Here is a 144179-nt window from a genome sequence, read left to right on the forward strand (position 1 = left end):
TGTGATTTTTGAGCCGAATTCTGACTCTCTGCACCTATTTTCATTTTCAAATTACGACTTTTTATACCGAAAATATGCCAATTACTGAAAACGGCGATGGGTCATATTTTGCCCAAATCCCCCTGCAGTTTTCAAAATATCTCAAATGTCGGAAATTTGACTCCTGAGTGTGATTTTTGAGCCGAATTCTGACTCTCTGCACCTATTTTCATTTTCAAATTACGACTTTTTATACCGAAAATATGCCAATTACTGAAAACGGCAAAGGGTCATATTTTGCCCAAACCCCCCTGCAGTTTTCAAAATATCTGAAATGCCCGAAATTTTACTCCTGAGCGTGATTTTTGAGCCGAATTCTGACTCTCTGCACCTATTTTCATTTTCAAATTACGATATTTTATACCGAAAATATGCCAATTACTGTAAACGGCGATGGGTCATATTTTGCCCAAACCCCCCTGCAGTTTTCAAAATATCTGAAATGCCCGAAATTTGACCCCTGAGCGTGATTTTTGAGCCGAATTCTGACTCTCTGCACCTATTTTCATTTTCAAATTACTACTTTTTACACTGAAAATGTGCCAATTACTGAAAACGGCGATGGGTCATATTTTGCCCAAACCCCCCTGCAGTTTTCAAAATATCTGAAATGCCCGAAATTTGACTCCTGAGCGTGATTTTTTAGCCGAATTCTGACTCTCTGCACCTATTTTCATTTTCAAATTACGACTTTTTATACCGAAAATATGGCAATTACTCAAAAGTAGCCCAATTCGCTACTTGTAGCCCAATCTGGCAACCCTGAACCTCACTGTGCTCGAATAAACTGAATGAGGCATAAACAACATGATCACAACACAAAAAAGTTCCTAGAATCATTGGAAAAGTGCGGAAACGGCCTTTAGCACCGCCTTTAGGGAGCCGGTCGGCCGAGCGGACAGCACACTGGACTTGTGATCCTGTGGTCCCGGGTTCGATCCCAGGCGCCGGCGAGAAACAATGGGCAGAGTTTCTTTCACCCTATGCCCCTGTTACCTAGCAGTAAAATAGGTACCTGGGTGTTAGTCAGCTGTTACGGGCTGCTTTCTGGGGGTGGAGGCCTGGTCGAGGACAGGGCCGCGGGGACACTAAAGCCCCGAAATCATCTCAAGATAACCACCGCTCACATGAGCATAGTATACATTAAAGAAGCCGCCGCTGGTGGTAACAGTAAAACACCTGAGTGGAAACTAGAAACCCAGAAGAGCCATAGAGATTTAAGGAGGCACTTGTTCAGTGTGAGAGTAGCGAACAAGTGGTATGAAGTAGAGAGGAAGATAGCTGAGGCTAACTCCTAGTGGTTATAAGAGTACACATGAGAAGCAAGAGGGCTGGAAGCCAACACAAAAAATGGTTTCGAGGGGACTACAAAGAAGGCAGAGCTGATGGTAGCCGTGGAAGAGCATAAGGTTAAGTATATATAAATAATAGGTGAGGGAGCACGCGCCATCTCTCATCACACAACGCGAGGAGTGGCGCGACAAGTGGGGGTGTGAAGAGGACACACCAAGAGGACCCACGTCAACACTCCGTGGCCCTACACACCCATTAATATACTTTCTGTGCAGCCACGCGCAACGCAGTCTGTCACTCTCACTTAACACTCTGGTCACATAAACACCAACTGTCACTCTCACTTAACACTCTGGTCACATACAACACCCATCTGTCACTCTCGCTTAACACTGGCCACAATACTACACTACATGTCACTCACTCGACACAAACAAATCTGAGTATATACCTCCTGGGTGAATAATGTTCCCTTGACGGTTTGGTTCCAGGTAGAGACTATGAGGAAGTTTTCTTACACCTGATGCATGTATTCACCTAGTAGTAAATAAACACCCGGGAAAGGTCAGGCGTTGACCTAGGGTTGGGCCTCGATAAGCTGCACAGATTTCCTTTCACCATCATTGACAAACCAAACCCTCTTCCAAAAATTTATAGTATTTATAACACCTATTGGCTGAACATACAAAAATGAACTGTTATATCTCACAAAAATAACTTTTTTGTATTATCAAAATCCCCCAAATTGCACCTTAAAATTTTGTCCTAGGCTATCCTAGTCCTAATATACGAAATCTTAAACCTAATTTTATATATGTGTGGTATACTGGGCCTAGGAAAGTTTAGGTTCAGTTGTTGTCATCTTTCTCCTGCCCACTACAGAGTTAACAGTACAAAACGTGAACTTTTTGCTGTGAAAGTTCGTTTTTGCACTTTTGATCAATAGTTGTTATCAGTACTATCATTTTTGGTTTACAGGATGAATTGGCTGACAGTGGTTAACACCTGGAGTAGCCAGAATATATAGCAAGATAAGGCTGAATAATTTAATATACATATTATCTACGAATGTTGAAATAGGTTAATATTAAGCACTGTTTTCTTGTTACTATTTTCTACAAATATTTTTATGATTTACTTTTCTTGAGGTACATAGGCTATGCACACGACTATACATTCATCAGTTAGCCCATGTAAGTCCCATCGTTCTATTTGTATCGACTTGAGAATGTCGACACAATCGACTTGAGAATGGTCCAGGACGGACCGAAACGTCGTCGTCCCTTCACCTTCTAGTGTATGGTCTGGTCAACTTACTTTAGCCACGTTATTGTGACTCATCGCCTGCATATTTGTATATTATGTTTTACCAATATAAGTAAAGCCACTGTCGACCATACTGATGATTTGTATAAATCAGTTAATCAGCTGTGTGGTATTACAAATTGCAGACCCGAACTTTGTCACACTCACCAAGACCAGAGGAAATAAAGTGTTCCTGGATGAGGAGCTGGAGGCCGCACAACGTACCTAATCCTAATCCATCACACTGATGCTAGAACGTGGCCGCCTTAGTGTCCAACGGCTCACGGTGGAGACCGTACACACCGTCTCCTAGAGCACATCTCCACGTGCGGACCTTCACAAGTACACAAAGAGATATGTTTACGCTTTTTCACGCAACCCAACAAATTATCGTTTTTACAGCAACCTGATAAAGGTTGTAGGGTTTATCCGAAAATGTGGTTTTAATATACTTACACATTTACTGGGTCTTTCCTTCACCTTCATTCAAGCACTATGACATTGTAATAAATTTCTTCATTATTATTTTTATTATTCATGTGCAAGTTTTATTACTCAGTGCTAGTTTTGAGTAAATAAGGATACTTGAGCATTTTACATACCGTAAACAGGAGAAAATGCTATTTATTGAAGTTTGGGGTGTAGAGCAGAGCAATTTTTTTTAATTATTATTTTCTACCACAAACGTGGCCACACAATTACAATGCTAAGCAGCATATATACATTTTCTTCTGTCCTCCATGGACAGGGTTAGAGATGTGTTAAACATATAGTTATAACACCGAGTGTATTGATGTCTTCATAATATTCAGTTGACGTCAGTCGTTACTAATATCCATTACACGACATAAATTATTAATGTTCGCCGAGGGAGAAACATATAACGTTACCCTTCAGATGAAGTGGTCAGAGTAGGTAGAGGAATCTACCTTATACACAACCTAATCGTTCAGGCACATTTCCTTATATGCCTCTGTTCACTTAGCAGTAAATATAGACCCATGTGTTATGTTGTAGGTTGCAGCCTGGGGAAGGCCTGTCGTCTAGGACGGGCCTCGATAAGGCTAACAGGTTTCCTGTCCCAGATAATCATAAACCATATTGTTCTCAATAGTTGACGTGATAAAAGGTCACAAGCTGTACTCCATCCCAATACGTGAAAGGCACCTATATAAAAACTGAAAATATAAGAAGTTCAATGCATAAGATCATTGCGATATTATCTGTACGAAAGAACGTCAAGTTGGCTGATAAGTAAGTTAATTACTTAAGGGCATCAAACCTATTTAGAAACAAACTCTTAAATTAATAACGCTATTACCTGATTTTCTGATACTACTATCAACATCCTTCACATCATTCTGGAGTGGCTCTTCCGTCCCTCTCTTTCCTCCCATCACAGACCACAATCTTCCAAATATACTTCTCCTTTCCTTCCGTTCCTTTCCCACTTTCCTACTAGTCAGGCATCTCCCCCCAACTCCTCCCACATCGCCCTGGTCCTTAATAAAATTCTAAACGAACCTCTGAACAGCCGGTTGACAGCCCCGTGTTTGCGTCAACCTGACAGAAGGAAGGCAGCCGGGATTAGGACAGATGGGGGATGGATGGGGAGGGATGTAGGGAGGTAGGGAGGCAGATAAGGGGGGTGGTACGATTGGGGAGGGCGCTGATGGAGGAGGGGGGAGGGAGGTGTGGGGAGGGAGGGGGATGATCAGCTGGCGCGGCGGGAGCCACGTGCGCCCGCCACTAGACAAAGAACCCGGGGATGTGGGAGTACCACGGGGACACACCCAGTTAAAACTCCGTTACAAGACGGAAACCCCCCTTTACGGGCTCATCATAGCCCGTGCTACATGGACACTTCGTTCTGAGTAGCTAAATCTAAAACAACAACAATAACGGAAACCCCGCATCTCGTTCCAATACTCCTACCGTTCTTGAAACAATTGACTGTATTAAACAACAATATTTACGATGTATACGAAGCTTAAATTTGGTATTGTTGACCAAGACTTCAACAGGCGTCAGTGTTTATTGGAGGCATAATGTTGAAATGTTAAACAATGAACTGGTAGTACACATATATATTACTAAACACAATATCACAGAGTTTACAGCACCAGCTTACACACCTACACATTTACTCATATCGAGCATCTTTGTTTATTAACATATTTAGGTACATCTGTATTTATTATGGACTCTTATTTGGCTGACGTATCATATCTCCTCCCTACTATTTCCTCTTATTTGATTCCTTCAGTCTTTACTTGTAGCTCAGGTCCTTCAGCTCAGGAATGAGTCTTGTTGCATATCTCTGATTCTTTTTTAGTTTTGTGGGATGACAATGACGCACACAACTTCCTGTGTGGTTTTCTCTAAACACTGATGGGAAGACAAGGGTAGGAAGACGGGCAACACACCACCACCAGCCGCCTTACAATTACACCACTACGGGCTCACCATAGCCCGTGCTACTTGCAACTTTTGTTCCCAGTAGCTGAATCTAAAACAACAACAACAACATCCTGGCGTGACAACTTTCTCTACTAAAGAAAACATAGCATTTTTCCAGTAATGCCCAACCAAAAACATCCTTGTTTGTTCTCATCTTCAAAAAACACTTAAAAAATACATTTTATTTAGTCAGGTCTACATATTATTATTGCTAACGTTATCGTATTCATCAATAATTATACACAATTATTGTGCACTTTTACCGATTGTTAAAATTATTGATCTTTATGTTATCACTAAGATTTTGTTCCCAATAACATTACTTTTACTGAATGAAAGACCCAATTTATATTTAAATGAATTCAAAACCAAAATTTCGGATGTAACCTACTTCCTTTCTCAAGGTACTGTACTTGATAGTACCTTGAGAAAGACAGTACCTTATTTCCACGATAGTGTGGGTTAACAATTTACATATCTTAGTGTTTCAAGGTACAGCAATTTTATCAAGAGTTATTATATTTGTAGTTAGTTCCTAACAGCTTCCCTTCCCTTCCGTGCTGTCCGCTCGGCCTTGCCGGTCGGCCGAGCGGACAGCACGCTGGACTTGTGATCCTGTGGTCCTGGGTTCGATCCCAGGCGCCGGCGAGAAACACTGGGCAGAGTTTCTTTCACCTATGCCCCTGTTACCTAGCAGTAAAATAGGTACCTGGGTGTTAGTCAGCTGTCACGGGCTGCTTCCTGGGGTTGGAGGTCTGGTCGAGGATCGGGCCGCGGGGACACTAAAAAAAGCCCCGAAATCATCTCAAGATAACCTCAAGATAACCTGCCACGACTTTGTGGACGAGGCAGGTTAGGTTTAACTTGCTTAAGGTAGGAAGGACTTGGCTAAGTTTGGTTGGCTATAGAAAGTTAGGAGCAAGTCAGAAATTGGGCAACACATCAAATAACTCATCTTACGCAAGTGAATTCAATCTTGGCTTGACTCCCTAATATGGCTTATGTCTAGAAAATATAACACTTCGCAGGCCTGATCAGAAACCGGGCCGCGGGGACCTTGAAACCAGAACCACCGCAAGGTAACCACAAGGTAGTCTGTCTTCTATTCTTTGTCCAGAGAAAGAGCTTCACAAGCCACACTACTACTGATGATTTAAACTGTCCTGTTTAAATTATCAGTAGTGATTATGTATATATATATAATACATATATGTGTATATATATATATATATATATATATATATATATATATATATATATGTCGTACCTAATAGCCAGAACTCACTTCTTGGCCTACTATGCAAGGCCCGATTTGCCTAATAAGCTAAGTTTTAATGAATTATTGTTTTTTCGACTACCTAACCTACCTAACCTAACCTAACCTAACTTTTTCCGCTACCTAACCCAACCTAACCTATAAAGATAGGTTTGGTTAGGTTAGGTAGGGTTGGTTAGGTTCGGTCATATATCTACGTTAATTTTTACTCTAATAAAAAAAATTGACCTCATACATAATGAAATGGGTAGCTTTATCATTTCATAAGAAAAAAATTAGAGAAAATATATTGATTCAGGAAAACTTGGCTTATTAGGCAAATCGGGCCTTGCATAGTAGGCCAAGAAGTGAGTTCTGGCTATTAGGTACGACATATATATATATATATATATATATATATATATATATATATATATATATATATATATATATATATATATATATATATATGCGGAAAATCCACAGAGAAATATGAAATGAGGTGAACGTTTCGGCTTTGTTAAAGCCTTTGTCAACACCAGACTGACTCTGGTGTTTGAGTCAGTCTGGTGTTGACAAAGGCTTTAACAAAGCCGAAACGTTCACCTCATTTCATATTTCTCTGTGGATTTTCCGCATAAAATGATCAGTGTTTTGTGATCGTCAATTGCATATATATATATATATATATATATATATATATATATATATATATATATATATATATATATTTTATTAAATATGACCGAAAAAGTAAGATTAATAATTCTAACACGAATTTTCTCAATCTTTCGTACATTATGCTTCACTGCTGGAGGTAAATCAAAAATCACTTCTCCAAAATTCATTTTTATTTCTAGTCTGACGCGACACGGGCGCGTTTCGTAAAACTTATTACATTTTCAAAGACTTCACAAATACACAACTGATTAGAACTTGCATTTCCCTGATTTTATATCTACATTTGAGTGAGGTGGGAAGGGTGATGTGGCATTACATTTGAGTGAGGTGGGAAGGATGATGTGGCATTAGAGGATATTAATAGGGTATTAAAAGTATCAACACAAGACAGAACACGAAACAATGGATATTGAATAGAAGTGTTTGTAGAAAGCCTATTGGTCCATATTTCTTGATGCTTCTATATTGGAGCGGAGTCTTGAGGTGGGTAGAATATAGTTGTGCAATAATTGGCTGTTGATTGCTGGTGTTGACTTCTTGATGTGTAGTGCCTCGCAAACGTCAAGCCGCCTGCTATCGCTGTATCTATCGATGATTTCTGTGTTGTTTTGATAGTATCTATCATCGATAGATACAGCGATAGCAGGCGGCTTGACGTTTGCGAGGCACTACACATCAAGAAGTCAACACCAGCAATCAACAGCCAATTATTGCACAACTATATTCTACCCACCTCAAGACTCCGCTCCAATATAGAAGCATCAAGAAATATGGACCAATAGGCTTTCTACAAACACTTCTATTCAATATCCATTGTTTCGTGTTCTGTCTTGTGTTGATACTTTTAATACCCTATTAATATCCTCTAATGCCACATCATCCTTCCCACCTCACTCAAATGTAATGCCACATCACCCTTCCCACCTCACTCAAATGTAGATATAAAATCAGGGAAATGCAAGTTCTAATCAGTTGTGTATTTGTGAAGTCTTTGAAAATGTAATAAGTTTTACGAAACGCGCCCGTGTCGCGTCAGACTAGAAATAAAAATGAATTTTGGAGAAGTGATTTTTGATTTACCTCCAGCAGTGAAGCATAATGTACGAAAGATTGAGAAAATTCGTGTTAGAATTATTAATCTTACTTTTTCGGTCATATTTAATAAAATATGTCTACAGGAAAGACTGCTACCAAAATATACTAATATATATATATATATACACACACATATATATGTGTGTATGTATATATGTATATATGATTAATATAGGGTAAAAAGTGTTTTTCTACCAAATGGCCAATTTAAAAATTGTATTCAACGCATCTGTAAATTATAGTTCTGATAAGCCAGATGAATTAAGGAGCAGCATTTTTACGGTGGAAACTAAGAGAACACACCTTACGCGTGTCTTAATGTAATACCCTCATCATTTCCAACCTTTCAAGCAAGCTAGTAAGTAGTTTAGTTGAGAAGTGAAGTGGTGCGGTTAGTGCTATCATACCGGACATCCACTGCCAGGCTACTCTAGCCTATCGTGATAAACTGTATCTCTTATTCTCCTGCCTCTCCTTGCCATGTATTCTTTAAAATACTGCGTAACAGGCAGAGGCACAGCACAAAGCATTTATATATATATATACAACTGATTTTAATTAGATGACATTAATTAGATTTTCTGAGTCTGTGTCTTATGTAAAAACAAAAAAAATAAGACGTAAAAAAATATATGAAGATATCGAGGTACCTTACTAGTGAAGTCTATCATATATAGGCCTAGATAAGGCAAGGGTATCTTAATTTTTTTAATACACACTACAAGTATCTAAATTGTTTTCTTTGTATTAGTTTTACTGTCATATGTTCCTATTTTGTGTTTTTTTTTGCACAAATGTTTGGGTGTTCACATTTAAATATCTCAATATTTCGAAATGTGAAACACAAAAATATAATAAATGAAAACGTAGACGAAATAATGTTTCAACGACCCTAGAGTGAACGAAACAATATGTCTGTAGAATGGAGAACTCCCGCTCATATATTTTTAGCTAAATCAGGCTGCAGGCCGGGATTAACCTTTCGTTGGTGTGGCGGCTAACAGGTCATTGGCGTACAAATAGAGAAATTGAAATTGAAATAAGTTTATTGCGGTATAATACACACAAAGGGATGAGGTAGCTCAAGCTATTCTCACCCCGTTCAGTACATCGTGATAATACATACATTGACACACATCACAAGCAATAAACGTATTACCGAACATTCTGAGAGATAAACATATACATTTCCTCCTTTACACAAGTAATCTGGAGAATGATTATAATGCATAGTGATGTGTAGGTTTGTAAAATATATTTTAGTTCATCATGAAGCAGCCCATCGGAGCTTTGGGCCGGCGACGTAGCGCCATCGTAAATTCTAGTGTCTATATTGCTGTCAATATATGCATCTAAAAACTATAATGTCTCAAACACAGGTGATACTGGAAGATAATAATACAGTAATATATACATCTAGGAGTATGATACAATGGATACAACAAATATATAATAATATTTAACAAATTTCCAGCTTTCGTCTGTATTGCCTGAATTACCAATTTTTTGTTTACCTCTCGAAAATATGTATAATTAGCTATTTGTGTACTTTATGCGCATGTATGTAATGTATATATGTATATGAATTTATGTATTATACCTGTATGCTTCTTGAGATGATTTCGGGGCTTAGCGTCCCCGCGACCCGGTCCTTGACCAGGCCTCCTTTTTGTTACACACCTCCAGGAAACACCCCTTAGCAACTGTCTAACTCCCAGGTACCTATTTACTGCTAGGTAACAGGGGGCATCAGGGTGAAAGAAACTGCCCATTGTTTCCGCCTCCACCGGGTAACGAACCCACAACCTCAGGACTACAAATCCGAAGCGCTGTCCACTCAGCTGTCAGCCCCCGATACAGCTCACATCGCTTAAAATTAAAGTCAAATCAAGTCAACTAGCCTAAGTATATCTGATAATATCCCTGGAAACACAAACCGAAACTGTCTCTATTTTCCGCTTGTTACAACTTGTAATAAAGTTGTTACATCTTGGCTTAACGTGTTTATGACGTATTAGAACGTTGTTACAACTTGCTATATTGGTTGTTATAACTGGTTAGGAGGTGTTAAAACTTGTTCGAACGTTGTACCAACGTCGTAGTTTCGGTGTGTGTTTGGCGGGATCATACACTAAGAAGAAAATGATCATTTACTGCCGGGGTCAGCGTCCCTCCCTCAGTAGAGGTGCTGTTGACACCTCCACAACCCCACGTCTCCACAGCACCGCTCCTGTGCCAGGTAAGTCCACTACGGGCTCACCATAGCCCGTGCTACTTGGAACTTGTTCTGAGTAGCTGAATCTATAACAACAACAACAACCCCACGTCTCCCCTGCCACAACGGCTCGGAAAACCTTCGTAACTCATCTGCTGGAAGACTTCAGGTGTGTAAAGTTAAGAGGATGATTATAGGCGAGTGATGGCGAAGATGAGGAGAGATGATGGCATAAATCTGTGTTATTGAAAGTATAAAAAAAAAAATATCCCGGAAACTAGTATGACAAATTTTTCACGTGTGGCTGCGTTACCCCAATCAGGAAATTTGTCTGTTGTATGAGTATGAACTTACGTGTAACACTTTGAAGTTGTTTGGACTGAGGAAGAATATTGATACTCTGTAGGAAGAAAAGAAGAAGGCAGATACCGTACTGTCGATGTTGGTGAGTTATCCACATATACTGTTGTGACAATCAGTTAATAAAGGGATTGCAAAGCTCCAGGTACCTCATACCGGCAGGTCTCAAGGGGTCTAATGACTGGACATTCGACATGTAATGTGTGAGATCGTGACTCCAGATCCTGTTCACTTTGTACCTGGAGTGCTTAGGATTGGGAGGTTCGTCACCTGTAGCCACCTGCCACAGGTAACGGCTGCCCGACCTGATCCTGGTAACCACTGTGTCGCACTGTCTAGTGCGTTTTATGCAAACCTATGTATAGATCAGAGTTTTATGCTGCATACATAGGTTTCGGATCTAAATAAACCATAGCGTTTTATAATGGTGCTTTCAGGATTTAGTCGGTAATTTCTCTCCTATTATACATAGTTGGAACAATTAAAAACAGGTGTGACAGAAAGAGATGAGGATACCTAAGTTTAATTCAACCTCATCCTTGTTACATGCTAATTTAGCTGCAATGGCGTCTAATATAGCGACCAAATTGCTGCCATTTTAATTAATGAATGGTCAACTTTACTGCAGACTAGCATAGCCTGTTCTGTAATAAAACATAAGCAACTCTCCAAATGTCAGCTGTCTTCATCCTTAATATAAACACATATTTACATATTCTCACTAATTCATTATTATTCTTACAAAATATATTTACAGTAATAAGTAATTTAATTTTGCACATTCATAGTATTTACGATTATTTGTTTTAAAAATGTTGTGCATGATAACGTTTAATAAATGCATTAAACGTACACTTAAACAAACTAAAGCCTATGTACCAAGTAATTATCAAAAGAAGGCGCCAAACCTATGTACTAAACATAATAATAATAATAATAATTCATTGTGTTGGAGGGATAGGAAACCAGAGTGTAATTCATAACATAACCAAACCTAGACCATATACAAGATATAACGAAACCTAAGCCTATATATAGCAAGTATAACCATGCCTTGACCAATATATGAAGCATGACCAAACCTATAGCTTATATAACAAGACAACCAAACATAGGCCTATATACCAAGCCTGACCAAATCTAGAACCACACATGCCATGCATTACCAAAACTAGGTCTATAATGTATATAGCAATAACTAAACCTAGGCATATATACCAAGCATAATCGAACCTAGGCCTATGTACCAAGCATAACCAAACCATCCATCCTAACTTGGATGTAACTATGCACTGATTTTTCGTCACTATATATATAGCACTAACCTAGTTGTGCTTGAGTTAGGGTGGGAAGGAAAAGGACTGAACTTTACAAATAACCAACGCACAATTTAAGAGCATAAAAATGTTTGGACAAAAATATTACTGTGGGGAGTAACACCTGTAGAGTGGAGATGTGGGCAGGTAATATGTACAATAGGTACATGTTAGAGATAAGAACTGGGTACCAGTAACACCGTTTCTATCCCTGACCAGTCTAGATAAGGCAGGTTGTCAGTAGGCCTCATGTTGTCGACTGAAATATAAATTACTATAACCTTAATATATCGGCCAGTTGGATATTTGTATGTACAGTACTAGGATTATTTTTGTAACTTCAATACTTTTGTCGAAAAATAAAAGCATTATTAAAAAGTGAGTATTGGGAGTGTCTCAAATACATGTTTGGAGTACAGGTAAAGGTACTCATATCAATGTGGAGCCAATAATAAATATATTTTTTTCTTATTCGCAAAACCATACGAGCTGCCACAGCCACCGTCCTCCGCGTGTTGGTAATGGACTCAAAAACAATATATTTACTAAGCAACACAATGGCCATCAGCGAATACCTGACACCTCAACCTCGAGGCAACTTTTAAAATACGGCTTATCTTCACGCTAACAAAGATTCAACACACTTGGCTTCCCTTGTTTTATCAGGCTCACTTCCTCTTATCGGAGGTTAAGAGCGTCTCTGAGGGGAGATACGATTACTTTTTTAGATACATCCAAAAGCCAGTTTGACACGCCAATATATGGTCTCAGAAATCGAAGTTACTGCTTTTTTAGTTTATTATAGACCCCATACCCATCCCGTGGGCGAGTGGCAGAAAGGTTACAGTTACATAATAGATTCAGGTACTGAACCCCGATGAATCTTTGAAAATGTACATTTCCTGACACACTTGACCTCTGAACTGAAAACATTGAAACAACATTTTGCAACGCTAGTGCTTTAGGAGTGAGTGCAACAAAGGCAGTGGGCCGGCTGAGAGGTGGGGGACTGCTTGCTGCAGCAACTACAGCAGTAACTATACAGCTGTATTAACTGCATCCCCCGTCGCTCAGTGCATCTTGCTCTACTACAACCTCCTCCTCGCATACCCACTCCAACTCTCCAAATATATATGTTCAAATATTATGATTGCAAAAGGGGTGTCAAAATGCATTTTTTCCCCTCAGGCGTGTTCCGGAGTTTCCCCTCTTGACACGTCAAAACAAGAGGTCTATTGAGACATAGACGCCAGTCTAGTTGCCCTTGTCTGCCATACTTCCCTCTTGGCCGGCCTCGCATCACCACCTGCCATGCACGCTGGCACACACGTTAAAAACTGAATATGTTTTCACGGGGGACGAGATCAGAGGGGAAAATCGGGTTGGGTTGGGGAGGTCTCTCTTGTCCCCTCAAAAATCGATGCTGCTCCGGACCTCCCCTTTCATTCCCTCCTACCCGCCAACTCGGGGGGGAAATTACAAATGTTACACTTACCGTTGGCCCCGAAGATCCGCTCCATGGTAGAGATTTATGAAATCCTCGCCCACTAGATATTTCCCGCTAACATGGTACGGTACCATTCACTAGTAAGGAGTGCCGCGCACACCCTCTCTCTCACACTGTCTGGCCATCACTGGCTGCTGTTCTCTCAGAGTTGCTCCTTTCTCAATGTTTGCGGTCGGGTGCCACCTACTATTATCCATCCATTTATTTTATAAAACCAAATATTAGCCTCTATGTTCATTATACTACAGATATCAATGTACTTGATCATAGACTCTTCAATATAAATAAGAAATATTATTTTCTTACTAGTTTTCGAGAGAAAGTTCAAAACACATCAAAAGAGGGTTACCAGCTTGGACGTTTTTGGCCAATCGGGATGGTCATTCTTGGTGACGTCAGAAACGTTAAGTACAACTCTTGTAAAATTCTCATGATGCGTCAACTTAAATGTTGCAAGAGTTTTAAAGCAGCTCCTGCGAGTAGGATTAGGAATTTCTTACCGTATCGAGTATCCATATACTTGCGTGGTAGCGCGAGGTCTTCATACGATCTCTCTTAACAACTGCCCTACAGGTCACATTCTCTCTCTGTCTCTCTCTCTCTCTCTCTCCGTCTCTGTCTCTCTCTGTCTCTCTCTCCGTCTCTGTCTGTCTGTCTGTCTCTCTCTCTCTCTCTCTCTCTCTCTCTCTCTCTCTCTCTCTCTCTCTCTCTCTCTCTCTCTCTCTCTCTCTCCCTCTCTCTCTCTCTCTCTCTCTCTCTCTCTCTCTCTCTCTCTCTCTCTCTCTCTCTCTCTCTCTCTCTCTCTCTCTCTCTCTCTCTCTCTCTCTCTCTCTCCCTCCCTCCCTCCCTCCCTAACTCCCTAACTCCCTAATAGCTAATATTCCACGTAATCTTGCAGCCTGTGTATGTCCTGCATTATTCAGTTCTCAGTGATCATTACTTTAATCATCAGTTGTGCATCACTACAGACATTTTCATACACAGTAAACTCACAATTACGTGATACATCTATAAGTAAAGATTAAGGCTGTACGGTGGGATTGAACCTGCGCGTTTGAACTCTCCAAGCATATGCACTACCGACTGAACCATGATAGGCTAAAAATAAAATCTGATAATTTTCTCTTGACATGTACGATCATACTTCTTTAGAAAGGTTATTTACATATATCAGGAACATTACTCTCTGTTTCCCATCTATCAGACATATACTGCGTTTCTCATTTGTCAGACATATCCTCTCTGTTTTATATCTATCAGACATATGCTCTGTTTCCCATCTGTCAGACAGATACTCTGTAGTCCAGCCCATTATCTAAGAAGATGTAATGTTGTTGTTGTTTTAGATTCTGCAACTCGGAACAAAACGTTCCAAGTAGCACAGGCTATGGTGAGTCCGCAAGTGGAGGCTGAGGATGCAATCGCCCCCCAGCCTTCCATTTTCTGCCAACATGAAGGATCTGTTATCATTAATCAGCCTAGAAAAAAAGTAACGTGAAATTTTTACAAAGATAGAGAAAACAAGCTGCTGTAATAAAAATACATAGCTGAATTTTTGGGCGAGTTTCACGAAAATATTAATTTCTTTTCACCAGATGTACTTCTGTATATACTGAGTAAGGATAATGGATTAAAAAAACTAGCTTTAGATAAGCTCTTGTTACCGTCAGGGAGCCGGTCGGCCGAGCGGACAGCACAAGCTGGACTTGTGATCCTGGGTTCGATCCCAGGCGCCGGCGAGAAACAATGGGCAGAGTTTCTTTCACCCTATGCCCCTGTTACCTAGCAGTAAAATAGGTACCTGGGAGTTAGTCAGCTGTCACGGGCTGCTTCCTGGGGGTGGAGGCCTGGTCGAGGACCGGGCCGCGGGGACACTAAAAAAAGCCCCGAAATCATCTCAAGATAACCTCAAGATAACCGTACCTTCTAGACCATAATACTGAGCCTCTGTTTGGACTGTTTTGCTTTACTTTGTCAGATTTCTGCATATGTTTGCAGACACGTAATGAAATTAAGTTCTAAGAATGTGTTTAATATTGATTTACATTCAATTCAACATAACTCGCCAGTGGTTGCAGGCCGAGAACTCTTCCTCCCACAGCTCAGTGGTTGCAGGCTAAGAACTCTACCTCCCACAGCTCAGTAGCTGCAGGCTAAGAACTCTTCCTCCCACAGCTCAGTAGTTGCAGGCTAAGAACTCTTCCTCCCACAGCTCAGTAGTTGCAGGCTAAGAACTCTTCCTCCCACAGCTCAGTAGTTGCAGGCTAAGAACTCTTCCTCCCACAGCTCAGTGGTTGCAGGCTAAGAACTCTTCCTCCCACAGCTCAATAGCTGCAGGCTAAGAACTCTTCCTCCCACAGCTCAGTAGCTGCAGGCTAAGAACTCTTCCTCCCACAGCTCAGTAGTTGCAGGCTAAGAACTCTTCCTCCCACAGCTCAGTAGCTGCAGGCTAGGAGCTCTTGCTACCACAGTCCAGTGTTTGTAGTCTGACATAATTTATTTGATTTTATTATGACAGCTATGAAACCCCGTGTTGTAAACACAAAATTGCTCAGTAAGTCACAGCTGTCGCCACACAGCCAGTGGCAGCATATCTCTAAGTTTAGGTGAGGCTGTGATAAGCAATGTAGGACGGATACCGCCAGCTATCTACACCGACAGACAGAAATGACATCCTCTCGTACCACACTCCTCCATCTTGTGGATTTAGAAGAGAGAATAGGAAGGGAAATTGGATGATGGGAGATAGGGGGTCTCTCTAGCCTGACTTACAAACCCCTATGCAACAGAGGGTGGGAGAGGAGCGAGTGTGGTGGAGGCTAAGAACTCTTCCTCCCACAGCTCAGTAGTTGCAGGCTAAGAACTCTTCCTCCCACAGCTCAGTAGCTGCAGGCTAGGAGCTCTTGCTACCACAGTCCAGTGTTTGTAGTCTGACATAATTTATTTGATTTTATTATGACAGCTATGAAACCCCGTGTTGTAAACACAAAATTGCTCAGTAAGTCACAGCTGTCGCCACACAGCCAGTGGCAGCATATCTCTAAGTTTAGGTGAGGCTGTGATAAGCAATGTAGGACGGATACCGCCAGCTATCTACACCGACAGACAGAAATGACATCCTCTCGTACCACACTCCTCCATCTTGTGGATTTAGAAGAGAGAATAGGAAGGGAAATTGGATGATGGGAGATAGGGGGTCTCTCTAGCCTGACTTACAAACCCCTATGCAACAGAGGGTGGGAGAGGAGCGAGTGTGGTGGGTCGATTACCCAGTCGGCAAACCCGTATTAATGACAAAGTATTCATTTTCTAATTGGGGTACATAATCTCGACAATTGAACTGGTTTTAACATTGAGATGCCTGGTTCGGCTTGGAAATCGTTCAACTTAAATACCAATTATACATATTTCTTCCGCTCAGGGAGATGGCATCTTTCTTGCGGTTACCTTGCGATGATTTCGGGGCTTAGCGGCCCTGCAGTCAGGTCCTCGACCAGGCCTTCTCGTTGCTGGACTGGTCAACCAGGCTGTTGGACGCGGCTGCTCGCAGCCTGGTTGACTAGGTATCCTTTGGAGGTGTTTATCACGTGTTTGCTCAAACCGGTGGAGCTCTTCGAGAAAGCATACTGATTGACCTTGCCATTTCAAGCTGGGGTTTTTCCCTATAATTAGTGCAGAATTCTGTGTATTCTTGGCAGCAATATCGTTAATGTATATAGTGTCCTAGGAGTCTCTGACAATCTTAGCAGTCATGTCTTGATCCTCTTTTTAATGCTCGAGACTTAGTTCTTGAAGTAGATTCAATTTTTTTTGTTTTGTGGTATTCCAAAAATTAGTGTCATGGCTTCATTGTATATACTTTAACGTGGACGTCTTGCTTTTCCGTCCTCTTGTGATGGGGGGTAGGCTTTCCTCTTATTTGTAGAGAGTTTAGTTTAGTTCACTTATTTTGCACCCCATAACCAACCTGTGGACAGTAGTGGAAAGGGTTACATAGCACATAATATGGCCTCTGGAACTGAATCCCCAAAATTCATTTAGCTAAGCAAGTCTTGATAAACCAGTTACAGTACACAGTTTAAATGTATATTTGTATTATATCAACAATGGATTCGAGAACGACCACTAGCATTCTCAAAACTAAGTAGCTTACCCATGTGGTGAGGAGTAATTTTGTAATTGATTTGCCTATTATGCTGATCTATAGGCCTGATCTGAAGGCCTATAAGAACTGATCACTGTGAGCAATTTAGCACCATTAAAGTTCTGCTGCCCTAACTTGAAATATCAATATTTTACCTTATATTATTCTTTTTGGACAATCATAAAATCACATAATAAATGGATTTTGATGATAATTTTATTATTTGAATCTTTTATTACAATACATGCTTCTGGTACATTACAATATTTGAATATTCAACCCATAGGATTTATGATACAGTACTGTATATGTAATCAGAAAAGAATGTGCTGAAAAATAAACCTGACTGATTTTTCAGTTCACATTTTAAAATTGATCAAATATAGTGAAAATAAACCTCCTATCTATATTAATATCTCACATCACTTGTGAAACATTACCCCTGGAATGTGATTGGTTTACATCTTATCTTGAGATGATTTCGGGGCTTTAGTGTCCCCGCAGCCCGGTCCTCGACCAGGCCTCCACCCCCAGGAAGCAGCCCGTGACAGCTGACTAACACCCAGGTACCTATTTTACTGCTAGGTAACAGGGGCATAGGGTGAAAGAAACTTTGCCCATTGTTTCTCGCCGGCGCCCGGGATCGAACCCAGGACCACAGGATCACAAGTCCAGTGTGCTGTCCGCTCGGCCGACCGGCGACCAAATGATTGAAGTGAATTTGCAATGATATATATAATTTCTCTACCATAATTTTTTATATTTTAATTGCAGTATATATACTATTATTCACATAATTTCTTAAGGTGAATAGTGTTTAGAGAAAATCTAGTAAAAAACTAGCAGTGGATTATTGAAAAGCCCTTTTCTGGGCATAGCCCGGGAGGCTCCCTGAAGCTACAGGGCTTCCCCAGAAAACCTATTTTAAAATTAAATAAATATATGAAGACTTAAGCTAGAAATGGAATACAGGTGAGAGAATTAAGTTTGTAACTTTGTATGAATTCAAAGAACTCTTAAGAATTTGATGAATGGGTGATTATATGACAAATATGGACATTGTTATAGAGGAACAATAAACCAACAGGGCAAAACATATACTGTATTTTATAATGGATTATATGAATACATGAAGAAAGTACAATATTTACAAATCAAGGAGAGTATTAATGTGTTTGTGATCAAGGATTGTGGGCACTCACATACTCTTTTTCAAGTTTTCTTCACCTTACTTTCTCACTCAATTTCAATTTGTTTCATCAAAACTTTCTCGATAACATGTTTGTGCAAACTATTTTTGAAAAATATTATTTCTACATAAATTTTCCCAACTCTATTTTCTTTTCTTTATTTTTAAATTAAAGAGATACAAATATTAGTACTATACAGCTTACCAATTATGCAAAAAAAACCAGTGTTGAATGCAATGAAACACCTTTTTCTAGTCAAGTCCCAGTGGCTTCCTGTATCAGGATCAAGGCTGCCTTAATATGATAATCAGCAAATAATCCAGCAATATCTTGTATATCTCTCAATAACTATGTCAACAATTTCATTCACTTGGGCCCTGGGAGACTCGAACTCTCGAATATTTTACTACATCAACAACTTTTTTTTTTCATAGTACAGTACTGTATTACTATGTTCTTTCATCTGGTATATTTCGTTATACCATCGTGTATCTTGCACACATCTACTGCATTTCATTCTTTAACTTGTACATGTGCTAATGTGGCTTGTAAGGTAACGGCTGCTCCTTTATTTCATTTAATGCCCTTAACAAAATGCTTCCACTATACAGTCTTCAGCTAATCTCTAGCAAGATCTGACAGCTTTGTATTTTAACACATCATTTATCATTGCCATTTTTTCCATTGTCTGCCCTTCATCTTGTCCCCATCTGTCACACTATGTTCACTTCATTATACTGTATTCTTCCAGGTTTTATTCTTCGTGGTACCCTATCCCGATGCACTCCAAGCCATGAAGCTCTTTAATGTCTTCCTAATGCTAAACATATCTCAAACAGATAATTTTTATTCTTTATGCTCTTCATTACAACTACTGTATAACATACTAAATATAATATTTCACTTACGTATGATAGGGCCAAATGTAAGAAAATGAATGGCCACAATTATTAAAAATAGTTTTGATCAATATAGATTCCATTATCAAAGCCTGACTGTGCTTTCCTGCTGCTATCCTGGCTAAGTATCACTCTTCTTGCCATTTCAGATTGATGCAAAATTATATACAGTATATAAAAAAATATTTCACCTAATTTTAATTCTACATCCAGGCTGTCAGTGTCTTTCATAAACAAGACACTTACTCATATCAAAATTTACTTTTAACAACCTTCTGTATACAAATTCACACACACTCGTCAGAAGATGAATTAGGAGGAATGATAAGACAGCAAGATGGACAAAATTAACTCATTTTTGTTCCCTGCCACCAAGGTTTACTTGTACTGTACTGGAACAATGCCTCATTTCATGTTCAATCTTACCAATGAGAATATTAACTTTATTACATACATTTCTTCAATTGAAAATACTTCAAAGAACCTTGACTTCCTTCCCTCTAAAAGACAGAGACTTGGAATCTTTTTATATCTATAATGTATAAAGTATTCACTTTATTGTACACTTTCTCTGTCAGTGTTCTGTAAAATCCACTGTAGTATATACACTGTAGAATAACATTACAATGAATGTTATTCGACAGAAATTAATTTATACTTTACTTGCATGTGAAAATAAGATCAAATCTTCATTCTATTTTCTTTCTTTATTTGTAGCATTCTTATTGCCCATTATCAACATTATATCACATATCTTCAACACTATGCAGGAGGACCTCATTATTTTCATACAATTGCTGCTCTGTCATGCAAGCTTCTCATCTCTGTACTTAGCTCGTTGTCCTGATACACCTTCCAAATGCTACAGTCAAAATGGCTTTGTGCTTTCTCCTCATTAATACCTTGCCTCCTTCCATACTTCTTCCAGATATTAACAAATTGGCATCCTAATATAATATACTAAATATCTTTCTCTCTTATCAATAACCTTACTGATTTCATTTATTTGTTCATTCAAAGTTTTTACAAAATGTAAATTCACATTTTTCTCCTCACATTTACCATTTGCATTAGTGTCACATTCAATATTTTTATAACATAATAAAATCTAAAATTTATGTAAAAAAATAGAGTATAAACCTGAAGTACTGAATTATAAGTTGTCCATGATAACTCATACACAGCACCTAAGTACCTGTGCATGTACAGTATTATATACAAATATTAAAAATATACATTTTAAGTAACAGACTAAAATTAGACACCGCAACAATATTCCCTTAATATAAAAATAGGCAGAGTACTGTACTTTGATAGGATTACAAGAATAAATATACTCGCATATCACCACACCTTAAAGCTAAGTGACGCTCAACCTATGTGCGCTAAGTGCAGCCCAACCCATGTGAGCAGTGTAGCATGACCTTCATGCAGGAGGAAATAACCAACAGGTAAACTATTCTGTCTGCTTTAGCTAAAGTAATACAAATATATACCAGTACAGTACAATATATTACTGCTTAAATAGTTTTGCTGAGTACAGAACCAAGAATTCTGGAGATTGATGAATTAATTGAAGGCAAAACCCAAAAGATTTGGTATCTTTAGGAATATGCAAAATGCACGTGCACTCCCTCGTCAAAACCCCTCGGCGAGGGAGACATGAATGAGAGAATAAGGTGAGGGCTTGGTTGTATAGTGAGGTGTCAGAGGGAAATACAAGTGAGGGAAGGATAAACACAAGGGGGTGAGGCAGTACAGCAAGACATCATAAAGGAGCACTAGGGAGGGTCAAAAAGAGGCAAGAGAGGACCAGTAGCATAGAATGATAAAAGCTGGTTCTCAAGTCAACAAGGAATTTCTTGAGACTACAAGAAGCAAGGATCTTTCTGACCTTAACATGTGAGTCAAATCTGGATACGGAATGGTTAAAACAGTACCAGAATTTTAATTCAGGCTATTGAAATACAGTATAAGAACTGTAAGATACATGTGTAGTACCAGACAATGAGGATAGGACTAAGCAAGAGTATGGAGAGGGTGATTGGTATATCAGGATTACAAAGATACAGTGAACCTAGAGTAGAGGAAACAGACCATAACTGATGGGATGGCTGCCATTGCTCTGAAACAGTACAGTACTTAGGAAGCACATTACAAAAAGATCTTAAAATCTTTTCAGGATGAGAGAAAAATTTACAAAATTATGAAATCTTGCATTGATAAAAATAGAGTAGAATAGCAGCCCACATCAGAAAACAGCGGAGAAAGATAGCTATAAAACTATCACGTCGAAATAAACTTGAGCTCCAGGTCCAAGTCGTCATCTGTCGGTACTGGAATGTGGCCTTGCCTCCCTGGTCTGCGCAGGGATCCAAATATTCTGAAATACATACATAACAAGCATGATATCCATCATGACATTTGTTATGACTGCTAGTGTGCATATAAATTACTAGTAAGCAAAAGTGCAAATATTTATTAGCAAGAAAAATTTATTTTGCATGTAGATGATTAGAAAGCTTCATATAAAGTATTGAAGCAAAATAATAAGCATTCTGAAAAAACTGGTAAAATCTATAAAATTTGTGCAATAAAAAATGCTTTGTAGTGGAAGGAAGCGTGCAAGGAAAATGCAACATATAAAAAGGCAGAGCATGCACTTACAAGACAGTGTAAATAGTAGCAGGAGCTGACTAAAGATGCACCACTAGAGACTCAGATGGCACTAGTGTGGGTCTGTCATCTTCACCACTACCATCACCATCACCACAACCACCACCAACACCACTACCACCACCACCACCACCAAAATCATGCTCAAACATTCTCCCTCCTTCTCCTTCAGCTACATTAACTCTAGGCAAGAGTTCCTCCATCTCGGCATCACTCTCGCCTATCTCCACACCTGTTATGGCGTTGTACCTGCAATGTTGCCATATTTACTACAGATCAAATATCGTTCTGCCACCACAGGTCCACTTATATATAGTACCTGAAACTTTCCAAGTGGTTACTTTGTCAGTAGATATTACATATGACTAAGTTATACATATTATCAAATTTGAAAATGAAAAGTCTTCTGATCATCAATCATGAGATATAGACATGTATACTGGACTCATGCACATTAAACATACAAATTACACATATACACACACACACACAAAAGTACTGTATATCTTGATAACTTCTCCACTATAGTACATACAATAACAATAACACAAATATGAATCAAACAGATACAGATCAAGAGTTTTCAATTGTTTGGAGGTTTCCCCCTCGTATATAAAGCTATTCTCGCCACTGATGCTTTTATGTGCCTTATTATTAGTATATCAACTGAAATTAAAAAAAAAAAAAATACAAAAATGCATATCAACATTTATCTACCAGAAAATGGAATGAGAGAGGCTATTTTCAATGTTTAAAATGTCATGTCAATTTTTTACCCTCAGATACAACATAAACTTTATGATCTTAACCAAAATTAAAATGAAATTTCAGTAATTATATCTTTCCTTCACAACTTAAATCTTTTGAGGATTTGAGGTGTCTTCATTACTGGTAATTTTGGTTTTCTTAGCCTTGTACAAATTACTTTAATATTTAGCAAGTACAGTATGACCGCATGACACTATGAAGGAAACCCCCGCTCTTAAATATCTACCTAAGCAACCTCGCTCTGGGCACACGTCAAGCACCAGTGACCAGGATAACATATAAGGCAAAAAACCTGAACACATTTGACATGTGTTTTTCTCTATACACCATTACTTACAACAACAATTAATCAAATAACTTTCTGAAGAATTTGTGACTTATCAAGGCAATAATTTTTTATGTAATAATTTATGTCATTTTAATTATAACATGCTCACTTTTTGTAGGTAAAACAGTATCAGTTATAGTCTAGGTACCTGGCTTTCAGGGACTGAGTATAGCTGCACGAACACTTTCCACCATATCTCATGCCTGCGCACTGACATTCCGATCTCCTTGACCGGTAAAGACCCTGTAGATTTTTTCTGACTCTGGAGAGGCAAGAACACTCTAATAACACTAGTTATTGCTTCTGGAGACATTGCTTGATGCTTCCAAAGAACCAAATATATTTACATCACAATGAGAATCAAGCAAGTATAATTCTCAATGAAAACCAAACAAGAGAAATCAAAGAATGCCACAGCCAGCTGTCAAAAAAAAAGAAAGACTTGAAGAAGCTTGTGAGACAGTTGCCATACCCCAAGGCAAATATTAAGTAGAAAGATTTCAAAATACAGTACATCAGAGAATCTACCCCTATTTGCACATGCAGACCCTCCCCAAGTCTAGTACTGTACCACTACAAACCTCTATAAACATTAGATGACACTCCACATAAACTATTCAAAGCTATAACTACAATGGTATACCTAGTAAAACCTCAAAATGTTTATATTTCATAGGCTCACTATGATCATAAATAATGTGCTGAAGATTGTACTTGAAACGATTCATTAGTAAGGATAAAATAAAATAGACGAATAGAACCTACTTTGTAATGTAAAGCATTTTGAAGTTTTTACATTTTATGTTCATTCTCAGGAAGCACATTAGTCGCACGGAAGCTAACATGATGAGACGATTCTTGCACCTCTGTCATTATTGTCACTGTGGTTTAGTCGTTAGACCAGGTACTGGACCAATTATATGGTCCAACTATCTATAGATATTTGTATTAGATGTCTTTTTAGTTTAGACACTCTCAGTGTCCTTTTAGTCGAGTTGTTTTCTCAGTTCCCCACCCTATATACATCTTATGATTAAATCTCCTTCTGTATCTTTACCTCATTCCCTTATATTTTCACATTTGTGTATGATTGCTGATAAAACCTTAATCACTCAAACATGTTCTTACTCTTTAACTTCTTTAGTACAGTACATATATCATAAGACAAATAATTAAGATGCCTGTAACATGGACCACAAGACAAGACCAGGGTTCTCGGCCCAGTTCAACATCGAGGCACATGAAGTGTCGCACATAAGATATATCCGCATGTTCACATTACCAGATCTTCAGAACAAATAATGCAGTATTAATCGGTATTAATTTAGATGCAAAATAATTACCCTATATATAATTGTTTATGTAATTGTTGACCAGACCACACTAGATGTTTCGGTCCGTCCTGGACCATTCTCAAGTCGATTGTGGCATTTCCCACAATCGATTTGTGGGAAGTCCACAATCGACTTGAGAATGGTCCAGGACGGACCGAAACGTCGTCGTCCCTTCATTTTCTAGTGTGTGGTCTGGTCAACATATTTCAGCCACGTTATTGTGACTCATCATTTGCGGTTATATAATTAACCAATTTCTAAATTGCAAGTTAAAAAGCTTCCCCTTTTTTTTGTTAAAAAGTTATTTATAAAATATTTATTTTATTTATATTTATAAAAGTTATAAAAACGAAAAAGAATTTAACTTTATCTAACAGATTTTTCTATTCGAACTGACCTTAATTCATGTTAAAAGTGAATATCAGGACCAGTTCTCAAATACAGCATTCTTATCTAGACCTTATTGGCCAAAGCATCCAACACAAATAGTAAACTGTAAAACTCACCCTTTCACTATGGTTTCAAATCAAAATGAAGTTGATCACCAATTATGGTACACATACTGAACATAAAAATACCCATATTGGGTATAAACCTTAACTGTGACTCGCTGGACTGCATTGAAGCTGTGACAGGACATACTATGTGGACTGTTATGGCCTATTAATAAGTGAGCCTGATGAGATGAAATAATGAGTTACCAGCACCATCCCAAGCAAGGTTTGCAATGTTTACCAGCATTATTTTGCAACACATATATGTATCATGAATTACTTTACTTACTGTATTATTTGTATACAGATATATATATATATATATATATATTTGTAATAAGCAGGGTAAATAACAATTAGGGGCAGGAGACCTCTTACCCCATATAAGCAGTCGTAGCATTGGCTAAATATCTCCAGTCCATCAATAAATTATACCACATATGACCAATACATACGATTAAAATTACCCAGACAACCAACCATAGAAAACATAAAGCTTGTACCACAGTAACAGAAGTGATCTGTCAACACAACATACATCCCTCAAAGAAATAACACTCAAGCATGACCTAATCATTAAACATCACGTGTCATCATGACGTATCTCTCAACATCATCAATCACGCAGTCACCCAGAGAAGAAAACCTTCATGCAAACTGTAGTACATATATAACATAAATAAGAAAAGTGGTGGTGGTGGTTATAATGGACATATGTGCAGTAGTTGCTGACACCTTAGATGTGTTTAAAGTGGCTGCGTTTGTTCTGGTAATGAAAGTCATACTGCCTAGAGTAGGGTTTGCAAGTTTCCAAGCTGCTTCTCTTTACTTGTCAACCACTGGAATTTTAAACTTGGTACAGTATTTTTATTTTAGTATAATTATTATTTAATATACGATTTATGGTATAATGCCCTTCAAAGAGATTTAAGTACAGTATAGCACCAAATCTAAAGGAGAAGCAACCCTCTAAATAATGAATGCTCAACACGTCTAGTTAGTGGATGAGTGGAATGGGCTGTCTGCTAGCATTATTAAGATAAACACTTTACGTGATTTCAAGAATATATTGGACAGGAATATGGGTGAGAGGGAGTTAAACAAGACCAGTGTAGTATAGACCAACAGGCCTGCTGTGGCCCTCATAATTCTTGTGTAATCATTTTATTATACATTGTGACCAGAACATCAATAAGATGAATAATAAAATACTGTAATGTAATGATCTGATAGGATTAGCAGGCATAAAATCATTTATTAGGAAGCATAAAATTAATAAAAAAAAAGCAACGAAAATACAAGCACATGGTCTACTCCACAGACACAATCACTACAGTTCACAAGCCAAGACAATTAAGCATAAGTTTTGAATCATGCGCTGCAATTCATTAAAACAAATGATAAAGCTCGTGCAAGATTTTAAATTCACTACTAAACCCTAAACCGTTCTTTCCAGAAACTATGCAAAGCAGTGTATTTCAAAAGCCAGTATTACTAGTAAGTCCAATACAGAAAATGCCACAAAAGTATTATAATATACAGTACTCATTTATTACATATATTATCTACAACAAAACTTACTTGAAACATAATTTTAAGTACATTATAATGCATTAACTCTCTTATATATATAATATATATATTTATTTAGTTATATATTTATATATACAGTATATTTATTTGGTTATTTAGTTATTTATTTATGTATTTAGCATAAGAAATATGATGGTAGCAACATCTAAAGGAGGGTGTCACGAAGAGAGCTCCTCCAGCACTTGGGAACCTCAGCATATACACTTCTCGAAGTGGCTGAGAATCGACAGTAAAAGTTAAAAAATTTTGCTGAAAAATTCTCTGTCTTGATTTGGATATCGAGTGAGCAATGTGATCAATTCTTTAAGGAATAAACTGGTGTAAAGAGAAACTTACTTCACCTTAAAGAATAAGAACTAGAAGTGGGTAAGAATAAGAACTAGAAGTGAGGAAGAATAAAACCTGAAGCCGAGAAGTACAAAAACTGGAAGTAAGGAACTATATAAACTGTCAGAGAAACAATGAGACAAATAATATCACAAGTCTTCCAACAATATTATGCATTACAAGAATGTGTGAAGAATGCTCGACAGTTGTCAATACTGTACTGTAATACTGTATTATGACCAAGATCAAAACCTAAACATAGGCGAGATACATTTTCCCATTACCAGTTCCTCTATTAGTCTGCTAGAAAGATGACAATAACTATAGAGTTACAGAGTAATTATATATATACATATAATGGTATACAGTATATGAATCCAGAAGGCAATCCAATTTAATATAATCCAGAAGGCAGTCCAATTTAATGTAGGTGTATGAAGAGTGTGAATAATAGATATAGGCATAAATAAACACTTCTGTCTATTTGGAAGTAAAAGGCACGTTCTCTAGCTTTTATCAAGACACAGAACTCTTGGGCAAATGTCTCGTGCTTGGCTACTAAACTGCAAGATACTCAAATTAATACAAATAGACAATGTTTTGTCTATTTGTATTTTGTCAGTGTTTTGAGAAAATTCTTCACAACAACCCTCCTTTTATATAAGGAAAAATAGTTTATCAAGTCTTGAAAATTAAAAGATGCATTATTAAAAAAACTTCAGCTAAATAAATGTTAATTGGCTTAAATCACAATTTATACAAATGTGCAATCTTTCAATACTAGTGCACGGCCAGCTTTAAAACTCTTAAATTTTGGAAAATGATGACAGTTTATAATTTCTAAATAAGCAGACAAGCTAATAATCTGATGCACATATATCAAACTAGAACAGGTTATAATTTACATATCAAACCTAATGGCTGTGAATGGTTTTAAACAATTTATGATACACCTGTAACTATCTGTATTTATTTTTAAATAATATCCTAACTACAATAAACTCGTAGGATGTGAACGTCTATTAAAAACCTGAATCTTACAAGAAAGGAATGATCTACAGAAGAACCGAAACTATAAGATATTATACAATAATCACCAGATTAAATATTTCAAAATGTTTTTCCTAACTGTAGAACCAACCACATTTAATGTTGCAAATATTTGGAAAAGCTAAAGCTAATGCAAAACAGCAGTTCTGTAGTTAAATATTAACCTGAACCGAAGATTTCCCCACATTGGACAATGTTTGTGAATGGGAACTTTAGGCTTTTTCTGCATAAAACAATACACCATTCCATATTTTGCCTGAGTTTAAATTTAAGCAAATCCATTAGGACTTCAATTTTTTCCAGAAATAAATACTAGTAGTATAAAAGTTGTAAAGAGAACACCATGCAGATGGTTTTATCACAGGCATGTCGATATTTGTCACAATGTGGCGTTTTTCTTCCAGCTTGGTTGCCAGGCTTTGCTACAAGTCCAATAAAATCTAGCACGAATACCTAACTTACGATATATAAACTATGTATTTATAGTTCAATTCTGTTCACATCCTGCAAGTTTTACTACATGGAGAAAGACAAATATAGTTGATAGGATTACTGTATGGAATTAAAGTACCTGGAAAGAGCCGAAGTTGGTGTGGCAGGAATAGGAATGTCATCAAGGCCTCGATGAACTGATATGTTGTCATCGTCATTTTGCCCTATTAGTCGTGCTTCTTGCGCTTTACGATAGTCGAGAGTCGCTAGTGTTTCTCTTGTTGGTTTACGATACCTGGTAAGATTGGAGTTGACATTTGATTAATTTCTAACAAGATCTTTATATTACGGGAATTATCTACAAATAAAGTCTACTCTCATACTGACATTATTGTCAGCAATTTGTGCACTCTACAATCAGACTTTCATGTAAAAGATGCATTTAGTCACTGATCTTCCAGTATGATTTGATAAAGATAACTTGAAAAGATTCCTGATTTACCATTGGGGGAATGCCACCCTACCTTGACAATCATGAACCTGCTCAACTAAACATTCAGTGAGCTTGCTTTAAGAATATTCTGATTAGAATATAGAATAGCTTTGCAAATGTAGTGATACAGTAGAGTATATATATATAAAAACATTGATTGCTTATTATTTGGGTGTAAATATGAATAAAGCTGTGTTACATTATATAGTAACAAAAACTAAAAATATATATAGCAATGATTTGTGAAAAATTTAATAGACAAATTTTGTTACAACGGAAACATGGAAAATCGAGAGCAGGTCTGGTCCCAAACAGTTTGTTCCATCAAGATTACACTACGCTGCATAATAAAGCACTTACATTTTAAGCAGAAGAGATGAACACACCACAGACACAGAGCTCAAGGCCATTGCAGCTGAGCCCATCCATGGCTGTAACAATAACATTTAAATAATTAACTTTGTTTTCTATTCACATATAAGGACAAATATTCCATTACGTATTTATATTTTTTAAATAATTTCTTGACGGAAATTTTGGTTGCTTGATGATTAACACGATGAAAAGCCTATAATGAGGAACCACAATTATTATACACATATTACATTATTTTGCAAAATTAGCAAAAATTGTGTACTGTATAATTTAGAAAATTTCCATAGAACCATTACATTTTTCAGTTAAAGAAACTTACCTGTAAGTAAAAACCGAAAGGCCTAAATACTCCTGCTGCAACTGGTATCCCCACTAAGTTATAGATTGAAGCAAATATGAAGTTAAGGTGGATTCTACGCACAGTTTTCTTGGAGAGATCCAAGCAAGCAACCACATCTATTAGGTCATTCTGGATCAAGGAAATGAGAAAAATACAACATGTATAATACTTTCATATTACATACACGAGACAGTTCACAAAAGCATTACATCTTAATCAAAATGAATAATATCGTATATATATATCTTACATTTATTTGCAAAAATATTGATCTAATAATATCATAAATACCTTATGTATGCAATTCCTACACGACTTGAAAAGATGCGATGACTATATGAGGTTAGATATTCAGATAGTGCCATGCCATCTCTCAATATAAACTTAAAAAACACCTGCTTACCCTAATAAGTACAACATCCGCTGCCTCAACTGCAACATCCGTGCCAGAAGATATAGCAATGCCAACATCAGCTTGGGCCAAGGCCGGCGAGTCATTTACACCGTCACCAACCATTGCCACTTTCTGACCCAACTCCTGAAGTTGTTTCACTTTCTTTACCTGAGAAAAAACATAAACTCAATAACTAATTTGAGATAATTAAACTTGTGGTAAATAAATTGATAATTTTAACACCTTAATGTGAATAAATTTCATATGATTTTATTAAGTCATTGAACCTGCAGTATAATGATTTCCTGATTACAATTACTGGATGGGATATATCTATGAGAAAATATTGAAGCCATACAATGGGATCAAACCCACATACCTGAACTCCTTTGGCACATGCACTAATACTTTAGTAGTGTGTGTGTGTGTGTGTGTGCCTGAGGGGCTCAGGCATTTTGGTTCAATCCCATTCATCATTGTGTGACTTTAATAGTATTTCCAGTTACAACATTTTACAATTTTCTTACAGATTATAGAATAAGGTTATGTGACTGTTTTTTTTTTTAAACTCCTACCAATTTTTCCCATGGTTTGTACATAGAAGAAAATAATGTTGCTTTAAATGATCATATAATGACTTTATTAAACAAAAACTGTTATCTAATTGCAATTTTATCTCTTAGCTTACATTTATCAAAGAAAATCCTTAAGCTACAGAGGAGCTATAATTGTCCCTTCTGAAATAACTTTAATATGTGAATAATAATTATTTTATTTTGAGTAAGATCATCTTATATTACTGACATGTAGCTTACACGTACTTTGTGAGAAGGAAGAACTTCAGCAAACACTCGGGTGATTCCAACTTGTCTTGCAATGGCTGCCGCTGTTTTCTGATTGTCACCTGTCAGCAGAATGACACCGAGTCCTTTCTTTTTTAGAGTATATACAGTTAGAGCTGCCTCGGGCTTCACGGTGTCTGCTACAGCCATCATGCCTAGCAACTGGCCTGTGAAAACATCATATAAAATACTACTTGTGTATGTTAATACATACACAAGAAACAACTAGTTCAGTACACACATATATATGTTAAGGCAACAATTATTGGAGCTTGTAAACAGAACCAACCATTAACAGCAGTAAGTACAGCAGTCCGGCCCAACTGCTCTTGTTCAGCCATCTGCTCATCCACAGATTTGGGGACAATTACTTCGTTTTGCTCCATCCAATCTCTATTACCAATAAGCACCTGAAATCGACAGTTTAGCATGAACTTTCCTAAGATATACCGTATTGAAATATATAATATAGTGTTTTATTATAACAAGAAGCCCCAAAGGTAGACAATGATTTTAAATTAAAGACACCAAATTAGCTCTACCTGTGCAAGCGATGAGTCACAATAACGTGGCTAAAGTATGTTGACCAGACCACACACTAGAAGGTAAAGGGACGACGACGTTTTGGTCCGTCCTGGACCTTTCTCAATCGACTTGAGAATGGTCCAGGATGGACCGAAACGTGGTCGTCCCTTCACCTTTTAGTGTGTGGTCTAGTCAACATAGCTCTACCCATAGAGCTCTCTCTTCCAGGTACTGTATCTGGTACATTTACACTTCTCAACACTAATATGACGTTACCAATGACTACCATTCTCAAACCTTAATAATTCCTACTAGTAAAGCACCCCATTACCAGTATTTTTTTTAGATATATTACTAAAAATTACAGCATAATAAACTAAATACTGTAAACATTGAGGCCTACATTAAAAAGTTATGAATACATTTCGTAATCTGATCATTAAATAGAGCTCCTGAAAGCATACAACCAACTGAGCTGCATCAAAACCAGATAATGAGTCTCAAAATATGCAAAAGTAACTTTCTGTCAAAATCTTATATTTCATATGTTTAAATTTGTGAAACACGTCTTCATTATTACCTGGTAAGGTTCCTTGCATTCATCGTTATCCTTGGAGGTAGTCATTGTAGATGGTGAGAACAGAGGAGTGTTTTCAGTGTCAAATGATACACGTGGTGCATGAGAACAATCAATCAAGACATCACCAATCAAAAACATATCCTCCTGTTTTTGTGATGACCGATCCACCACATCCGTCAGTCTAAAAATGTTCATCAGATTTGTTATGGTCAGTTTTTTAAACGATAGCGGCAGTAATTTAACTAGAATTTCCCTCAAATTTGATAATTATTTTTACTGGTATAATATCACATACTCAAAATGAGAAAGTGAGAAGTTTTTGCGTGAATCTGTGATGTGCACAATGTAGTAAAGATGTAACACAACTTTGGAAAGTTGCCTGTCAATGTAATACACATATTAATGACAGCTCGGTATGAGTGTAGTGTTCTGGGTGGACCCTAGCTCAGGTAGTGACCGAGGAGTCCTCCCTCAGAAGTAAAAAAAAAAAAGCTTTTGATTCAAACATCTGCCACTATCAATTACTTACCCATATTCATTTATATAATTAATAGTGAGATTTTTCACATTTAGAAGCATTTCTGAGGACATAGCTGCTTGGACGAGGTGTTGCGTGCCAGATATTGTGCACTGCAACCCAAAGCCAGACACTGCCTTGAAGTTCTCACAGTGAGCATTCAGGTTACCCAATGCTTGACGACAGAACTTGGATATGGCTAGAAAGGAAATATAATTTACTTGCATTGAACACAAAAATAAACAATGACACACTAAATACTTAACATATTTGACAATAGTAATATACAGTATATAAATGGTAAGACAGCTCTTGAGCAGCAAATATTAAATATTTTGAATAATGTAATCAGCAAGGAAATTTAAATAATATTTTAGATTAAATTTAATAAAATTTCTGTTAGCATTTGTTTTATGTTTAATACTTTTTTATTGTCATACATAATTCTTGTTAAATTAGTCCTCAGTCCCAAATTTACACATCACCCTCGAGTGTCCAATGAAACCGTCGGACAAGGAATTAGGCTGTTACATACCATGAGCTGCCATAGTGTGTAAGACACAAAATTTAAATATAATTGAGTTTATGTGACCGGACCTGGATAGACAGGATACAATAGCAGAAGTCAGAGTGAGGGACTATAATCATAACCTGTAATGTAAAGTTAGATTATCAAATTATGATTATTTTCACCCACTCTGGACTTTATTGCTACAAGTGAGATGACCATAAACAATATTTAGTGTTTTATTTTGAATTTTATATCATAAATGTAATTTTTACATTTATGATATTTGTATATAAACCAACATATGCAAATGGACGTTCAATTATTATGCTAATATAAAACTATAATAAATTTAGAAAATTAAAAATTCCATTTGCCCATATTTCCAGTTGGAACAAATATTTTTAGTGTTTTACCATCAATGTAACTTCTTAAGATTATAAATATTCTGGCAACTTAAAAATGCTCAATATTTTTGCATGATAAATATAAATCCACAGTCACTCTTACTAAACTGTATTGTAAAAGAACTTGAATTCCAACTCTTCTTTGCTTAAGAGCTCCTAAAAACTGTTGAGTGCAAAATGAGGGAAAGCACTGAACCTGTTGCAATAGGGTGTTCACTGTTGTTCTCCGCAACTCCCACAATAGCGAGGAACTGCGCGAGGGTACACACCGTCTCGTCCACATAGAGGGCAAGCTTGGCTAGTGTTGGTGTGCCGTGGGTGATGGTCCCGGTCTTGTCAAAAACAACAGTCTTCACCTGTGCAAGTAATGTAAAGTAAGAACATAAGTTCAAATAACTGTGTAATGTATAGTAATTTCCTAAGTGTAGTTACAGGATGAGAGCTACGCTCGTGGTGTCCCGTCTTCCCTGCACTCTGTCACATAAAGCTTTGAAACTACTGGTGGTTTTGGCCTCCACCACCTTCTCACTTAAACAAATGTTTCAACAAACATCATTTAGAAAATGTTATGTTTTTAACATTTAATGTCACTATGGTAATATGGCAAAATAAATTATATAACCTAAGTTCGGCTACTAATGTAAACCTTTAAATATAATCTATCAAGCAGAGTGTCTTATGCTTAAGCCATATGATTTCAACCTACCTGGGTACACACACACACACACACCTGTACAGGAATCTGTACACCAGTTGATTGACAGTTGAGAGGCGGGACCAAAGAGCCAAAGCTCAACCCCCGCAAGCACAATTAGGTGAGTACAATTAGGTGAGTACACCTGGTCTAACCTTTTATCGAGATATTATTATTGCACACTGCAATACTGACCTTTGGCTGGCCTCTGCTAAAACTTTGTGTTTTCTTAACCTTGACATTTCATGTACATATTTACAATGTTTAATGCCTAAGCTTCATAGGCTACGTTTGATGCAATGTTTGCAAGCACAAGAAAAAAATTAATTTAAATTTGTTTTCTTTTCTTTTAACATTATTAATTAGCATCCAAGAAGGACGAAAATCAAAATTAAAAGTCTCCACCTAAGTGGTTTAGCTGAGTGGATAATTAGTACATAAATTAATTATTAAAAAATTTAAATACCTTGTGAGCATTTTCTAAGGGTTCCGCTCCCTTGATAAGTATGCCATTAGTAGCGCCAACTCCAGTACCCACCATCACCGCTGTTGGTGTAGCAAGTCCAAGAGCACATGGACATGCAATGGCAAGGACGGTGATGGCACACCGAAAAGCAAACTCCAAAATGATTTCAGTACGTGTAAATCCCTCACCAAGCTGTTGAAATTGTGAAAATGTATTAATTCTCGTTCTTAACAATAACAGAAAACATGAATTTATTAGGTCAAAGTTGCACACAAATTTTTAACAAATATTAAAGACGTTTATAAAAGTTACAACTAAAAATAGCTCACCTTCTGGGCATAGTCTGTATCAACTAGTGTGATGTCAACAAAGCCAATAATAATCCAACAGATGAGTGTCAAGGTAGACACTGTGACCACCATTGGCACAAAGTAGCCTGCAATCTTGTCAGCAAGTTGTTGGATGGGTGCCTTCGATGTTTGTGCTTCTTCAACTAGCTTTACAATCTAGAACAAAATTAATACTATAACTTACTAAAGTATCTAACTTATGCCCATTAAAATATGATATACTGTAACATACACTGGACAATAAAGCCATTCTCAGACTAACTGGATTGTATCTACTCCTAGAGACAATTTTTTTTAAACATAAATACAGTAAAAACAACAATAATAATAATAATTTTTTTATAAGAAGATACAATGGGGTGTGTGAGATTACATAATATTGGTGTATTTTTACATTCTTTGTAAAGCCACTAACACGAATAGCATTTCGGGCTGGTCAATAAAGCAGGTCGGGCAGTAAATAAAGCCGAAGATCTTCAGCGCGTCTTAATTGCCCCCTAACTTACTTGTGAAAGTGTTGTATCACTCCCAATGTGCGTTGCCTTGATCATCAGAAGACCATTCTGGTTGATAGAGCCACCAATAACCTGAGAGCCAGGTTTCTTGGCAACAGGCATCGACTCTCCTGTAATGAGTGACTCGTCTGCCATGCTCTCTCCAGAAACTACACGTCCATCAACTGGAACCTTTTCTCCTGGTTTGACCTTGGGATAATATTTTCATTGATTAATTTTTAAATAAACTGCCTGCAATTAAAATATTAGATACAATGTGAAATAAAGTTTTAAAATCAACCCAAATTATACTAATTTCTAAAGCTTGTTAATTCTATTGCCTCTAATTTTATATACAGAGCAGGACATTTTCCAGAGCATGTACTGAGATCATTGAAAGACCCCTCATCTTTTCTCTAAGAGTTTATGAGCAAACAATATTACCTAGACACCTTCATGGAAAAGCATTCTGTGGAAATTTTTGTTAAGAACCATGGAAAAAAAAATAAAAGGTATTCTAGAACAAAGAATTTTACTATTCAAGCAAAAATCAATATAATGCACATACTATAAAATATAAGGTTACTGCTTAATCAATACACTGAAATTCCTCATTCTTAAAATCAAATCTAACCATAGGACCTTTCCAAAAATAGACTTGAAGGCTTTTCCACGCTTAAAACTAAAACTTCATCCAAAGATCGTCTATTACAGTGTACCTTTTTTTTAACCATATTAACCTAATATTTAAGGAGATATGGCCTAATATGTGTGTGTGTTGTTGTGGTTAGTAGATAAGAACTGCTGGGGGGTGGGGGGAGGGGGTAATTGGTGAGGGCTTAGGGGAGCTGGTGGTAAGAGTAAATTTATATTTGGTCACACAAAATGCTTTACAATATTATGTGGGATAATACCTTGAGCATATCTCCTCTCTGAATCAGCTGCACATCAATGACCTTCTCTGAGACCGTCTCACTATTTTCATCGAGTGTCACCAGTGTTGCCTCTGTTGCTTGTAAAGACATCAGTTTTGCCAAAGCCTCGGAAGTTTTGCCCTGTTAAATAACTTAGGAATAAATACCAAGTAGGTCGAAGTAAAGATTTATTATATCACACTTTCCAAACAGTTACTTTCATTGATACACGAGACGACATCATCCAAGTCCGAGTGATGGTAAAAGATTCACACAATGAAATTAGGGTCTGAACCACTTTTTAACCCTTCTCTAGAATTATAGCGAACTTCACAATCTCAATCCATTATTTATATACTGTACTGTATAAAAGCAATCACAGCACAGGTAATGTTTAGTACAGTTTATAATAAAGAACATTATTCATGTAGACCCCAAACAATGTCCCTATGAGAAAATGCCTAAGTAAATGTTCACAATGATATGTTATATGCTATTAAGATATAGGCTATTACATCAAGTTTATAATGGCTTTAATTTCTTCAGATATTATCAAGGACAACAGTCTACAACTAGCTTATTAATTCATAAAAGAATTGAACATGATCATTTTTTAATATTGCTCAATTGCTAACGTATTTGATGCTTTGTGTGCATATCTGCACTTATGTAACTGTGTCTGTAGGGGTAGAGATTCAGCTCATGGGTCCTAATTCTTGTTTTATTTTAATTTCCTTTAAAGCTGTAAATCAACATGTCTCAATTATATTTCATAAGAAAGCTAACATGAACATCTAATAACTAAAGATCTGAGAAAGCTCTTCTAACCTTGGCAATGTGTTCAAGCCAACGTCCAAGAGACACAAACACCAACAACATTGGAGGAGTGTCGAAGAATGTCATTGGGCTTGCTTCTTGTTGTAGAATCATGGCGGCAATGACCACACCCAATGAGTAAATATATGAGATGGTTGTTGCCAGCATAATAAGAACATCCATATTAGCAGTCTTGTGTCGTAGGGCCTTAAATGCTTGTATATAGAAATGCCGCCCTCCAATGAACTGAAAACAAGAAAAGTAAATTATTTTTTAAACTCAGAATACTTGACTGCTATGAGGCTATTTTTAAAACTGTATACCGGTAATAATAAAATGTTTATAATGACTAAATTAAAAAGAAATAATGGTTGGAGCAAATACATAATTCAAGATTTGTGAATTTTCAGAATTTTAGGTGCAATGTATCAGCAAAAACGTTTTTGCATTTCTTAAAATGATTTGTGTAAACTTATTAAAAGAAAAGCATTACTGTATTATTTATTTACTGACAAAGGCAAATCATTTACATGGAGTCTAAGTTTCTTAATGCAATAATTGAAATAATAAATAAACTGTCTTCAAATGTTATACTGGTATTTTAAGTACACTATAACAAAAGCTCTACTATAAAAATAAATAATACACAATAACATTAAATAATCAATCAAAATAACAACAAAGTGAACCACAAGATAAATGTTACCTGCACAGGAGTAGATAAAAGGAAGAGTAACAAGTTCTCAAGGGAAAGACCTGGGACCACGCAGCACATTTCTTGGTGGGTCATGTGCTCCATCATGGCCATGAAGTACACCATCACCAACATCGCCGGCACCCCTGAGAAAACAACGCATCTAGAGGTCTGGTAAGTGTTCCTTACGTCACTGTGCTACCCGAGCCTAATGCAGCACCATGAAGCTACTGAGGAGCACCCCAGAAATAATGATCATAATTCGCTGTGTCGGCGGATAGGAAGCCAGAGTGTATTCATACACGTTAGTCTATAGCAAGGTCCTCCCCCCCCCCCCACGAGGTTGAATTACTGAGCCCGCCCAGGATGCAACCCCACAACAAGCTGACTAACTCCTGAGTACCTACTTGCTGCTAGGTGAACAGTAGCATTAGGTGAAAGGAAATGTGCCTAACCATTTCCGTCCCACCCGGGATTCGAACCTAGAATTCTCGATTGTGCGTTGAGAACAAACCCAACTGTACTACCGAGACCCTCTAAATAATAATAATAATGATATATTATCTATATACAGTACATTATATTGTATAATATATTATATTATAAATTATATTGTATAATATAATGATAAATGTTTAGTATTTACTAATATAACTGAGAAGATGATGATTAAAACTTGAACTATAAATATGTACAGAAATGCCTGATTATCAAATATAACCTTGAATTTGATGATATGAAGCTGCAGATAAATTTATACTTGGATATAGTCTTTCTCATTTTACAAAACAGAAAAAAAAAATTATTTAACAGACTTCATGCAATTTATATAAAATACAATCCATTCTAGACAGCATTCAGAGATTAATATACTGTATTACCATTTCTAATTTTTTTTATGACACTATAAAGATTATGATATTCATAATTATGTTCATAATCAATTGATTATAGAATATAACCATTTAATAGTGTTCTGATGAACTCAAATTCTCTTAAGTTGTCCCAAACATTAATGTACCTAACTGATACATAAAGACTGCAGCTGTCAACATGGAAACTTACCAAAGAGAAGAGATACAATGAATGAATTTCTCCATTTGTTGATCTCCTTTCTGTGATCCAGATAGCTGCCTTTATTTGTTCCACTTGTGTAAAGAGTAGCAGTGAAGCCAAGATTCTGAAAATTATATTACTGTATGTTATTCTTATGTTCTTACATATAAATAACTTTGGGTGGATATAAATAGGTGCCTCGTATTGGCCAATAGGAGCTGCCTCGTATTGGCCAATAGGAGCTGCCTTGTATTGGCCAATAGGTCTTTTACAGCTACTTATATTCGTGTGTGCTTATGTCATAACAAACATATATACAAATCCATATAATCAACCACATGACCAAAGCCATCTGCCCACAGTTTTAGATGCAGTATACTAAAAGGCAAAATATTTTACAGACATTGCTGTTAAATACTCATAGTAACTACAAAATTGTGTATAAAAATAATTGATGCAAAAATATAATGTGACTCACATTAATGCAGTCAATAATGTCTCTGGGGCCAGTGATCGCAGGATCAAAATGAAACTTGCCCCGTTCAGTTGCTAGAGCCACCACCGCCGACTTCACACCTTTCAACTTCTTCACATTTGACTCAATGGCATAAACGCAAGAAGAGCAAGTCATCCCTGATATCTATGGTTTTAAAATCAATAAGAAGTAAATATTAATTACAGGATTTCAACAAATACTGAACATATCATAAACCCTTTCAATGCCAGTAAACAGAGAAAATACAGCATCTGCATTGTCAGCGGCAAATTTGTTAAAACTTAAAAACAAAATATAAGACTAGAAAATAATATGCAGTATAATATAAAACGTGTAAAATTAGCCACATATCTTAATGCATACTAAAGAAGTATGCATTATTTAAATTTCTTACAAATTGCTATATAAGTAAGTAGTTATGCTTACTACATATTTGTCATATAAACAGTAACTAGTAAAATTTATAAGAATTTAGTATAGTATAAGAATAATTTTTTTTTTCATACTATTGTGCATCAGCAGCCAACTACCAGTGACCATAGAAAATACTGACTATTTGTATGATGAGAAAGGAGACATTAGACACTCTTAATTAAATGGCATGGTTGTCGCTATAACGTATGGATTTACTAATGTGAAATGAAGTAATTAACCAAAAACTTGGTACTTTGTAAACTCCAAAGAACATGGACATTCCAGACATGGCTATATAAATAACTGAAACAATCATTCCCAGTCAAGGCACTGAAAAAGACTTTGAATTTTGTTGTGCATTTAAATTAATCATTCATTGATAATTTGAAAGATTTTTAAAATGAAAGATGTTTAAAATTATCACTCAAAATAGAAAAAGTGGTTTAAAGAACATAACACTAACACACATGGTTACAGGTTTACAGCAAAACATTAACAAGTCCAGTACTTTGCATGTAGGAATGTAAGACAACCGCATCCAGGGGTGAACTGACAGTAGTAAAATCATAATACATGCGACATAAAAAACCTCAAACCCACAAGACATACACCAAAAATAAAAGAGAAGAGTTCAACTTGGCCTACCTCCAGATCCACCTCCCCCTGACCAGCTCCTGATTCCTCTAACACGGTGGTGGGAAAGCCAAGTTCGGTGATACTGGCAGCTACCTGCTGTGGCAATACTATGGCTGGATCGTAACGTACTTCTGCTTTGGCTGCCATTAGTGCAACGAGGATACTGTGGACACCTATTGAAAATAATTTTCAGTTTACTCCCATGAGTGGAAATATATACAATAATGCAAGCATGAATATAATTATGCAAGTTCTGCACATATGTTATAAAAATTAATTTTAAATATAGAATTGCATAATCTTTTTCTTAAATTTCACTGTAGAAACCTTTGTAATTTTACTGATTCTTAATTTTGAAAATTAACAAGTTTGAAAAAACAAGATTGAAAAATACAAAAATTTACCAAATTAAAAACAAAAATTGCTTTTGCCTAAGTATGTCAAACAAAATCATTTAAATGTGTGTCTGTTTCAATGACGGTAAAGAGTTCACTAAAGACGACTCATAACCAGGGTAACCAGTGACTTCACACCTGCAAGATTACCGATATCAAATATGAAAACAATACTGATAAAATGTTTAGACTACGTAGCTCGAGTGTGCCATATATCTGATAAACAATATCAAATGGACAATTAGGTGTTGTATGACTGTTTTCCAATACCTTTACAGAAGCAGTTTGAAAAGCTGCGCTTACCACTGTGCCACGTGCAGTCCCCGAGGTGTAGTGGTAAAGCACTCACCCAGTGCTTTGGGACCACCTTGAATCCTGGGTTTGTATCCTGGCTGGGGAGGATTGACGGGGTGCCAATCTTTAACTATAGCCTCTGTTTACCTAGCAGTGAATGGGTACCTGGTTGTTAAATGATTTGGCAGGTTGTATTCCGGGAAAAATATTTGGATTAATGACCTACCCAAAACACTATGCACAGGTAGTGGTTTTACAAGAATGTAAGAACTCTTGTATATATAAATAAAAAATAAAAAATAAATAAATAAAAAGTAATGTCCAAAGAAGATGACAATGAAGAAGACTGCACCATGACAATGAGTGACCCACAAGGTGACCTCTATGCACCAGGTTTTGACCAATAACAGTTCTTTAAAACTCTCTGATCTGGCTTTGGGTGGGGGGAGAAAACCACAGACCAAAATACAACAAGTCAAGGCTCATTTGCTAGAATACATTATGTATACAGTTGTAGAGGGGAACCATGGTACTCTACATGCTACATCTTCTTACTAATCTTCTTGAGTAGAGAACTTCATAAGTACACATTGTACATTTGCCTACCTTCAATCTTTTTAGCATGCTTCTCAATAGCTGCCACACAAGACGCACACGTCATCCCTGTCACTCGCAGGAAACACTTCTCCAGGTCCGCTTCGTCTCCTTCAAAGGCAACATTTTCTTGGTATGAACTGCTGACACTCACCTCCCGGGATAATTTTGAAGATTTCGCTGGCGAAAACATATAAATATCTTAAGTGAGAAAACTAATCTGGTACACCAAACCAACAAACACACAATTATACAGTAATGAAATATAATTATATCAATAGAACATCATTACCTCCATCAGGTATATATATACACTACCACCTTATTTAACATAAAGAAAATCTACAGCAAACAAGTGGTTGACTTTACCTTTACCATTCATCACAGAGCGTTCACTCTTAGTCGATTTGTCTGCCTTCACACTGGCCTCAAAGCCCATGTCATCAATCATGTCTGCTATCAAGTCAGCAGTCACAACATCAGGGTTGAATTCTACTTTACCTTCAGCTTTCTCTAAATCAACCTATTAGGAGCACAGGAGAATAAATGTTTAATATACCTGGTATATTTTACACATGCATACTTTCACATACATGAATACACAATGCACTAAAGGAAGGAGTTATGGAAGCCACCTCCATCTGCAATTTTGAGGACAGATTCAACAATGAATTTGAACATTAGGAGAGTTGAATCATAATGCAATAGTTACACTAAGGCTAAAAGGGAGGGCATAAAGAATGAGACCTCAGTTCCCTGTAGTCACTGTAAAACTAACCTGTTATGTAAGCTTTTTACATACAGTACACACAATATGTAAAACAAATGTGTCAAAGTGAGCGTGTTTACCTGTCCCTCCTAACTGCATATATGGGGAGTGATATCTGGATCTGGGGCAGAGACTTGCACTTCCTAACATTTTAATGCTGCCAAACTTGCCACTTGCTCTTGAAGCTGTGGTCTATAGTATCTACCACAACTTCTGTTGAAATTTGTTTAGCAACCACCCTAAATACTAGTATTTTCTTACTTTACCTAAACTCATTTGCATTTTCAGTTTCTGTGTCTCCCTTATCTGGAAAAGACTATTGCCATCTGCTTCATCCATTCTTCTGAGTATCTTATACAATGTTATTAAATCACCTCTGGTTCTTCTTTCTTCATTTTGGTTTGTTTGATTTCTCATAAACTGTTCTTTCACTCAACTCTCTTATAATTCATTGTGTTGGGGGACAGGCAGCCAGTTTATACATAAAGTAATATGTATAATATAATATAACCTAATATGTAATTAGGTTAATATTGAGGTCGAACCCAGGGTCAAAGTACTGACCCTTCCCAGGATGCAAGCCCATAACAAGCTGACTAACTCCTGGGTACCTATTTACTACTAGGTGGACAAGGTCATGAGGTGACAGAAGACATGCCCAACCAATTCTGTCCCACCTGGGATTCGAACTCAGAATTCTTGATTTGAGTCAGGAACGTACCCGACTGTACTACTAGGACCCTCTTATCTCCGATACAATTGACAATTGGAAATCTTTGGACCTTATCAATTTTCTATTGTGCATTGCAAAGTGGTAATTCCATGCAGGCTTTGAATATTTCAGAATTAACCTGACACTGCAAATGTGTAACATGTTCTTAATTATTCTAGCCTTGATTTCTAAGTGACACTATCACGTTTGCCAATTTTACATATGATGCCAATGATATTTTATTTGCTTGTGCTGCTAGTGTCTGTGTCGCCTACGTGAACACACCCAGATCCTTCTCCTTCTCTAACTCTTGCAGTATTCTTCTTATCATGTAAGGTCCTTCTGACCTCTTTTCCAGCTTCCAAACTACATTAACTCATCAAGCGGGCCATTTATGTACATACGGAAGAGAGGGGTGTATTTACTGTGAGAAACCCGATTTAGCTCTAGGGCATCACTTTGTAGCTAGTGACTTTGGTGCTTTTAACTTCTCAATGTTCTGATGATCTTTTGTACTTGCTCTTGAAGTTATGAATCAAGAAAGTTTACATGGCATCGTCTTCAAATGCGTTCCCTCTGTTTACCTCCCACACTGTGTACTTACCTAGTTGTCTATGAGGCAAAACTCAGCTCTTGTGCATTGCTTCATGGCTATTGTCTCTGGTATAGTTATAACTCCCATGTGTGGGACTGAATGACAGTGCGTGTGTGGGAAAAGGGAAGGGAAAGGTTGTCTGGGAGTTTGTGTGAGGGTATTTGTTCACATAGAGCATACTACATTGATATGTAACTGACAGGTTATGGCAGGAAAAGATCATGTATGGACATACTATAGTTCAGTATTTCAGTTTTATTCTAAGCATAATTAACTGGGCAATATTATACTGTATCTTAAACTCATGGACAAAATACAAATATCTTACCTTTATGCTTTTAACGCCAGTTTTCACTCCAATGGTACCTTCTATATTTCGAACACAGGAGTTGCAAGTCATCCCTTGAATGGATATGATACATGTCTGCAACTTTGAATTATCAGATCCTACTGCATCTTGAGATGTTGCTTCAAAACCCATGTCATTTATGTGTTCTCGTAGCTGTGCTGGGTTTGTTTGTTTGGGGTCATATGAGATTAAACCAATTTTGTTCTCCAAACTCACCTGAGTAAAAATTAAAAATGAACAAATATTTGATGTAAAGAGCTAATAATTGCTGAACTGATTGGTGCCGCTGGAGGCGGCTAGTTTATTGTGCACCCCATACTCATCCTGTGAGCGGCAGCATCTATTTCCTAAGTTATAGATTAGTTAGGTCATATTTCCCTTGGAAGAAATATATCTAAAAGAAAAGTCTGGTTTACATATATAGTAGAGGCTCTATTATTTGACCATGTTCACAGTGGACTTACACTGTGTGGTCTGCTATATACAGTATTCCACATTCTTCTTTTCCAGAATATGCCATTCTGCATTTAAATCAATATCGTATCACTGCGTTGTCATATAAGATACAATATAGAGTACGTAGGAGTCTCTGGAGTGTTCATTCAGAAGGTTTCAAAATATAAGCATAAAGGAAACTGTATAAGGCCTATAGGCCCATGCAGGGAAGCTACCTATTTATACCAAACCAATCTCATTCATTTATAGAGTACTGTATGTCAACCTTTGCTTGAAACAAGTAAGACCCTGCATGAATGAAAGGATCCCTATTATACTGGTACAGTACCATGTCTTCAGAAAGTGAGCCTTTTTCTCATGTAGCACATCATTAATACTTCAGGGAGTAGCAGAATATAGTACATGTAGTATGCTTGAAAACAATATTTTTTATAATATTATATAAACAGAAAAATTTTAGAAAATCACAATACAAGTTATCTCTACATTGTCCAACAGAGTAGTACAGTTCAAACTGATCTCTTGAAGAAATATTCATTGAACAATACTGTACCATATTTTTTAACACAAACATATATTCAAAGAGCAATTATGATATATGCACCTACTGCCATGAAAGGTAAATACTGTATAATTTAAAAAATGTATTAATCAAATTTACCTTTATGGACAAAACACCAGGTTTTCCTCCGACTGTTGACTCTATGTTCCGCACACATGACATACAAGTCATGCCTTCAATACCCATTATTATGACTGGTGCATCAGTCTCCATAAGCGCAGCTTTAAAGCCCATAGAATCTATGACTGTCCTGCAATAATAATAATCAATAATAATAATCAACTGGATGAACTTATGATTTGAACTCACTTATGATTTATTTGTTTACAAAATTGACAAAATGCAAAATTTGTTTTTCAAGTAAAGAACAAGTACAGTACATACTGTACATGTCCTGTACAGTATGCATCTTTTAACCTATTTGAATGCAAAATTAAATGCCATCACTGTATTTGTTTACAGGTATGTACCCTGTACTGTATGTGTCAATCTTGTTAATGAATAACTCTTAAACATCAAGCCTACCCCACAACATTTCAATAGGCTCAACATTACATAAATGGCTTATTTTACCTGATGGTCTCTCCAGACGTGTGTGTGGGGTCAATGATGAGTGTGGCAACTTCCTCCTCTAAAGACACCTTGATGAAATGCACTCCATTCTGCTTCTTAACGTGACCTTCAATATTCTTCACACAGGAATTGCAGGTCATGCCTAGAAAGTGACACAGTCCGATAACTTACTCTAGCTGCCATAAAGATTAATTCAAAGAAACAAATTCAACATAACAGTTTACTGAACATCATATTTGTTTGTTATGAATTGAGTGATTTTGTTTCTAATTTAGCCCTACAGTACAGTACAGGTATTAGTAAATTTTGAATTATTTCTCAGTGACCTATAATTTTACATCAGCTGCCTGGATATAAATTTGATAAGTGACTTGATATGGCTGATATTTCATTTATAAATTCAAGCAAGCCTTGAAGTGATATAAATAACCCCATTTTATCGGGTAATTCAGGCATAACTCGAGGAAAGGCTTTCTGTTCAAGTGGTTTAAATCTTAAGAGAGTTTGTAATCTAATAAGTGATTATAGTTCATCTTCGTTTTGTTAAAATTTATAAACTTTCTGAGCCACATGATGAATTTGATACATTGTTATAATTGGTTTCATTTGAACCAATCCAAATTATAACTGAAATAGTCAATTTGCCTCCAGTCACTTTGAACATTTTTATTCTCAAATAGCAACACATTATATATTTAAATACTTACATTACAGTATTCAAAATTTTATGAACAGTATTCCTTATAAATATATATTTTAAATACAATATACAAAGTTTGATTTATTTTTTGTATGAATAAATGCATCTGTACATCAATGTATTATATAAGATATTTTAAATATACATGTACTGTACTCATTGTACTCTACAAAGCTTGTGTATTATATTTCTCAAGGATAGGGGCGTACTCTCATTACTGAATTACTGTATCTCGTATATCAGCCCTCACAAATGTTTCATTATTTTACTCACATAAAGTGCCAGAAATCAACCTAGATTGCAAGAAATTTAGGCATTGTATGTACTAGCTCTATTTATAAATCGATCAATTTTTGTAAAATCTCTTGTATGTATGTACCTTAACTGAATAAACATTTATTTATTTATATTTTTAATCTCACCTTTTACAGAGATTTGAATCAATTGGTCCCCACATGCACAGTTGATGGGTTCCCCTAGTAGATTTGCCACCTTCACATTATTCTTGGAGTTTCCTGCACTGTTTTCCTTGGAACTGTCCAGCACCATAAAGTCTTCTTCAATTCCAACTGACGTATCCTTTCCATCAACGAGTTCAGCCTCAAAACCCATGTCATCAATCTTGTCAGCAATTTGTGCACCGGTGATCACTTGTGGATTGTGCACAGCTGTTCCATGCTTTCCCTCCAAGTCGACTTTAATGGAGAGCACGCCAGGAAGTGCACTCACGGTTCCTTCTATGTTCCTTACACATGACTGGCATGTCATGCCTTCTATACTAATATGTGAAGATATAGTTGCCATCTTAATTATGCTGCATCACACACATACACTTATTTTATCACCAAATTCACAGACTACTGTATGCTCTTCTTGTCTAAGATGCATAACTTCAGCTTTTTCCCAATTCTCTCACGAGAGGTTTAGGCTCCATGTCATCCAGAACCATTACACAATGCTGCATTTATGAATAATTTTATCACAATGCTGGAGAAATCATTTCATTTTATCTAGCTGAATGAAATAGTGCAGAGTATCACAGTCCGGTAACACCTAATTAGAGTAGCAGGCATATGTAGTGCTAACATACATTCTCATCTTGATCATAGCTTCAAATTCTACCTGTAAAATGAATAATAAAATTAAGTAAAATTATGCACAAGATAATGTTAGACTACACCATAATACATTTCCCAACACATGAACATCATTGACACTATACATGTATACCCGTATATGTATATGCATGGTCAGGTTCACTAGCCAGCATATACTAGTCGAGCAAGAAACTACCTAAAAATACACAAAAAGTGAATTATCTCAGTATACTGTACTTAGTAAGTTGCTTTCACTTCACTTCTTTGCACGTCAAAATTTGTTCTAAAGACGTGTTGCTCGTGTGTCTCACATTTTTTTTTTTGAGATATATACAAGAGTTGTTACATTCTTGTACAGCCACTAGTACGCGTTGCGTTTCGGGCAGGTCCCTGGAATACGATCCCTGCCGCGAAGAATCGTTGTTACAACCAAGTACACATTTTACTGTTGCGTTAAACAGAGGCTACAATTAAGGATTTGCGCCCAGTAAATCCTCCCCGGCCAGGATACGAACCCATGACAAAGCGCTCACAGAACGCCAGGCGAGTGTCTTACCACTATACCATGGAGACTAACGGAGACTGTCAAAAAGACTTTTCTGTCATGTCTATTTATTTAATTATTAAATTACCTTGAGTATTTTGCATGTGATCATGCATGTTTGCTCTTCTATCTTCAAGGAATATGAGGTTTAATTCATTAAAGCTTTCCTTGTCACTCGTACCTCTCAGCTCCAGAACTATTCCATATGGTCGCATACCTCTGGTTGGGTATGTCTAATTACCCAAAGCTACCCAAAAACTACCAAAGCTACCAATGCTACCAAAGCTACCCAAACCTATCCAAAACTACCAAAAGCTACCCAAAGCTAACAGCTACCGAAGCTTCCAAAGTTACCCAAAACTACCAAAGCTACCCAAAACTACCAAGGCTAACAATGCTACCCAAACCTACCAAAAATTACCAAAGCTACCCAAGCTACCAACAGCTACCCAACGCTACCAAAAACTACCAAAGCTACCCAAAACTACCAAAGTTACCCAAAGGTACCCAAAACTACCAAAGCTACCCAAATCTTCCTAGCATTACGTAAGTAATGCATAGGACATATGTACTCAGTATAATGTTAGTTCTAAATGTAGAACATAGAAAAACATATTTTTACTCTGAAATAATATAATTCTATAATGAAATTTGACAAAACTAGATGGCAACTGATGCGATAGGAAGTCGACGACCCACGCCACAATGTTGAAGCTTTGCGGTAATTAGATGAACCCAATTTCGTTATAAAATGATATTATTTCAGAGTAAAAATAAATTCTTTTCATTGTTCCACATTCACCAACATTATAGTGAGTCAATATACCACATTTAGATTAGATTAGATTAGATTTTTTATTCAGGTAAAGGTACATACATTGATTTACATACATACATAATGTTGGATTTAAAGATAGAGATAGTACATACAATACCTAAAGCCACTAGTACGCATAGCATTTCTTCATTACTTCCGTAATGCTAGGAACTTTGGGTAATTAGACGGACCCCTTATCCAGCTATGTTTTATGTTCTATCGTTTCACGACTTTCCTATTTTTGTATAGTGGCCCCCCATACTGACTGTCGGTTTATTTAAGTATTTATGAGAATATCACATTTGATATTCACATTTGAATATCTAATTTTTCAGCATTTGTCAACATTTTTTCAGCCAGGTTATTGTGACTTTTCCTCTGCATCATATTTGACGTACACAAAATATACAATAAAGTTCATAAAGTTACTATAGATGGGACGCAGGGGTCCTAGTAGGACTAAGCCTCTTGCTCCCCGTAGACGCAACTTAAGAGGCTCATAAAAAGAATGGAATACAGAGGTTATCTTGAGATGATTTCGGGGCTTTTAGTGTCCCCGCGGCCCGGTCCTCGACCAGGCCTCCACCCCCCAGGAAGTAGCCCGTGACAGCTGTCTAACTCCCAGGTACCTATTTACTGATAGGTAACAATGGCATCAGGGGGTGAAAGAAACATTTTGCCCATTTGTCTCCGCCTCCACCGGGGATCGAACCCGGAACCTCAGGACTACGAATCCGAAGCGCTGTCCAGGGGTGGGAATATGATCAACGTGCAGATAGTATACTTTGGCAAGTATAACATTCTAGTGTAGACTAGACTTCCTACGCCAAGCGGATGTGGAGCCACCTCAACATGAGCTTGTTGGGATCGCCTACGCTGGGTTAAAGCTTGGCTGAGTTAGTTTAGTTGAGTTCATTTATTATGCACCCCATACCCATCTTGTGGGCGGTATTGGAAAGGGTTACAGAGGCACATAATGGACTCAGGGACTGAACCCCACAATTCATTTAGCTAAGCTGAGGTCACTGGTTTCGCTGTTACGCACTAATAACGTAACAAGGGGCCAGATTCACGAAGCAGTTACGCAAGTACTTACGAACCTGTACATTTTTTCTCAATCTTTGGCGGCTTTGTTTACAATTATTAAACAGTTAATGAGCTCCGAAGCACCAGGAGGCTGTTTATAACAATAACAACAGTTGATAGGGAAGTTTTCATGCTTGTAAATTATTTAATAAATGTAAACAAAGCCGTCAAAGATTGAGGAAAGATGTACACGTTCGTAAGTACTTGCGTAACTGCTTCGTGAATCTGGCCCAAGGCCTTTAGCTTACTAAGCCCCTAGGAATTAGCACTGCACACGGCTATCGCCACATCGCATCACCACGACAAACTTCCCAGTTGTTTTAGATTCAGCTACTCAGAATGAAATGTCCATGTAGCACGGGCTATGGCGAGCCCTTACAAACTTCCCGCAAATCTCATGAGTGTACCCATGAGAGATCATACCAACCCTTTTAAGCTAGTCCCCAGGTAGCGGAGAATGGTAGCCTCCAAAACCCATCTCCAATTTATGAAACCCCGAGGGAAGGCCACCCCCTTAAGCCTCTCCCTCTCTAGGGATCTCTCGCAGCCGACTGAGTCACTCCATGCGAAGAGGGTGAGCATTTCCGGTGCATGTGACGCGTGTATGTGACGGGACCTCCCAGCTCAGAGAGAGAGAGAGAGAGAGAGAGAGAGAGAGAGAGAGAGAGAGAGAGAGAGAGAGAGAGAGAGAGAGAGAGAGAGAGAGAGAGAGAGAGAGACAGAGAGAGAAAGAGAAAGATACCTGGTTACCTGGTTGATACCTGGTTGATGGGGTTCTGGGAGTTCTTCTACTCCCCAAGCCCGGCCCGAGGCCAGGCTCGACTTGTGAGAGTTTGGTCCACCAGGCTGTTGCTTGGAGCGGCCCGCAGGCCCACATACCCACCACAGCCCGGTTGGTCCGGCACTCCTTGGAGGAATAAATCTAGTTTCCTCTTGAAAATGTCCACGGTTGTTCCGGCAATATTTCTTATGCTTGCTGGGAGGACGTTGAACAACCGCGGACCTCTGATGTTTATACAGTGTTCTCTGATTGTGCCTATGGCACCTCTGCTCTTCATTGGTTCTATTCTACATTTTCTTCCATGTCGTTCACTCCAGTACGTTGTTATTTTACTGTGTAGATTTGGTACTTGGCCCTCCAGTATCTTCCAGGTGTATATTATTTGATATCTCTCTCGTCTTCTTTCTAGTGAGTACATTTGGAGGGCTTTGAGACGATCCCAATAATTTAGGTGCTTTATTGCGTCTATGCGTGCCGTATATGTTCTCTGTATTCCCTCTATTTCAGCAATCTCTCCTGCTTTGAAGGGGGAAGTGAGTACTGAGCAGTACTCAAGACGGGACAACACAAGTGCCTTGAAGAGTACAACCATTGTGATGGGATCCCTGGATTTGAAAGTTCTCGTAATCCATCCTATCATTTTTCTGGCTGTCGCAATATTTGCTTGGTTATGCTCCTTAAACGTTAGGTCGTCCGACATTATTATTCCCAAATCCTTTACATGCTGTTTTCCTACTATGGGTACATTTGATTGTGTTTTGTACTCTGTAAAGAGAAAGAGACAGAAAGAGACAGAGAGAGAGAAACAGACAGAGAGAGAGAATGGGACGTGTTTATATGACAGCCTCCCAGCTCAGCGAGCGACCCAGTGAGAGAGAGAGAGAGAGAGAGAGAGAGAGAGAGAGAGAGAGAGAGAGAGAGAGAGAGAGAGAGAGAGAGAGAGAGAGAGGAGGGGGAGGAAGCCATTCAACACAGTGACCCGTCCACCTAGACAAAACCTCCCAGCTCATTGACAGTCATGAGGATAGGAATGAGATCACAAATACATTACAGAATGAAGGCAAGACAGCTTCACGTTTCGGAAAAAGATCTGTGGTAAACATAACTCCAAATCTAAGAACAGAAGAACACCTCAGGAGAGTAATGTCGACAACATAATTCAAACTTGTCAAAGTCTGGAAAGTCTTTAGGAACTTCGACAAAGGAGCCTTTTCGAACGCTAATGAAACCTTGGTCCTACTCTTGGGTGATAAGATACAGATATATCAATGATACTACTGTATATAACTATGATACTACAGTAGATATCAATACTACAGTATATATCAATGATACTACAATAGATATCAATGATACTACAGTAGATATCAATGATACTACAGTAGATATCAATGATACTATAGTATATATCAATGATACTTCAGTATATATCAATGATACTTCAGTATATATCAATGATACTACAGTATATATCAATGATACTACAGTATATCTCAATGATACTTCAGTATATATCAATGATACTTCAGTATATATCAATGATACTTCAGTATATATCAATGATACTACAGTATATATCAATGATACTACAGTATATATCAAAGATATTTCAGTATATCTCAATGATACTTCAGTATATCTCAATGATACTACAGTATATATCAATGATACTTCAGTATATATCAATGATACTACAGTATATATCAATGATACTTCAGTATATCTCAATGATACTTCAGTATATCTCAATGATACTTCAGTATATATCAATGATACTTCAGTATATATCAATGATACTTCAGTATATATCAATGATACTTCAGTATATATCAATGATACTACAGTATATATCAATGATACTACAGTATATATCAATGATACTTCAGTATATATCAATGATACTTCAGTATATATCAATGATACTACAGTATATATCAATGATACTACAGTATATATCAATGATACTACAGTATATATCAATGATACTACAGTATATATCAATGATACTACAGTATATATCAATGATACTACAATACAGTATATAGCAATACTACTACAGAATATAGCATAAACTGCAGTCTACAGCAATAGGCTACTACAGTATATAGCAATAAGATACTAGGGTATAAAGGCTCTATAGACCTACCCATCACCCATCTTGCCGCTCCATCCCAGACCTCACGCAAACACCACCAAAATCATCATGAGTTACCGAAGGCACACAGTACACCAGCGTCAGAGAGAGAGAGAGAGAGAGAGAGAGAGAGAGAGAGAGAGAGAGAGAGAGAGAGAGAGAGAGAGAGAGAGAGAGAGAGAGAGAGAGAGAGAGAGAGCGCAACTTTCTGTGAGACAGCAACAGCCAAGAATGTAGTCAGCATTGCTCGGTCAATATACTAGCCTGCCAGCAGCCTAGCTTCGTACTCACCTAGTTGTATTCACCTTGTTGTGCTTGTCGGGGTTGAGATTTGGCTCTTTGGTCCCGCCTCTCAACTGTAAACTCAACTTGGTCCCGCCTCTCAACTGTAAACTCAACTTGGTCACGCCTCTCGACTGTAAACTCAACTCGCAGCTTTGTGGGACAAAACATGTCACACTCTGGCCCACGAACTCCTGTGTTAGTTTACCTAATACTTTTAAGTAGTACTTCACAGATCAATTTCCTAGCTCTATATGTAGCCAAGGTAACTAGCGCCATAGAGAAGCCACTCTCCATCCACGGGTTGGGTGACTGAGTGACCCGACATGTCACCCACGAGAAACAAGCACCAATAGCCACGAGGCAGAGGCGTAATAACCCAACAATGCGAGTCATGAAATTATATGTGCGCACAACTTTGGAATAAGTCTACAGAATCTGGCTCCAGTGCAGAGTTGAAATTCACAACAATAAGCAGTTTTACTCAGAGAATTTTGTAATTAATATCCGCTGCCGAGTTCCAGTAATGGACACCAAGTTCAAGCAGGATTATTGAGATAATAAGATACACATCATAAGGATAAAGTAGCTGAAGGTATTTCTAGTCTCATGAATGGAAACATCGCGCAGCTTTACTAGGATATCACCTGTGACGTCATTGCGGAAACTTAGACGTCACTATGGACTGGTGACGTCAACGCGGATACCAGTGACGTCACGATAAACACTGAATAAAAAAAACTTATCTATGTATAAATTTAACATATCCGTTTATTGGAATAACATATTTCATGCATACCTGCCTAACGATTAGATCAAACGGAAATCAAAACCGATATGAAGGCTTCTACCAATAAATCCGTCAATATCGAGTCCTATATTTATCCCATGTCGTCACTCTCCTTTACTTAAAGATACACAGCTCAGGCAATCCACTCTCTACTTTAACCAGTGTAGACGGGAGAGGCGGAGGGGCGTGGAGAGGCTTGCAAGAGTGTGGAGGGATGTGTCGAAGGGCGTGGACGGTGAAGAGGGGGCGTGGACGGAGGTAGAGGGGCATGGAGGAGTGTAGAGGGGGCGTAGAGGGATACAGATGGGCGTAGAGTGGTGTGGAGGAGACTGAGGCCGGGTAGCAACGAGGGGAGGTGGAGGGTGTTGACTATTCTGGTCCGGGTGGGTATCACTATGCCATAGCAGCCGTCTCGCTAGTAATGCGGCGAAGGCTACACCTTTGCTTACCTATACAAACCTTAATAAGTCACTTAAGTGTACTACATCAAATACAAAAGGTCACTGTTAGTGTAAATGAAGACCAACACCGTGGTCTCGGTCCTCCACACACACACACACACACACACACACACACACACACACACACACACACACACACACACACACACACACACACTTGACCCTTGGGACCGGTCCTCCGAACGCCTTGACCTATAATGGGAAAGGACCACAACCCGCTATTCTGAATAGATGAAGTTACAGCCCTGCTCCTGTGCCAGGTGAGCCCACTACGGGCTCACCATAGCCCGTGCTACTTATAACTTTTTGTTCCCAGTAGCTGAATCTTAAACAACAACAAACCTTTCCATAGACTACGGCAGCAGCATAATGCTGTGTACCTAAACTTGTTAAAAACAATAACAAAAATATAAGTAATACTAGTTGAAGCCTACACAAGCCTAGGCTACAAGGGCGGGCCACCAACACACTTCAAGACTCACAGGGATGGATGACCTGCACATCACCTCCCCACATCCGCCAAAAACAATTCTTACCAAGCTAGCCAAGACACGAAAGCCAAGGTCACACCAACTACTTTGTAACTTTGTAAAACTGTTGTAACTTTTAGTATGAGCTTTGAGGCTATAAATTTCATATAATGATATTGTATAGTGATTGTATGAACTTTGAGGCTATAAATTTCATATAATGATATTGTATAGTGATTATATGAACTTTGAGGCTATAAATTTCATATAATGATATTGTATAGTGATTGTATGTACTTTGGAGCTATGTTAGTGAAGAGGACTAGGGAGAGAACACTATAATAGCGCTGTAATGAGATTAACGATAGGAACACTATGATGAGAGTAATGAGAGAGAAACCACCATGAGAATAATGAGAAAAGACAGTAATTCAAGATAACGTTTCCAGCTGTGTGTTATCAGATCCAACAGATACAAACACTGAGTTAGTGCTTACAAAGTGACAAGGTGAAGCGGAGGTGGCGCCAGCAGGTGAAGGTGGGAGACATCACACACACACACACACACACACACACACACACACACACACACACACACACACACACACACGAAATAAAAGTGTAACACACATTGTAACAATTCCTACTGTTGTTGCTGTTATAGATTCAGCTACTCGGAACAAGTTCCAAGTAGCACGGGCTATGGTGAGCCCGTAACTTACCTGGCACAGGAGCGGGGCAAATGAGGAACAATTCCTACTGCATGCGTCTCATCTTCACCTCCCTGACCTCAATCCACCCTTGCTCAACTGACCTCTCGCCCCTACCCTTACCCTTTACAAGCACCAGTCATGTGTATCCCTCATACACACGATAAAGCCCTTATTTGTGACTCGTCTACAAATATAGTCTAATCTCATCTTTGTATTTTTTTCTATTTTATGAAATCGGGGAGTAAATAGTCGATCGTACCAGCAAGTTACGAATAACTGGTTCCAGTTAAGGAGCACTTACACAGTTAGCAACTGTGTCAGGCGTACCACAAGACGTGATTCGCCTGGTTCCCGATGGTGCTTAACAAGCCAACAGGTTCTTCATTGTCTTCACTTAAGGCTACGTTAGGCTCTTCACCGTCCCCACCTGAGGCTACGCTAAGCCCTCCACCGCCCCCACCTGAGGCTACGCTAAGCCCTCCACCGTCCCCACCTGAGGCTACGCTAAGCCCTCCACCGTCCCCACCTGAGGCTACGCTAAGCCCTCCACCGTCCCCACCTGAGGCTACGCTAAGCCCTCCACCGTCCCCACCTGAGGCTACGGTAGACACCACTTACCAAAGCAAGATTACAGTTTCACCATCTGAAAAAATTGTCAAGTCAACTAGGAAGATGTTCCAGAGGGCGTCGAGTGCCAGAACCCTGTTATCATCCAGCGAGGAGGAAGACCACACTATCCACAGGTGTGGACGTGACTATCTCCAGACGCCAGCAACACACACACACACTTTATAAGATAAGACACCACTGTCTTATCTTGTGTGTAAATGACCGCGTCGTGTCTTGCCCCACTGCCAGTGCAGCACGGGGATCATAGCAACAAGGTTCACCGCAAATTAATTGTATATAGTAGGCATCCATCAGTCTCAGGAGACTATGGAGTTGTCCTCTGGTTGTTGGTCTGGAGTGGCCTCTCCAGGGCGCAAAACCAGGGTAGGTTGATATGGAGGAGAAGCTGTTACCCAAGCAGCAGGTCCCTCCCCCCCCTCTCTGTATATATAGAATTAATGTTCCATCTCTCACAAGCATGTAAATAAATTAGAAAACGTAAAAAGACATGATACTAAACGGGTGACGGACCTAACACACTAGGCCTGTGAGGAGAGGCTGGAGGCGTTTGTTAACCATCGAAGCTAGAAGAGATAAGGAAGAGGTGATATGATCACCACATGCAAAATCGTGACAAGAGATTGACAGAATTGATAAGAGGAATGTCTTAAACCTGCAACTCTGAGAATAGGAAGCTATAGATTCACCGAAAGTAAATAAGTGGGAAAAACTTATTGTTTGCAAAGAGCAGTAGAGAGGGTGAACATACAGCAGCCCGTCCTCCTAAGGTCAAGAAACTGTCGTACTAACGTGCCCTCTCCTAACCTACCGGAAAACCCAAAACAGTAAACACGACAGTATGTAAATTTCGCGAGCCGCTACCATTTTCTAGTACGACAATTTTTGTTCTTGGGTAAAGAGTATGCGAAGGAGGGGGGGGGAGAGGGTTTAGAAATAGCCTAAGCTACTCTATCTCTTTGAGATGTATTTTATAGTCTACTTAAACCTACTTAAACTTGAACGTGAAGGTAGAGTATGCGTCATAATGCGACACTGTTAGAAGGACGGGTTGAACCCAAGGCACTTGGGTTCAACTCGACGACGCACTGCGGTATATCTCTGCTACTTCTTTATTTTATTTTTTGAGATATATACAAGAGTTGTTACATTCTTGTACAGCCACTAGTACGCGTTGCGTTTCGGGCAGGTCCCTGGAATACGATCCCCGCCGCGAAGAATCGTTTTTACAACCAAGTACACATTTTACTGTTGAGTTAAAAAGAGGCTACAGTTAAGGATTTGCGCCCAGTAAATCCTCCCCGGCCAGGATACGAACCCATGACAAAGCGCTCGCCGAACGCCAGGCGAGTGTCTTACCACTGCACCACGGAGACGTTTATTTCAAGAGTGGTTTGGTAAGGTCAAACATATATTCTCATCTAGCAACACACGCAAGATTCAAGTTCAAGTACGTTTACCGAGACAATAAAAATACATCTCAAAAGAGATAGAGTAACTTAGGCTATATCTACCCTCCAACACGCAGGGTCCACCAGGCCAGTTTTATCAGATTTCAACTTTCAAGATATCTTACGCGAAGCTTATTGTACACACACGCCTGCTACTAACTATTAATTTCAGTTTTGAGTTCGCCTTTATTTAAATGGGGTTCATGTGCGAAAAAATATAGTGGATTAAAAATGAAGTGGCGGGAATAAAATCAAAAAGTTTCCAAAAGGAAGAATGGTAGGAGCAAGACAGAGGAGACAGTGGCCACTACTGCACAATCACTCGCCCTCACCAATTCTCACGTATCGTAACATCACCACTTATATGTCATGATTCGAACCAACCTGTCGTGGCTTATCTCCGCGATATGCTTCTACTGAAAGAGGATAAGGAGAGTAATGTATGTGCCTCTGCCCTACTGCGCGCTTCTTGTTACTACACTCCATATCGTACAAATGTAGGCGTGGCGCTCTCTAGCCTCGCCCGCTAAAATTCCTACCTCCTACAGCTGATTCTTACCGGCCGCAGCAGGGAGTTTAAGCCCAAACGCTGTGATCTTTTTTCGCTCACGATCCATAGGGCAGCTGAATGTATCTTGGCAAGTCCCTCTTTTTGGCCAAAGGACAGAAGACACTAAAGATGTTCCATCTTCTATGGATAAGCGCTGTGATCTTGTTGGTTCACAAAACCTTCTTCATCTTTAGATGCTTTTTCACCCGTAGGGTTGTAAACCCGTGGAACAGCCTACCCTCCGAAGCCGTCAACACCAAAACTCTGCTGGGTTTTAAAATACAGCTGGAAAGATCAGGGCAAATGAGGGACCTTTGACAAGCCGTCGGCTTCCTGTCCTCATCGAGGCCACTAGTATTGCTGGGCCTCAGGTAAATTCAGGTAAAGGTAAAAATCTGTTTTGACTTGTCCCGTTGAGGAGTTAGGTCGAGGTTGCATACCTAACCCTTATATTAAATAGTCTATAAAACATCAATATTCTTGCTGTTACGGAAGATAAATTAATCACTAATTAATCCAGATTCTTGCAGCCCACTTCAGTCTTCCTCTTGCCGATTACACACACACACACACACACACACACACACACACACACACACACACACACACACACACACACACACACACACACACACAACGAAGCGGCTCTTCATAGGATTAAAAAAATATTACAAGTTAAACTCATCTTGTCAACAAACGCGTAGCACAAATCACAGAACTGTTAATTAAATGGATCATCACTTATTTATTTTATTTATTTATTTATATACAAGAAGGTGCATTGGGGGTTAACAGAGAATATTGAAATTAAGTTTAATTTAAGGAAATGTATATGTTTATCTCTCAGAATGTTTGGTAATATGTTTATTGTTTGTGATGTGTTTATATGTATGTATTAACACGATGTACTGAACGGGGTGAGAATAGCTTGAGCTACCTCATCCCTTTGTGTGTATTTGACCTCAATAAACTTATTTCAATTTCAGTTTAATTTATATTTTTGTAAAGCACGCATAGCGTTTCGGGCAAATTTAATAACTATTTATCATTTAGCATTTAACAACTATTATCGCCGTCGGAGACAGAGAGGCAGTACTTAGGCTTATCGATGTGCCCTCGGGGTCAAGTACTGACTTTCCCCAATATACAAACCATAACAGTTGCACAACTCCTGGGTGAAGAGTGAAACGTGCCCAACCGTTTTTGTCTGAACTGATGTCTGGTTTCCCATGAAAGTGGAATCCTACTTTCTGATGTTATGCCACTGATGTAGGAATAACTGATGTTATCCCACTGATGTAGGAATAACTGATGTTATCTCACTACCCTATTCGTGACAGCCCCATTCACGTGATAATGTTATGCAACTTGAATAGCAAATACTACATAATGGGACAAAAAATAATGGGTGAATATAAAAAAATGAGAGGGAGGGAGATATCAGGAGAAAGTACCAAGCCATTACGACTATATAGCACTGGGAAGGGGTCAGGATAAGGGTTTGGGATGGGACGGGGGGGGAAGGAAGTTTGCCCGACCACTTGGACGGTCGGGGATTGAACGCCGACCTGCATGAAGCGAGACCGTCGCTCTACCGTCCAGGCCTACCATTCTTTTAAAAGAATGAGAGTAAATCCGCAGCATGAGAAAGGCCTAAATCAACAGAACATGTAACAAAGCCTTCACATTTGATAAATTTGGATCCACCATAATTACAGAAAATTCATAATATTGATGATATTCATAAAATCCAATACAATAAAAATAATAAAAATATTGATGAAAATTCATAAAATAACTTGTAAAATATTAACATTACAGTGACAACTGTTGGCAGTAAAAAAAACAGCATAGAATCTGGCATGAGGCAGCAAGACTCCACAATGGTGCCATGTTTTCGTACCCTGTTCTTGTCATTTAACAAGCACGCAATTTGTACTCATCTATTTTTTTTTTCAGCCGTATCATAAGTGAACGTTATCTAGATTGGCTCGGCAAGCATACCCGGGCCTTTGTTCATGGACCTCGATGAGCGAATATTTTGAATAAATGTTCAAAATGAGTACTCTATTGAATATATGAAGAATACGCATCTTGGTGATTAATGTTATTATGGTGATTAATAATGGTATATTCTGGTAAAGCCGCTAACGCGCAGGAAGGTCCTGAATCTTAGCACACAAGGAGGAATATTCAGTTCTCAATAGAAAAATAAAGTGATTCACATAATTACTACATGAGCATAAAGTGACGATAAAAGTAAATTATACTAAAGTTGCACTTTTAGATTAGAAAATACCGGGTGAGTATTTAGTCTGTGGTCATACAGTGGCCACTGGATCAATAGAGCTTCGCGGCTTAACACAAGATCCTGCAAGCTGGATTAACCGCGGATGTTGCTTCACTCAAGTGAAAACAAATAAGCTACAATGTGTTTTAACATAAAACATAGTTGCGTATATGGCAAAAATAACCATGTATTATTGTTAATAAAATGAATGAACTTGTTTAGCTGCAATTAGTCAGAGATTCTGAAGGCTTAATTAAAAAATATATTCGTAAGGCATTTTCACTACAGATGAAAGAACATTTATTTTTCTTATTGACGAACTTATGTCTGCACAGCAACCCTTTTCTGTATGATCACATACTGTAGATCACAAACTAGCAATGAGTTCATCTAATGTACCCATCTCACATGGGAGTGTGAGGGGGGGGGAGGGGTGTTGGCTTTCTAGTGGCTAGATCAAAATCCAGGATCTAGTGACCTTATATAATAAACAAATTGCTTTACCTACCATGTAACCACTTAAACATGTCCACTGTATATTGCATGAATGCAATATCATTAATATTATTATTTGCTGCTCGAGTTTCACCTCATTTGAAGAGGGGAAGTTTTGGGTAGTTAAACCCAAACCACACACTAGAAAGTGAAGGGACGATGAAACGAGGAATTACAATAACGTGGCTGAAGTATGTTGACCAAACCACACACACTAGTAAGTGAAGGGCCGACGACGTTTCGGTCCGTCCTGAACCATTCTCAAGTCGATTGTGAGAATCGACCTGAGAATGGTCCAGGACGGACCGAAACATCGTCGTCCCTTCACTTACTAGTGTGTGGTCTGGTCAACATATTTCAGCCACGTTATTGTGACGCCTCGTCTGCCTTTGGGTAGTTAATACTTCCAGAAGTGGATTCCAAAGCACGAAGGGAAGCAGGGCCTCTAGAAATCCAACCTTTCAGGACCAGCAGCGTTCAACACCACTTTACAAGTCAGTGCTCTTCACCTTGGTAATATCGAGTGGATTTATATTTTTTTTACTGATATACCCTTTATCAGCACTCTCTTCACCGAGATTATATAACGTGATCAAATAATTCTACCCCTATCAATTGATCACAGGAGTTAAAAGCAGAGATACATTCGATATATAAGTTAAAATATATCAATACATATGTATATATATATGCAATGAACATATCACTTTATGCTTTATCAACCTTATTATTAAAAAACAATGGAAATGTACTTACACACGAAATGCACTATAGTTGGTCCTCAATGATAACTTTAAAACAATGAAAACGAGAATTCCCGAAAACAGAGAAAACGGTGAGACTGAGGCGCGGGCGAAGTCTCCGGAGTGAAGAGCGCGAGGCGGAGCCAGACGCCGGCCAGCGCTCATAGCGGGCCGTGTGCACTACTCCTCCCACTGATGCCAACACCAGAATTATCCCAACATTTCGTAATTCTCATATTTTCATTGTGTTTTACGCACCATAAAGTCACATATCATCAACAAGAAGTAAAATGTAGAAGGATTTTGTTGAGCTTATATCATAAATTTGTTTACTTAATAGTAAAATAAATATTTTAACTTTCTTCCTCTTGGCGATACACACACACGCGGTCTGCTGGGGTTAGCGTGTCGTGTGCAAGATGAAGATCGCAATGTAGTCTGGAACCGTCTGTTCCATGGGAATTAATCGTAAAGAGCAGAGAGGGCTTGATAATTGTATAACTGCACCCTTTTCCCTTACACTTTCTCCCTCTTACAATAGATACTTGAAGATATTACAACAGCTTTCATTATCTAATGGGCCAAGATCGAGTCATATATATCACACAAACTGAAATTAAACCATTTTCGTGAGGACAACTTGGCAAACGAAGGTCTCATAGTATAGTTGGCTTCGTCTTCGACTCACAATCAAAGATCACGGCTTCCATTCCCAGACGGGACACAAATGATTGGGTACGTTTCCAAGGAAACATGCCCAGCCATTTGTGTCCTGCCCGAAGACTGAACCAAAGTCTCTGGGGTTGTGAGCCGAGGACACAGACCACTATGCTACCTAACCATCTTGAACACTTATGCAATGTGCTCTTCCCATCATTGAATGGTTGCAACGCAGGTATATAAGGGCCGGCGGTGGGGTAATGAGGATGATTTTAACTACTTAGTTAATTAAACTTCTAATTACGAAGAATTAGAAGTGTGTGGAATTACTCTGGTGTGTGGTTTGGTCATTATATAAACGTATTCGGAACTTTAAAATTAGGATACTAGAGCACAAAAGAATATTTTTTAAGGTCTGGCTTACCATTATGTAAGCATTCTAAACCTTCTCCAAGATGAGGAATCATTGTTATGAGACGAACCATCCTTTCCAGGAGTCCGATTTTTACATCTTGGATACACGCGTGAGTGGCTCGCCTGATAATCGTATAATGGAATCCTTATATGCCAGAGCTCTGGCCTCTGTTGAATAATAATGTTTCAGTCGTCGTACAGTTGCATACTGTATAAACTTTGTCAATGTTTCAGTTCTCCTTTTACATATGCTCTGTGTAGGCTTTATTATTTGTTAGTGTTATTTTTTTTGCAGGGTCTCTTTTGATTTGGAGTTTTTGGTGCTTATTTTGAGTTATGTCTTTTTATTAATTCTGCTTAATTAAGGTACTGGGTATAATATTTGGTATTTATTACTGTGTAACATTTGTTTATTTTAATGAGTACAATAACTTATAATCTATATTTTTTTAATTGTTTTTGTATGAATTTCTAGAATTACTTCAGTTCATATTTGTAGTTTGCAATGAGCATTTACGTCTCAACTGAATAATATTTGTCAAATTCTATTTTGTTAGATTTTTCCTAGTATTTTGTTAATACAGTACCTGAAACTAGTCGAGTTTTCTGTATTTTGTTCCTTTTTGATGTATAATTGTCATTGCTCTATCTTTTACTTTGTAGTGTAACTCTATTCAGTATTTTATTATTAAATACTGAATAGAGTATTTAATAATAATAGAGTATTTAATACTGAATAATAGTATTTTATTATTAAATGATTTATTAAAATACCAGTCGATAAATCCAGTCAATAGACTTTCAGCCTCACACGCATGGGGTCCACTGTTTGAGACCCATACAGTCTAGGTGAATGGAATGGTATGGATTTATTGTTTGCGAGTTAAGTTTTAATTTTTGTTTTAGATATGATGATGAATACATTGATGTATTCGAAATGCCATGCCCATTTAAATTAAAAGCAAGATTAAGCAGGCAAAGGACTGAGAGAGGATATTCCTTAAGTAGTTTCGTATCTAATAATACATCTTCAGAAAGATGTATTATTAAATACGAAAGTACTTAAGGAATTTCCTGTCTTTATCCTTCGTTCGTGGTCTGACATTGTCACATTGTTCATCACGTGTTAATTTTTCTGTGATTTACACACACACACATATATGTATACAGTATATGCATGTTAGCTTGGGGGACCACTATTTAGAAAACTCAAGCAATGTAAACTCGATATTTTGATCCCAAACTGGGACTGTCTGCAGCCATTGGGGGGGGATTAAACTTGTAACCTTACAGGCAATTCATGCATGTGCCACTTCTTGGGTGGTTTAATCTTCATCAATCAATCAACATGTAACAATTCAAACAGTCTTTGATAATGTTAACAAGGGTTAACAAAATGCATCTCTTACCATCAGGTCTTATTAAAATTGCAAAATGAACTTTGGAGAGTTAATTTTTCAACTTCCTTCTCAAGTGAAGAAAAGATAAGAAAAATAAAGAAGATTCATGCTAGAATCATTGACCTCACCCTTTCTGTCATATTCACTGATCCTGTTAACATTTACAAAGGCCGAGATGTGGGTACTATGTAACTGGATCAAACTGACTGTAATCGAAAGCGTGATGAAATAACATGTCTCATGGGACAATAGACCTTCTGTGGTTTTCTTACTTGCTAATTGATCTATTGTAAAAGAGCATTCCTAGATCTTTTCCACTGAGTTTATAATAGGAGTATTCAATATTAGGAGATTCATTACGTGCCATTAATAATATTATCCCTTATTAACTCTAACAATTACTGTTAGAATCGTGAATGCTTTGGGCTGTCCAAACATATAGTTCTCAGTTCTAAATAAATCATAACTCTTACTATAGTATTGCACTAGTTCTTTCTGTCCTTGGTGTCAGTCCTACTGTCTTAAAATATGTGGTTTTGCCAATAAAGAGTATCATCATATTGGATAATATCTATGTGAGATGGTATCCATTTAAAGGATATTCTACAACTCTTGTTCTGTGCATCATTTATATTATATCTAATTGAGGTTATAATACTCCAGTATCTAATATGCAAATTGGGTTGATAAGTGCTAACACAGATGACTACAAGTCCAGAAAATTACTCATCCTGTATATTCAATGTAACTGCTAGTTGTACTGCAGTTACGTCTGTATGTGTGGAACTTAACTGACTTCTTTACCCTAACAATAGTTGTCCATGTAGTGCATACATCCATTGTTTCCATAAAACTTAGAGGCATCTGTGCTATAACCTGTTGACATATATAAGCATAAGCTGTCAGAATAAGCATAGGACTAGTGCTTATGCATCCATAAATTATTTATTTTTTATTTAATATCTACCATATTTTCATATCTAAACTAATTTATATATGGCTAGACTTATTTTAAAGAGTTTTATATTTTTGTTATTTTGGGGGGGTTTAGTGTCACATCACACTTTAAGCAGAAGGATTTTGCTTTGCTGGGAGATGGCCTCGCCAATAACTGGTAACTTTACCCTCCTGCAGTACTGGAGAATCATTTGAATACTCAACCTTTCCCTAACCTATTGATAGTAGATGCACTTGATATAGGATCATGAGGTGTTGCACTAAATGGATAAATAGTCTACAGTAATGCTATGATACCTATACTGTAAAGCATTTAGAAACAAGATGAAAAAGTATCACTGCACTTAGGCTAGGAATAGTTTACCCAGACCCTTGTAGAGGGTTATTATTAAAATGACTTCAGATTTTCCGGAGAAAGTGCTGCACTTTCTCTGAGATGATCTATTCTCCAACAATATGTTGAATAACAGCACAAAAATTGTCTCACTTATTGAGGCTAGCCTAAGAAACATTTTATCAGACATATTTTTGTTTCACCATGAAGCAGCATAATGTTTACATGATTTCCATTTAATATGATACTGTATCTTCATATATGAATTCATCACATATATAAAGTGATGCTTTCTCACAGAGATCTGGATCACTCGTGAGAAACTATTATTCCATTCAATATACAGTATATAAAATAACATTTATGTGATGTATGACACATCATATAGGCTTTACAATATAATACAAGGTTCGATTGCTGGGCATGACAGAAATGGTTGAGCATATTTCCTTTCACCTAATGCCTTGGTTCATCTAACAGTAAATAGGAACCCCTGGAGTTAGTCAACTATTGTGGGTTGCACTCTGATGAAGGTCAATAATTGGCCTAGGAGGACCTCGATAAGCCTAATTACTGGCTTTCTGTCCCCGACAAGGGGATTGAACTAGATCACTAAAGGCACTGATAGGCAAGAAAGAAGTTTCCTAGGTGCTCTAATATAGGTTAAAAGTACTATAATATTATATTTAACAAGGTCATTTTCGCCTTATTCTTCCCATCAAAAGCTATTATAAAAAGCATCAAATATATTTCGCAACAAGAACTTTCTCAAGTGAGAACAAACTTGGCCACAATGTACCTACCAAAAACTGGAGGTTAGAAGTCACTTGTTGTACTCGTTCCGTGACATCTTCAAATAGTACTAAACTTCACGAACATAGATTTTTCTTAATCTTCAAGTAAATGACTACAATATCGAAACGAGTTTCACATGTTAAACATTGTTGTTGTTACGAGCACATCAAGTGACGTCACAGCAACAACAACAACAAATGGCCAGTTGTTCTTTTAATTTTTAATTTCTTGTGTCTACCACTTATTATATTTAACTTACTCAAACACAAACACAGAGCGTTATTTACAATCTAAATTATATCACGTACTATATTATTTAAAATCTCATGTAAGAATTTAGACATTTACTTAAATTATTTCAATGTTGTTATGTACGACAATTTGTAATGTTATTTTAGTACTCAAAGCATTTTGTAATAAATACATCGATATAATTGTGTCCTCGTAATTATACTATTACTATCAACGCTATTTTTAATGTTAATATGAGAAAATTGTAGAATATCATAACGAACACTATCAATCAAGGCAGAGTTCGCATAAGTTAATCCGGCGAGAGTAAACACCGTTAATATGTCGTCGTACTTTGAGCTCTGTAACTACCGTACTTCATACACTCAGGAATTTTAGAAGATATTCTTGTACTGTTCCCAGATTTTGCTAGTGGGTTTGCTATATGGTTCATCTAATATAATCTATTAGCCTGTACTGGCAAAATCTGGGTAGACTACAAAAATATCTTCCAATATTCGTGAGTGTATAAAGTAGTTATAGAGCTCAAATAATACCTCATACCATTAGGATTTAAATCTGCAATCTGCAGTCTCTGTAATCATTGATTACAGAGCAATCACTGCTATAGTGTTGGAGAGTATGTAATGAAGCAGTTATAAATATATATGTTGATCTGTAATTAAAGTTATCAGTTGAAACTATGCTCCAACTCTATGGAGAGTTGGGTGACAGATCAATAATCACAATAATATTTTATTTATAACAAAATATTACAGAGGTTGTGCTACATAATTACTATAGAGATGTATATAGTCTTTAGGTAAATTTTGGAAACAGGGAAACCCTTATTGATGTAGACCTAAGAGTAAGTAAGGCTTCCTATGACAACGGGAATTATTATTATTATTTTAAATTAATTGCAAGATGGGGAGCAATATTGTGAACCTACAGCTATATCTTGTAACAAACTATAACCTTCATATAGTATATGACAACGGCACAGTCGAGTGAGCGCAGTTGGTTAGTTATAAGCTTGTTAATTACACAAATACCTAATGATCTCCCCTCTTGGATGGCTTAATCTTTATCAATCAAAGACCTAATTGGCTATCTTATAACAGCAATAGTTGGCTATAGATATAGTTGCAATCGAAACTTCATATAATGATGGCTCGATACAAAAGTATTTTTAATGTGTTTTATACATGTTCCTTTTACCACGATACGTGCTTCCCCCTATGGTAGTAGGCGTGGTAGTTGTGGTAGGTGTGGTAGATGTGGTTGGTGTGGTACTTGTGGTAGATGTGGTAGGTGTGGTGAAATTGAAATTGAAATGAGATTGAAATAAGTTTGAGGTAAAATACACACAAAGGGATGAGGTAGCTCAAGCTATTCTCACCCCGTGGTAGGTGTGGTAGTTGTGGTAGGTGTGGTAGTAGTGGTAGGTGTGGTAATAGCTATAAGTGTAGAGGCTGTGGTTGAGGCACCGTGACGTCACCACCATCACCTCAGGTAATAAAGCCATAATGAGCCTCTCGGCCCCGGCTTCGACCTTCGATAATTCCCCATACATTTTTTTTACACCATATTTAACTCTAGCTAAAATATTAGCAATCAAAACATGAAATACAAAATATATATCTTGCATTTTTATTTTTTATAGTCTTATGAGAAAGTATTTATTATAAGATTTCGTATTAAAAGATTTCCCAAGCCGGAGTCAGAAGACGGAGAGCGGGACAGCTGGCCTAGGAACATGAGGAGAGAGGAACGCTTGCCACCACACGCGCGATTTACATTTGATTTCTACCTTGTATGGAACATTGTAGTCGTCTTGGCCCTCATCGGTATGTTCACCTACTTGATCTTCTTCTTTAAGTGAGAGAGAGAGAGAGGTGTAGAGGGAGGTACATGATGACCGTGGGAGGATCAGGCACAGTGGCTCTTGTTTTGTCTGACACTTGCCAGCTGGTGCACGCTACCTGTTCTGGCTTCACCACACGGTCACCAGTCACCAGTCCGGGACCTCGTCAGCTGGTGCACGCTACCAGCTCTGGCCTCACCAGTCAGGGACCTCACCGGTGTCTCTCCAGCTTTACTAGCCATTAACGGTGTTGGTTAAGTGTTGTCATCTACTGTGACCCCCATAGCACCGAGGCGGGTCACCCGGTGTTGAGGAAGGTAATATAGCTTTAACCCGTCGACCATGGAGGTGGAGGAGTCGAGGCAGAAGGAGCTGCATGCAGCCTACTTGTGTGTGAAGGTGACCGTCGCCGAGGACCTCGCCAGTTGTGAGGAGCTGAAGCGGGCCCTTCAGTATGCAGGCCACAACCCTACGCCCTCCTTCCTGGCCAAGGTCTGGCACGAGGGGGAGACCGACAGCATTACGTACGAGACCTACTGCAGCTTGGCAGAACAGATGCCGGAAGTGATTATCGACGATATGGAAGCTCTGTTCATGAAGGTGTTTGGGAATGCCGATGGAAAGGTTGGTGAAGATGATTTTAAGAATATGTTGATTTCTGGCAATCAGGATTGTGATCTCAGTGATGCTGACATTGATTATATTCTTCAGGAAGCAAGTATAGTTACAGACGGAGTGGTTGACTGCAGTAAATTATGCAAGGTAATCCATCATACCATTAATGAAATGAAGCAGCTGAGTATGCAAAAACTGGAAGAACGTTCCAACTTCCAGCGCATCAACTCTAAAACATTCACAAGGAAAAAACGAGAGAAATATTCAAACGTAGAAGGCAGTATATCCTCGCAGACCTCTTTAAATTTGGATGGGTGGAACGAAGCGAGCCTGAAAGGGTGTTTCTATCTGGACAAGCAAAGTGTTCTCGCTCACCAGTACTGCATGGAAATATCATGCATGGGCCCAACTGTTGTTAAAGTCAGACCCAAGAGTTATATGAAGCAAGAAGCTGGCAGAGGACCTGTAGACACACTGGCATACATTTTCCGCGAATCTCCTGAAGGAATGCGTAACTATATTGGTTTCACTGATCAGAAAGATAGTGATGGTTCACATTTCTGGCGAGATACATTAAAAGAAGGCCGTTACGTTGTCATTCCCTATACAAGTGGATGTCGTCTTCGAGAGAGGACACAGGATCCAAAAGGATACATCGACCTTGTAGAAAATGAAGGTAAAGTGCAGCTGACCCCTGAATTTCGACTGGTCCTGGAAGAAGTCTTCGATCAAGTGGACCTGGACAGTAATGGGCGTCTGAACCGTCAAGAATTTAACTTGTACAATTGGAAAACCTCAGGTGAGGAGGTTCAAGATGATGAGTGGACTGTGGTGCAAAGTAATTTTGATGTGGAAGAAGATGAGTTAACCCTCAATGGATTTTTGGCACTACACCAACTTGAAGCAGAGGATAATGGTGGAGATTCAGAGGATCTTTGGGTGTCACTAGAGGCAATGGGATACAATCGGCTTGGGAGGCAAGACCAGGCAGCTCCATTTATAATAAGTGTACACAGTCAAGTTTGCCAACCAGTTCTTCAGGTATCAGGACTCAAAAGCGGTGGACTTCTTTTAGACAAAGCAGTTGTACGATCCATAATGGAAAATGCAGAGCCCATCAAAATAAAGAATATGATAGATCTTATAAAATATGAGTACATTGGGGAACATCGAGCAAGTATTGTGATTCAGAACAAAGCACACAGCAAAGTTACTGTTCGTGTAGATTGCACCAGGAGCACCAACGTAGTCACTAACAGGCCCAGTATGGATTGGATGGTCGAGGTAGCTGGAAAATCTGCAATTATTGCCCATCAGCTGTTGCCCCAGAGGCTTGGCGAAGACTGGAGTGTGGTTTGTGTTGAATATTTAGTTAAATAGTTGCTAACAAGTACTAAATGACTGTCTGTCTACTTGAATTGTAGGAAGATTATATTCATAATTTGTATTGATCAGAAATATTGGGTGGGTATATACCCCATTATTTTGACTAGGTGAATTTCAAATTCTGGATGTCTGGCTTGTTAGCATCCTTTCACATAAGTCATTGTACACATGCAGTACTATACAGTACTGTATTCTGTTAAAATTCTAGTAAGTGAATATTTTCATTGCCTACAATTGAAGTAACTTGTATTTATTTGAAAGCTTTTGCCCGAAACGCTATGCGTACTAGTGGCTGTACAAGAATGTAAGAACTCTTGTATATATAAATACAAAAAAAAGCTTAGTTTATTGTGTGCTGCTTTTGCTGTTGAGCTAATTTTTGCTTACAAAATTATACCCGGTGACAGCTTCGGCTTTTGTTGCAGTATACCATATGTACAGAATGTGTATACCCTACATATTGCTCAGGAAACTTTTTGTTGTGTACTAATTTGCTGACTACTATTGTCACATTATCATTGTTCGTATATTGTCATGCCTTAATATGTGCTAAAGATGTACATATTATACATTAATATATTATGTACAAGGACACTTGGTTCATTGGTGACCATTTTACTGTTATGTGATTATTTAAGTCATGAGTACATTAACATGTACTGAGATATGGGTTTTTTATAATTTAATTAATGTACTTAATTTAGATCAAACTAAATAAGGCCATAGGATTGGTCCTATTTGTGTTTGTGTATAGATTACAGCCATTTTATACTGAATAGTACCACAGTACTAAGGACTACCAGTGAATACTATTATGAATCTACTCTATAAATTGTGCTGCTGTGGCTTAACTGTAATGACTACCTGTATGCTTCTCTGTACTTTTAATATACTACAGTATACTATTTATATATACATATACACTCTCACATACAGTACATCTACAGTACATACAATGATTATTTATGACACCAAAATACATTAGTTAGGAAGGTAAATGTCTTGCTGCAATAGATATTTTATTGGAATAGAAGACCCCCCCTCCCCACAACCTGGAACATACCTGGAGAGGATTTCGGGAGTTCTTTTAATCTCTGACCCAGGCCTTAGGCTAGGCTTCACAGAAAATGTATGTCTCACCCTTTTATGTGTGTGTCACCCCCTTTTGATTCATTTGAGCAAGATGTCAGTGCAAGTACTGTATACAGTACAGTACAGTACTTTTAAATAATGTTATATTTACCTGAATTTATCTAAGGGCCACAATATCTGTAGTGCCCTCGATAAGGACAGGAAGCTGGCAGCTTGTCAAAGGTTCACCTATTTTCCTAATGATTTCATCAAGCTGGATCTTGAAATGCAGCAGTTTTTTGACATTTACAAATTCTGCGGATAGGCAGTTCCATGGGTTTATAATCCTATGGGGTGAAAAGGCATCTCCTGTTGTCTGCCCTACATTGTGGCTTGTTGAGCTTGAAACCACTGTTTCCTTGTTTGTGCTACATCACACCTTGTAAAGAAGGGGTCTGCCTCAGTATCCTCCAAATTGTTTAGTATTTTAAAAGTTTTGGCGAGATCAGCCCTGTCAGACCCCCAACCTCTTGTGTGTGAGTATGTGTGTACATGAGTGTTTACACAAATTAGTATGTTTAGTGCTATACATGTTTACATACACTTACAGTCCAAGCACACTGCTGTATATACTATACGTAAATACTTTCTTTGCATTCTTTTTAACAAGTATATTATTTATTACTTCCAATGCTTTTATGCAATACTGTATGATCTTTTAATGTGCTGTCTATTATTTTTTATAATTTTGCAGCAAGGCTTTGCTAAGCAGATTTATTTAAGCGTTATACATTTTATGTTTTGCTAGCCTTTTCTTGCCATTTAAAAAAAAAAAAAAAAAAAAAGTCGAAGCATCAAACTAGATCAGCTCGTGCATTATATTTGCAGGGTTACTACAGAGATATGTTGATCATTGCATGAACAGTTTCAGATGTATACTGTAATGTACTTAAATACATGTTTTATATTCAAAGTATTTTTTGTAATACAGCTTGTCTTATAAGTTGCATTATTTATAGTAATTTAATACTTTACTGTTTATTATGTTATCTAATATATACTAGTACTGTATATATACTGTAGTAGTTTACTAATAAAAAATAAAATTTATTTGCATTTTACTGTACTTATTAAATTGTTAAAACTTTTTGTGAATTTATGTACTACTTGTATCTGCATTTGTGTTAAAATGTGACAAAATTATGATTTAGTTTCTTGACACTCTAGCCTTATAGCAGCATCTGTTAAGAGATTGATGAAGCAATATTCCATAGTTTGCTAAAGTAGAGAATGGTATTTAAAATTGTCATGGAAAATTAAATTTCTTTATGTATTATGCACCCCATACCCATCCCGTGGGCGGTGGTGTAAAGGATTATAGAGGCACGTAATTGGTTCAGGGACCGAACCCTCTAGTTCGTTTAGATCAGCAAATAACAATCTTTTGACGCTAATTAAAAAATTATTAATGTTATATATACATGTACACATACTCATACATACATGTACATATATATATATGTATACATACAGTATATACATACACACATATTTACAGGTAGGTAGCCTGTTAGACACATCGAGGTAGGGATGGGGGGGGAGATCCTAAACAGTGACTGTCACTCTGGGTGCAACTCTTAAAGTCGGCAAATTCCCAGGTACCTATTTACTGCTAGGTGAACGTGGACATTAGGAGCAAGGAAGTATGTCTAACGTCTTGCCCAGGACCAATTGTTTGTATGTACAGTATTAATTTTGATGCTCACTTAGGAAATGCTGAACTAATGCATGGGCTGTTAAAAAAAAAAATCCATTGATGTCATGCAATAGATGGGGAGGCTATTCTGAGGTTAAGCATCGACCGGTTCAGGTACTGTAAGTTGAACTTTTTTTTTTTTTCTACATGCAATACAGTAGTTAGGTCTTCAACCATTTGGTAAAGGGCCAGGGGCTGTAGTTCAACTGTTCAATAAGAATTGCAAATTTTATCCTATTATGTGCTTTTAAATTTATCCTAATCGGTTATTCATACTGTTTGACAAACGTTATACCCTCTTAACAGATTTGTTACTAAACAATTTTGCATTTTGTTTGGTCCACTTTGAATGATTGCATGTCTTAAAATAGAGATGTTTCACATTTTTCAAGTGCTACATTTTAAATTACCAAGTAAAGTGTAATAACAAGATTAACATTGTAATGTGCTATATACTTATGCATAATGTACTATATGTGCTTATGAATAAAGATAAATTTCATTTTATGTTCATTAGCTGTGAATCGAGTACATTAATACTGTCTACAGTATTTACATAAAAAAAAGTATTCACATAAAGTATTTGACCTTGTTTTAGTATTACATTGACTGCATGAAAAAACTGCACATAAGTCTGTAAGATATTATAGAAAGATATGAAGATTTATAGCTTGCTCATCCCAAATCCTAGGTGTGTGATGCTGCTGCTGTTAAAAACGAGCTGGCTGAAGAAGAGGAGTAAATTATAATGGCAGTTGTAAAACTTGTGCTTTGAGCCATGGAAGGGAAGACCATATTTGTAACTGTTGGTACTACTCGCTTCGATGCCCTAGTTCGAGCTGTCGTTGAGGAAGATACCCTTGCCATTTTACGAGAAAAGGGCTATAACAAAATTACCTTTCAAATTGGACAAGGGGAATTTGTACCACCAAATGGAGAACTCCAGGGAATCACACTGACACATTTTCGGTTGAAACCATCCATTGCTCAAGATTTTGCTAAAGCAGACCTTGTGATCAGTCATGCAGGTGCTGGGTCTTGCTTGGAGGCACTAGGGGCTGGTAAACCCCTGGTAGCAGTCGTAAATGATGCACTAATGGACAACCACCAATCAGAACTAGCGGAGCAACTTGCAGACATTGGGTTTTGTTTCTTTTGTTATCCATACACACTGCAAGAGAAGGTTGCCAGCATGGACATTACACAACTCAGGCCATATGTTCCAGGCCAACCCAGTCATTTAGCCCAGTATTTGGCATCGGTAATTAAAGTAACGTCATAATTCTTTGGCTTAAAGTGAAGCTGTAGAATAGTAATCCGAGTTGTTTACGACTAATGAAAGAGCAGCTTGTACAGTACCCAATAAGTAAATAATTCATATTGCACCTTTTAAAATAATTTTACTGTTGACACTTATGCCTTCCAATTTATACGTGATCCCTTCTAGTACATATACTGCTCAATGATGTGGAATTTGTGTGGGAGTCTCCCAGTAGGATGCTGATGTATGTCATACAATTGAATTTTTGTTTAGTTACACAGTACCTTACAGCAGTTATGTATTTTAAAATCTTAATACTGTAGTTATTACAGTATTAATGGAACATGTTTGAATTGCGGGTACCATTTGGTATCACCATTGCAAATACGTGTACTGTATACCACTTGCATTATATTGTATAATGTAAATAGAGACTTTGAGTTAGAAAATGCATTTTATTTATTAGTCTGTATATCATCATCTGCAATTCTATCACACAATTATCACATACGTTTCAAAATTCAGTAGCAAGTTATATTTTGTGAAGGGTTGATGGCATAAACTGTAGGATATAAACTAGAGTTATGCCAAGCTATTTCTAATTAGAATTGAATGCAATACACTATTTACCTATTTTTAAGTACTGGTAACTACTATACATTTGAAAGTTCTATTTACAATTGTAATGTGCATAATTTTCACTTGAAATTGAATTGGATACAGTACTGTACTTGTTTAATTTTATGATAGTTTCACTTTTCCATGTACTGTATTGTACTTAAATGTATCACTTGTAGAGTGTATTTGTGTGTGTTGTACCAAGTGTATACATTATGTATACATAAATTGCACCTAATAACCAAAGTTGCTTAACAAGGAGAATTTTTTTATAATTTTTTTCCAAACAATATTTATGGGACTATTTTTGAGTCAAACCAACATAGAAATTTCCCTAAACCCAACTTAACCAAGTCAACACTATATGTTTTTAGTACATTTATATTGTTAGAAATTAAGCCATTTGGAAATGAATATTTGAAAGTAATAAAAATTGCTCTGCCTGTTAAGCAACATATGATGGAGCCCAATAGATATGATAGATTGTACCTTGTACCTAGCAAGTACCCAGCGGTGCTTGCTTACTATGCCAGGTAGTGTTGTTCTGCCATTAGGTAAGACGAAAAATATATGTAGTGGTTTGCCATAGTTGGGGAGAGGAAGCTTGTGAGCCTTGAGCCAACTACTGACCTTCCACAGGATGCAACTAATAACAGTTGCTAACTCCAATGTACAGTACCTATTTACTGTTATGTGAACAGAGTCATCAGGTGAAAGGAAATATTGCCCAAATGCTTCTGTCCTGGCATAGGAATTTAATCCAGTACCCTTTGGCTTTGACTCGGCTGTGCTCACCACTGAACCACAGGACCCTATTATATACATGCATTTTATTATTATTATAATACAATATTTTGCCTCTTAATTATACCTTTTGAATCCTGTGTATTTTATTCTGTTCTGTACAAGTTCAGTACTGGTATTATTAAATATCTAGGATTTCATATACTGGTATACAGTAATGAACTAATAAAATCCAGTAGTGTTCATATTTTTCTTTCGGTGGTAGTTAAGTTATGGAGTTTATAATGGTTATTGATCCCTTTGTAATGAAAAATATGCAAGATATATCTAAACTTTAAATTAAGTTAGTTCCATGTAGTACAACAAAGTTACTTCTGCAAATTTTTTTAGCATTATATGTAAATTTGACAAAGCCATAATTAAAGTATCCCTATTGGAGGTTCATAAATTTTTAGTATACAGTACAGTATTCACATTTTGAGCACATTTTCTATAAACAAAATCAAAGTAAAATAAAAACCAAACTTTATTTATTCTATCCTAATATAACCTATTATGACACTAATCTTGTCGAATGAAACGGCGCCCATCACTTAATCTTTATACTGTATGGTATAAATATACTACAGTATATATATACTGGGTTTTATATCTAAAGGGCAAATGGGGGGGGGATCTTTGACAAGCCGCCAGCTTCCGGTCCTCGTTGAGGCCACAGTATTAATGGCCCTTGGATAAATACATATTTGGAAGTAGTAACATTGCTGGATATTGCTCATTCGGTTATGAAGAGAATACAAAAGTTGGAAGAAGCAAGAGCAGTGTGACAACCTGGGTGGGAAGGTTAGGTACAAGTCCGCACGTCTTGAGAGGTGGAAGAGATAGATGGCTTGTAGACTATTCTGGAGACAATAGAATGAGAACTACAAAATACCTCCTTGAGGAAGTTAATAGACATGGAAATAAATTTATAATTATCAAAAGGCTCCAAGCCGAGGAGACTTCATAGCATCATGGGACAATTTCAACAAGATCATCAAACAAGCTTAGGTATACACAGTAATGTTCTGGTAACCTATAAATAATGGTAACTATAATATTGGTAACTAAAAACTCCATGCCCCAGAAGTGTCTTGAACCCATACTGCCAGGAGCACTATGCAACTGGTGTGTACAGGATACCTTGAGTGTGTGTGTATATGTATGTATGTATATATATATATATATATATATATATATATATATATATATATATATATATATATATATAATAGTATATTTTGGAAACAGTCTTTCTTGTAAACATATGTTGTTAAATATGACAATAAAAGTAACATTAATAATTCTAAAACGAATTTTCTCAATATTTCTTATGTTTCTTTTTACTGTCGATGGTAATTGAAAAGTCAATTCTCCAAAATTCTTTTTTATTTCTAGTCTGACGCGACGCTTGAACGCGTTTCGTAATTATCGAGAAATCACCGATAGATACAGCGATCAATATCCCCATCTCACAGGGCATTCCTACCTTCACTAGCATAATCTTGGAACAGCACAAGAATAAGCTTACTTATAGGAACTGTAGCAACACACTAATGTGTATACCTAGCATGTTAATAATAATAATAAAAAAAAAGATGGATACGGTGAAGAAAAAAAAATTAGCTAAGTGTAACCTCTGGACAAGGTATCAAAATAGTGTATGTATATACTGTATTCACAGGATACAGTACATACATATACTGTATCCACAGGATACAGTATATACATATACTGTATCCTCCCTTATAACATCAATATATGTTATAAGGGCAGTGTGTGAATGTAGCAGTACTCGCTAGTATGTAGCTTAAAAATTACGCAATAATAATGATCTTAGAGATATTAACTCATTTTGGTAATACTTTGCACAATTTTCACTATTGATTATGAAAGGATAATACAAGTATTTCTGTTTATCTTACACTACACAGCTCATACTATTCTGATATGACCTGTATTTTCAATTGTATTTGAAACATATTTATCCCCCCCCCATCACCTTGCCCGAAATGCTAAGCTTATTAATGGCTTTAGGTACTGTATATACTAGTTCTATCTAGAACTAGTACATACATACACCATACATACATTATATTCATAATTCATCCTGGATTGTATGTACACTTTTACCTGAATATTTGATTTGATTGGCATTCCCAGCGAAATTTCTACATTCTATATATTCTATATTCTATATTCTACTCAATTTCTATGTTCTCTGTTAATTCCAAATGTTCCTTCTTGTATATAAATCAATAAAATAAAATAAAATCCAAATACTGTAGCGTGTTGGGTAATATTGTAAGGCAGGAGAGGCACGCGGCGTCCCGGCACCCTTATTACTCTCTGGTACCTCGCCATGTCTCTCTACAGGAACACCGTCTGGTTCTTCAAGGGCCTCAAGGAGTTCACCAAGTAAGCTGGCAAACTGTATATATATATAGAGTAAGGGGTGAGTTAGGTCCTAGTAGGAGAAGGGAACCAACACTGGCGAAGCTTGTTGTATGACCACAGAGTTTCAGCAGTCAGTTCTTATTTAAGGCGTTTCCTGTCGTTGTTTCACATTCGCCTTACTGTTTTTTTTACCTAATTACACTTAAGGAGGAGGGGGGGAGCCGGTGGCTGAGTGGACAGAACACTGGACTCGTGATGCTGTGGTCCCTGGGTTCGATCCCGGGCTTTTTTTACCTAATTACACTTAGGGGGGAGGGGGGGAGCCGGTGGCTGAGCGGACAGAACACTGGACACGTGATGCTGTGGTCCCCGAGTTCGATCCCGGGCGCCGGCGAGAAACAATGGGCAGTTTCACCCTGATGCCCCCTGTTACCTAGCAGTAAATAGGTACCTGGGGGTTTGTCAGCTGTCACGGGCTGCTTCCTGGGGGTGGACACCTGGTCGAGGACTGGGACACTTAGTCCCGAAATCATCCCAAGAAGAATTACCTAAAGATAGGTAATTGGATAATATTACAAGTGAGAGGTCTTCGATTCGATTCCCAGCATGTTTTATGGTTGCTGCCGGCTAGATTACTGCGAATCTCATACTCGTCCTGTGAGCGGTAGTTTGTGAACCTTGTACTCTTATGAGCCGGTATTTATTGTATTCGTCTAGTTGTGCTTGCGTGAGTTGATCTCTGGCTCTTTGGTCCCGCCTCTCGACTGTCAATCAACTGGTGTACAGGTTCCTGAGCCTACTGGGCTCTGTCATATCTACACTTGAAAATGTGTATGGAGTCAGCCTCCACTACATCACTACCTAATGCATTCCATTTGTTAACTATTCTGAAGTAGTGTGAATATCACACTCGTCCTGTCAGTGGTAGTTTGTGAACCTCGTACTCATCCTGTGAGTGGTACCTGACCAACCTGATATACCTGATCAACCAGGCTGTGACTCATACATCAGGCTGCGAGCAGCCGCATCCAACAGCCTGGTTGACCAGTCCAGCAACGAGGGGGCCTGGTCGACAACTGGGCTGCGGGGTCACTAAGCCCCGGAATCACCTCAAGGTAACCACAAGGTAACCAAGGTGGTAGTTTGTCGGGGACTGGTTGTTTCGGACACGAGATGCTTTGGCGAAGCTCTTTCTATTCCTTAAAAGCATATACTACACTGTATATTGTTATGTTAGGCTGTATTAGCTCAGGATGTATTGGGCACAGTTGGGTAGGTTAGGTTGGGTTGAGCTAGGTTAGATTAAATTTCAAAATCCGCTGGTGAATCGTCTTGTGTACGATGTGACTTGTATCAGTTTGTCTAACGCGTACTCATCCTATCGACAGTAAGGTAAAAGTATTACAGAGGGCACTAAAGGTCTTAGAACTCGGTGGATATTTTACATTAGCATTTACAGTTTATCTTCAGACATTATAATGACTGCTTGTAACAAACTTATTGTACTACAATGAACAGTAAACAAGGTATTCAGGAATTAGTAAACTGTTGTGGGTTGTATCCTGGGATGGATCAGTGGCTAATGGTGATGATGGTGACGAAGGTGACCAGTGGCTAAAGTAGACGAAGGTGACCAGCGGCTCAAGTAGATGATGGTAAGCCTGAGAGGCTTCCTCTTTCCAACAATGAGAAACCAAAACAAGTCTTTTTGTTTAGCTAATTAAGGAAGTCATGACGAGAACTGTATAAGAAGTGTAGGTGTGTTTTTATTAGTGTACAGATGTGCAGTGCCAAGAGTGTGTGTCCAAATAATGGAAACACCCCGTTGGCTTGTTCAATGTACCTACAATCCCTAGTTTATGTTTGGATTCGCTAATTGGAAAATTCTAGCATTAATCCAGAGAAAGCGGTGTGTATTCTGTGATATATTTTTATTTTATTTTTATTTATATAGATATACAAGAAGGTACATTGGGTTTATGAGAGTACATAGCATTGATGTTTTTACATTTTTGCAAAGCCACCAAGTCATGACTCACCAAGACATAGTGATAGATACCTCAATAATCATGTGTACCAATGATCGAAGACGGCTCCAAAGACTTGAGGCCGTATTCATTTGAGCAGATATCAGTAATCTACATACAAGTGAATTAGACTTCGAGCATACAATTGTTCGATGGCCCTTCATTGATCCTAAGGGAAGATAAGACCCGGTAGGCAACAATTACCTGAAGTTAGGCAGCAATCGTTTCACCCGATTCTTCACCGCTATCTATGATTAAGGAATACAGTACAGTACTTAATTGTAGAGTGAGGTGTACTCTTGCTTATAAATGTGTGCTTTTGCATGTAAAATTAGTATACCTGTGTCCCTAGTGTCAAAGTGTATATTCCTGAAGATGTAACATCGTTGTTGATGAAATGTCAAAGAAATAAAATCAAGATTAAGTGATTTAGTGTTTCTTCACCTTCTAGATCGCATTGTCAAGTGCTATATAGTCGTAATGGCTTGGTGCTTTCCCCTGATAATTCCCACCCTCTAGATGGTAGAAGGTATTTGTGGATTGGAAAATAGCCATAAGAAAATTACCTTGCAACTATGAGCAATGTCTTCCCCACCTCCACACCTTGGGTCAAGTTGTGTGTAACTAGGAGCAAGCTGATGTGTGTGGGCTTGGTAGAGCTTTGTGATAACTTGTTGCAGGGCCACTTAAGTAATCAGGACAGAGGGGCCGTATACCACTTGCTGTTCGGTATTTGGCGTTTTCAAACTGACCTTTCATGCAAGCGTTCCTTACTCTTTATTTAAATCTATTATGGAGATGATGATTTTGTCTTAAGAAACGAATACAGTACCTAAGGGTAAGGGTAGACTTTCATGTTATAGAACTGATAAGTCACAATGTAAGTTGCACAAATGCCCTTTCTCAAATGACAGTATCCATGACTACTACAATCAGTAGATTAGCCATTGCTAGTTATGCAACCCATTTGTGTTAGGCAGCACTCCTCAGATAAGTTTGCTGGCTTAATTCCTTTTGGAAAATGAATACGAATTGTCTGATTTAATTTTACACAGTAATAAGGTTCAAGACACCTTATTTAGTCTTGTTACATTTATCTCTGTTATCTGTTAAAATTTATTAGGAATGGGTACCTGACTGCCAGTAAGAAGTTCAAGGAAGATGACCTGGAAGTGGATTGCAGTGGGCGCCATTTTATGGTAACTGGTGAGCATCAGTCATGCTGGCAAATGTAATGTTGCACTCTGTTCATTTTTTCTATACCAGTACAGTAAGGAAATTTGATGTATGTATTAGCTAGAATCATGGAACACAAATTGGATAAGTACGTATAAGTAAAGCCTCAATCACAGCATGGATAGGGACGGGAATTTTTGTTTGTTTGTTTGTACCATAAATGTGGCAATTCATTTATAATGCTAGTTAGCATATATACATTTGTCCTTCATGAACAAATGGAGAGAGATCTGCTAGACTACTACAGGCTTGGATTCTGAAATATATTTTATATCCTGGTACGTATAAATGGAATTTAGGTCCAATGAATGTTAATACTGTACTATATATACTGTAATGTTTAACTACTTCTCGGCAATAAATACTGGGCATACTTTTCCTTGCAGTTGTCAAGAACTTTTAATTGTAAGTAGTAAATGAAGTTTTACATATCCTCCATATGATTAACTTCAATTTGCTCTACAGTACAGTATATTGAAACCATATTTAGCAATTAAGGCGGCTTTCAATTTTGCAGTACTGTATTGGATTTTGTAGATTTGAAGTTAAATAGATAACAAGTTTTTATACCCAGTTTAGAACATGGTTGAATCTTGGTGGGATACATGTTGAGCATACTTTAACATGGACTGGGGTAGATAATCTGCTCCTGTCCTCTGTTTTGTCACTTTTTTGGCAGTCAGGCAACCACACATCTTGCATTCTTGTATCATACAAACTCTTTGATAATATTTATTCGCCTTGTTCAAAGCATTCTGAAGTTGATATTGTTTAGTATTGAGTAGAAGAAAGCTGTTTTTTGAGATCTTGGGAACATATTGTCATTTTTGTCACATTTTTAAGTTTTATCTGGATTTTTTTTTTGGCAAGAAAATATTCCCCACTCAAATCAAGGATTGCATGCATTTTAATGTTTGAAACTGGTCTGCAACTTGCTAGTCCAAATTATTGAAGTTGCACTTGTTATTTATACATATAGCATATCTTTTGTGCACCAAATGGGTATCAACGTTTTTTTTTCCTGCATTGCACATGACTTGTCAGAGTTATGAAAATTTGATTTAAAACAAATTCAAATTGCATGTTGCAGTGTGCGTGTCACTTGGTCAGTCAGGTTAAGGCCAATCCTGAATTGGTGTCTACATGGACTGTCATTGTACAGTATGTCCCACCCCTTCGGCTGGACGGTAGGGCGACGGTCTCGCTTCATGCAGGTTGGCATTCAATCCCCAACCTTCCAAGTGGTTGGGCACCATTCCTCTCCTCCGTCCCATCCGAATTCCTTATCCTGATATCTTCTAAGTGCTATAAAGTCGTAATGGCTTGGTGCTTTTCCCTGGTAAGACAATACAATACATGGACTGTCTTTTCCTTGACTAGGGAGACCTTGGTACTGTATTTAGCAAGTCTCTCAAGCTTCCCGTGACCAACAATGGTATACTGTATGCATGTTTAGGTTGGGGAGGGGGGAAAGTTAAATGGTTGTGATTTTATATTACAATATTTGTTACTACTGTACTAAAGTTTTATATATTGCACAGTATTTATATACTGTACTGTTGTTATATGCTGCACAGTATTTATATACTGTACTGTTGTTATATGCTGCACAGTATTTATATACTGTACTGTTGTTATATGCTGCACAGTATTTATATACTGTACTGTTGTTATATGCTGCACAGTATTTATATACTGTACTGTTGTTATATGCTGCACAGTATTTATATACTGTACTGTTGTTATATGCTGCACAGTATTTATATACTGTACTGTTGTTATATGCTGCACAGTATTTATATACTGTACTGTTGTTATATGCTGCACAGTATTTATATACTGTACTGTTGTTATATGCTGCACAGTATTTATGTACTGTACTGTTGTTATATGCTGCACAGTATTTATGTACTGTACTGTTGTTATATGCTGCACAGTATTTATGTACTGTACTGTTGTTATATGCTGCACAGTATTTATATACTGTACTGTTGTTATATGCTGCACAGTATTTATATACTGTACTGTTGTTATATGCTGCACAGTATTTATATACTGTACTGTTGTTATATGCTGCACAGTATTTATGTACTGTACCGTTGTTATATGCTGCACAGTATTTATATACTGTACTGTTGTTATATGCTGCACAGTATTTATATACTGTACTGTTGTTATATGCTGCACAGTATTTATAGAACTGAAATGCAATTTTTGGGGGGGACCATTCTTGGTCATTATTCAGGAATAAAAATATATCTAGTTTATATATATGTAGGATGTTTATGTACAGTTATTGTAAATTTTGTTACATCACTCGCTTGACACTGGCTTCACAAATGCATAAAAGTAGATGCGTGCACTGGAAATTATTAAATTTTACTGCATTGAACTATAATGCATGCAACAGTTCTTCAGTTCCTGAAATAAAGCTTCATATTTTCAATGTAATTTGTCCCCTCAAAGTGTGTACAGTATAATGAAGTAGCTTACTCGTCACACTTCACTTACTTGCGTCACTTACTCGTAGACAGGTGGTGCTTAGTTGACAGCTTACATCCTTGTCACGTGCATAGGGTGATCTAGAATATTAACATTAGGGCACTAACCCAACATGTAAATATCATTATAAATTACAATGTTTGAAGATATGCTGGGAGCTCAGGATTGTAGAAAATATGAATGAAATATTGTATTATTTTTTTTTTTTTTTTTTTTTTTTTTTTTTTTTTTTTTTTTTTTTTTTTTTTTTTTATACTGCAGTGTACTTTCACTACTATTCCTAAGACAAATAAAAATATGATTACATGTATTTTGATTATGAATTATTAATTTGCTATTTGTCATTGAAAGTTGGAATGCTTTATTACAGGAGCAAACAGTGGAATTGGCAAGTGTATAGCTACAGAAATAGCAAAACGCGGAGGAACTGTTCACATGGTGTGCCGCAACCCAACTGCCGCTGAAGAAGCCAAAAAGGAGATTGTCGAAGTTTCTAATAATCAGGTATTTGTTCTTATCATGCTAATAACAATGCTATCTGTATTCTTGGGAAACTGCTTTAGCTATATCCCTCTAGTCTTAATTCATTTCTATGTATAGATGTAGCGATCCATCTATATTGCTGTACAGTAAAAGGTATGCTATTGTGACATCAGTATCTGTTAGAACTAACAGGATCTTTTTGAGGATAAGATTTATTTTCTTTGTCCACAGAATATCTTTGTACACATCCTTGACATGTCAAAGCCCAGAGATGTGCACAAGTTTACTCAAGATTTCTGTAAGGAGAATGACAGCCTGAATGTACTGGTAAGCATTGCTTCTTATATCTCTATCTTGTGTCTTCTACATACTCAAGTGTGTTGTCATCCCTAAAAGCTATTGTCAATAATACTGTAGGTTATTTTCAGTACCAAAAATTAATGGATTGTATTTTCCAGCAGATAAGACATAAGTTTTAAAGGTAAAATCTAAAAAAATTATGAACAAGTGAACTTGGTTTCAGGTTAATAATGCTGGGTGTATGGTCAACCCTCGGCAGTTGACGGAAGATAACTTGGAGAAGAACTTTGCCACGAACACACTCGGCACCTACATACTCACCACTAATCTCCTCCCATTGATAAAGAAGTAAGATCTTAGATTCTCTTGAAGATAAAGGATTGGTGCTTTATGGAATCTCATGACTCCCAAAATTGTGCTTTATTATATGTTTGTTTTCCCCTGTTAACCTGCTTAATTTCAGGACTAATTTTGGTCAGACTAGTTCAGTGTTTTTGCTATGCTAATCTTCAATTGATTGCAACTTCCGAGGTCTGTGATAAGTGGCTTTGTTAAAAAAACACAAGTATCTGTCATGAAATCACTGTAAATGTCACCAAATTGTTATAAATCAAATAGTTATTGTATTCTACTATTGGATGTACATAGGAAGTAAGGTCATAAGGTAAGGAATGGGAGCAACAGTGCCTTTATATGCAATCTGCATATAAAGTCACTTCACATTAACTGCAAAGTCTTATTATCGAGCTATTCCATTAAGTTGCTCCTTTAAGTTAAAAAAGATTTAGAGGGAGGGAATTATCAGTGGAAAGCACCAAATCATTACAACTATATAGCACTTGGAAGGGGTCAGGATAAGGATTTGGGATGGGGCAGGGTGAAGGAATGGTGCCCAACCACTAGGACGGTCAGAGATTGAATGCCGACCTGCATGAAGCGACACCATTGCTCTACCGTCCAGCCCAAGTGGTTGGGCAGACTTAGAAACAACCGATGTTTGACTAAATCTTTTACTTTTGTTTCATACCAAACCTGGAGGAGTTAAAACTGAATTGTCTACAAAATATTTAGTTTTTATTTAAATAAAGTGCTTGTTGGTGTTGGAACTTTGTAGTGTAATGCTATTATGTTATAATTTTGCTAATTTTGAATGTATTTTACAGAAGTGATACGCCAAGGGTGGTAACAGTGACTTCAGGTGGCATGTTGGTCCAGAAACTTGACTATGCAGACTTGCAGTTTGAGAAGATGTATCCATATGATGGCACGATGGCCTATGCTCAGAACAAAAGGCAACAGGTGTGATTAATGTTTTGTTTTATCTCTCCAACTTCTTATTTTTTTTATCACATACACTTTATTATTATTTAATATTGCTCCATTTCAAATGTTATAGAAAAGAAATACAGCGCACATGTTCAAGTTGATACTGTACTAATTTCCAGGGGTCAGATTCACGAAAAAGTTACGCAAGTACTTACGAACGAGTACATCTTTCCTCAATCTTTGACAGCTTTGGTTACATTTAATAAGCTGTTTACAAGCATGAAAACTTCCCAATCAGCTGTTGTAATTGTTACAAAAAGCCCCCTGGTGCTTCGGAGCTCATTAACTGTTTAATAATTGTGAACAAAGCCATCAAAGATTGAGAAAAGATGTACTGGTTTGTAAGTGCTTGTGTAACTGCTTTCTGAATCTGGCCCCAGGTTGCTTCTTAAGGGAAGAGCCTGCCTGGGTGTGGTTATCATGTGGTGCAACTGTGTCGGGTTGACATCTGTGGCGGTGAAGTTCGGAACTACCAAACTGTTCTTGTTGGGTCAAACTGGTTCTAGGAATACTCTAGAAAATGCTCACTTTGACCCAGAATATTAAAATGCTTTTTCAAGATATAATACTTTATTCTCGAGCTTGAAAGTTTGCCGATGGCTCCACGTACCCTTATACCGGTCCTGCTTATTATATGTGAAGAATCTTGGTTACTATACTGTATTCATATTCACATTGTAAATAGGAATCTATAAGCGCAAATATTATATACATGAATCATACAGTACTACAAAGAAATAAGAATGGTGGTGGAGGGGGTGTGTGTTGCAGCTATGACCCCAGTTTGAATTCAGGCAGGCAAGTAGTAAAAGCCAGACAGACAAATAGTCTAACAGACAACAGCAACTAATGGCTTGCTGGCAATAACAAGACTATAGAGGGGGAGGCATAGTTCTATATGTCTTGTTAAATTAAGTGTGTACTGAACTGTAATGACATTTTCATACATGTTGATTTGAAAGTCAGAGCTTGAAGTATGGTGGTCAATGACTAAAATATTGTGTATAGAAATATAAGTACTTTACAGAATGACTACTGGATACATGGCTTTCTTGTATTTCAACAGTGGTTGATTCAAATTATATTGTAATGTACAGTATATGGAATAGCTGTAACTCCTTTGATTTACAAAGAGTTTGTTAAGAAGGTTGTAATTGCTTCTCTTGCTTTTCAGGTGGTAATGACAGAGCAGTATGCTAAAAATCATCCAGAGATTCATTTCTCTTGTATGCATCCAGGCTGGACAGACACTCCAGCTTTACGGGTCTCCATGCCAGATTTCTACGAAAAGGTGCCATAAAACGTGTCTTGTTCTGTAGATACACCATTCCTTATACAATCAACTAAATTGCATTCAGACATCCTCAGTTGGACTGATCACTTGTGTCCAGATATAATTGTCTGCATGTTGGGATATATATTCTGTTATATTCTGTCGTACTGTGGTCTATGCTTGTGTTTAATTAGAAGGGTTCATGCTTGTATGCAGAGTGACCCAACAGGAACCAACTGAATGGTTCCCTATGGTATCTGGGTCAAGACTGCCACCCAGCCTAACAGCATAATCCTGGTCTAAAACACAGTATAACTTAAGAGTAGCTGAAGTGTTGTGCTCACAAGTGTGTGTGTTTTCATATTTACTCCAACTTGTATATTTTGTCCTAGATGAAGGATAAGCTGAGAGAAGGTGGTGAGGGAGCAGATACTGCTGTGTGGTTGGCAGTGTCACCAGCAGTCATTGTTCATTCTTCAGGACTGTTCTTTCAAGGTAGGTGCTTAAAGTTCAATTTATATTCTAGATTTTTTGCTGTATTAAATATTAAGAATAAAAGTTTGAATAAAAGTTTCATAAAAAAAAGCAGTAAAATTATAAGAATACCAGGTATCTTTTAGTTTTCTTAAGTTTTTACAAATTTATTCTCTGTGGCAATTGGATATTCAACTTCAGTAATTAAATCAGAATTCCTCTCCTTCATTTGCTTAGCTTTTAATAATTATGTATCCCCAGTAGGAATTTTTGTTTTATGCATGGTGTCTATGTGAAATTGAGACTGTCTTGACAATTTTAAGTATAACACTCTTTGTATTTGATGACCAAACCACACATCGGAAGATGAAGAAACGATGACGTTTCGGTCTGTCCTGGACCTTTATCAAGATATGTGTTAGGATACTCAGATACTGGCTAGAGGAAGCAGTCACGTTCAATCTACAGATATAAAGAATATTTAGTTTTAAAACTGGGTTATGAAGATGAAAATTTACTGGTAAAAGACAGCCCCTAATGACAACAATTCCAAATAAATTAATCTTGAACCATTCCTTTCCAAGAGTAAAACTTAGGCACATAATTGTATGATACTTGCGCGCATAATTGCACAATACTTTGGCGCATAGTTGCCCAATACTTAGGCACATAATTGCACAATACTTTGGCACATAATTGCACAATACTTTGGTGCATAGTTGCCCAATACTTAGGCACATAGTTGCGCCATACTTATGCACATAATTGCACAATACTTTGGTAAATAGTTCCCCAATACTTTGGCACATAGTTGCCCAATACTTTGCTACAGTTGCACAATACTTTGGCACATAATTGCACAATTCTTTGGCATATAATTGCACAATACTTTGGCACATAATTGCACAATGCTTTGGCACATAGTTGGACAATGCTTTGGCACATAGTTGGACAATACTTAGGCACATAATTGCACAATACGTATTGCAAAGCTTCTTATAGTATTTTTGCCATCAGTACTGTTGAGTACCACAAAACATGAGCTACAAGGTTCTGTGGTAACAGGGATTTTCTTACACCATCACACACAAGATTTGAAAGTATCGTATTGCTACATGAAGATATTCTCCAGACAATGCTTAGCCACTGTGAATTTGGAACAAAAACATGGTGAAAACTGTAGGGAATCTTCTTGGAGATACTTAACGATTTAGCGGTGATACTTGATACTGTTTTTGTGATTTGTACTTTCTTTGTGTAGAGGTACAGAAAATACAGAATGAATGAAATTGAGTGTGGTTTTATATTTTTTAAATTTTTTAATTTTCCAGATAGAAGTCCTGTTCCCACTCACCTGCCTTTGGCATCAACCAAAGTGACTACTAAAGAGGAGGAGGAATTTATGTCGGTGCTTGAGGAGCTTTCTAAGAAATTTGGAGGGTAAACTTGGCTTGGTTACCTTACCTTACCTTGAGGTGCTTCCGGAGCTTCGTGTCCCCGCGGCCCGGTCGTCGACCAGGCCTCCTGGCTCCTGTGGTTACTGCTATTCCTGGGTGATGTCTGTTGTTTTGAGAGAGGGGGTTCTTTGTTGCTTCAGAAGCTTCAAGGTTGATGATACGAGCTTAAACTTGTATTTGAATTGTTTGAAAGAAAATTGTTTATAACTTTCTATACATATTTTACAATTTCCAGTAAGTTTGGGTGAACAGGTGAACTCAAGCCACAGAATAAAGTAAAAATTCACCAGAAAAACAATCCGTAAGGTAATTATATTTAGATTTAGCAGTTCGATAAGTTCTTGAATTGCAGAAGTTTTAAAAGATGCAGAGTTTACTTTTTAATTCTTATTTTTTTTTTTTTAAATGTGTTGTGTTTGGTATTTGAGAATCTAAGCAGTTCTTATCTATTGGTGTCTGGAGATTAAGATATTTTAGCTCCTGCATCCAACTTGCTATTGGTGTTCTTAAATCTCTAGATATTCTTGCTCACTCTGACTTCCTCTTGAATCTGTGGATAGAGGTGATGACTGTAACTTTTTTCAGTACATTCCACATGCTCACCGTCATCTGCTGCCATGCTTCTTGTCGTCTGTGAGGTCCCAGTTCCCCCACACAACCTCAACACCATGATTTGACCTTGACTCCTTGCACCCTTTTTGTTTTGACATTTCTGTTAGGGTTATATTGTTTCATCGTAAAATCCACCAATCTGTAACTATTTTATGCAGTACTGTATATTTGTGGCTGGAAGGGGGTGGGTATATTTGGAATTAATGTAGAAGCTGGTGTTTTATTAAAAGTGGAGTATACAACAACCAGACCTTAGGATATGACTGGAATGGATCCATTTTTTATCAGTACTGTATAATGTCAAGTGATCACTTTGCACAAGATATTTCAGGAAATCCTGCCTTACACAATTAAGGGTTTTATTGTAGCCTGATTATAGTTTTTACACACAGTCCTTCCAGAGGCATCTAGATTAGTTATCTCAGCAAGCACATTTAAGAAGCAATAGATATTTGGTACAAAACTTTTCGCCATGCAAGAAATGAATCGTGACCAGCATAAGCCTAATTCTTTTCCAGGCCCTTTAGCATCATGTCTGTCAATAAGGTTGTATGTCAGACCCAGTTGACTAGTCTTGGTGCACTTTGTTACTGATCGTCGACATTATAAAGAAAGCTTTAGTGTGAAACATTCTAATAATTTGCCTTAGTTTTGTAGCATTCAGTCATTGTGACAATGACTCGTTCAAGTATGGAGACGAGTACCTGTCAGCTGTAGTGTGACCAATATTACATTGAACTGTTGGTAGGTGATTATAGTGCACCACCTTCGTAGTTGTGGTTGATAATTGTGCACCACCCCCAACTGGTCATTGGAGGGTGTGTCCTGCATATTGTGCACAAGTGTTAGTACAGTATTGTATTAATAGTATAATCTGTATGTGTTAGTCCTAAGTTTGAGTTTCTGTTTACATTGCCACGAGTCCCGGATCAGACCTTCTACATGCACCCGGAGAGTTGAAGCTCCAGGTGCATTCACTTATTACTCAGAAGTAAAAAAAAAATAGTATAAATTATATATAATATAATATACACATACATACATACATATTTGTGTAGTGTAAAATTGCAATTTATATTTCTCTGTCCATCAAGATTGTGTAAAAAGTGGCCCTTCCTGCAAACATGATGGTTTGTGGCAATTATTGGTGTAACGTACAGAAATGGACTGGTGTGCAAGTATCCAAAAAGGAGGAAGAATACGGCAATTCTGAACGTATCCATTTCATTCTTCCCTTGTAGATAGTTATGCATAACTAAATCACTAGTTTTTTTTTATTATTCTTGCAAAATAGATTGTTGTATACAAAGTAATTTGCATTGTGTATTATTGGCACACTCCAAATGCTGCACTACAAATTACAACAGTAACTATACAACCTAACCTAGGCTGGAAGTTTAGGCTTGGGTGTTGCCTTCTTTTTCATGCCCTCGACAAAATTAACATTTACGGACAGAAATGTTGTGTGTGTGTGTGTGTGTGTGTGCAACAGTCCATATTTGTATGGTCAAGCAATAGTTGCTACACTTACCAACTCGTTGTCCACAAATGATGGTCAAGTGTTCAGTTTTTAGCAATGATATTTGTTTAGGCTTCATATGTATCCCTAGATCATTGCTTGAGTGTGTGTGTCTTGTTCATCTGTGCAAGCAGGTGGGGATATCCGTTTTATATGTAATGTACCGAGTTTACTTTTAACACTTGTATGGGGACTACCAAGGCCCTCTACATTTTAATATTTTGCTGTTTTAATAATAAAAATACTGAATAATAGTGGTAACAGTTTTCCCCTGCTATTTCTCTCTACTACATGACTGAAAATTTCATTATCTTTTGCGATCAGCAATTTTTTTACTGCCGGTTTTTTACAGTCCTGATAGCCTTGTTCGTGTTTTTTTTTAATAAAGCAACGCTACTGCTATTTGCATTTAACTCGGAAAGCTATATATCTTCAAAGGTATGGTAATTATATGTGAGGAGGAGGGGCTGGGATAGAACAGAGGGAAGGAGCTGTCAGTTCCTCTTGATAATTTTATAGGTAGTGATGTAATGTAATTCCACACTAATGAAGTGTGAAAGAGGGTACCAGAAGAATAGTAGTCTAGCAGGGAGGAAGTTGCAAGAGTCAGAAAAGGAGGACCTGGGAGTGGATGTAACACCAGATTAACAGGATCATTAGCTATATGTCCAGGTCTAGCAAACATATGGATGACTTAAGAACCTAACAGAAAATCTTCCAAGGTTATATACATGGTCAATGTTAGAGCATTGCTAGAGTATATAGTCCAACATGGAACCCACACATGGTAAAGAATAAAAAAAAACAGATTAATTAATTTTTTAGAAAATATTGAAGCCGTATGATAGGAACCCAACGTGCGGCCTCAATATTTTCTCATAGATATATCACGTTTGTCATTTCATTTTGTATTAGTAATTTTTTCCGGATCTCTCATTACAATACATTATATCAATCAAATAAAAAACTATTCATAAATGGTAGTATATATACATAAAAAGTACACTCGCTCACAAATGTACTACCATTTATGAATAGTTTTTTTACATTATTATATTTGGTTATAATGTACTGTATGAAACTGATAATTTTCCAAATAAACTATGGCATTAAAGCAGAAAACATATACCAAGGATTTATAGATTTTGTGGATATTTCATCTGTAGTCAATTATCCCAGTTGGTACCCAACAAGTAATATCTATAGCTAGTTTAATTTTGGGGAGCAGTTAAATCTGTATAATGGAGCATTGACTATTTATAGGTGAAACAATTTTGTGGAATTTAAACTTTGCTTGTGAAACTGAAATATAAATTTGTATTTATTATAATCAGACACGTGTGTAAATTAAGTAGATGATGTGGAGCACTAAGCCTGTATGTATGAGTCAAACTTTATCAATACATTAAATTAGCATGCACTATTTGTTCATGCATCTTAAGTTTAAATTTTTTATTATACTAGAAATTGGTTTTATTAGTGTGAACTATAGAACACGCTTAAAAATGTGCACATTATGATATCAAATTTGCTACAAAAAATATAATATGTAAAATACTTTGTTGATTTTGTTTTTCTGCAAGTTCCAGTCCAGCAAATACAAGGACTTACTCCACTGGACGTTTTTCCATTACATTTGATGCGAATAATCTTGGTAACCTGTCGTACCAACAGGACAGGTACGACAGGTTTCTAAGTGAACAAAATGTCTATGGATCCAGCTTGTGATCAAGCACGAGCCACCAAGCACGGTGTGTAATAAAACAAATTTTGCTCTGCCGAATATGTTTAATGAAAGACATCGAGCACAGGTCAAGGGACGGGGTGGAGGAGGGACCACGGTATGGCACAGGTGCACCGGCTGGACCCTCTTACTTCATCAATTTTGTTTTCATAAAATATAATCATAGACTTTGTAAATAGAATACAGGGTACAGTACACTAAAAGTTTATTTGAACATAAAACTTACACCATGCAGTGTGGACAAAATTGATCTGCTTCTAGAATGTATAGCTTCCTTTTGGCACATTCAATGAAATGACTAAGATGGGCCAGGACAAAATGGCTCTTAAATGCACTAATATAAATGCAATATTTTCCCCTTGGTCAGCCATCCTTCACAGCATTGAAGAATAACTTATTTATGAAATCAAATTTCATAAATATACTGTGTGTATACACTACGTGGCAAGGCAGAAGCCGACAAAAACAGGCTGCATGGTCTAGATTGTGAACACTAAGGAATAGCATACAGGAAACAAAGACGGCAATATCATCATGAGGAGCCTCGCCACCGCCCAGCAGAGGGAGAACCTCGTTTTCTAATATTCCATAATTCTGCCAACCCTGTTGGTTGTCAAGATGGAATTACACTACATGCATGGAAGAATCATACACAGCTGGTGTGGGATTACACATGTGTATCCACCCTCGCTGACACGTATATCCACCTCGGCACACCAATCAAGCATATGCAGCTGCCTCTGACAGGGATCTGGTCACCCAATAACATTTTGCCCCCTGTAGAATTTAAGACCCTAGGCTCCTTGTAAAAAAAAAAAATGCTATGAACTTCCTCAAGAATTTGGGTTCCAGGCTCATTGAAACATTACACACACCCAATGGCAGACTGCTTTATTTTTCCATTGTGGCATTAGAGAGAAGTGCTAGTTTCATTCTTTGTTGTTGCCTAATGGTTGATGTTCACAATGAACTACAGTTCAAAAATTAGCTGTGTTAATTTTTTTAACAATCATATAGTAAAAACAGTTGAGGGTGGCTGAATACAATACAATACAGTACTGTATTTGGGTGTAAACCTGGAAACTCTACAAAGCTCCCTCAAGTGCCTTTTATTTACTGCTCCAAGACTAAGGGTCCTTACCAATTGAGCCAGTGGTGGTAACCTATATACATATATAAAATGTTTTAGTTATGAGAAATATTAGATCGTCGGATTACAATACTCGCATAGTGGATATTTATATTATTTATATTTATGTATATTATTTAATGGCCAGAGTTGAATAATAAGTCAAATTCTCCTAAATATTACGTTTTCTAAAAAATTTCTTAGTGTAAATTTTTTTTATTATTTCAGTATAAATGATAGGTTATTATATTTATTATAATATAATAAACATTATAATATATGTGAATGATAGGATCATTATAATTTTTTTAAGTTAAAACTGTGGTATCTTTGAAACCTAATCTAAATATGCAAATTTTTCTTCAATACTGCCTAACATAAGTAAAACTAAGTAAGATAGAATTTCATGTTGTCAATATAATAATGTTAATATTATAAGGGAGGAACAAGGCCAAGTACTGTAGTGTGGTTCTAGTGTATTTAACACTTAATCATTCCGCTGATGCTCAAATGCGTCATCCGTACTTTGACCATAAACATTCTGATGATGATAAAATGTGTTATCCATTTTGAAATTCCTAAGTCACATTTTCAATTTTTTTAATCACAGTGTAGGCATAACTTATTAGAACACCAAGCAAAGTATCAAGGGGTGGGGGGTCCTGCCAAGATGATATCTTAGCCAACTACCTCTCGCTCAAGACGTATTTTCACAATGCTTTGCAACTTGCCTGCCAGAGAAGTGAAAGTAATGATTGTTTTCTTTTTACAGGGTGTAGACCATTAAATACCTCCACATTTAATTTGGATATATATATATATTGAAATGTTCATAAAACATTCATATATTCTGCCCCATCATGCATAGTCTTATCAAGACACATTTTGTTTCACATCTCAACTCTTAGACAAATCATTTGCAAACTTGTTGGTATCAAATTTATACCTATAACTCAAAAACTGAGAAAACATAAGGAGCCTAGACATTTTAAGTGTCACTGAGCAGAACCTAGAGATGCTCAGAACATTTACACTTGGGTACACACTGATGGCTCAGAACATTAATGTCATGTACGACATGTACACTGTATAAACAAATATGGAGTAGACCCTTAAATAATACATGTTTATATTGTATTCTTTTAAGATAACATTCTTTTCATTTAGTGACCAATAATTTAAATTACACACTATTTTTATGTAATGCATTTACTGCATGCTCATTTGTTCACTCCAGCAGAGAGAACCGAACACACACACGACTCCCAGCGCTCTGGGGTCGTAGTCCTAAGGGCCTGGGAGAGGCAGAAACAAATGGGAAGAGTTTCTTTCACCCTGATATCTATGTTCATCTAGTAATAAATAGGTACCTGGGAGTTGTACTTGTACCTGGATACAGCTGCATCCTGGGGATGTGTATGTGTGTGTGTGTGTGTGTGCACATGTGTAAGAGAAATATATGTATTAGACATAATAGAGGAAAAATAAATTGGTTAGAAAGGCGGGATCCAAGAGCTAATCACTCGATTTTGCAGATACAAATAGTAAATACACAGCTTACTTCTCGGTCCACACGCACCTACTAATGCTCATGCCCACACACACTAGAGGCTGTTCTGCAAGCTAGAACACAAAGGGCATACAGGCAGATTACTACTTTGATGAAATATTTTCTGATCGAAAACTGAAAGTGGTAATTAGAAACAATATATCAAACTGGAGGATGTCACTAATGGAGTACCACAAAGTTCAGTTTTAATGCCAGTAATTTCATTGTCTATAAATGTTCTACCAGAGGGGGATTCAGTTACATGAATGTTTGCAGATGTTAAGTTACTGTACTAGGGAGATAAAAAAATTTAGATAACTGCCATGGCCTTCAAAATGACCTAGTCAAAATAGGTGAATGGAGCAACACATGGTAGATGGAATTTAATGAGGACACATACAACATAATGAAAATGTAACAAGTGAAAACTGGCCACAAATAACCTACAAGTTATGTGAAATAATATATAAGAACTGTCAAAAAAAGAAATCTTAGTGGTGGTTCTAGCTAGTAAGCTGTCACCAGAGGACCACATCAAAAGCATTGTAAGAGCCTACACTATATGTACATACTATTAATTTTTAAAATAGCTTGTAAATACATTGATATAGATAATAAAGAAATTGTTCACATTTGTGAAACAAAGTAATGAGGTGTATTGCTGATATACACAGATATGCTGCCAAATGACTTCCAGACTTGAAAAAAACAAGAACTGTGAGAAAATACTTTAGGTATTAAGCATGCAAAAGCTAGTAAATGGGGAAAACAGGAGATATGATCACAATATACAAACTTGAGACAGGAATGGACGAAGTTGACAAGGAGGAATTTTTAAAACCTGCAACGTCTAGAACAGTGAGTCTTGACCTTCGGGGTCTTTTGAGTCTCGGTACTGTATTAGAAAATAGAGCTGTTCCGAATAAAAAGAGGTTGGGAACCACTGAACTTTAAAGCAATGGGTCACAGACTTGAGCTTAGAAGGCAAAAGATGTTCAAAAGTTCTCTCCGTGAACAGGGTTGTAAATGCATGGAGCAATTTAAATGAGAAGATGGATGTCAAAACCATTAAGTTTCAAAGCATCATATGACAAAGATTATAGGAAGACGGTATACCACAAGTGTAGCTCTCATCCTGGAACTACACTTTGGTGATTAAACACTAGTTCGCACACACACACACACACTATTAACAATCATGTGATAAGCCACTAGCAACAATCATGTAATTAGGGTAACTTTAAGCACCGAATTTATACTTAACCTATTTAGAATACTGCTGCATTTGTACACCTGTTTACAGTGTTCTCCCGCAGATGGAATTTACCCAAGCACACACCTCAAAGATGATTCCTGTAGTAATTTGTGCCTATAATCTGTGGGATTACCATTTCTCTTCACCATTCTTCACACATTCTCAACAAATATATATCACTTTTGTTTTTACTTTCACCTTTTTTTCTCCCCTCACTTATAGACACTGGTTACCATCACAAGCATTACATTCCTTTACCTTCATGTCTAATGATCTCCCTCTGCTCACGTAGATTATATATATACTGTACTGCCTCACCTTTGTGTCTTATGCTCTCCTCCTGCTCATATAGGTTACTGTACATTCTGCCTCACCTTTGCTTGGTACTGTTGCTTCAGACTTGCATCTTGTGCTCTATCACCTCTCATCTTCCACACATTTATTTTCCTTGCTAATTAATCCTTTTTTTATGCAACGTCTTATTGTTGGTATGATTGTCATTAAACTTGTATAGTAATTTTGTTGGACAACAAATTCAAGTTTCTGTATGTACCATGTTTTCTTAACAGAATAGTAACTATGTTCAGGAACTGGGACATATAAATTAACTACTCCTCTCCCTAGAATTTGACTTTTTACAAACTTTTTATCCAATTTTCATATTCGATTACATTTTTTTATTTTGTAATAGAAGCTCCTCCTTTCCTTAAAATCTCTTTTGTACTGTGGGTATTTAAGTACTGTAAACAAATACGTTATTACTGTAGTAATGCTACCACAAACATCATTTTGTGCTACTCCTCTCTTGAACAGAATCCATGTAGGACTCATTTATTGCAACAGTTATGTTAATAACAGAAGACAACTACGGAGCCAAGTAATACAAGATTGATCAATTAACCATCAAAGAGCTACGGGTGATATTAACCAGGCATTGCAGAGATACGAAGGTTCTCAAACAATATAGATACTGTATCTACAAAGCTCTTGTCTGTGAAGCATCAAGATGACTATATTTTCTACCTGTGAGTGTCAATGTACCTACATCTTCAACAAATGATCGCTGAGATTATGACAGTCTCGACCACAGTACCGCATCTCAAGATGTCTATGTTCTCTACTGATTAATATGAAGGTGCCTACAGTCTTGACAAATGAACATCAAGATTCCTATATTCTTGACTGGTGGATATGAAGCTGTCTATGTTCTTGACAAATGAATATGAAAATGCTTATGTTCTTGCCCAGTAAACATCATGTCTACAATCTCTACCAAAATACTTTGCGATTTACATGCTTGTAAAGTTCCAAGTAACATTTTATCCTTTATCACCTAACAAATTGTAACACCCAAGACAAGATTTATAACCAAGACATTCTGATATTTCTTATTTTATCTATGAATTTTGTCTTCCAGAAAAGTAAATGATAACATTATCTATATAGGTATGTGTGCAAATAAATTATACTGACAAGTAATTATTCATTTACAGTATTTTCTGGGACAGGCTTTCTTCAGTAGCTACCAGAGCTAAGCAATGGTTCGGTCATGACAAGTGTTATGCACCAGGGTTATGAGGCGACCCTTCTACTGAGAGCCAGGATCTAGCTCCAGTTCTGAGACCAGGGAAGCTTGCAGGATGAGAGATCAACCCACAACCAAGAAAAAATCTCCAATACATATATGTAAAATAAGCAAGTGCTTGTCAAAATTAGGTACCTAGAGGTAATGAGGACAACTATTGTTGTCGCAGGGTTAAAACCATAACCATGATGCACTTGACCTCTTGGGCCGGACGGTAGAGCGACGGTCTCCCTTCATGCAGGTCGCCGTTCAATCCCCGATCGTCCAAGTGGTTGGGCACCATTCCTTTCCCCGGCCTATCCCAAATTCTAATCCTGACCCCTTCCAAGTGCTATATAGTTGTAATGGCTTGGCACTCTCTCCTGATAGATCCCTTAGTTGACCTTCCCCCACCTAGTGGCAGCCCCAAGTCACACAAGGCTCCTGCACTCACAAGCTGCCCGAACCAAACCCTGACAGAAATAACATTTCAGATATAATCAACACTTTCAACTGTTGACCCAACAACAACGGTCATTTGCCTCGTTACCTCTGGGTACCTAATTTTCTCCATGCAGTTGCTTATGTTGCAATGCATTATGGTAAGTGTTTTTCTGTTATGGGTTGATCTCTATTCCTGCAAGTGCCCCCCTCCCCTTCCCCTTCACCTCGTAGAGAGGTGCAGATTTTGGTTGTGGCGTCCAGGATGCAAGGGGTCGGTCTGGTGCATCTTCCTGAAGCACAAGTGGGCCAGGGCTTAATTTAGGAAGCTACTGAGGGTCCACCAGAAAACAATGTTTCATTACATTCAGTGCTTGATTTATGAAACTTAGATATTAATGAAATGTTGAGTATCTATATATCTACTGTATATATTTTTTATGATGGAAAATGACCAGATAATTCATAATGATTAATATGGATTATTTAGGGTTCATAGCTATCTTTATGATACCTCAAAAAGATTCATAATTACAGTACACATAGCTATAATAATTTGTTAAAGAATAATGGATACAAATTTAGAAAGTGGGTTTCTAAGCTGCAACATCAAACCTATGATGGTTATATGAATAGTTTAGGTACATTGTAAATAACACTAACTTCTAAAATAAATCTATAAAAGTAGTAATAATTATGTTACATCAAGTTTGTAATAAAAGAACTTGAACCTGTACATCAGAATTTAGTAGTGATGTATACTAATGATCAAAATAAAAATTAATACTGTTTTAAAAAAAAAACTGTAAAGAAACGAGGGGCATACGTATGTTTCAGTATTTGGAGCTAACACCTGTGCTTGAATGTCTCACTGCTGAGACTAAAGCAGATTATACAACATGCTTATTTGGCCTCGTCTAATATTGGTTTCAATTTTATTCTACCAGCTGAGTTTCAATTTTATTCTACCAGCTGAGGGTAAAACTCAGATATATTCAGGTAACTGCAAAACTGTGTGCAATTATAGCTTGCAACAATTATACATAAGCATATTAACGACTGTGATGTCTTAATAAAACAATCCAACATCAAAATTAAGTAATATGTTTTTCAATAGTTGTGTTGTTAAGGAGGTCCAGAATAACTGCTTATAACAAAACTTCTGATTAAGCTCTATGAAGAATAATACTGAATCAATAAACAAATAATATGAATACATTATATATGTATTAAATACATCTCAATAAATATATAAAAAAATGTATTGCATAAGAACTATTAAGCTTTTACCCAAACACTACTTGAGCATTTTAAACGCTTAAGTAGTTGGTAGAATGAGCTATATAAAAATCATTTAAACTTATGGGTCACTAAAATAGTTATTTCTGACATGTACTGTAAATCATGTACAATAATCATCATTCATGAGATATATCTGCTATGCCTCACAACAAACTTTTACCTACCCAAACCTCATTCTTAACATAAGTACAAGACCACAACCAACCTATTCTCTCCATAAAAATGATTTGTTTATCTTATGTTACAAAATCTCTGTACAGTACTGTATAATGCTGTGAAGTCTGAATAAACGTTATCTTGGGAGCTGGTCTTCCCTTTGAGTGATATGTCTACAAAAGATATGCCATTATAAAATCCCAGCAGATGACTATTAAAGCTGGAGCAAAGGATCAGAAGAGTACAATACGTGGTTCTTGTATACAGTTTAAGGATACATCAAAACGTTGGAGTTACGAGTCTCCATTTGGAAGATCAGGCGAGTCAAATTTCAGGTTACACTCAATACAACATAAATTGTCAAATCTCATGCACCTGCAACCCTATATGTAATCTAGGCAAGGCAGGGCCTTCAACATCAACAAGTTTAACTTACTACTACTTAACTTCACTAGTATCACATGCAGTATCAGTCATAAATAATACTTTTTGTAAAGATTAAAATATTTTCTAATAAGTTTCTTTGGTAATTGAACTAAAATATACTCTTCCTTAATTCTCATAGGAAAACATTGAAGATCTGTCAGTGATCAACTTCATTAAAAAAAATTACCACATGGTTGTAAAAAAGAAGTATTTTTTTGTAAAAATATGAAGATTTTTAAAAGTTGCGACTAGCGCTGGAAGAAGCCAAGACGATGATGAGGAGGAACGAGCAGAATGTCCTTGTGTCACAATGTGTACAAGTGCCCAAGTGGTAACTGAAGTCAGTGACCTGCATTGCTGCATGTGTCGACGTGGGCCTTAGAGCCATGGTCAAAATGGGTACGAGAGCAGAAGTAAGTGTGGGCATGAGTGCTGCGAGGAGGGCAGCCAATAGAAGTTGGGTGCTGCTTGAATGCCTAGGAGAAGCAGAACTGCCCGTGTTGCAGTAGGATTCGGAACAACAGGACGTGCATGAGTAGATCTGAGGGATAACCACCAATTAGTTGACTTCTATAAATTCTCACCATCTGTTACAGACTATTTCTATATACAGGTATACCTGAAGGAATGTCAATAGAGCAAGATGCACTCTTATTTGCCAACTTTTAGTTTCTAAATGTGACACTTCTCGGTATATTTACTGTATATACTCGGTATATGTGTGTGTATCTTGGATACCTTTGTTCTATCGCCGATCACCATGCAGGAGGGGTTGCAGACGGCGGCACATGTGCGGTTCACACCGAAGTCCATCTCTTCTGCTCCTGCCTCCACCACATACCACACCCTCTTCACCTGTGTGCAGGCCAACACCAGCATCAAGACATACCTAATAAAGTGCATAATGTAATCATTTTCATATATTTATTAGTGAAGGCCTATATTAAATTGTTAGTTTTTTTCAGAATAGGACGTTCATGTGAGTGGGCCACTGCTAATTATTTAACTTGATCATTACAAGCTGGTAGTTATCTTGATCATTATGAGCTGCTAGTTATCTTGGTTATTATAAGTAGCTACAGTAGTTATCCTGCTTGGTCAATATGAACTAGTAGTAATCTTGCATTGTCACTACTAGCTGCTAGTTATCTTGCTTTACCATTACTAGTAGATAGTTATCTTGCATGGTCATAACAAGCTGGATGTCATTTCCTTAGTCATTAACAGCTACTAGTTAACTACCTCATTACAAGCTGCTGAATATAGTTACAGTGAAGCTGTTAGTCATCAACTCTTTATAGTTGCTCTTAATGTGCTTGATCACAAGCCGGCAGTTACAAGTTACTTGTTATTTTATCAAAAGCAGCAAGTGATCTTGCCCCGTCATTACTGGCTGCTAGTTACCAAGTTTGATCATCCTAAGCTGCTACTTATCTTGACAATTGCAAACTGCTATATAGTTGATTTGATCATTACAATCTGCTAATTATTAATAATTACTAATTTGTTTTGTCAGGGTATAGGCAGCCTGTATATGTATGTATGTATGTATGCATGCTAGGCTGTATCGAGGTCTCCTCACGGTTGACTTAATGTAATGTTGTCATGTGCCCAACCATTTCTGTCCTACCTGGGATCCGAACCCAGGATTCCCAATTGTAAGTTTGCAAACAAACCCAGGTTGCTAGTTATCTTGGTTGTTCAGCCAATAAAAATATTATACAACACTCTACTGGAGTTTATCGTTACCCTGTCTTCATACATTCAGTGAAGCTTCATAAGCTACAGTTTTCTACTTAAGAATTGTTAGCTAACGCAAGCCATTGTATCATCACACTTTATTATTTGTAATGTCAAAAGCTTGTCTAAATTTATATAAATACAGTACCTGATTTTGAAAAGCTAAATTTTGACACAATATTTTGATATTTTATATACTATACTTTACTATAAGACAATTTCTGCAAATTTTTAATAATTTTCACCAGGCTCATGATAAGCCCAAGACGAGAGCTTTTGCTTTAACATGCAAAACACAACAAATGGTCACATGGTCACCTCAATATTTACCAAAAGTTGCTTAAAACCTTCTTCAGTTTGATGTGTCATGTTCGTATTAAGTGTTTGTGCTTTGTGAGGCTCTACTCTCCCACCTGCTGCTTGTATAATGTTGACTTAATTATATTCATTACCATAAAATCTATATTAGAAACATTTCCTGTTTATTAACTTTATTTAATGATTAGTCAAAATAAGTTCAAAGTCAGTTATCAACGACTTGTTTTTGTCAACGACAGGTGGTTTATATATTTTTCATATGGTGTTCTTTACAAAATCCTAGAAATAGGGATTTAACATTTAGTCTTTATATTCCTTAGTTTTACCATCATATATTTTACGAATCCTTAAATAACAGAGAACATAAAACTACTGCAGTTCTAAACATCACACTTGACTGAGTTGTGTCCAGTCTGTATTGCTGATTTATGGACTGTCATGTCAGAGTGCGTGGACAAAACTGAGTGTGACAGTATAATATTAAAGTGAAGAAGGCAGTGCATTTATGACTACGATTTGCTGGGGTAAAGCAACAGAAGAACTAGAAACTAAGAAACCAGAAGAACGAGGGGAAAAAAACAAGATAAAAGCATGCGGGTCAACTAACAGTGCAGAAAGTTTCCTCGGGAGTGCAGTTTCTGGAGACGGAGGTGGTAAGAGTAATGTTCTCCTGGTTGAGAACATAGCAGTCAGAGCCGTGGCTGTTGGAGGAGCATGTCCAGCAAGTGAGGGGCTCCTTGGACCCAGCTTCAACACCCTCCACCAGTGTCGTCACTGCAACCACCATCACTGCCACCCTTCTCCACTGGTTGCCACCACTGCCCCCATATCCTACCATGCTTCCTGTGGTGATAGGAAGTGATTAATAGTAATCAAAGCAGTGATGATCCAATCTTACAAGCCTTGCTGTTGGCAAATGATTTACAGTGCATGTTTTGAGATATCTCACTGATGGTGACCCTTCTGGCACTAATAAATATAGTACAGTACTCTAAAGAGCAATTCTTTGTCCAATTTACCTATATTTTGTGGAATATTTTCTAGAAAATTTCTAGCAGCATCACAACTATATTGGTGAACATAATATACCAAGTCCCTGTCAGATTGCCTTCAGACCCTAAAAGAAAATAAGCCATAATAATTATGCTTGATTCGGGTTTCCTATGCTTGTATATGCGCCCTTAGCAGCCAGTACATCGGCTCGTTCATTTCCACACATTCCAACGTGGGTGGGAATCCACAGGAATTGATCACAATAAAAGTAATACAATAACAGTTGTATCAAACCCCAACGACCCGACGATCATTACACTAACAAAGCACATAACCCCTCCCAAGAACGCTCCTTACGCTACCATTTCTAACTTCCATGGATATCATGAGGAGGCTACGAAGCATCACTCGACATATGTTTTGGTTCTGCACACAAATAAGAATCAGCGTTTTATATTGGATCTGACAATGGCAGTGACCGTAAACCGCTCATTATAAAATTTATCAATTCTCAACCATCGATCCAATTAATAATCCGGTCCCTAACATTCCCCAAGTGGAACAGTAGGTGCCTAGATGAAACCAAATGGACTAACGCATCCAATTTCCAGATACAAAAGATCTAGCTCAATACGCTCGTGAACCTGCACACCTCTTTTTCTTTTGCAAAAAGTGGTAGACGGTTAGAACAAGTTAAGTGAGAAGGTGGTGGAGGCCAAGACCGTCAGTGGTTTCAAAGCGTTATATGACAAAGAGTGCTGGGAAGACTGGACACCACGAGCGTAGCTCTCATCCTGTAACTACACTTAGGTAATAACTTGAGTAATTACCAGTTGACTGATGGTTGAAAGGCTGGACAAGAGAGCGGAGGCTCAGCCCCTGCAAGCACAACTAGGTGAGTATCCTAATATTTGCCTGAATTTATCTGAGGGCCACTTACACTAGTGGCCTCGTCGAGGACAGGAGGCCGGCGGCTTGTCGAAGGCCCCTCCCCATTATTTTGCTTTGATTATTGTTTTCCGTTGTACTTTATAGTTTAACAGTTTTGGTATTTGCGGCTTCGGCGGGTAGACGGTTCCATAAAGCCATAAATATAAAGACTATTTACAATCATTTTGGCTATAATTTCTGCCGCCACACAAATGTTTAAGAACACAGCAGGAAATAGTACAATATTGGCAAACCAGTGAAACCTTTGTGAAGCTCAGAATGTGCGTGAGCGGCACTACTCCCATGAAGACCCAAGCACAACTAGGACGCTCACCCTCCCTAGGCACGGGAGACATCTCCCGTCACGCAGGGTGCAGTCGCACCTCCACAGATCTCCAGTATCAGCTCTTGGTACTGGTAATGGCTCAAAAGGGCCACCACTTATGAGCTATTCGTGCCCGTGCCACCTTTTGGGTGGCTTAATCTTCATCAATCAATCAATCGTTCAATCACACCGTTCTTGTGCCAGGTAAGTCCACTACGGGCTCACCATAGTCTGTGCTACTTGCCCCGCTCCTGTGCCAGGTAAGTTACGGGCTCGCCATAGCCCGTGCTACTTGGAACTTGTTCCGAGTAGCTGAATCTATAACAACAACCTTCCTAGGAAACTCCGGAGTCTCGGAAGAGCCATATCTACGGCCAAAACAAAAACATACTGACGTGGTTGTAAGGAGTCCACAGGTGAGAACGTGGTTTTAAGAGGTCCATCGGTGAGAACGTGGTTGTTGGAGTCCACAGGTGAGAACGTGGTGGTTGTAGGGGTCCACAGGTGAGAACGTGGTTGTAGGGGATCCATAGGTGAGAACGTGATTATAAGAGTCCACAGGTGAGAACGTGGTTGTAAGGGGTCCACAGGTAATTATCTTGTTGATCAAGACAACTTTTTCAAACGGTCAGATGTGACACAAACAACGAGCAACTTTTTCAAGCTCAACAAGTCACAATGTATTCAGGCTCACGTATATATATTTTGAGCCTGAAACAAGCCACATACTTATTTCAGGCTCAATAAGACGGAAAACAGGAGATTTTCACCCACAGGGTTATAAACCCATGGAACCGCCTACCCGCAGAGGCCGTAACTGCTAAAAATTGAACGTAACTGTTCAATTTTAAAATCCAGCTGGAAAAAATCGTCATGACATTTGACAAGCTGCCGGCTTCCTGTCTTCGTCGATGCCACTAGTGTGTTAGTGGCCCTCAGGTAAATTTCGGTAAAAGAGTAGTTGTCGTTGTCCATGGGTGAGAACGTGGTTGGAAAAAAAAGAGAAATGAGACAGTGATGGAAACCACTGTACTAGGCGTTTGGCGATCTTGACTTTTTAGCTGTAGAAGAAATGCTACAATTCTCGTGATCAGATTTGTTTTTGTCACTTATAGGTTCTTAGTGTGTTATACACCACACAATTCAAATATAATAATAATAATAATAATATCACCATAATAATGATATTGTAATATCAATATTACAGTAATAATATATATATTATTTATATTATAATAATATATAATTGTTTATATTGTAATATTATATATTATAATTAATATTATATATTATTACAATATTAATATTATGATGATATTATTATTATTATATATGAGTTGTGTGTTGTCGGGTGTGGTGGTCCCAGGAACTACTGCAGCGAGGCTACCAGCCTGCTGCAGTAGTTCCTGGGACGGCCCTTCAGGTCCTCGTCCTCGTCCGTGAACCCATACCTCTGACGCCTTACAACCAGCTGCACCAGGTAGACGGGAAGGCAGCTCATCTAGGGGAAGGAAAACCCTGACTTCAAATCTCCGCTGCCTCGCGGCCATACCCACTTTTGGGACGGGCTTCGGGAGTCAACCTCGAGGAAAAGTCCAGAGTTGGAGTCCGTAAGGCAGTTCATTGTTGACTTTAACCTCGTTCTGGCAGCTCCTGCGACGTCGCTGGAATCAAGCGTATTGGTGTTTGCCTTTCCACTGGAGAATTTCAGCATCGTGGAGGGGGGAACCTGCTGCATGGGTGACAGCTTCTCCTCCATATCGACCTACCTTGGTTTTGCGCCCTGGAGAGGACACTTCAGCCTCGACAACCCGAGCGCAACTCCAGTCTCTCGTGAATGCAGGACGCCTACTATAGGTTCTTGACTGTTCCAACCTAATTGTTCTTAAGCGGTTGAGATATCACAAACCAACTGTCTTGCTTCTGCACTCTAGGTTATTCTCTACTCGTAAGAATATTGTGAAATACTAAGTTGGGAAATTTTTCGTTTTTGTACTGTACGTGAATTCAGAAGGTCATATGCTGGCCTGGACAGGATACCACAGCTGTGGTTTGAAGACACAGCTGAGGAGCAGGGGAGGGAACTACGAGGAGAAAGCACCAAGCCATTACGACTATATAGTACTTGGAAGGGATCAGGATAAAGATTTGGGATGGGACAAGAAGGAATGGTACCCAACCACTTGGACAGTCGGGAATTGAACGTCGATCTGCATGAAGCGAGACCGTTGCTCTACCGTCCAGCCCAAGTGGTTAGGAGTAAACATGAAGGTTGGAGGAAGACACAGTCCTGTTCTCAGGTCTACATAATGATACACACATCAAGTTGATGCGCGTCAAACTAACCTAACATTCACACTTGCCTGTAACGCTGAGCAAGGAATAAAATCGTGTTATTTAAATTACACATATAAATAAATCAAATACTTTGTGTTCGCAAACAAAATCCGACTCACATCCGTACTCAAACTTGTAAAGATCAGCATTGCCCGAGTGCTTGTGCTTGTGGAGTGTTTCTACTCCATTGGTTTCCTTGTATTCTAAGTGAAAATAATACCCGCAACATATATAGTAACGGCGATAGAGGAATGTGTACTCATATAGTTTATCCCAGTCTCTCTCCCACTTACAAGTACTGTATATCTCCGCCACTATACAATTTAACTATAATTAGTTCACCATTAGTTGCCTTGCTTGGGTACAAGAATATTACTTAACCTATACAAGAATTGCATTCCACACCTTTACTGGAGATATTTATATATTTAAAAATATATACAGAGATCTATATACACTCTATTTAAAATTATATCAGTTTTTTTTATGTTTAGGTCATTTATTATGCGCCCTATACCCGTCTTGTGGGCGGTAGTGGAAAGGGTTACAGAGGCACATAATGGGCTCAGGGACTGAACCCCATAATTCATTTAACTAAGCAAGTTACAATCTTGATTATATCGTTACACGGATGATGGCTAGAGTATAGTAAACGACTCGTGATTCACATTAACAGGCTGAGAGCGTTTCCCCCTCACAGCTCACGGTAAGCCTTTTCAATTTCCCCTTGAACACCGCCCAATATCGGTTTACAACAGGTTGTAAACCTGTTGTAAACTGACTTTCCCTCAACCCTCTCAGTCTGCGCTGGAACTCTTGCCACAAGCATTCACTATAGGCGAGTGCTCTAACACGGGATGAGCTGAACAATAAAGATATCAGATCTAAAGAACAACCACCACCACTACAGATTACTTGTTATACCACCACCACCACCGTCGACATCCCCATCAGGAGCCCCCAACCACTACACTTCACTACCACAGTACATAGAGTACTACTACCTGTTAGCACGGCCGGCACCACCACCCCCGCCAGGAGGCGCAGCAGCACCACTACCAGCTGTGAAGGGCTCATTGTATCTCAGTCCACCTTGCGTCACGCCGCCTCTACAGTCTCTTCTCTCAATCCCTGTCTCATTTTCACAGCGTGAGAGACAGCAAAAGAGGCTACAGTTTATGGTAACTTGTGGAGCCCGACTTGGCGAGACAGTTGGCGGGTTACCTCAGGCCTCCCCGGCCAGACGAGGCGCTCCCACCACCGCTCCAAGATGTCTTCTCCGCCGGGCTCCTACTCCACTCCTAGATGTATTTAGTCCTTTTAACTGCTATTTAATGATGTTTCAGCGTGCATTCGTAAACGAATAACACGATGTGCGTGTGTATAGTGACAGGCTTTTTTTATGATATCCCGAATTGCGTATTTAAGATGAGCGACGGTGAGATATCTTCTCGCATTTTCCTCTTTGTAATATTGATTATAATAAAGGCTGCGCCATGTGCGATGATCTGCTGCTATGAGGTGACGGGACATGTTTATTTCCTATTTATCAAGCAGTAGTTATCCTTTTCTGAGAGAGTAACTAGTATTTAGCAAGTAATCGGTCATATCTTCCTTGGAGCAAGTTCAACACAGTGACAATAATCACCCCAGAACTTAGTCAACTCTCATACCAGCAGGAACGGTCGAGGGCCACAGGATTAACAACACTGCAAACCAGACATGACAGGGCTGATCTCATTGAAACCTTTAAAATACTAAACGTATTGGAGGATATTAATCCAGACCACTTCTTTAAGTCAAATGTATCACATACAAGGGGCAAAGCTTCCAGCTCGACAAGCCACAATGTTGGGCATAAGTTTGTCTAAATCTGTCGAAGCTGTAAATGTCAAGAATTACTTCAGTTTAAAATCCAGCTGGAAAAACAAAATCGTCAGGAACCGCCTGTTTCCTGTCCCTGTTGAGGCCGCTGAAGACGGTGGCCCTAAGGTAAATTCAGTTAAAAACTCTTTGGACAGGCGTAAAAATAGTATTTAAGATTACTGAATGTTGGGTCTAGCCAGCCGAAGGGACGGAGCAGGAAGTTCCGTTCTTGAGAGCCGGATTATTTGTTATATTAACAATTGTTGTTGTTTTAGATTCAGCTACCCAGAACAAAAGTTCCAAGTAGCACGGGGTATGGTGAGCCCGTATTGGATTTACCTGGCACAGGAGCGAGGGTATATTAACAGGATATTTAGTGATTAAATGTATTCCGAGAGTTTCACCTTACCGCCAACACTTAGTTTAATTTGTTTATTATGAACTCTCTTCCCATTCTGTGAGCAATGGAGGAAATGTTAGTTAAAAAACTGGACAAATGAGGATTTTCATTAGATCAGCCCAAGTGCTTTTTCCCAATTCCTATACAGTGATGCCTTGTTCCCTACACCACTCTGATAGTACTGCCAGGAATGCAGTTGTCGTGAAAATGAGTGATGGCTCATAGTTTGAGTTATAAACCCATGGAACCGCTTACCCGCAGAAGCCGTAATTGCCAAACCTGTTGAATTTTTAAAATCCAGCTAGAACAAAATAATCAGAACAAATAATTCAATAATTAAATGGGTGGACCTTTGGCAAGCTACCGGCTTTCCATCCTCGTCGAGGATACTAAAGAGTCAGTGGCCCTCAGGTAAATTCAGGTAAGATGATCTCAAGTTGGGTACGGCGCCAAGTTGGGCGTGCAGGCGAGCGCGGGTATCGCGCCTCACTTGTCACCCACCGCCGTGAGTGTACACAAACGCTGAGTAATTCTTGTCGTCTCGTGAGGCAGGTGTGAGTGTGTGAGTCTCCTGCACCAACTCTCCTCTATCATAATGGTATGTGGGCGGCGGCAGGTGTGGTGGTGATGGTGGGAGAGTGGTGGCAGGGAAGGTGCTTCACGGCTGGCTTAGGGAACACACACATGACGCCGGGTCTTGCCCAGTATTCACCTCTGTTAGATGAAGGACCTGCTTGGAACATTTTGTGTGCTAGTGGCTTTACAAAAATGTAAAATCATCAATACTGTCATGAGCCCAATGTATTTTCTTGTATATAAATAAATAAATCAATTTTGCTCAACAATCAAACCTCTATAGAGTAGAACCCTCTAGCAGGACTGACTCCATCATCAATGACTTGACATTGCTATCAAGCAAGAGTTTTAAGAAGGTTGCAGCCCCCATAGATCTTGAGTTTTCACATATAGGGTTATAAACTAATTATTATTAATTGATAAACTATAATTATTAGGGGTCCCAGTAGTGGACGGGTTCGTTCTCAACTTAGAATCGAGAATTCTGGGTTCGAAGCCCGGGCTGGACAGAAATAGTTGGGTACATTTCCTTTCACCGAATGCCTCTGTTCACCTAGTGATGAGGAGGTACTTAGGCATTAGTCAACTTCTTGTGGGGTTGCATTCTCGATGGGGTCAGTAATTCGGCCTTGGGAAGAGGTGGGGGGGGCTCAATAAAAGTCAAACGTGTATGAATACACGCTGGTTTCCTGTGCCCCGACAATGAATTATTATTATTAATTTATATTTCTTAGGGGGCAACCAAGCGCCTGCTGAGAATTTGCAGGTTTGTACTGATAGTCCTTGTTTTCAGATAGTTTCATTAATCAGTGGTTTGTGTGTTTTTCAGGCTCGTCGCTATGATTCCAAGACAACCATTTTCTCTCCAGAAGGGAGACTGTACCAGGTGGAATATGCCATGGAAGCCATTGGACATGCTGGTACCTGTTTAGGCATCCTAGCAAATGATGGTATTGTGTTAGCTGCTGAGCGGCGTAACACAAACAAGCTCCTTGATGATGTATTCCTCTCTGACAAAATATATAAAATTGATGAGTGAGTACGGTAAACTGTTTTTGATTAGCTTTTTTTTTTAGATCAAAAGTTTACAATACAGTACTGTATCCCTTTTTTTTTTAATTATGAAAATGGCAGACATTGCCCAGCTACTTAAGGTGGTAACAAAGTACAGTAAAGGCAAAATACTATTGACTTGCCACACTCACATTATTAATGTCTTTGGGAGAGTGATTCGAAGTCAAGTCTTTAGTTTCATGGATAATAAGAAACTATGCAATCTAGATTAACATGGATTTATAGTAGGAAGCTCTGCATTTTTACTACTCAATCACTTACTGTACCACAAAATCATAAAGGCAATATAAGAAAACAAGGACTGCAGGTGTTGAATCTGTGGCTTGGCAAAAGCATTTTCTCCATGTTATTTCTTTATTGGCACTATGCTGCCACTAATGTCTATGTACAGTAGTCGTAATGGCTTGGTACGTTCTCATGATACAATAGTTCCATTCCGTTCTGAAATACATGATATTTTATAACATATTGATTTATCACTTCCCAGGGACATGGCATGTTGTGTAGCAGGTATCACGTCTGATGCTAATGTGTTAACAAATGAGCTGCGTGCTATTGCCCAACGACACACCCTTCAATTTGGAGAGCCTATTCCATGTGAGCAGCTTGTCATGAGGCTTTGTGACATCAAACAAGCCTACACACAATATGGAGGTATGGCATTCTCATTTATGTGTATAATGTGTGTATTTTATCTCGCGTAACATTTTGAAAATATTTTAAGATAAGATATGGGTCATTTTAGTAACTAAAAGGAATATCAGAATATATAATTTTGCTACATAATTAATAGTTTTTTTCGTGAATGCAAATTAAAGTCCATTTGAATAATTTGTATAAGAATGTGATTGCTATTGCAGTACTTCTCCACTCAATGCCTAGTGTTTTGGTGGATGTGAAATGAGGCCCCCTCCCCCTCTAACTGACCTAATTAAGCTTTGATTATCTATCTAGTTAAAAAAATCTATTTTGGTCAATTCAAGGGGGTGGACCCATTCTATAGATGAAATGCTACTACCTGAGCAAGACACAAACAGCACCACACTAGCAGTTATTCATAGTACCCCGCTGGTTCATAAGAGCCAGGTGTCCAGTGCTTCTCATGAATTATATACAGTCCAAACAAATACAGAACATTAAAACTATTTCCACCCAGTCTTGTCCCTTACCATTTTCCATGTGTTATTCACAATTACTAAATCTCACATTTGCCATGTTCTGGCTTTCCTCTCGTTCTTCTATTCTCAAATTCTTTAAAATACACTCCTCTGGCCAGTCTACCACCATGCATTTATTCATTGTTTTCAGAATTATTCTTCTTAGTCTCTTGTGGTTCATCGATATTTTCACTCCCTTCCAGATTCATTGTACCATACCAATTCTAATGCCACACACACAAAAACACATTGGTACTTAGTCACATCAGCTGAATTAAAATTTGCTAGTTTAACTCATGGTTGAGTTAATGACTAACTCAAAATTTTCATTAATTTGAATTCTTGACCACAGTTTTGGACATGTGCAGTCATTTGCACATGTTTTCTAATCTGCTTGACAAATCTTTCACATATTATTGCATATGAGTCCTATGGTATGTATTGTAATATGAACATTGTATCACAGTGGTGGTGTTATGCCACATCTGATCACCTATCTAAATTTTAAATTAGGGCATTGTCAAATTTTGTAGCTAGCAATTAAAGTAACATGCAAAGATTTTGTATCAAATATTGCTCTCTTGATTTACAGGAAAGCGTCCTTTTGGTGTATCAATTTTATACATGGGCTGGGATAATCGTCATGGTTATCAGCTTTATCAAAGTGATCCATCTGGGAACTACTCGGGTTGGAAGGCCACTTGCATTGGAAACAGCAGTGCAGTAAGTAACCCTGACAGTTTTTCATCTTTATACATTGTTTAAAATGCAGTACAGTAAAATTGCTCCTGAATGGACCAATTAGTTCCAAACCCTTCTGTAGCAAAAGTGTGTTTGTGTCATCTGATGTTTGTCACGTTCCTGCCATACACTTCGGCCATTGATGCTTACCTGGCAGCCTAATGCACATGTAATTTTTGCACTTAAATTACAATGCCACCAATTTCATCAAAGTAAGAAGACTAATGAAAAGTCAGGCATTTGAATCTCGAGACCTGTAACCATTCCTACAACATTCTCTTTACCCACCACCTCACTAACATTCTAATGATATTGAAAATTCCTTCAGAAGTGTGTCCATCATTATTGGTATTGCCATCTCTTAGTCACTGGCTTTTATTACCATATCCATTATCTCCAATGTTATTTAGACCTGCACCCTGGCTTTATCTCTGGGTTTGCTTATGTACTTTCTTATTGTCTAGTGTTCTTTGGCTTCTTATTGTCTTCGTGTCATATTAGGAACCAATACACTCGAAGGTTTCAGTGGTACAACCTTGTAGCAACATGAGTAGCATGCTGTGTGCATAGGCTGAGTGATTGATGTAGTATTTGATAATGCTTAAATTCTGAAAACAATTGTTAAGCCAATCCAGAAAGATTGTGTGTGAACTAACCATTTCTTGAATAGTGGTAAGCGAGTAATTATTAAAAGGCACCAAGCCTTCTGTTGACGTACTACAATAAATGTCTGTAGTTTGTGTGGCTCATCTGCACTAGAACAGAACAGTAGCCAAAGTGTGTTTGTCAACCTTATGGCTTAACACAGTGGCCTCTATTCAGCTTAGTAATGTTTTGGGTAGCACATTTGGGAACCGGTCGGCCGAGCGGACAGCACGCTGGACTTGTGATCCTGTGGTCCTGGGTTCGATCCCAGGTGCCGGCGAGAAACAATGGGCAGAGTTTCTTTCACCCTATGCCCCTGTTACCTAGCAGTAAAATAGGTACCTGGGTGTTAGTCAGCTGTTACGGGCTGCTTCCTGGGGGTGGAGGCCTGGTCGAGGACCGGTCCGCGGGGACACTAAAAAGCCCCGAAATCATCTCGAGATAACCTCAAGATAATATCTTTGCTCACCTTTGACTGGCACCCCTTCAGTATGATGCTCCGTAAACCATTTATAAAATGTCTCGTCTAACTGGTCATATTTGGAACATTTAACACCTATACTTTCCCTCTTAAATAAATTGTAGATTTTGGATTTTAATGTCAAACAATACCAAACTACACAGTCTGCCAGGTACATTTCTAAAGTAATCCTTCTTACCCTTACCTGGTTTAGTCATATTAGTGTTATAAGACATCTTTTGTACTGACAAAAAAACATCGTACAAAAGCTGGGTAAAAGACCTTGAGCAACAAGAGGCTACACTAGCACAGCGGGAGAAAGCAAGTGTTTGTGATGCGTCTAGTTTTGGTAGGTTTGTGGCACCCATAAAAAGATGTGCAATTTTATTGTATAATTTATAATACAGTACATTTCAGTAAAACATTTCTAAACAAAAAGTTTCTTTTATTTACTACAGTACTGTAAAGACAGGTACTGTATAGTAAAAATAATGAAAGAATATAGGGGCCTGACAGTTGAGTGGACAGCGCTTCGGATTTGTAGTCCTGAGATTCCTGGTTCGATCCCCGGTGGAGGTGGAAACAAATGGGCAGGGTTTCTTTGACCCTGATGCTCCTGTTCACCTAGCAGTAAATAGGTACCTGGGAGTTAGACAGCTGCTATGGGCTGCTTCCTGTGGGTGTGTAACAAAAAAAGGCCTGGTCAAAGACTGGGTCGCGGGGACAATAAGCCGCGAAATCAACTCAAGATAACTCAAAATCAAGAATGCAATTTGCTAAATAGTACATGTAATATTCAGTCTGGATTTTATTGAACTTATGTGAATTCACTCCATCATTTCACATTTTGATAAAAATGTTATAAGCAAAACTGTTCTGGTTTTAACACTCATGTTCTGACGCTGCAATGTTGACACAAACAACTTGTGCTGGCATTGTAATACTGCAGTTTACATCATCTATTCTATTAGACAAAATTCACAGAATTTTCTTTATATAGTTTTCTTTGTTCTGTGGAATACAACAATTATTCCATAGTAAACAACAACTTATTGAAAATCATTTTTTCACGTTTGCATCTTTGGGAAGTACTGTACCAAAGTAATGGCTACTGTAAATCCTTTTGATACACATAAGTTATATTTTATCTAGTAAATTGGTATTTGGGTTGTTTCTACACATTTAAAAATTTAAACATAGAATTTGGCTTGAAATTCATAAAATTTCAAAGCATATACAAAATCTTTTAAGGTTATATTGCAACTAATATTGGATATTGGTTCTAATAGGCAGCCGTGTCCATCTTGAAGCAGGAATACAAATTGGGTGAAACGGATCTGCACGAGGCTCTTTTGCTGGCTCTGAAAGTGATGAGTAAGACCTTAGACATGACCAAACTCAATGCTGAGAAGTTAGAGTTGGCTACACTTGTCAGGAAGGACGACAAAACTGAGATTCATGTTATCTCCGTAGATGAGGTAAAGGATTTAATCAAAGAACATGAACAGAAAGAGGCGGCAGCAGAGGCTGCCAAGCAAGATAAACAATCTGGTTCGGGGAAGTCGTCTGATAAGTAACAATAGTGTACAGTATAAAGAAAAAGGGTTAGATGTCATTTCTTTATCGAGGAGCAAAATATTAAATACATTCGTCGCTTTTCCATGAAGGACACAATATTGAGTAATAAATGTACGTTTGCATACTCCCTTGTTGTCAGGCTAAAGTATAGGAAACATTGTATGAATCATGGTTTTCTTCATATTATAGAATGTTTTAATAAAAAAAAATACTTGAAATTGTTTCACTTAATTCCAGATTATTTATATTTATGAAAACTTTAATAATGAATCTTCTATCTTAACCCTTAACTTGTAAACCTATATTTAGGTTGTATTTTTGGTGCAAATAAAAAATAATTAACGAATTCTTTATCTATTTTTATTGTATTATAAAATGTTTCTGATCTGGGGATAAAAACTTCTAATCATTGCACTTTGGCTATAGTGAGGTGAAGAAATTCTGCATTGAAAACCTCAAACTCTGAGAACTTAAAGTAAACTATTTGTAATAGATTTCTCCTTACCACAAATATCTTCCTGGTCCATAATAGTCCTTGAAATTTTGCATGGTGCGAGTGGTTCCGGCATAAGTGTTGGTAAATGCGTGGTAATGCGCCTAACATGGTACCAATATATTTAATAAAGCCAAGGAAGGAAGGAAGCTAAGGCTTTCAGAATTTTATCCTAATATGGCAAGTGATTACCAAAAGTCTCTATTGTTGAATGATGGCCACATAGAATATTTAGGAACTTTGAATGTTAAATCATTAGATCATCCACAGACGACAGGAACATCATTGGTTTTATTGCTTAAGAATGACAGGAGCAGTTTAAGGGTTAACATTTCATCTGAAGCCATCTTTATTCCATAGTAAAACTTGTATATAATCACACTCTTTTATGCTCTCACAACTAATATACTCTGACATTCACTCCCGTGTGATACTTCCCATCTTTATGACTACAGTAATAATAGTTTTTGTTCTTTGTTCTTGTGTATTATCTGTGTGCAAGAACAAAGAATAAAAGGAATATAATTACTCTACTGTAGTCATCTACACTATTGCTGTACTGTCCCTAGTCATAGTTTATTAGCAATTAGTTATCGAATATAATTCTTCAGCTTTACCTTACCCTTGTTAAGCTACATAGTCTTCCCGGTTTAGTGCCTTCTTTTGATAATTAATTACTTACTTACCCTTGTTAGGCCTCATTTTAGATTATGCAGTTCAGTTTTGGTTACCATACTATAGAAAAGACAAATTCAACTGCATGCATACAAAGAAGGATGAGAAAGGTTTCCTAGAAATTAAAAACCCTCCTCATGAAGAGAGAAAAAATGTTTAATTTACAATCTCTGGAAAGACAACAATTAAGGGGTGGCACGAATGGAGTACTGTTTACAAATGGATGAAAGGGTATAACAAAGGAGATGTGCATATGATTTTAAGTTTATCAATACAAATTAGAACTAAAATATATACAGTACTGTGCAATACATAAATTGGAGAAGTTTAGATTCAGGAAAGAGCTGGTTAAATACTGGGTTGGAAATAGACTTGTTGATTTATTGAACAAATTACTGGGTAACACAATGGATGTTGGACCACTGAAGTGTTTACAGCGTAGGTTAGGCAAACATGAGTTTGGGAGGCTAAAAATAAGAGCTGCTGTACATCGTATGGACCAATATGCCATATCCAGTGAGAGTACTCACTAACTTCCATATAGGTCACACATCTAAAAGCATAGGTATCTGCTTACCAGGGATTGTGCTCTCAGCTGTTACAACTGTGGTATTCTCCTTATCCTGCAAAACTTGCTGACGCAGAGTCCCAAGCTGGGAGAACTTTGACACATACTCAAGATTGTTAAGGATACTATTTACTTTCATAATGGGTCAGTTATTATAGACTTAAATGTGGAATTCATCATTCCTTTTTTGTTACTGTTGCATCTAAGAAAGGTAGTTATCCTTTACTCTCCATCTTATCAGTAATTAAGCAGTACCAAGTAGTTCTTGTTAAGTATTGCAAGATGATTTCATCAGCATTCCTGCCGTAGATGTCATATTTAAGATCCATAGAGAAATTAGCAAATAGGACATCTGGGGATAACTCAAAGCAGCAACACCTTGATCATACACGAGATCGAGAGATCTCGTGTATGATCACAAGATCTTTCTTGATTTTGAGAAATCGAGGAAGACAAATTGGATCATAGCATGCTTTGGCCTTGGTCATGCTAATAGTTTCACCAATGGACAAATTAGTGAATAGAACTCAACATAGAGATAATCTCATTCCAGATGCCTGAAAAAATCACAAAATATATATAAATTCATGTAAAGATTTGAAACAGAATGCACATGTACTTATGTCAAAGTAGCTTAAAAACCTTGTACTGTATACGGGTGTGGATACTGTATATAATAAAATGCTTGGATCTATGGAGTACAATGCCCCTTCAATCATCCGATCCACCAGACCACCCTCAAACCCCTGTCAAATGAGCTCTCCATCCGGGGTGGATTTAAGCCTATTCTTTAGCAAGCAGAGAAGCCAGACGCTCCACGTAACAAACACGATAGGTAGCTTTTTGAAAGGCCTTATACTCTGTACATTACCCATATATATGCCATTTTTATAATATAGGTGTTAAACCTTGGAACTTTCACCAGCTCCAAGGTTTAACACCTCTTTACCCCACCACAACCTCCTCTAATCATCCCACCACCAAGCTCCTTCAATCATCCCACTATCAAGCTCCTTCAATCATCCCACCATCAAGCTCCTTCAATCATCCCACCATCAAGCTCCTTCAATCATCCCACCATCAAGCTCCTTCAATCATCCCACCATCAAGCTCTTTCAATCATCCCACCGTCCTGCTGGCCACCTCCTTCAATCTCCCATCAATCACGTGAAATACAAAGGAAATGATTGAATGTTAGCTAACCAGTGAGTGAATAAAGTATAATTACGTATTCTTGTGATGAAGGAAAATTATCAAAAGGAGGCACCGAGCCGTGAAGGAAATGTTTAACCCCAAAACATATCATTGGAAGTTGTATGATAAACCTCACGATAAAACTGATAATGTATAATAAATAAGTATTATCATCCGCAAAAATAGATAATTGTAGTAATATAAATATATAGAGGGAATAATAAGTTCCAAGTCAAAGAGCGCGCCAACAGCCTCAAATTCATACAAATTTATTGAGGTATATACACAAAAGGGATGAGGTAGCTCAAGCTATTCTCACCCCCATTCAGTACAACGTGTTCACATAGATAAATAGACAGATAATATATAATAGACTTAAGATAACCTAAGATAAGACACATCAGAAACATATTGCGGGACATTCTGAGTGATACGTAGCCTCAAGGACACGCGATGACACCACAAAGACTTGCTTCTCTTTGTTGTTTTAGATTCAGCTACTCGGAGCAAAAAGATTCAAGTAGCACGGGCTATGGCGAGCCCTTAGTGGACTTACCTGGCACAAGAGCCGGGCTATAATTCTGTGGGTTGCTTCTCTTAATTGTGTACTTAAAAACAACACGAATTTATGAGGTGTGCGCGCTAGAAGCGTGTTATCTGCTGTGATAACAGTTACAGCCCCGCTCCTGTGCCAGGTAAGTCCACTACGGGATCACTATAGCCCGTGCTACCTGGAACTTTTTTGTTCCCAGTAGCTGAATCTTAAACAACATGCTGTAATGCTAACTCGTATGTATACATTTTCGCGTGGCCGCCACATTGACGGGGTTAAGTTACACTACGCAGTAGTGTAGTGGGTTTATGTTTATGAACCCTCACCCATTTTTTGTTGTGGAAAAGTCATAATGCACAGCGTGATTAAACCCCTCCTAATGCAGTGTGAGTGAGTCCCAGCAAATAGTATGAATGAGTCCCAGCAAACAGCATGAATGAGTCCCAACAAACAGCATGAATGAGTCCCAGCAAACAGCATGAATGAGTCCCAACAAACAGCATGAATGAGTCCCAGCAAACAGCATGAATGAGTCCCAACAAACAGCATGAATGAGTCCCAACAAACAGCATGAATGAGTCCCAGCAAACAGCATGAATGAGTCCCAGCAAACAGCATGAACGAGTCCCCAGCAAACAGCATGAATGAGTCCCAGCAAACAGCATGAACGAGTCCCCAGCAAACAGCATGAATGAGTCTTAGCAAACAGCATGAATGAGTCCCAGAAAACAGCATGAATGAGTCCCAGCAAACACAGCACAAGTGAGCCCCAGCAAGCACAGCACGAGTGAGCCCCAGCAAGCACAACACAAGTGAACCCCAGCAAGCATAGCACAAGAGAACCCCAGCAAGCACAACACAAGTGAACCCCGGCAAGCACAGCACAAGTCAGCCCCAGCAAGCACAGCACAAGTGAGCCCCAGCAAGCACAGCACAAATGAGCCCCAGCAAGCACAGCACAAGTGAGCCCCAGCAAGCACAGCACAAATGAGCCCCAGCAAGCACAGCACGAGTCAGCCCCCAGCAAGCACAGCACGAGTCAGCCCCAGCAAGCACAGCAAGCAGAGTCACTTGTAGCTGAGCCAAGGGTGAGAGGCAGCAACAGCAGGCGATCAATAACTCCCCCCACAGACGACCAGCCACACACACGCGCTCAGCACCTCGTCACTTGAGCTCCCTCCCTCCCTTCAGCGTTTATCCCCACACAAACCGTAGTGATCTATGCGCGAACCGGTTGATAAAGAGAGGTGATATATATATAACATGTGAGAACACGTGTACCAGGCTACAGTGTGTGAGGGGATACGGAGGGAGGGTGTAGAGCAGTTCCCTGAAGGTAAACTAAGCATGTACAGGCAGTGATGGTGCTGGACACGCCAGGAATGACGGAACACTCGCCTGTAGAGGAGGGTAAGTATATATATATATATATCCCTCTTCTAGGAGCAGGAGCTACTCTTTAAGGACGCCTCTAAGGCCCTCTATAGAGGCAGGAGGAGGAGGGGTGTTAAAAGGAAGAAAGCGTGACTTAGAGTGGTGTCAAGGCGTTATGTCATGCAGGTATATCATGCATTATCACGCCATAACCACATATCCTGCTCTTTATTAAACTCTGTGGCTTTGATGTTGACCAATGGTATATTTCTTAAGCTGCTGCTGCTCTACTATTTAAGAGCTCCTCTTATCGGTAATTTTGTTTGTTAACCATTTGAATTAGGTAGCTGTAGCCTACACAATAATATAGATAATGGTACAGTTATACACTGATACTATTATCTCTGGTGCATGACGCAAACCTTATGTTGCCATTGTGAAAGATGTGCAATATATATATATATATATATATATATATATATATATATATATATATATATATATATATATATATATATATATATATATAATTATAGCTAGAGGGAATTCATAAAAGCGATACAGAGTTGAACAGTAAAAACAGTGATAAAGCTATTATGAACTATAAACGAGGAGGTCTAATTAATAAAAGCCAGCAGGTCTCCACAATTAAGCTCAAGAGTATATACGATAAGGCTCATGGGTCCTGTAAGACTGGTTTGTGTCCTCGGCTCATCCGAGGCACCCAGGTTCAATCCCACACGGCAGGACAGAAATGATTGGGCACCTTTTCGTTCCATGGTGTGCCCTGGGTTGGTTTTAATTACCCCTGTCTCGACAGGGGTAATTTAAACATAAGTCAGCAGTCATTGCATAGAATACCGACAGCTGGAAACATGGTCAAGAGGTTATATTTATATACATATATTATGCATGGGGATTATTTATACATTGGTGCGGGTGGGGGGAGAGAGACAAATGCTGGCGTACCTAGATGAAGGACACAACTGTTCACAAGTTATAAGCACACTCATCATCGCAGACCCCAACTCATGTGAATCATCACACGGTGTGTGTGTGTAAATTGATGCGCACTCAAGGTACAGCACCAAGGAGAGAGGGAATTATCAAGGGAAAGCGTTGTTGCTGTTTAAGATTCAACTACTCTGAACTAAAAGTTCCAAGTAGCACGGGCTATGGTGAGCCCGTTGTGAACTTACCTGGCACAAGAGCGAGAACCTTTCCTTTTAATTGATATGTTCACTTAGTAAATAGGTAACTGTTATAGGGATTGGATCCTGGGAAGGTCAGTCATAACAAGCTTTCTATTCCCGATAAAAAACTATAGATCCATAATATACGTAATTTTTTCATATATTATAACTCAATTTCCTGCCTATATATGGACAGTAAGTGTGAAAATAGACTATATGCTTTCCTCAACTGAGTATACGGACTCTCTGCTTGCATGGTTGTCGTTCGATCCCCGTCGATGGTTTAAGTGATTGGTCACCGTTCCTTCCTCTTATCCTGATATCCCAGCTCCTTGTCCTCGTATCCCAGCACCTTGTCCTCGTATCCCAGCTCCTTGTCCTCATATTCCAGCTCCTTGTCCTCATATCCCAGATCCTTGTCCTCATATCCCAGCTCCTTGTTATATCCCAGCTCCTGTCCTCATATCCCAGCTCCTTGTTATATCCCAGCTCCTGTCCTCATATTCCAGCTCCTTGTCCTCATATCCCAGATCCTGTCCTCATATCCCAGCTCCTTGTTATATCCCAGCTCCTGTCCTCATATCCCAGCTCCTTGTCTTCATATCCCAGCTCCATGTTCTCATATCCCAGCTCCTTGTCCTCATATCCCAGCTCCTTGTTCTCATATCCCAGCTCCTTGTCCTCATATTCCAGCTCCTTGTCCTCATATCCCAGCTCCTTGTCCTCATATCCCAGCTCCTTGTCCTCATATCCCAGCTCCTTGTCTTCATATCCCAGCTCCTTGTCCTCATATTCCAGCTCCTTGTCCTCATATCCCAGCTCCTTGTCCTCATATTCCAGCTCCTTGTCCTCATATCCCAGCTCCTTGTCCTCATATCCCAGCTCCTTGTCCTCATATCCCAGCTCCTTGTCCTCATATCACAGCTCCTTGTCTTCATATCCCAGCTCCTTGTCCTCATATTCCAGCTCCTTGTCCTCATATCCCAGCTCCTTGTCCTCATATCCCAGCTCCTTGTCCTCATATCCCAGCTCCTTGTCCTCATATTCCAGCTCCTTGTCCTCATATCCCAGCTCCTTGTCCTCATATCCCAGTTCCTTGTCCTCATATTCCAGCTCCTTGTCCTCATATCCCAGCTCCTTGTCTTCATATCCCAGCTCCTTGTCCTCATATCCCAGCTCCTTGTCTTCATATCCCAGCTCCTTGTTTTATTGTGGTCAGTCGCAGAATGCGGTGTAGACTGTCGTAATTAATTCCGTTTGGAAGCTTTTGCCTTGTTTAAAGTCAAGAAGCGCAATGTTTTCCCTCGCTTGTAAATGGAGCCAAAGACACACGCATAAATAATAGATTTTTTATGTAAATATGGCTACTGTTCTTGAGGGAAGCTCTTGTAGAAATTAACTACATGTAAACTGCCCTAAATTTAGTAAAGTGTGTCATAGTTGTGGCTTTTAGTAAATTCTAATTAAGCGTCTGGGTCAGTGTCATTAAAGTCGGTTTTCTGGAAGTTTTCAATTTTTCCGTTCTCTTTTGAAGTGTGGAAACATGTTAAAATCCTGATGAAGAATTGTAACGATTGCGCCAACATAACCACCCCGCCAACATAACCACCCCGCCAACATAACCACCCCGCCAACATAACCACCACGCCAACACAACCACCGCGCCAACACAACCACCACGCCAACACAACCACCCCGCCAACACAACCACCACGCCAACACAACCACCACACCAACATAACCACCGCGCCAACACAACCACCACGCCAACATAACCACCACGCCAACATAACCACCGCGCCAACACAACCACCACGCCAACATAACCACCACGCCAACATAACCACCACGCCAACATAACCACCACGCCAACATAACCACCACGCCAACATAACTACCACGCCAACACAACCACCACGCCAACACAACCACCACGCCAACATAACCACCACGCCAACATAACCACCCCGCCAACATAACCACCGCGCCAACACAACCACCACGCCAACATAACCACCACGCCAGTATAACCACCCCGCCAACATAACCACCACGCCAACATAACCACCACGCCAACATAACCACCACGCCAATATAACCACCCCGCCAACATAACCACCACGCCAACATAACCACCACGCCAACATAACCACCCCGCCAACACAACCACCGCGCCAACATAACCACCACGCCAACATAACCACCGCGCCAACATAACCACCACGCCAACATAACCACCACGCCAACATAACCACCCCGCCAACACACTATCACAATTAACAATACAACTTTGACCAAACACTATAACCAATAACCACCAACCATTACAAATAGGAACAACCACAATCACTTCCACAACCACTACAAATACAATCAGAACCATATCAATCACCACCACACCTGTAGTTACCTCTGACATACAGTACTGTATAATTACAATCAAAGCTATCAGCTTCTGCAAACACAACCTCCACTACAAGTACACACACAACAAATTCCAACCAGCACAAAAACCAATACAACTTCCCCAATAGTTATAACCAGCATGATAAACATTACTACTATTACAGCGAACGACCACCACTTCAGAGATTTACGGGCTATTCGTGCCCGTGCGGCCTCTTGAGTGGCTTAATCTTCTTCATCAATCAATGACTTGAGACATAATCACCGCTATGGACAGGTACAGCATGGACAAAACCATGACAGAGGCTATCATAGGCAAGAAGAACACACTTCAACATGAACACTGATAAGGGAGAAATGTTTCTTCAGGAATATAACAAAGGAACAGAAAGAGAGAGAGCTACATGCAGTAGTGTAGGAGAGGATGATGCACAAGAAGTGTGTTGAAGTGAGTGTGAGACACCACGGCTACCACTACAGCTACAACTACCACTACAGCTACTACTACAGCTACAACTACCACTACAGCTACAACTATCACTACAGCTACAACTACAGCTACAACTACCACTACAGCTACAACTATCACTACAGCTACAACTACAGCTACAACTACCACTACAGCTACAACTATCACTACAGCTACAACTACAGCTACAACTACCACTACAGCTACAACTATCACTACAGCTACAACTACAGCTACAACTATCACTACAGCTACAACTATCACTACAGCTACAACTACAGCTACAACTATCACTACAGCTACAACTACAGCTACAACTACCACTACAGCTACAACTATCACTACAGCTACAACTACAGCTACAACTACCACTACAGCTACAACTATCACTACAGCTACAACTACAGCTACAACTATCACTACAGCTACAACTATCACTACAGCTACAACTACAGCTACAACTATCACTACAGCTACAACTACAGCTACAACTACCACGACTATACGACAGTCACAACTACCACAACAAACAACAAACTAAACGGCCACTATTATTACTACAAACACACTTGCTACACAAACACACACTCACAATGGCAAACATCAGTTGTTGTAATATTTGTATTACAGTATTTGTATTATTAAAATTATTCTAATTACTGTATCATATTATTAGTTATTGCTATTCCTGTGTTGTGTTTATATGTCTGTCACTCATATAAATATTACTATCCTCAGGAGGGGCGGTGAGTGCAGCAGGAGAGGAAGCCATCAGGTCAATCCTGGCATCACTTCGTGAGGCCATGAAAGGGGAAGAGGGCATTGGAGGGGTCTTGACTCCTGCCTTGGACCCCCTGGCTGTGGAGACCCAGACCATCACGCACCAGCACCCTGCGCTCAACATTGCCATCAAACTCTACAATATGGGCCTTTCGGTAAGGTTTCTCTCCTGACTTAGTTCTCTGTGAGATGCTGATCATTTACTACCCAAACTTCTGGTGCAGTAAGCTTACTTTTTATTACTTTTTGCATAGGTTACTTTATATTAATATAAATTAAAAGTGAGCTTAAGGATAGGAAAGAAATGAAGTGCATTCATGCAAATGTTAAAATAACTGGTCAGTAATATTGTTTGAGGATAACAAGTAGAGTAAGGATTTAAAATGTATTGTGGTAGGGAGAGCTGTTAGCCTCCAAACAAACATCAGAGGACTACATCTCTTATACTCATAAGAGTTAATAAAGAAAAAATACTCAATTGATACTGTACCTTTAATTTGCAGGGTCTCTCTGAGTTCATTATAGAAGATGTACGAGTGAATGTTCAGTTGCTAACGGTAACAATTAGTCTTAGCATCGACACACTTCTTCTTGATGGAGAATATGACCTGCAGGGTAAGCTTGTGAAGGTGATACCACTCTCAGCTCGAGGGCCATTCACAGTTACAACTAATAACGCAAAGGTAAATAACTGCACCATCAGCCTTACATGATATACAGTACTGTAATTTTAATATGACTCAGAGTTAAAATACACTACATAAGTGATTCACATTAACACTTAATATAACCACTGTATAGACTAAAAACAACTAATACAATAATAATACTGTACTGTAATACTACTACTACTAATAATAATAGTAATAATAATAATAATCATCTTGGTGATTACAGTACAAAATCTGTCTATAGATATTTAGATTTTTTATAATTTAGATTTTGTTTATAATTATAGATTACATATTTTTTACAAATTAAGATTATGTTCTATTCTATCATATTTAAATATGCACAATGTCATCTTCAGCCATAGACAATTATCATTGGATTTTCCACGAACATTGTTGGAACATTGTGCTCTCTTTAATCAACCCATTTGAAGGGTTTAATAATCTGTATTACAGTATTTATTTTGTACAAAAGTTTGCATTATCTGCATGCATAGTCATTTCCTTATTGTGACCTCTCTAAAGGCTTTTTCCATTTTACCAATTATGTACACATTTTTATTGACTGGCACAGTGTCTGCCATTTTCCATTTCTCCAGCAATTTACTTTCCTGGAGAGAAACTCAGAAAACATTCCAGAGCAGATAGTTAAGCTCTGCAGCACACTCCTTTAATATCCCTTGGTGATATTTCATCCTCTTCTATGGCATATTTAATAATTGTACCGCCACATTCTTTAATTATTTATACAGATTCAATCTCATTAGGTTCTTTAGAGCATTATGTCTGGTTTTATATATCAATATATACCTATGATTTAACACTTTGTTATTAAGGTTGAGCCTCTATTTCTCTCTCCACTCCCTACTTTAGTACTATAGTGCAGGTAGATAGTATAAATTTATACCTTGTTTTTCAACTTCAGAGGAATTTTGATTCATCAATAATGTCTTCCTATTTCTTTGGCCTTCTTTCAAACCATATCGCTTCTCTGTACAGTATCTATAAAATCTAGCTACTGTTTTATTGCATCTTAATTCTAATCCTTTTAAGTTCAGTACATCATTATTTCTTTAAGTGCTTGTAAGTTTGTGTAATTACCTAAGTGCAGTTACAGGATGAGAACTATGCTTGTGGTGTCCTATCTTCCCAGTTCTCTTTGTCATATGATGCTTTAAAACTACTGTACTGACAGTTTTGGCTTCCACCACCTCACTTAACTTATTCCAGCCGTCTACCACTCTGCAAAAGTGAACTTTCTAATGTGTTTTTGGCAGCTTTGTTTCTTTAAATTTAACCTGTCTTCCTGTCCTTGAAGTTTCAGTTTTTAAAATTCTTCTTTGTATGTATGTGTGTGTAATTACTTAAGTGTAGTTACAGGATGAGAACTATGCCCATGGTGGCCTGTCTTCACAGTACTCTTTGTCTTGTCACTTTGAAATTACTAATGGGTTAACATCCACTGCCTTCTCACTCAACTTGTTCCAACTGTCTACCACCCTGTTTACAAAAGAGAACTTTCTAATATTTGTGTAATTACCTAAGTGTAGTTACAGGATGAGAGCTACGCTAGTGGTGTCCCGTCTTCCCAGTACTCTTTGTCATATAACGCTTTGAATACAAAATGTGTGTGTACATATTTTTACCTAGTTGTGTTTATGGGACTGAACCGTAACTCCTGAATCAATATACAGTATTCATCTTTAGTTTGAGCGATAATTCTCACTAATATTATTTTAAGACTACAGTATTTCTTAATAGTGACCACAGTATTGGTATCTGCTTCTCAGGTCACTCTTCGTGTAAAGTTGAAAGAATGTCGTGGACGTCTTGAGGTGAGAGATCTGAGCAGTGAACTTATCCTAGAGAGTGTACAATGTCGCCTCTCACATATGACTGGAGGGGCCCTCGTTAGCAAAGTTGTAAATTCCATACTTACTGATCTGCTCAGAAGAGAAAAGCAGAATCTGGAAGATTATCTTGGTTTTGTACTCAAAACATTACTAAATAACGAGCTCAAGAATTTCAATCTTGGCGTATCCCTCCAACTCCTGCGTACAAGTGACAAATACATGCGCAGAGGCTCATTATATTAATTTTATACCTGAGGAGCAACCCTAGTTCTAATATTGAGTTAGAGTATTTTATAATTAGAAGCAGATAAACTGTAAAAAAAGACTTTAGATAACGTTAGATGAAGGCAGATTTTTGTACATTTCTTTTACTAGTGATTTCCCTGTCATCCAAATTTATGAGAACACCACGTATAGAAATGGAAAAGGGAGGTCAAGAATAGTTTTGAAGTTGATTAGCTAACATAAAGTTGTGTACAATGTCTCTTATAAGTCAGTATTATAAGTCAGGTTCTTGTTTGTTAGAGATGAATTATATATGAACTAGACTTCTCAGTGTGTGCTAATGATGAATAATAATGAAGTTGATCATTTAAGTAAACAATACTCATAAGGTTAATAAATCAATAATTTTGTATCTGTAATAGGTTTCAGTGAACATTTATAATAGGAAACAATATCATAGCATATTCAAACAATGTGCCAACATCATGAGGTGATTAGATCACTGTACACTGTGTATACATTATGTTATATGTGACTAATGAGCATGACTAAGAAAATTATGTAGGATAAAGACAATTTCAATTATTAAGGTTACAGCAACAATTACAATAATTTGCTTAAAAGAAATGAGTGGTGACACATTATCATGTGAGAAACCTGCATTTTAAGGGAGTCTTATCACTGGTGCATTCCTTTGAAGAAAATGTGGATCAAAGCATTTCTTCATGTAACTCATGTAACCTATAGATACGGGTTACTGAATTACTGTATAGTTATTTTATATTTGTCATGCGGTAACTGGAAATTAATGGTATGTTTGTATAAATATAATTTCATATATATTTCCCAGTTCCCAGTTTGACATCTGTTAATTTTAAAATATTAATTATGATATGAAGTTATAGCTTTGTGGGGTTGTTGCCGACCTTTTAGAGGCATGCAGGTGATACAATATATTTCTTGCTATAAGGGACACTGGGGCAGGGCCAGAGAAGCACCTTCTGGGGAACTCAACCTTTCCAAATCACTTTTCTTCTTGGTTGGGGAACATAACTTCTCCCACTTTGTTGAGAAACAGAATCCCATCCCCTTTGACTAGGAGACAGAAGCTGTTTCTCTTAGCAGGGAAAGACAACTACTTTCCCTTGGCTGATTAGCACAACCTATTCCCATTGCCTAGGTTACAGTATTATAAGTATTAAAAGTATTATTCGATACCTGATCAACCAGGCTGTGACTCAAATGGTAGGCTACGAGCAGCCGCATCCAACAGCCTGGTTGACAAGTCCAGCAGCGAGGAGGCCTGGTCAACAACCAGGCCGCGGGGTTGCTAAGCTCCGAAATCACCTCAAGGTAACTTCAAGGTAACTTCAAGGTAAAGGTACATATGCAGCATAACATGTATTATCATATGTAATCATTTAATGCCAACAATTTTCTGTGTTGAAGGAAATTGCTAGCTTGGGAACTTGGCAGTACCAACTGAGCGGGTACGAATCCTCCTCACGGCTCCTACTGATTTTCTCATTGATACTGTACACGTTAATGTATAATGTAATGTAATGTTAATGTATCAATAATCGATACATATTGATCACATTAATGTGAGTTCATTGTGCAATTTCCTGTGTTCTTGTGTATATAGGGAGAGATGTATTACAATGCGTCCTCCAAAAGTGATAGTTCACATAACTACTGTGGACGTTAGGTACAAAATATGGACTGTTGCACAAAGAAGGTCCATGTTTTGTACCATTGGAACTTTAGAGGCCATAAAAAATTGAAACAACCTAACAATACACTGAATCTAACCTGTCCTAGGCCTAAATAAGCAATCCTAGTTCTTATATATGCAATTTTAGGTCTGCCTTAGTATATTTATGTACTGTACTAGGCCTAGGAAAATTTAGGTTTGGTTACCTTATTCTTGGGCCCTCAACAAAATTGATAGTACAAAACGTGGACTTAATTTGCAATAGTCCATACTTTATACATGTCATCCATAGTAGCTATAGGTGCTATCATTTTTGGAGGACAGTAGTGTTGAGCGGCTCTTTGTCAGCCTCCATAACTGTTATATAATAACTATAAAATCATTTTGTGTTGGATGATTGTAGTAGTGAATGAGACACTAGAGTTAACATGGGAGCTCAGTGCACATTGGTTTAGTTATTGAAAATGCTCTTTGTAATTTTTATGATTTTATACTTCAAAGGGCATGGCTAGATATACTGTAGTAGATTATTAAATACCATTTCTGTAATGCACAAAGGTTAGGAAATGGGTCCCCCTTTTTATCCTTCTCTGGGTTTGCCACTGGAACAATCATAGGGTCTTTTGCCCTCTTTTTTTTTAAATAAAATATAAATTCTATTGTTATTTATTTGTCAGTGTTACAAATATTGATCTCTGGATTAGACTACTTATTCAATTACTTAATCTTCTCTAGTGATAACAGAATCTGAATAAATATGCCTTCTTATCTTATACAGTAATTGGATCGATGAAAATGAAATAACTTGCAAAGACAATCTCCGCCTTACATCTTACACAAGCCGGGAAAATAATGCTGGAGAGGGGCAGATATATTCACTCGTGGCTTCATAAGCTTTGCAAAAACTTTGCAAGATATCCAATAAACTTCTTACCTATCACAGGAACACATTAATCATGATTTTTGTTAATGAATGAAATTTAATGAAATTTAGAAATTCAATTCAATTATGTACTCTGGAATTAAATTTTAAATTTAGTTTTCCTCATTCTTTATATAGTGTATATATCTAAAGGTTATATTCAAAGTTAAACATTTATATTTTCATTTTAATTTGATCAAAATTAAAATATATACTGTATAATATAACAATAATTTAGATACAAATATATCAAAATTTAACTACCGTAACTATAATGACTGGTAGTATTGGAGTTTTTACTTTTAAAAAAAGACAAGACATTAGAAGTTTGTAAAGTAGCTTTTCAGTTAAATGTTTCGTCAATATTTAAAGCTATTTCTTCAATGTTTAGATACAACCTGATACTGTGTATATATTTATATATGCAAAGAATGTTTTATTATGCTGTTACAAGAGAAGTTTGACCATTATGAAGCTACTTAGTGTGGCTGTGTTCCTCTCACAGCTGGTGTGTAAGAGGCGAGAGAGTTTGTTTACTGTGCTGATACATGTGTGTGTGTGTGTCTTGCGTTTATATTTTGACAATTCAAGGCTAAGTAAGCTTGTTATACAAAAAAGTCAAGCAGTATCATTAGATGTATATACCTGTATATAGTTTTATGGTTCCACATTTAGTATCCTTTTGAAAGGAAGCGGGTTTATTATTTTGATTACACTCCTTTGGCGTTCTATCCATATATGTATCCCCAGTACTCTGAGGAGCTGGTTCTTTTATTGTAGATTAAGAATACTGCTCAAGCAGGATATGATGTGTTTATTGAACTTTGAACTGTCTTGGAAGCTCAAGTCTCATGCTTAGTATCCAGTTTATATGCAATATATGATTGTAATTAATTGACACACAAGTATTTATAATTTTCATTGAATTGTTAAGTTTACTTAGAGTGTTTAGATGTGTATTTTCCTGTTTGATTAGATATGTAAAGATTTATTACTCCAAAGATTATATGATTATATATATGGCAGAATGATACATACAGTATTTATATTTACAATAATTCAAGAGCAGGATGTATACATTTTATTTTAATTAGTAGTTGATTGATAAAAACTGAAGTTGCTTTTCAGCAGTTTTTACTGTTAAAATCTTCAAAAATTAAGAAGTGTAAATGTCTATAGAGGGAAAAGAAAATATTGACATCCCTCACTTTTGTCTTTAAACTCCTCTTTTACTATACAAGGACCTCTATATCAAGGGATCTTAGTACATCTTTCAACTTCACATATCTCCTCATCTCCTGTGCCTTCACTTTTTCCTAGTACTTCTTTTCATCTTTTGTCTTCCCTCCCTACCCCCCACCCCTACACTCTAGAAAATACAAAATATAGTGTTATTACTTCTTGAAATTCACACCGGTGTGAATATAACACTTTGAAAGTCAAAAGGGTACTGAGGGGAATTTAACTCGCAGCCAAAAATCTCTGAAGTTGACAAATTACCATTTGTGCTATGAGCAGGTCCTTTCCATCCTTTTCATATGATCCTGAATTTACCTGAGGGCCACATCTCGCTAGTGGCCTCGACAAAGACAGGAAGCCGGTGACTTGTCAAAGGTCCCTCTATTTGTCCTGATGATTTTACCCAGCTGAATTTTTAATTCCACCCGCCAAACACACACCGAAACTACGACGTTGGTACAACGTTCGAACAAGTTTTAACACCTCCTAACCAGTTATAACAACCAATATAACAAGTTGTAACAACGTTCTAATACGTCATAAACACGTTAAGCCAAGATGTAACAACTCTATTACATGTTGTAACAAGCGGAAAATAGAGACAGTTTCGGTTTGTGTTTCCAGGGCAGCACTTGATGGATGGTTGAGAGACTGGATGGCTCACTGCTTACAGGTTGGTGTTCAATTCCCCAACCGTCCAATTTGTTGAGTACCATTCCTTCTATCCTTTCCTAAATCCTTATCCTCTTCCCATCCAAGTGCTATATAGCCATAATGGCTTAGTGCTTTCTCCTGACTATTACCTTTTACCTGTTCATAGCATGATTAGTAATGTGTTTACTTGTGAGACCTTTGATTGTTGTGTTCCATCCATTGTTATACAGTATTATATAATTAATGTTTGAAAACAAAGCAGTATTATCAGAACTAGTGTGCCTATAGAAAATAGATAATTTAGATATACTGTACACATGGCCTTTTGAGATTAATATGAATGATTGTTTCCCTGTTGTATATAGGATGCAAAGGGCAGCTTTAAGGTTAGTGTTATAATGTCACTTTAAACGATGGTGGGAAGAAAATGTATGAAAATGAGAATGAGAATGAGAATGTCATAAAAAAATTATGGAAACATAGTCTTATTTATTAGACCGTGGCTTTGTGTACCTCTGAGGCTTTTAGGCTCTGTTTAGTGACATTTAATGTGCTGTTACTGTATGGCACATCGTAACATGAGTTATTGATACAATATACTGTACATGGAATATAGAAATTGATAACTATGTGAAAATTTATGGCATTGAAATGACAGTAATACAAATATGTATTGCTTTTAAAAACAAGAAAACAGTTTATAGAAAGTGTAGCACTTTAGCAGCCATTACTAATTTGCAATAATGTATCTGGGCAGCATAAAATTTCTCTGTGTTAGTTGCCTTACATAATAGGCCATGACCATCTTGGTACTTGATTTGTTCCTACACTGATTTTATAGATTTCGATGACTTTATTTCCTGGAACATAATTTTTTTAGAGTACAGTACATTATTTACCATTTTGATTTAAATTTTATCAAGCAAGAAGTTCTTGGGAATTCTTGTTTTATTAAGCAAAGGTTCTTGGAAATTCTAACATACACATGGGGTAATATAATTTGTGTATTTTAATTCTCTGCAACATTTTGTGTAGGCATTTGTAATGTTTGTACAGAGGGTCCAAATGTGTGTCTTCGTGAACATTTTCATTAATGCTTGTTTTTAATAAAAAGAATAACTCTTGTATGTTATAATGATGAAGGAGTAAATACCCAAGTTTCTGGAGATTATATATTATGCACCACTGTAGATAGAATTTCATGTGGCCTAAATAAATGAATACCTAATTAAACTAGCGTAATGTGGTGTGCAGTTCTTCCGAGATTACCTTGACTACTTACAAACAGCTTTTTAAAGGAGGATAAAATGACAGTAAAATGTTGACCAAACCACACACTAGAAGGTGAAGGGACGACGACGTTTCGGTCTGTCCTGGACCATTCTCAAGTCGATTGTGATCGACTTGAGAATGGTCCAGGACTGACCGAAACGTCGTCGTCCCTTCACCTTCTAGTGTGTGGTCTGGTCAACATTCTTCAGCCACGTTATTGTGACTCATCGCCTGCATGACAGTAAAATTGTTTAATCTAGTGTAATTTAGGCTTTCTAATTTATGGGTTACTTATACCATCAGTAATATATCAATTGAATAAAATTTCTTGATTCTATGGAAATACAATTTTAATTGCTATATCTATATCATTTTCTCTTTTACATATACTGTATATTGATTTAGTCTATTAGATAAACTGTATACAATATGGTGTACTGAAATTTGGAAGCATAAAAAAGCAACAGTTAGGATGTTATTTGTATAATCTTCATATCTGTAACTCTGTACAAACTCATTTTATTGAGTCACATTAGAATTATCCCTACCCCATTAGTATGTGGTACACTTGTATACAAAGCATTTCAATTCAATGTTATTCCAATTATTAAATACAAGATGAAGCACAGTGAGTGCTCCAGCATGATGGTATAGCCATAACAGTGATGATTACAGGTGTCTCATCTGTGATACTCTAGTTATATATACGTGTTTCATCAGTGATGGTTACAGGTGTGTTTCGGCAATGTTGGTTACAGAATCTCATCAGTGATGATTACAGGTTTGTCATCTGTGGTGGTTACCGATTGGCTTGGTTACAGGTTACAGGTCGTGACTTACAGCATATCACAACTGCCTCTTGCAGCTCAAGGTATTGACCTTCTGCTTGAGGTAGTACAGTACACTTTAGGTGAGACTGTGGGTTGGCTCTTGCCTAAGTGAGGAATTAGTTAAGCATGATTGAAATATTATTTTTACAGCCCATCATCCTGTTTAGACAGTACAGTACTTATAGTAACAATGTGGATGATCGTACATATATTGATATACAGTACCGTGTTGACAAAATGGACAATTAGAAAGTAGATTTTGGAACTATTGAATTTGAACAAATTGGAAGAGGTTTTGTATATGTTGCTAATAAAACCTAGCCTAACTATCCTAATCCTACTATCTGAGGCCTAATATAATACACATATGTGCTATACATACTAGGCTAAGGAATATTTATGGTAAGTTTGTTTTTAGCTTTATTTTTCTCACTCATATAATGTGAATAGTACCAAATTCTACTATCTAACTGTCAAATTATGTCAATATATGTACGATGGTGCACATTTTACAGAAAGCACTATCCACAGGAGGATGGGTTGCATTTGAAAAAAAATGGGTAAATTGTTCCATGAAAGTACGTATAGTGAAAATTAATGTGTAGCATGAGTATAGAGTTTTGTAGTTGGTTTGATTAAAGATTTAGAATGGATTAGCATGTATATCCACACCACAGCTTTTACTGCCATGTCTGACAAAGACTCTGCCTGTTGAGTGTTATACAGAGTAATTAAGTCCGTCAGTAGTAGCTAGAAATATGTACAATTTTAAAATAATGAATATTGTCCATAAATGACATTTTTAGATAAGAGCCAGTATTATGCAATGTCTTTTTATATTCCTTTTCACCAAAGATAATTTTTTTAAAGTAATGATGCATTAAAATGTAATGCCACATTCTTCTTAATAGGATCTTTGTACTGTAAAGTGCTCTAATTATTTCTAGTATTTATTTCACATACAGTACTCTTAATTACTTGGACAAATGTGTGATATTTATATGTTCTTGATCTTCCAGAGCACTTGTAATCTACTGTCTGGCATCCATAATCATGTAAAGCAAAATAAACTTAATTTCAACTTAAAAACAGAAATCAGCATTTAAATATTTTTGAGTTTTAAGATGTTGGGAAATGGTTTGCAGATCTTGCCACAGAATATACTGCTTCACATCAAATGTTTATTTACAGTATTTCAGTACCAAAAGAAAATATTTTCCTTTGATTATAACTGTTGAGTACAACACTAACCATTATGCAGTTAGCATGTTAAAAAAATAGGCTGGGTGTTTGTTGAAGAATGTGGTAAATAATCCGTTACTCTACATTACCTATAATTTCAGTAAAGAGAATACAGTATATCTCTTTACAAATGTAATACAGTACTGTATATCTTGCAAGATATGTATTACCAAGAGCTTTTACTTAAGTATGTTGTTGCTGTTGATGATGTTATATAGTATATTGAAAGTGATGCTTAATGTACAAGTCTGCAAAGAAAATCATACCACATGATTACAATGGAATTTGAGTTTTGACTCTACTGTACACAGTTGGTTCATCAGTTTAGGTACTGTATACGGTTGACTCACCAGTTTAGGTACTGTACACAGTTGGTTCATCAGTTTAGGTACTGTACACGGTTGGTTCACCAGTTTTAAGTGCTGTACACGGTTGGTTCATCAGTTTAGGTACTGTATACGGTTGACTCACCAGTTTAGGTACTGTACACAGTTGGTTCATCAGTTTAGGTACTGTACACGGTTGGTTCACCAGTTTAAGTGCTGTACACGGTTGGTTCACCAGCTTAGGTACTGTATACAGTTGGCTCACCAATTTAGGTACTGTACATGGTTGCCTCACCAGTTTAGGTACTGTACACAGTTGGCTCACCAATTTAGGTACTATATTTCGGCATTGTCTTGTCAATTTCTAGATAAGATTGTTAGAATATATCCATGCATTATCTTCATATTGAAAAACAGATGTATTAACATGATAAAGCTGGCTTAACCACTGAACTGCGCAACGCACCTGCAGGCGCTCGACGAGGGGTGCGTAATGTGCCTCCGGGATCTTATATTGTTAGAGTTCCATTCAAAACTGGCGCGGTGATGCGGGTACAAAATGGATGCCTGGGAGCCCCAGTAATTGTCCGTCATCTTGAAAAAAATCCCAGCATGTCCTGTGGCCGTGGGGAGCCTCAATTTCAAAGAAGCAACCATGTCTGACGCATCGTCCATGAGCTCCCGCTCTTCGGTCACCAGCAGTCATGGAAAACGACTCTCTGAGGAGGAAATACGCGACATTTTGTCTGATGATGCTGCTATGGATGATGACGTAGACTATGATCCAGAGAAAGACCTTACACAGAGGTCTGATATGAGTGAGGGAGAGACTGAGGTGGATGATGTCGCAAGTGTGTACAGTACACACGCCTCACCCAGCCTGCCTCGCCACCCTGGGTCAACACCGTTAGAGTCACCACCACTATGTGTGTCGTCTGACACAAGTTTGTTCAGTGATAGTACTTGCGATGAATCTTTCTCAGGCTTCAGTGACATAGGTTCCGATACAAGTAGTGTTGACGACCCGAGTACATAGCGAGGGTGTTAATACAGTACAGTAGTTGGGATGTTATAAGCCACTATGTTTTCCCTATTTTTTCATGGTTTAACCAAATCTTTACAAACTTTGATTGATTTGGTGTAGAGCTGATGCTGTAATATGCAGCCAAATATTTTTAACAAGAAATCAATTTCTAAAATATATGCCCCCTATAACATTGCAAAACATGTTTACTGTACTATCTTTATTTCTATATGAGTGATCCTACCCTTCTGGTGCCTTCAAGATAATTCTAACATATAGAGCAGAAATTATTGAAAAGAAAATATTTAATTATTTTTTACCTGAATGTGAAATATATCTACTTTTGTCCAAAGAAAAATGATTAAATTGACATCAAAATCTGTACACTATCGGTCAGTTCACACTATGATAAGTTTTGTTTTGTGGTGAGAATATTAAGCATAGGCTTCTTTATGATCATCAAAAATGTGAAGAATGAACTGTAACTAATTGTCTCTTCAATTTCCCAAGGATATTGTAGCCAGATGTGCAATGATCACTGGAGGTCAGTCATCATCATCATCATTACACTGTTTTCCTGGGGTGATGAGGCATCAGCATTGAATTAATGTGAAACATGCAGAATCATTCGGTTACTCCTATTATAAGGTAAGATCTGCTGTATCATAAGACCAGAATCATATGAAGTCAGGTAGGAAAACATACTCAGCATCAAAGGAAACATTTCACACAATCCTTCCTGGGTCATTAGAAGTGCTAAGCAGTTATTAAATAAAATCCGTCACATAATTTTATTCAATGACTGCTTCAGTGACTCGAAGCTGACTTATTTCTGGGTTGTCACATTCTGTTGCTCCATAAGATAAACATTAAAAAACTGAGGCTAAAATAGAAAGAAATGCAGAAAAACTCACCTGTGTATAGAGTGGTGCTCAAAGAATGCTGAAGAATGAAGATGATACAGACTGGAAGAGACAGGCTGGGAGGTGAGTGCACCAGCACAGTTGCTGTAGGCAAAGAAACTGTGTAGTAACAGTGGTGACAGTGTGAAAAGAGTCACACACCAGAAGCACAAGTGATGGTGGTAGTTGCTTCATCACACCTATAGAAACTTCGAGCTCAGATATTGAAGCAAGACATAGCAGAAAAGGCCTTGTATGCAGAAAATCTATGCATGGACTGCCTTAACAAATCTGTGTGAAAAACCATGCTGGAGAAGCTTCGATAATGCTAAACTATATAAAAATATTAACCTTCAGGCTACGAGGGCCCATAACAATATGTTTTATTTATGGGCAATTAGCTTTGTGGGATCATAATACAGTATAGTATTATGCTTTATTATAGGGTGAAAACAAGCCAAATTCTATGGAAATTCATTCCCTATCTGCTGACTGAAATGACATTCAGAAAGTAGATGAAAACCTCCAGACTGGGGAACCCCGAGGTACAGATGCGCTGCCGCCAGGGGATGGAAAGCAGTGATGACCACACAGTTAACTGCTTGTTTGCAAGGGCCTGTTATTAGGTTTCATATAAATCTAGTACAGTACTGTACTATTATTGCAGTATTACATGTTTCAGTCACATTATAAGTTTATAACTGATTCCCAGAAATTCTTCTCATATTTGCCACATCTCTTTTTTCCTCATTACAACATTGTCATACTCCTCTTAAATTGATGTATTTGTGTGCATTTGTAGAAGTTATGAGTTTTTACTTCATCAATTTTTGTTTATTTTGTTATAAACTTGCATTTACTGTATGTAGAAGAGGTCAGGAACAGTAACTTAATACATGTTTCATTCTTGTTTCAATTAAGCTCTCCACAAGACTTCCACATTACTTCCAGCTCTTATCCTTTGTTGAACTCCATTCACCAAAGAAAGCTGTAAATCATTACAATGGGCATAAACTGGTTAACCAAGAGGGTTGGAGAATAAATGTGATCTAAGACAGTAATTATCTGTAGAGAATTAGAACTACGGTACAGTATTTCCATATGTAGCAGACAATAACGTGTTTACAGTAGAGTGAAACATACCAAACTAAAAAGGAGCACAAAGTTGAACTCTAACTTAAAAATAAAAATCAACCCCGTCCCACATTAGTACCTCAAATTCCCACTATTCTTGTGAAGCATCATCTTATTTCACCCCACCCTGTACAAGTGTTATTCATTGTGTATTGTAACTGTATCTATATAAGTTACAATAAACATCAAAGTATTTGATAAAGATGTAGTTCATGTAATGAATAAGAATTGTATGTTTTTTTTTATTTTTCAAATGGTGGCTAAAATCTTTCAGGATATCACAAGTACACAGATTTATTTATATACAACAAGTTTTATGTCAAGTGCTCAAGTGGGCTGTACTTTATATAACAAAAATACTGTTGATAATAGTTGTAAAAAGTCCCTTTGTATTCATATAATGAAGAATTAAAAATAAATGTTAGCACCAAATATACAGTATTAACAGTGCAGTCTTAGCAATTATATTTAGTCATCAGATGTTAAACGTTTGCATATATATTTTATTGTTTTGAAAAATGTCATATTAAATTCATTGCACTGGCCTTTTATAGCCTTTGTTATTAATCAACCCATACATTAAGGAACATTTTGAACTCTGACCACCTTTCAAGAACTATACAGTACCTCTGAACTGATAAAACTGCCGTCACACCTAAGTGAGATGGTAAGGGAGTGGTGGTCAGACTCCCTAACATGTGATATATGTACCCCCTTGCCTTTATTTGTCTCATTCTATCGTGAAAATAAACAGTAGTCAAGTTGTCCAAATTTCTGTATCCTGTATAAAAGAAAGTCAGCAAACAAGACTCTCTTAAAAGAAATATTTTATGAAGACAATAAGTCACAAAAACATGGTTGAAAAATAAGACACCCATCCCACAAATTTTAAATTAAATGAATTGACCGAGAATGAAAAGAACTGAAATTAAAAGAATACACTGAACAGTCGTATACACCTCTTGGGGTGTATTCTTTCTCCCGTGAATTGAAAGGAAATTATTCTTCTAATTAAATATTCATACTAAATGGAAAAAAATAAACATATGCTAGCATCTTTTGGTATATATTTTTATCCATGTATAAAACATATGTACAAATATAACATTATATAGTACAGTACTGTATTTATTAACTATTCAAGATAAATAACATATATTACTGTTGACTGTATTACAACTGTGAGAGAACATTCTACACTCATCCCTAGACCAAAACATACTGATCATGCACATCTCAAAACAGAACATATGTACTGTATATCAAAATTTATTTTCTTACATTTATATAACTGAAGTAAAACTCCAATCAGGTTATAAATATTTCTATGTTGTGGTCAATTCAGCATTGCCACAAATAAAATTTGAACAATTCAGTAGAACATATAAATGACTACAATGTTACATATAAAATGGAATCACATTATAGTGTAAAGATTTGTGTATTGTAACACAAACAGAATTAATAAACTACAGTAATTGTAAATTGATTTAAACTTTTCTTTCCAGAATATCATTTTGATATACAGTACTGTAGATGTTTAGTGTTTTTTCTCTATTACTGTACTGTATTTATTTAAATTATTAATTTATGTGAATACAAAACTGTATTCTTAATAGTTTGAATTATATTGTTGTGAATTTAAACACATTAAAGACATTATACAGTATTTCAAAGTTTACATAAAGCTCTTATAATCTGCTGTATTAAGATATTTTAATGTTCTGAAATATATTACCTGAAAGATTATTATTGTACTTAAAGGGTCAACAAAGCCTTTTGCTGTGTCATACCACTATTTATATTTCTTTCAATCTGAGTATATGAGGTTAATATTGACCAACAATAAGTACCTAAATAGGATACAATATACAGTGGCACCTCGATTAACGAGCGGCTCTATCTACGAGCATTTCGAGTAACGAGCGAGCCACTCACAGAACATTTGTTTCTACTAACGAGCTTTTCCTCGATTAACGAGCATTTCCGCTGGTTCTCAGACACCTTTTACAACAGTTTTGTTGTTGTTTTGTAAGACGAGTTTTCCATATGATGAGCTCGGTGCCGGAACGGATTAAACTCATTAATCGAGGTGCCACTGTATATGAAACAAGAATTCTGAGATACACTTGTTTCACGAGAAAAAATAATTCAGAGAATGTAAACGTAAGTTGATCATTAAACAGACACATAAATTGCACGATTTAGTGATTATAGTGATGAATGCGTTACATCCTATATATTTGTCATGCACCTGTAACTTGGGTGCTTCACATCTAAAGTTTATATCACGCACCTGTAACTTAAGTACTTCATTCCATTAAGTGCTTCACATCCTAAGTTTATACTGCCTACCTCAAACTTGGGTACCTCGCATCCTAAACACATATCCCGCACCTATATTCTTACAATGTCAGATGTGTGACAAAAATGAGACTGGTTACTTGTGATAATTAGTTTTTGGTGTTTTCTTGAGGATACCTGGTGAGGGAGGGAATTATCAGGGAAAAGCGCCAAGCCATTGCGACTATATAGCACTTGGAAGGGATCAGGATAAGCATTTGAGATGGGAGGATGGGTAGGAATAGTGCCCAACCACTTGGACGGTCGGGGATTGAACGCCGGCCTGCATGAAGCGAGACCGTCGCTCTACCGTCCAGCCCAAGTGGTTGGACATAGGATACCTGGTGAGTGTGCACTTAAATTGAAGTCACTGAGGAAGTACACAAAGAAATAACAAGAAAGCCAATAGGCAATATAACAACAACAAAATAACAATAAGATCTAAAATACGTAAGCATTATCGTGTTGAAAATATAACAACAAAGAATAAAGCAAGAGTGCCTTAAACAATATACTACAGCATTACCTGTAGTAAACACTGTTGACTATAGTCAACAGTGACTATAGTCAACAGTGACTATACTATAACAGTAGTATAGCCTGGATATTGCCACTGGAAAAGGGTACGTCTATCACAAGCATGTAGTTATCACCCTATACAACCTCACATCAATAAAATTTGTTAAAAAAAATTAATTATGATGGGTTTCTTACAGCTTTTTGTTCCAATATATCAAATACATAATGGGGAATTGTTTTTTAAATTCAATATTTTTCATAGCTGTAACTAGAAGCTACAGCACTGTCCAGTATAAACATGAAATAATAGATATGCTCGCATTATGACCAAAATACATACAATTGAAGACTTGTGATGACTTATATTGAATTTATATTGAAAAACTAGCTCATTAAGATTGTAACTTGCTTTGCTAAATGAATTGGGGGGTTCAGTCCCTGAGCCCATTATATGCCTTTGTAACCCTTTCCGCTACTGTCCACAAGATGGGTATGGGGTGCATAATAAATGAGCTAAACTAGCTAACTGAAGACATCTCACTGAAGGTCAAATGGATGTGTTTTGATAACAGTTGATCAAGCGATGTTACTGTAATTCAACACTCATTTATAACAATATGTAAGGAAATAAAAATAAGCATTACAAAACTATAAAGTATCCCTATTGTGGCAGCCTGTCCTCTCAAATAGTACACTGCAATTTTGATGCATAAATCCCCAACGGACAAAATACGATGTACAGTACTATAAATCATAGCGGCTTGTTAAATTGACAGGCTGTTCTGTATTCTATTCATTGGTCCTCGGTTCAGTTAGGTTCAAGCAATTTAATATATCATTTTTGTGAGAGGGAAAACTTGGGAGGACGGGCTGACTGTGGATACCTAACAGTAAAGACGATGTCCTGGGAGAACAGTTACCAGAAATTTATATATTTGTATTTATTTATATACAAGGAACAGTACAATGTTATTACAAGGTTATGGTAATTAATTGGTACAGTCTCCCAAAGCCACTAACATGCAGTGTTGTGTACAGTACC

At 37.7% G+C, this 144179-nt stretch overlaps 9 protein-coding genes across 20 annotated transcripts in view; 5 read left to right on the forward strand and 4 right to left on the reverse strand.

Moving 5' to 3' along the window:
• The window catches only part of Myo81F (Myosin 81F), a 117936-nt gene extending 104269 nt beyond the window's left edge, over nt 1-13667 (reverse strand). For both annotated transcript variants that reach the window (XM_045760230.2, XM_045760229.2), the window contains exon 1: nt 13515-13667. In XM_045760230.2, coding sequence (XP_045616186.1) covers nt 13515-13539 — 25 coding nt within the window. In that variant the 5' untranslated portion in view covers nt 13540-13667. The remainder of the gene's footprint in view (nt 1-13514) is intronic.
• Nucleotides 13668-17864: 4197 nt separating this feature from the next.
• On the reverse strand, nt 17865-66830 carry ATP7 (copper-transporting ATPase 1). Of its 10 annotated transcripts, none has more exons than XM_069309987.1 (27): nt 66667-66830; nt 47194-47889; nt 46072-46213; nt 45598-45748; nt 44460-44696; nt 42425-42578; nt 42068-42235; nt 40782-40945; nt 39705-39866; nt 39236-39350; nt 38183-38316; nt 37489-37722; nt 36661-36801; nt 35759-35956; nt 35232-35408; nt 34903-35094; nt 33939-34098; nt 32840-33026; nt 32311-32491; nt 31495-31615; nt 31185-31372; nt 30373-30531; nt 29949-30098; nt 29615-29685; nt 28901-29056; nt 22427-22684; nt 17865-22142 (listed from the first exon to the last, which is right to left on the reverse strand). In XM_069309987.1, exons 2-26 carry the CDS (start codon nt 47573-47575, stop codon nt 22456-22458), a joined length of 4353 nt encoding a protein of 1450 aa, XP_069166088.1. In that variant the 5' UTR covers nt 47576-47889; nt 66667-66830; the 3' UTR covers nt 17865-22142; nt 22427-22455. The 10 variants fall into 10 exon arrangements, with proteins under 10 accessions (XP_069166088.1, XP_069166086.1, XP_069166093.1 ...); XM_069309985.1 differs by lacking the exon at nt 66667-66830 and adding an exon at nt 62116-62267 and having other exon boundaries at nt 47194-47893; XM_069309992.1 differs by lacking the exons at nt 22427-22684; nt 66667-66830 and adding exons at nt 23680-23793; nt 62116-62267 and having other exon boundaries at nt 47194-47893.
• A 1787-nt stretch (nt 66831-68617) lies between these two features.
• Nucleotides 68618-76740, forward strand: LOC123769204 (EF-hand calcium-binding domain-containing protein 7). Its single transcript, XM_045760228.2, has 2 exons — nt 68618-70728; nt 74280-76740. Exons 1-2 carry the CDS (start codon nt 69103-69105, stop codon nt 74328-74330), a joined length of 1677 nt encoding a protein of 558 aa, XP_045616184.1. The 5' UTR covers nt 68618-69102; the 3' UTR covers nt 74331-76740.
• Nucleotides 74367-74870, forward strand: Alg13 (Alg13 UDP-N-acetylglucosaminyltransferase subunit). The gene has a single exon (XM_045760492.1). It carries the CDS (start codon nt 74367-74369, stop codon nt 74868-74870), a length of 504 nt encoding a protein of 167 aa, XP_045616448.1.
• A 1263-nt stretch (nt 76741-78003) lies between the features above and the next one.
• Nucleotides 78004-93418, forward strand: LOC123769202 (dehydrogenase/reductase SDR family member 12). The gene is made up of 9 exons (XM_045760221.2): nt 78004-78668; nt 81798-81880; nt 84783-84916; nt 85127-85222; nt 85419-85543; nt 86359-86494; nt 87696-87812; nt 88187-88289; nt 89600-93418. The coding sequence occupies exons 1-9, from the start codon at nt 78613-78615 to the stop codon at nt 89710-89712; spliced, it is 963 nt and encodes a 320-aa protein (XP_045616177.1). The 5' UTR covers nt 78004-78612; the 3' UTR covers nt 89713-93418.
• Nucleotides 93419-93624: 206 nt separating this feature from the next.
• Nucleotides 93625-109320, reverse strand: LOC123769201 (uncharacterized). The gene is made up of 4 exons (XM_045760220.2): nt 109070-109320; nt 104088-104323; nt 102161-102277; nt 93625-101963 (listed from the first exon to the last, which is right to left on the reverse strand). The coding sequence occupies exons 1-4, from the start codon at nt 109140-109142 to the stop codon at nt 101658-101660; spliced, it is 732 nt and encodes a 243-aa protein (XP_045616176.1). The 5' UTR covers nt 109143-109320; the 3' UTR covers nt 93625-101657.
• Nucleotides 109321-110786: 1466 nt separating this feature from the next.
• Nucleotides 110787-116780, forward strand: Prosalpha3 (proteasome alpha3 subunit). Its single transcript, XM_045760218.2, has 5 exons — nt 110787-110929; nt 111737-111942; nt 112469-112635; nt 113731-113861; nt 116274-116780. The coding sequence occupies exons 1-5, from the start codon at nt 110927-110929 to the stop codon at nt 116559-116561; spliced, it is 795 nt and encodes a 264-aa protein (XP_045616174.1). The 5' UTR covers nt 110787-110926; the 3' UTR covers nt 116562-116780.
• A 3626-nt stretch (nt 116781-120406) lies between these two features.
• On the forward strand, nt 120407-141039 carry LOC123769198 (uncharacterized). The gene is made up of 4 exons (XM_045760217.2): nt 120407-121455; nt 126226-126422; nt 126771-126950; nt 128729-141039. The coding sequence occupies exons 1-4, from the start codon at nt 121407-121409 to the stop codon at nt 129032-129034; spliced, it is 732 nt and encodes a 243-aa protein (XP_045616173.1). The 5' UTR covers nt 120407-121406; the 3' UTR covers nt 129035-141039.
• Nucleotides 141040-141324: 285 nt separating this feature from the next.
• The window catches only part of LOC123769196 (tyrosine kinase receptor Cad96Ca), a 25276-nt gene continuing 22421 nt past the window's right edge, over nt 141325-144179 (reverse strand). For both annotated transcript variants that reach the window (XM_045760216.2, XM_045760215.2), the window contains one exon: nt 141325-144179. This exon is cut by the window's right edge. The gene's annotated coding sequence lies outside the window, so the exon portion shown is untranslated.

The sequence above is a fragment of the Procambarus clarkii genome, chromosome 66, assembly GCF_040958095.1.
Source record: "Procambarus clarkii isolate CNS0578487 chromosome 66, FALCON_Pclarkii_2.0, whole genome shotgun sequence".
Classification (NCBI taxonomy): Eukaryota; Metazoa; Arthropoda; class Malacostraca; order Decapoda; family Cambaridae; genus Procambarus; species Procambarus clarkii.

Excerpts from the sequence above, each read along its gene's own strand:
- ATP7 (XM_069309987.1), bottom strand. The coding sequence starts at position 47,575 with ATGGCAACTATATCTTCACATATTAGTATAGAAGGCATGACATGCCAG. Across the intron at positions 45,749-46,071 it reads ACGTCTGGAGAGACCATCAG|GACAGTCATAGATTCTATGG; the intron begins GTAAAATAAGCC and ends TTATTATTGCAG. Across the intron at positions 31,373-31,494 it reads TGTACTTACTGCTGTTAATG|GCCAGTTGCTAGGCATGATG; the intron begins GTTGGTTCTGTT and ends ATGTTTTCACAG.
- LOC123769204 (XM_045760228.2), top strand. The coding sequence starts at position 69,103 with ATGGAGGTGGAGGAGTCGAGGCAGAAGGAGCTGCATGCAGCCTACTTG. Across the intron at positions 70,729-74,279 it reads TTGGCGAAGACTGGAGTGTG|GTGTGTGATGCTGCTGCTGT; the intron begins GTTTGTGTTGAA and ends CCCAAATCCTAG.
- Alg13 (XM_045760492.1), top strand. The coding sequence starts at position 74,367 with ATGGAAGGGAAGACCATATTTGTAACTGTTGGTACTACTCGCTTCGAT.
- LOC123769202 (XM_045760221.2), top strand. The coding sequence starts at position 78,613 with ATGTCTCTCTACAGGAACACCGTCTGGTTCTTCAAGGGCCTCAAGGAG. Across the intron at positions 78,669-81,797 it reads GGCCTCAAGGAGTTCACCAA|GAATGGGTACCTGACTGCCA; the intron begins GTAAGCTGGCAA and ends AAAATTTATTAG. Across the intron at positions 85,544-86,358 it reads CTCCTCCCATTGATAAAGAA|AAGTGATACGCCAAGGGTGG; the intron begins GTAAGATCTTAG and ends TGTATTTTACAG.
- LOC123769201 (XM_045760220.2), bottom strand. The coding sequence starts at position 109,142 with ATGAGCCCTTCACAGCTGGTAGTGGTGCTGCTGCGCCTCCTGGCGGGG. Across the intron at positions 104,324-109,069 it reads GGTGCCGGCCGTGCTAACAG|GAAGCATGGTAGGATATGGG; the intron begins GTAGTAGTACTC and ends CTATCACCACAG. Across the intron at positions 101,964-102,160 it reads TGATCGGCGATAGAACAAAG|ATCTACTCATGCACGTCCTG; the intron begins GTATCCAAGATA and ends GTTATCCCTCAG.
- Prosalpha3 (XM_045760218.2), top strand. Across the intron at positions 111,943-112,468 it reads AAAATATATAAAATTGATGA|GGACATGGCATGTTGTGTAG; the intron begins GTGAGTACGGTA and ends ATCACTTCCCAG. Across the intron at positions 113,862-116,273 it reads GCATTGGAAACAGCAGTGCA|GCAGCCGTGTCCATCTTGAA; the intron begins GTAAGTAACCCT and ends TGGTTCTAATAG.
- LOC123769198 (XM_045760217.2), top strand. The coding sequence starts at position 121,407 with ATGGTGCTGGACACGCCAGGAATGACGGAACACTCGCCTGTAGAGGAG. Across the intron at positions 126,423-126,770 it reads TCTACAATATGGGCCTTTCG|GGTCTCTCTGAGTTCATTAT; the intron begins GTAAGGTTTCTC and ends TTTAATTTGCAG. Across the intron at positions 126,951-128,728 it reads TTACAACTAATAACGCAAAG|GTCACTCTTCGTGTAAAGTT; the intron begins GTAAATAACTGC and ends TCTGCTTCTCAG.